This window comes from Triticum urartu, chromosome 6 (genome assembly GCF_003073215.2).
Source record: "Triticum urartu cultivar G1812 chromosome 6, Tu2.1, whole genome shotgun sequence".
In the NCBI taxonomy this organism is placed as follows: Eukaryota; Viridiplantae; Streptophyta; class Magnoliopsida; order Poales; family Poaceae; genus Triticum; species Triticum urartu.
Genome location: NC_053027.1, coordinates 396,887,644 through 397,031,822, shown reverse-complemented (window position 1 = coordinate 397,031,822; position 144,179 = coordinate 396,887,644).

Genomic DNA, 144,179 nt, shown 5'->3' with positions numbered 1-144,179 from the left:
GGAGCCGAAATATGGCGCATCACCAAAACCGGATACCTGTTCGGTACTCCAAAGAAGATGTCTGAGGACTAGCCTTCGGAATGGTTTTATATGGAGGACGTCCCCCTTCCAGACCCTGTTCGGCGGGGTCTTCCTGAGTTCAACAATGCTCCTCTGAGGAAACGCCGAAGCTAGCGCCCACGGAGCCCCCAGGAGGAAGACAATGGGGAAGTCCTTTACCTGATGAACCGGATTAAAGCGCTGGCTCAATCAGGATTGACAGTAATCGAGGTTATGCCAATATGCATAATGTGGGGAGTGCAGCAACTTCAATATCGAGGGCACCCGCTGTGGTATTTTAACGGGGAAGACGATGCCACCCGTTGCGGGTGTAAGGGTCCGGACAACGTTGCTGCTTTAGCAAAAATCATGTCCGAACTGTTCAAGGGAGAGGAAGAGGAGTTCGTCCGCATCAAGCCACGGGATGGATTCTCCATGTACAACCCTCCAAGCTGGGTGAGTTATATCTCCTTACTCCCATTCTTCCCACATTCTTTGTCGTAGGTACTCACCTTGACATTTTACGGCAGGAACTGCGAAAAGCCATAAGGAAGGTCAACAGCCCGTCCCCACAACCAGAGGACCCCGACCGGGCCCTTGGTCCCGGACTCGAAGAAGATTCGGACATATTCGTGGAGCTGATAGACTGACAGTTCTATCAATTGAGTTGTGATGATGCCATGGTGGCCATTACGGCCGACTATCCCAGACTGCTCCCTGTGTCGCTCGTAATAAAAAACAAAAATCCCAACTCCAAAAACTAGGATCCCCTTTTAGATACTTCACCTACCATATACATATGGTGTTTTACAAGGAAGGCATTCGGGACGCCGTGCCGAACCCGCAGCAACTCGCCAACAAGAGGCACCGAGGCCGGGTAGGCCAAAAAGGAAGGCGGTCAGGACGGAGACGCCGATGCAGAGGTATGAGAAAAACCCTGCTCCGTGGTTGTCGTCTTTCTCAAAATGTAATGAAGTCCATGTTTCTTTAATAGAAAAAATGCTCGCCGGAATATGTCCAGTGAGGCTGCCGATCATGCTTCCACCAGTTGGGCTCCAGGACCGGACATAGAGGCGGAAGCCGACATGGGGCGGATGCCGGATACTCCCCCTACAGAGGATGCAGATAGACTATACACTGCAAATTCAAAAGTGGGGAGCGCCATGAATCATAGGCGTCGCCGGGCCATACTCCGTGACGCTTGCTTCTCACCAGAGGCATTTGATGCCTTCAATTATGGAGACGCGTACCTCTGTGCTGCTCGGAATGGTCTAGCCAGAGCCACAGACCAGTATGTAAGGGATGTACGGGTAAGCAAATCTGACAATTATGTGTATCAGTAGCCCCTAAGACTAGGAACAGTTAGCGAAACTAATTTAAGGATCATCTATTGTGCAGGTTCTTACAGAGAAGAATACTCGACTGTCACAGGAGCTGGAGGAATGCAAGACCCAACTTCAGGCCGCCGTTGCCGCATTAAAGGAACCTAAAAAGTCCCCAGCTAGTAACATTTGTTTCAAAGAATGATGGGTACCATATAGCGTGCGGCATGGCTGCAGATCTAACAATAGATGTTGCAGATGAATCCAGAGAGAATCCGGAGGACCAGCATGTCGTACGACAGCTAAAGGCTGGCGAACACGTGCTGACTGAGGTTAGGCGGGAGAAAAACAATCTCCAAGATGCCAATACCTGCCTGAGCGTGGAACTGAAAGATGTTCGAGCCCAGCTTGTGGACTCCGAGAAGGAGAATAAGCGGCTTCGATGCGGCATTTTCAGTAAGTGCTTGAACGAACCCTTAAAAGGGGCGGCGGAGAAGCCGGCTAACAGAGGTATGTCTGCAGGTATGCTGATGGGTCGTCCCGCGGAGGAGATTCCCGGGTCTGCGGGTGATCTTCTATCCGAGCTTTCACAACTGCACGAACAAATTCGGCAGGTGATGCAAGGTATTGCCCAGGCTTTGTGGCCATCCGTCTCCCTGCCAGAAGGCATTGGAGAGCTTGCAGAGAAGCTCAAGGGAGCACGGCGGTGCTTCCGATTATGGAAGATATCGGCCTGCCGTCAAGGCGCCAGCGAAGCCTGGGCCATGGTGAAGACGCAGTATACCAAGGCTGACCCAAACCACATGGCCGAGGTCGGACCTATGGGGCCCGATGGGAAAGAGATCCCCGTTAGCTTAGTGTATGGGCAAGTAGAATTAGCCGCAAAGTATTCCCAACAGGATTGTAGGCTAGACATCCTATTAGATGGTATAGAAGAGGAATTTAATTAGTCTACATGACCATGTAATTAAAGTGACATGTATAATGCCTTCTAGCCGGATTGTAAATCATTTGTCATGGCGGACCTTTTCGCTTCAACCTCGGGACCCGATAGTCCGGAGTGTGTCCGAATACCGACTTAGTTATATAAGAACAGGGGTATGCGTGGAAACCAGGCGTAGGGGTCATTAGTGCTTGAACAGACAAGTACCCAACTAGTTATGTTATATTACATGGGTAGTAAGAAACATCTTCCAGTGAGAATAGTTTCGTTTGGGGTTCCTTTCCCTGGGTACGCATGCCCTAAAGTGCATGTCCAGACTGCGAGAGGAGATGTAGGCAAAAACATCTGGGGGCATATATGGAAAATGAATAAAAATCATCTTTCATTCACCGACTGAATATTCCCTTAAGAACGCTAGCTTTCAGCTTCACCCAGTCTGAGGTACACATCCGGCTGACCCGGCAGTAACAATCGCAGAGGTGCTCCCCTTATGCCCTAGCCGAATTAACGGGAACGTATGACATAAATACAAGAGCCAGACAACCCAGCTTGGCCAAAACTTAAGTCATATCGATGCATATAATGGTGAAGAAAAGGTACATGCAGAAGAATAACACATGTGCGGGGCATGAAGCCCAGATAAATAATTAAGCTTCTGTGTAAGAAGCCCCCAGGTATAATGAGCGCGGTTAGCGCGTCTATAGTGTGCAAGCGAGGCACAAGTTGGCCCTTGAAGGCCTTGAAAAAGAATAAAACAAAGAAAGAGAAAAAAGACAGATAATGTATATGCAAAAAATGGACAGAGGAAGGAGATGAACATAGAGTCCGGCGCTAGGCGTAGAATCTTCGGAGCTTGGCTGCGTTCCATGGGTTTGGATCAAGTCGATTATTCGATGCATCCCGCAGACGATACGCTCCACCGGTCAGAACTTGGTCAATAATGAAGGGACCTTCCCATTTGGGCTCGAGCTTGGTATTTTTCTTCTCCGGCAGGCGTAGAACTAACTCGCCAACATTATAAGTTTTGGCTCGTACTTCTTTGCTGTGGTATCTGCGAGCCTGTTGCTGATAGAATGCGGAACAGACTTTTGCCACGTCACGCTCCTCCTCCAGGGTGTCCAGACTGTCCTGCCGATCGAGCTCGGATTCTCTTTCTTCGTACATGCGCACTCGAGGTGAGTCATGAATTATGTCGCAGGGCAGAACTGCCTCTATGCCATACACCATAAAGAAGGGTGTATATCCGGTAGTACGATTCGGCGTGGTCCGCAGCCCCCAGAGTACGGAGTCGAGCTCCTCTACCCAGTGCGTGTTAGACTCCTTTAAGGACCGCACTAATCTGGGTTTAATGCCGCTCATGATAAGACCATTTGTTCGCTCAACTTGGCCGTTGGTTTGTGGGTGATAGACTGAAGCATAATCGAGCTTCATGCCCATGTTGCTGCACCAGAGTTTTACCTCGTCGGCCGTGAAGTTCGTGCTGGTGTCAGTGATGATGCTGTGGGGGACACCATAACGGTGTACAACCCCGGATATGAAGTCTATCACCGGTCCGGATTCGGCTGTTTTAACAGGTTTGGCTTCTATCCATTTGGTGAATTTATCCACCATGACTAGTAAGTATTTTTTCTTATGGGTTCCCCCTTTAAGGGGTCCAACCATGTCAAGCCCCCAAACCGCGAAGGGCCAGGTAATTGGGATTGTTTGGAGGGCGGTGGGTGGCATGTGGCTTTGGTTCGCAAAAAGCTGGCAACCGGCGCAGCGTTGGACCAAGTCCTGTGCGTCTGCCCGGGCCGTCGGCCAATAAAAACCTGTACGGAAGGCCTTGCTTACAAGGGCCCGGGCTATGGCATGATGGCCGCCGAGTCTAGCGTGAATTTCTGCCAAAAGCTTCTGCCCTTCCTCTTCGGAGATGCACCTTTGAAGGACTCCGGTAGTGCTTTTTTTATACAACTCTCCCTCGTGGACCCTGTAGGCCTTAGATCGCCGAACTACGCAGCGTGCCTCATTTTGGTCCTCGGGAAGTTCCTGCCTAGTTAGGTAGCCCAGGAATGGTTTTGTCCACGGGGCGATGATGGCCATTATTACGTGGGCTGAAGGTGTTATATCGGTGGCAAAGCCTCCGATTATGTCAGAGTGTTCGGTATTGGGCATTTTGGCCAGGTTCGGGCTATTGTTACCGGTTTCCCCTTCCCATACCGCGAATGGCTTAAACAACCTCTCCAAAAAGATGTTGGGGGGGGGGACCGCATCACGTTTTTCACCGATGCGGGCGAGGATATCCGCTGCCTGATTGTTTTCCCGAGCCACATGGTGAAATTCGAGCCCCTCGAACCAAGCTGACATCTTTAGGACGGTGTTTCGATAGGCTGCCATCTTCGGATCCTTGGCATCGAAGTCTCCATTTATTTGGGATATTGCGAGGTTCGAATCCCCACGCACCTCCAGGCGTTGAATGCCCATGGAAACTGCCATCCGAAGACCATGTAATAGCGCTTCATATTCGGCTGCGTTGTTCGAGTCTGTATACAGTATCTGCAGTATGTATTGCACTGTATCTCTGGTTGGGGACGTTAGGATGACGACAGCCCCCAGACCAGCCAGCATTTTGGAGCCGTCGAAGTGCATGATCCAATTGGAGTATGCGCCGTACATTTTAGGGAGTTCGGCTTCCGTCCATTCGGCGACAAAGTCGGCCAATACTTGCGATTTAATGGCTCACCGAGGTTTGTATGTTACGTCGAACGGGAGGAGCTCAATGGCCCATTTGGCAATCCAGCCTGTGGCGTCGCGGTTGTTTATAATATCATTAAGTGGCACTTCTGAGGCTACTGTAATCGAACACTCTTGAAAGTAGTGTCGCAGCTTCCGGGATGCCAAGAATACCACATAGGCTATCTTTTGATAATGTGGGTACCGTAATTTGCATGGAGTGAGGATAGTGGATACATAATATACCGGCTTTTGAAGGGGAAATTTATGTCCGTCCGCTTCTCGTTCGACGACGAGCACTGCGCTTACAACCTGATGAGTTGCCGCAATGTATAACAACATTGGTTTGCCGATGTTTGGCACGGCCAGGATTGGGTTGGTTGCTAGTATGGCTTTTATTTCTTCCAATCTAGCTGTGGCAGCGTCCGTCCACTTGAAGTGTTCGGTGCACCGAAGGAGGCGATAAAGGGGTAATGCCTTTTCTCCTAAGAGGGAGATAAATCGGCTTAGAGCCGCCACACATCCAGTTAATTTCTGGATTTGTTTGAGGTCTGTTGGGATAGCCAACTATGATAGAGCTCGGATTTTGGCCGGATTAGCTTCAATTCCTCTATTGGAGACAATGAAGCCCAGGAGCTTTCCGACTGGTACGCCGAAAACGCATTTTTCCGGATTGAGCTTGATGTCGTATGTTCGGAGGTTGTCGAATGTGAGCCTCAAGTCGTCTATTAGAGAGTCGACGTGTTTGGTTTTGACGACCACATCATCTATGTATGCCTCTACCGTTTTGCCGATCTGTTTCTCCAGACATGTCTGAATCATGCGCTGATATGTTGCACCGGCGTTTTTGAGCCCCAAAGGCATTGTGTTGAAACAGAAGGGGTCGTATGGTGTGATAAATGCTGTTGCGGCTTGGTCGGACTCCGCCATCTTGATTTGGTGGTAGCCGGAGTATGCGTTGAGGAAACACAATGACTCGTGTCCCGCGGTAGCATCGATAATTTGATCAATGTGGGGGAGGGGGAAGGGATCCTTTGGGCAAGCCTTATTGAGGACCTTGAAATCGACACATAGGCGCCAGGACTTGTCGTTCTTTGGTACCATCACCAGGTTTGCTAGCCAGTCCGGGTGTTTTATTTCTTTAATGAATCCGGCCTCCAATAACTTGGCTAGTTCCTCTCCCATAGCTTGTCTCTTAGGTTCAGAGAAACGCCGAAGAGTCTGCTTGACCGGCTTGAATCCCTTTAGAATATTGAGGCTTTGCTCAGCCAGCCTGCATGGGATTCCTGGCATGTCTGAGGGGTCCCAGGCGAATATGTCCCAATTCTCGCACAGGAACTCTCGTAGTGCGGCGTCCATGGCGGGGTTTAACTGTGCCCCGATGGAGGCTGTTTTTGTAGGGTCTATTGGGTGGACTTGGAATTTGACTATTCATTCCGCTGGTTTAAAAGAGGTGGACTTGGATCTCTTGTCAAGTATCATGTCGTCCCTGTCCACTGTGGAGCGTAGCGCAGTTAATTCTTCGGCCGAAAGGGCTTCAGATAATGCCTCGAGGGCCAATGCGGCTGTTTTGTTTTCGGCGCGGAGTGCTGTGTCCGGATCACTAGCGAGAGTGATCACTACAAAAAAATACACTTCCGTGATGATACGTGTTTGTCACAGTAGGTCGGTTTTTTTGTCATGCATGTACATCCATGACAAATTTATGACAGAATTAAGATAGTCATAACTGTGCTATCGTAGAAGTGTTCCATGACATTACCAAAATTATCATCACGGAAGTGTCCACTTCCATGACGATAAATCGCACGTCACAGAAGTGCTTTCATCAAGGGTGACCGACACGTGGCATCCACCGTAACGCAATGCTGTTAAGCTATTGGGTCGGGTTTTGGATCCGATAACCCGTTAACAGCCCCGACCAATGGGAAATTTCCACATGTAAAATTCTTATTGGCCGGACGAAACACGTGTCAGCTCGTCAGTGGGTCAGATAGGCGCCTATGATACGTCGACATGTGGCACAACCCAACAGAGGCCCATTCCTGTGAAAAGGCCGGACCGTTTGACTTGGTCAAAAGGTGGCGGGCCGGCCCATGTAAAGCCTGTTAACGGCCTGTTCGCATATAGCCCATTTACAGCCTGCTAACCCAAGGCCCGTTACGCCCTATCAAAATTAGGGCCAGTAGCATCATCTGGGCCACCCAATATGATTCCCGCCCGTTTTCTCTTCTGGCCCATGTATGGCCCATGACGTCTTTCGGCCCATATGAGGGTATGTAACTCTTGGCCTATTAACTGCCCGTGGTGAAACTGGCCAATAATGAACAGTGTATCACTTTACACCCATTAACGGCCAATCACTACTAGGGAAAACATTAGTAGTAGCGTGGGTTTTTAGGCTATCAGCAACGCGGGTGGCCGCGCTACCAATAAGGCACTACAGCTAACTCTTAGTAGTAGCGCTGTATGTACCCGCACTACTACTATTGACTATAGCAGCAGCGCTTTTACAGAACGCGCTACTATTAGTTAGCTGTAGCGATTTCCTAGCCCCGCGCTACTGCTATATCTTTCATCATTTCAACCCTGTTTCAGCTTCAATAAACTACAATTTCGAGATACTAGGTACTACTAGATATCAATTTCATAAAGCCATAAAGCAATATAGGTACTAGGTAGTATTCCCTCAGTTCCAAATTACTCGTCGTGGTTTTAGTTCAAATTTGAACTAAAACCACGACGAGTAATTTGAAATGGAGGGAGTACTAGAAAACAATTTCATATATACTCAACATGCATCCTCAAGTAGTACTAGGTGATATCGATCATGATCATCATATGTAGTTTTAGATGATATCGACGACGATCATCATATGTAGTTATACATGATATCGACGACAATCATCATATGTAGTTCTAGATGATATAGCCACACACACACATATGTAGTTCTAGATGATATCGTCGACGATCATCATCCTCAAGCCTGGGCGGCGGGTGTTCCTGATAGTAATTAGGATGGCCTGTCCAACACGAAGATTTGCCAACGAGGAATCTCTTCCACCCAACCGAGTTTAAGTGTGTGCGACCGTCGTCTGTGTCCATGTGGTAAGTACAGGTGGTGACGGAGCCTCTTGCGGTAAGGCGTAGTCTAGCTGAGCCTTCTTCATCAGGCTCGATACCACAACTCGCAGATAGGTTCTTTGGCAATTTCTGAATAAGGAAAACATATCAATTAATAAATAGCATCGCACATACTCATACAAATATATTTCTATTAAGTCTATATTTCTACACTATCAAAAGACACAGTACTATGCATTTGTACTATTTAATCATGAATTCTACTAATAAGTATATATGGATTATCTACTAGATTCCACATAGCATATCATCGACTAGATTCCACATAGCATATCATTGGACTCTACACTAAGCATATCATCGGATTCACTAAGCTTATCATCGGATAATTTGCATTTGTAAGTATAACAATAAAGCATATATATATCATCAACTTACTACAGTCAGTATAACATACCATTTCATGCCGATCGACCATGGTACTTGTCAGGCGGGTCACGAATGGCACCCCGACAAAGTCATCACGTGGCAGAATTATGTCCCATAGGTTGCGCACCTCCACCTCGCTCAGCCTCATTCTTTGAGCTACGATGGCTTCATGAAGTGGGTTCTCATCATCTTCATCATCTTCGTCATCTTCGTCATCTTCATCATCTTCATCATCTTCGTCATCTTCATCATCTTCCACCAGGTTGAGATAAATGACAACCAGCTTGGGTCTTTCTGCTCTGAAGGAGAACCTGATCAACTCACCACCAGTAAGACGCATGTGGGAGACGAAACGGGCCCATCCATCTCCTCCAATCTGCGACATATTGCTTCCTTTCTCGACCTCCATAGTGTACGGCCCCCCAGGAGCCTCAAATGTCACAGTGCCTCCTGTCATCTTGTTGAAATTTCAACCTCACATTTCATGGGACGATCTGTGTAAAAAAAGCAAAATGACACAATGTAGTAATGTCAACACTAAAAATAAAATAGTTCTTACATTTCATCTAATTTCTTACTGTCGCATGACGAAAACTTGGCTGGAAGTAGATGCCGAACAGCTTGCCATTTGCAAGGCTGCTGGCGCACCTTGACTTGCACAGTCGACATAGTGGTGGTGGTGTCGGCGCCATTTTCCTAAAGCAATATGAGCAAAGGATTAACGATCCACTTCACGGGAAAGAAAAATAGTAGCATGTGATTTTAACTAAATTGGCACCTACATTTTGCCAAAAAATAACTTATTACGAAAAAACAAAAACATCTACATATCCATGTACAGAAAAAATAACAATAAAATGGTGCATACTAAATCAACTAGCCTACTAAATCAACTAAATCAACTAGCCTACTAAATCAACTAAATCAAAATGTTCTAAATCAACTAAATCAACTAGCCTACTAAATCTACTAAATCAAAATGTTCTAAATCAACTAAATCAACTAAATCAAAATGTTGCATATGAACTAGCCTACTAAATCAAAATGTAGCAGGGAGGAGGGAGAAGGAGGGGCGACTCGAGGAGGGAGAAGAGAGTAGGACGGAGGAGGAAGGCGGAGCGAGGAGGGGCCGGCCGGCGGCGAGTCAAGGGAGGACGGAGGAGGAGGGAGATACCAAGTCCAGCGAGGAGGAGGAGATGACGATGGCACAAAGGGAAGAGGGGTAGGCGACGGCGGCTGGCCGAGGCGACGGCGGCCGTCGGGGGAGGACCAGCGCTCAGGGGGCTTGAGGGGGAGTGAGTCTAAGTGTGTGAGTGTGGATCACGGAGAGGAGCGTACGTGGGGGTGGAGATAGCTAGTTTTAGCAGTAGCGCTCTAAAGGCAAAGGCGCTTACTGCTGAACTACCTATCAGTAGCGCGATCCCAGTAAACGCGTTGCTGCTAGAACTAGCTTCGCGGCGGGGTCGTGGGAATTATAGCAGTAGCGCGGCTTAGAGGAGGCACGCTGCTGATATGTCTATTTCAGCAACGCGTATTGACGGAGCGTGCTATTGCTACATTGCAGCAGCGCCTTATTTTAAAACTTGTTGATGGTAAGATCCTGTGTATAAGCTTTTTCCTACTAGTGAATGGTGAAACTAGCCTGTAATGAAAAGTGTACCACTTTGTACCCATTAACGTCCCATTATTCCGTTGGGCCGTTTACAGCCCATGTTATCTTTCGGCCTTCTCAGAGCCCATTTATTCTTGGGCTCATTTCCAGCATTCATTTACTTACGGCCTGTTACTGTCATTTTTTGCTTGTGGGCCAAATTCAGCCCGAGGTTATAGTCGTCCTGTTTGTGGTCCGTTCATACATTGGGCCGTTTTCATAGCGTCATCAAATACGGCCTATTAACGATGGCCCGTTATGGTCGGCCCATGAACGGACGATTCCAACTCTAGCCCGTTTACGGCCATAATGCGGCATGTTTGGCCATCGATCATATTCCCCGTATAAGGCCCATTGATGATACGGCCCGTAGAAGGCCCATTGTTTCTACGGCCCATAGAAGGCCCACTGTTTCTACGGCCCGTAGAAGGCCCACTGTTTCTACGGCCCGTTGGAGGCCGAGTGTCACTATAGTAAATATTAGCCCATGGTTATTGTGGCCTAGTTTTAAAAAAAAGGTTATTGCGGCCACTACCAAACCGCGGAAAAAGAACTGCAATGACTAGAAGCAAACAAATAAACAAGACAACAAAGAAATAAATAAGCAAGCAACTTACGCTAGGCTATCACGGCTATCACACATATTACATCTACTGGGCATCAAAGTTCACCACCAGTGCAAATAAACGCGCCGACAAAAGAATATACAAAACTGAGAGCACTTCAGAAGGCACTAGGCCTGGCCAGGTCGGGCCCCCCCCAAACAGCTGAAGAAGCTGAGTTGACCTCGGTTGTGTCAACGATAGATGCATCAACACTAGATTTAAGGCATGATGTTGCGCACGGCAGTCCTCTGACATCTTCATTATATCTTTGACATCAAGTCGGAGCTGAGCTGAAGCAAGCCTTTCCGCTTTAAGTTGAGACTGAAGAAGTCGAACTGATTGAGGCAGCGACTGCACAGAGGTTGTCTCACACCTGCTGGTGAGTAGCTTCAAGTCACTGTCTTCATCAAGATAGGACCTTGGGGTCATCTCGCTGTCCTCAAGATGGTTTGGCTCACTATCTTCCCTAAAGTTCTGCCTAGCGTAAGAGATACGAGTCTGAAAGAGAAACGAGGAGACACGTAACAGGTTTCACAATAATATAAGCAAATAAATGGATCTGTTCTTCATAAGGAACATGTTTTTACAACTACAATTTGAAACTGGTAGTTGTTGCAAACATCCAATCAGAAGTAAACAGCAAAGCAAACAAGAGTGGAGGAAATGATGCCTATCCAAATCTATACTAGAACAAAGTTTGAAGGCTTGCGAAGGATGAACTTACATTACATGTTAACACGGGCTGGACAAAGCCCTTCTCCATGTTGATGGAAGGATAATTCAATAAATTCCCCAAAGAAAATTCTTTATAAGTGTTGCCATTATTCTACATTTTGCAAAAAGTAAATATAGTTCAAATAATATTGGAAGAAACAGAGGATAATGAAGCTCAGGTGCAGACTAATGATACATAATCAAATAGCAATTAATTAAGTACAGCGTTACAAGGCAGAAGGGAGAGAGGTACTGACAAGAGCAATGCAGAGCCCATTATTGTTTTGAGATCGCATGATCCTTTGAGCAAGGAGATTCATATGAAATTAGTTTTCATACAAGAGAGAAGGTAAGGCACAAGCAGAAATTTAGGAGTTCAAATTTTGAATTGATATCATAGACAGTACCTGACGCTGGGCTCCCAGCAGTTCTAATAGGGGTTTGGCCACTGGAGTAGGGGTAAAGTGTGGTATAGTTGGGCCTGTGTTTTCTGTGGCTGCTGATCTATCTAATTTAACAGGTATCACTACCTTTTCCAAATACCTAGTTTGTACTCCTTGACGACCTGCACTCACCCTCTTCCTTTTGGACACCTATTATGAAAGAACAACATTTGACTGGAAAAACATAGTGTGACGACACATGGAATAGGTACAGAAAATGGATAGGTATGGCATATACTCATATATGATGCTTAAACTAAGCAAATGGTGTAACAAAGTTGAAGTAATGTAAGAGGTCAGAAGCAAAATATGTGCGACCAATACAACTTTGCAAAGTTAGAGCAAGCACCTTGATGGGTGAATAAGATAGGCCATCCTCCACGATGCCAAATTTGTTAGGCATTGGATCATTCTGCAATATTCCTCTCGTGCGCCCATTCTCATATTCATTTTGATAATGTTCAATATCTAACATGCATTAAAACATAAAAACAAGTGAGATTTTCTTTGTAATGCAGAAGTGATTCTAATCCAATACTGCCTCCCTGTAAACCCCTTTGTGCTATCTCTGCAATTCTTTTAAAAGATGCCATGCATGCTGTAATTTGTTGTGTGCATTAATATAATGTGGCCTACTACTCAAAATATGAGAGCTCCAGAAGTGATGACACTTCGCAGATGATAGCTTCAACATATAGTAAAGAAGAACAAGTCGACCTGACCTAACAGATTCAAAATATACTAAGGGAGAACAACTCGACCTGACTAGTCGACCACAAGAGAAGAGTATCATCTTAAAGAAGAACAGAAGAGCAAGAAGATTGAAGATATTACAAGTCTATTAATACAATTTCGGTTGGCCACCCATGATGAACCAGAGCGCATAGAGAAATACTATTCTTTCCGGTCTCTCCATATGTGGCTCACATGCATTTCGAAACTAAAGTAGGAACATTTAGCTAACCAATTAAACATCTCTCAGTTTTACTAATATCAGCAATAATATCAGATATGAATTTGTACAATTAAGCTTGTTTAGCTCGATGGGTGGAGCAGTGCTATTACGACACGAACCACGTAGGTTGATTCTGGTCATCATAAAATGGCGAAAACATAAGCATGATGAGTACAATGTTGACCGTGGCAGTGGGATGGCAGATCCGAAGCTGCAAACCGCGCAAAGGGTAGTTAGCAACCGATGTTTGCTTTGAAATAACAACTAAGATTTGGTATGGACAAGAAAGTACGGTCAACAAGTGATAAAGAAATGCAATTATGCTGTCTCTCTATATGTCGCGACATGCATTTGGAAAGTCATGTGGGACCTTTAGCTAACCAATTAAATGTGTCGGTTAACTAATATCAGTATCATATCACAATCATGTTTGAACAACTAAGCTTTCGAATTCTGAGTGTTGTGTTGTTTAGCTTGAAGGGTGGAGTAACGCTAGTACGACAGAAAGCACCTACGCAGATCATAGTAGAGTAGATAAAAGGGGAAAACCCTAAGCATCAAGAGAAAAATCAGGAAAGTGGAACTAGATGGACCAGTGGGTGGCACACATGCTTTTCGAAATGAATATAGGAACATTAGGTGACCAATTAAACATTCTCTGTTTTAGTGATAAGAGCATCATATCAGATTCGTACTTCAACACGTAAGCTTTGGGTTGAGGTCTTGAGGAGCAGTGCTAGCACGACATGAAGAACCTACGAGGATGGTAGTGAATATACAGGGGGGAAACCATAAGCTTTACGAGTATAGTGCCCGTGCCATGGCGGATCTGAAGGTGCAAACCGGACAAAGCTACTTTGCAACCAATGTTTGCTTTCAACTTGCCACTACGATTTGGTACGAACAACAAAATGTAGTAAACAAATTACGATCTATTTTCCGGGTGATATCAAAAACTTAAGCACATATGGAAGAGTACCACCTCTCTTGCGACACCGTGGAGGCCTATGCTGATATGTTGAGGGTGCTACGGGTGCGATGGCTGTCGGTGGCGGGGAAGAAGACTTTAGACGGCAGATGGCCGGGTCGGGGGATATATCTTGTTGCCGTGGACGAGGCGGTCGTAGGAGCGGCAACGGCAAGGTGGACGACGGCGCCGATGAAGTGAGAGGAGGCGATGAAAGGATGCTGGTCCAGCGCCGTGGATAAGAGACGTCCATCTCTTGAAGTGGATGACGGGGTAGGGGTAGCGGCTCCGGCAAGGTGGAGGATGGGGTGGCGGACGGAGGAGGCTGGCCGCAGTGCAGAGGTTGTCGTGCCGCCGACGGTGTATGAATGGGGAAATGGAGGGGAGGGGGGATCTCAATCTTTGGGACGCGCTTCTCTGAAATGGGGGATAGTTATGAACTTATCCCCCGTTTAAAATTTCGGACATCGCGTCAGTTGGGGATAGGACGGTAATCTCGCATCTCCCAAATATTTGTCGGTAACTATTTCGTGCGAGGAGAGGGTGTTCTGCCGCCCACGGTTGGCGCCCACGGTGTATGAACGGGGCTGACAGGTAGGGCGGTTGTGTCACGTCTGATGGAAGTTACACATCTACCCCTATTTAAAATAGTAGCCTACATCGTTTTCGGGCGAGGAGAGGGTGTTTTGCCGCCCACGGTTGGCGCCCACGGTGTATGAACGGGGCTGACAGGTAGGGCGGCTGTGTCACGTCTGATGGAAGTTACACATCTGCCCCTATTTAAAATATAAGCCTACATCGATTTCGGACGAGGAGAGTGTGTTTTGCCGCCCACCGTGTATGAGTGGGGAAATGGAGGAAGAGACACATGTCTTTCGGAGGAGCTTGAATCAAATGTGTTTTGCTGCCCACGTTTGGCGCCCACCGTGTCTGTATGGGCTCAGAGGCCGTCGTGTCACGTCTGATTGAAGTTACTAGTCTACCCCTATCGACAGCAGTGTAAATCCTGTCGATAAGGATGTCAAGTGTCAGGAGTAGACAGTAATTTCCATCTCGCAAACACTTGCTTCGAGCAGCCCACAAATTATAGTGGGTCTTTAGCCGCTTCGTTCAAAACTTGGGAGAATTAGCATTCACGTTTGCCCTGGGACCTGGCAAACTAAATTCAAATCCAATTTGTATTCGATTACGAATATCCACAGATAATTATACGTTTTGTTATTTATTTCTTAAAAACCACAACAAAGATTTATTCCACCTTTATATATGATTATGATTTAGAAATGTCGTGATCTTCGAATTCAGTAGGTTGGATACACTCTGAGTCAAACAGTTATTTCATCCAATACAATATGCTCACACCACAAACAGTTCACCTTATGTCAATCATAAAAGTTCTGAGGATTACCTCGCCTAAAAAAATCGGATCATTACAACACATGGACAACATAGGGGGTCTTGCAACATAATCCATTCAGAGACATGCCACAACATGCAAGTACAATAATCTAATGAAAATTTCAAATGGTATCTAAAGAAGAACCGGGAATATCTTGGGCTTCAGATAGCAGAAACAGAAGGACCTCCACCGTCTTCAAACGCAACATTATTACTTCCTCCAATTCTTGGGTTGCTTGCATAATGTGTGCCGCTAATTCCATAATTTCCAGCCTCAAGATAAATATTACCTCATTCATGGAAGCCACACCATCTCTTTCTGCCTCTAGTAGAGCCTCAAGCACTATAATATCTGTGCTCAGACTGCTCTCTGGCGGTGTTGCCTCTGAACTGCTACCATCTGGTAACATGGATGGCGCACTGCTTCCACAAATAGATTCTGGGGTTGTACATTGTGTCCTAGTCTGAACGGCATCCTGAAAGGTTTCCACTGGACATCAGTAAGAGATAGTTATCGTATGATCCAGGAAGTAAGCTTACATGGTAAACGACGGACGAATTATTGCCGAGCATGACAAACTATATTTAAATGGTTTGAAGTAGCATCAGCCGAAAAGAAATTAAAATGGTAAGATGAAACTAGGGATGTAAGTGGCAAATAAACGAAATCCGCCAGTCCCATCTAGTTAGTTTTTTCTACCTCCCTAGTTCATTTTCCTAAAAAAAAAACAAAAACTCTTTTGAACTATCATACCACTAGTGGACTTTAATCAAGATTAAACCGGACCCAGTTGACATCCCTAGTTGAAAGGGAGTGTACAACCGCTATATTTAAGTTGCCGAGGCATCTAAGCAGTTGAAATAATCTGAGAAAGCACTTAACAGTGTGGCCTCATATAAACTACGAAGACAGTCTTGTGATGAAGTTGAGAGGAAAAGTTAAGGACTCAAATAGGCATGCATTTCTTTACGATAGTACAGCAGGCACTGTTGACATATTGGCCAACTCAGGTATAGCGTAACAACAAATAAGCATTCGAATCAAGCAATACAGCAAAGCAGACAACTGAACTATTTGTAATTCGGTAGGATTACATGTTGAGGGCACAAGCCAAGAAAGCAGCCCACTCGCATTACATTTCACATGTACTAAAACACACTGGCTTACCATATGTTGTTGTGAAGCCTAGCTGCTATTGCAATGTTCTTTGAAGATATCGTCAGCATCCCGTGGTTGCCAATCTAGTTGTTGTAGTTTATTCTGCACCATCTATTTAGGTAAAATTAATTTTAATCGCATGCACTGGTCCGAATTGATCATCAATGGTTCATCTAAACTAATGAAAGAAGGGTGTGTGCATACACGACAATACTCCCTCCGATTCTTTTTACTTTGCGTATAACTTTTTCTCAGTTTTCTCGTATTATTCTGCGCGTTGCCGATTCCTAGCGCTGGTTTCCTTTTGTGCCTCGCCCCATCCGCCTCTGCCCTAATTAATTGGCAAATTAGTCTAGAAAAATTAAACCAGTGCCCTCCTTGGTATGCGGGTGAAGAGTTATGCGCAAAGTAAATAGAATCGGAGGTAGTATTTCTGCTTCCCTCTATTTTTATGCTCGTTCGAGGTGCCAGCCCCAAAAGAACAAATATTTTGCTTGATGGGGTTGGCAGCTCCATAATTAATAGAAGCATCAAATTAGTGATGCAACTTGGGAAGATCAAGAACACACAAACAAGTAATGAACAGAGGCTCGGAGCAATGATGTATTAGCTAGGATCAGAAAATGTAGGGTAAAACGAACAAAAAGCAGCAGAACCACATGCTAGTTTGCTGATGTGTAATTAAGCATAGAGAACATTAAGCAGTCTGATGGAACCAACAGGTGGCATCAGAACAAAACTAAAGCATATTAACTATATGTGCACTGGTATGTAATTTAGCACATGTAACATGTTCACTGCCAAAAGTATGGCTCTACAAGTGCAAGCAGAATAACGCGTCTCATGAAAAACTGAATGATGCCCTGAAGAAATTCAAAGGTGCGGTGCTTATGCTAGGAAAGTGAACGTAGGCGCCGACCGTTGGATAATAGTACCTGATTCTCGGCGGCGTATGGGTATCGTTGTCATACTTGATAGCTAAGGATCGTCGATGGTGCTCGTGTTGTGGTTGAGTTTGGGTCGGCTGTCGCCGTCGCTAAAGTGGCTCCGGTGCTACGGTTGCAGTGCCTGTCGACATACAAGAAAGCTCATCTGTGGTAAGTGAACAGTTGCACGATAAAGAGAAAAACCGAAGGAGTACAAACCGAAATGACCTGATGAGGCTGCGGTGTCGGTAAAGCAGGGCCGGTGGAGTTGAATATGGCGTCCGTGGAGCGGGTCCGGTGCAGTGGACGAAGGCTTCGGCGGGCACGTTGTACAATGCTTGCGGTGAGGCGGATCTGTTGCGGCGGACGAGGGCTTGTATGAAGGGCCAGCGAAGGGGCGGACGAGGGAGTCAGTGAAGGGCCTACGCTGTGGTGGACGAGGGTGCCTGTTAAGAAGATCCGGTGCGGTGGACGATGATGGCGGTCAAGGAGATCTGGAGCGGTGGACAAGCCAGTCGCTGAAGCGGCTCCGGTGGAGTGGTGAGTTGGCAGTTGGGGGTTCTAAGGTGCGGAAGGTAGATCCGACGGGGTGTGAGGACCACCGCTGCGGCGGAGGACTAGATTCGGCGGCTTGCCATGGTTGGGGGGTCGGGGAGGGGAAGGGGAGGGGCTCTGCGGAAGAATGTTGGGGGCAAAGAGGGGAAAACAATGGAGTTACCAAAGTAGCCCTTTTCCATTCATGTGGCAGGGGTAAAACAGGAATATCGCAGGGCTAAACTTTCGGGCGCGTGATATTTTGATGTGAGCGGGAAGTTTGAAATCTTTTGGCACCTAAAATTATAAGTATTCTGCTCTCGTACGGCCGACTGTGATATCATGGCCGACAATTTGTTTGTTTTGCACGCAAAAAAATGTGCAAGTTTTGAAAATCAATGTCTCAAACTCGAAACTTAGATTGTCCATTCAATTCAAATATGGAGCATTGAGCTACTACAAGCAAATACCATCATACGGTCCAATTCAAATGAAATTCCAAATGTGTTTATCCTAAATATGATGACAAAAGCAAAAATGTGTATGTGTATGAATAAAGTGGATGATTATAAAGTTTGAACATGCCCATATGTGTATATCTCTATGTTTGATATATGAATTTGAAATCACGAAATCCCGGCTTAAAAATTGTACTTCTGTTTAAATGAATTACAAAAGCTAATGATGGAGTCGAATTCCAAAATTCCAATCTTAGGTTTCTAATTCTGGTACATCAAGGTATATCACGCATGTTCAAAAGTATCATTATCTCATAGTACAAACTGTGAAACAAATTGATCAACCATGAGTGCACAATATCTCAATTATGCTAAAGTCCCTCAAATATAGACACCTCACTCTTTATCTGAAGTCAACCCCCCCCAACACACACACACACACACACACACACACAGAGAGAGAGAGAAGTCGTTCTCTCCGCCAAACACCAACACACGAGCACATTAACACCCCTCTCTTGTAAAGTCCAGACACCAACATAGGTCTCTATCACTTTGTCTCTCGGGCATGCACACATCTCTTCCCTCACTCTCTAGGTCTCCCGCTATCTCTCTTACCCAAGCACACGCACTATGTAGAGTGTATATTTCCCATACACACAAAACGTCGCCCCCAAACGTCTATCTCCCTAGTTATGTGGTTCTCGCGCACTCACCTCACACACCACCCCCACTGCAAACAAGCACACTTTGTCTCCTTGTGCACCACTCTCCTCTTTCTATCTCTCCCACATGCGGACCCGCGCCAGCTCCTTCCCTGTATACATATATGTCGTGACTCTTTGCATAGCTCCCTAATGTATAATCGTTATCGATTTCGCACATTGTTCTCTACACCATCTATTCTAGCTCTCTCATGAAGTCCCTATGACACACACGATGACTCGCTTCCCTTGCGTCTCCGTTCATAGGCCAATTTCGGACAACATCAACATTGTCTCCCTATCTATACGCCATTTATGGACACAAACGACCCCTCTCGCCCCCTCTCTTCCTCTCTCTCTCTCTCTCTCTCTCTCTCCGGCACTAGCTCTCTCTTTCTCTCGCTCTCACACCCCTCCCCCCAACACACACTCGATGTCTCTTCCAAATAGTCTGCTCCCCCCGCCCACACCTGTGCTATCTCGCTACTACACATGTCACACCATTCCCCCTTCCCTTATACTAGGTTTAAATCATCAGTGGTCTCTCTACTCCACATACACTCTCTCCCTCTCACACACAAACGCGTGCACAAACACACACAGACACGCACAAACACCCATTTACCTGGATCCTCATCTCTCGTCATGTCTGCATGTGTATCTCACACACTCACTCTCTAATTATGTATACGTGTATCCACGTTACACAACACAAAGCCCCATGTACATGTCTCTCTCTATCCTCCACACACATAGACACAAAGAATCTGTTATCATTGCCTCAGTCTCTAACATATCACACACGCACACAATCTCTTTCTCTCTCTCTCTCTCGCAAACACGCTCAACAAGGGTTTCCCTGTGAATAACTTACCGTCTATTCATGAACAGTCGTGGCAGTACGGCGAACACGAGACGTGAAAAAGAATAAATCTACACGTGCTTAGACCACCTAGTATGACTACTAGGACTAGAGCAAGCCAAAAAGCGCTCCGCCGTCACCCCCTACATGTCGGCGAGGGGAAAATCTTCGTTTTACACAGTCGATAAGTCATTGTGCTAAGGCCCCACATGCTGAGGCGTTGAATAGAATGTATATGCTAGTTTACGGAAGCAAGTATCGATAATACGTTTGTATCTCCATACTTATATTTCTTCTCTTATAAAAAACCGAGTTGGTGATGATGGTATGTGTGCCATCTTGCAATATAGACCGTCAGATCTATATCTGACGGATGGAAATTAAACTAAAAGATACCCGCACCCCTCTCCACATTTGTAGACAAGGCCTTCCCTCGTTCATCCTTATCTCCAACAAACCTCATTGTTGAGCAATTAAGAAAGGAAGCCTCTAGAACAAACTAGCCTGGTGGCCGCTGCCGGCGTCATCAATCCCCATGCCTCCGCTCAGTTCGACCACCAACCACCACCACACCCCACTCCTCTTCACCTTATCTCATATTTCTTGAGATATCATTAGTTTTCACACATGGGATTACTCCCGCAAGGGTCAACCACAACAAGTGTATTATAAAAAATGCATCTTGATGTTCCGTGCAATGCTCGGATCTTGCTAGTACTGCTACACAAGACTAAGTTGGTGATGATGGTGTGTCTGCCATCCGTCGTTTCTGACCATTAGATCTACATCTAATGATTGTGAGGTAAGTTGTTGCCTTTTCTCACCAACATCCCACTTGTCTACCAATTTGCAAAAAACCCATAATTAGTATCTTAAAACCAACCACATCCCTCCCTGACCTCACCAAAACAGCCCAAGGAATATATTCTAATTGAAACATAATATATCTCTAGTGACATATGTATATCAAAATTAGAGTGTTTTGTACCAAGTTTGTGAATAAGTATTATTCTAATTACGATTCGTTGCAACGGACATGAACATTGCTAGTATTTCCAACCATGCATTTCTTTTCCTAGTATTCCATAGTTTCAAGTTTTCCATCAAGATATTAGTCACTCATGGTTGATATTTACTTTCAATCATGTACACATATGGACTATGTAACTAGCCTTCCTTATTGGCTTCCAAAGCTTAACTTTCACTCCTACTTACAATATGTAGAGTATTTAACAAAAAACTACCACTTTCAACTAGCCCTAGGAGGAATCTATTGTACAAAAAATAGCAAAAACATACCCAAAATTTCTTAATCCACGCCAAAAACTACCTAGTACTCCTACCGATTAGGTTCGTTTAAACCCATTTATGACAGGGTTGGCCCACATGTCCGTGCTGACGAGGCAGCTTAAACCAACATATTTTGTTTGACCGTTGACACGAGGGACCCACATCTGACCTTCTATCAGGTTATTCCCCCTCAAATCAATATTTTTCCTAAACATTACTTCAAACAGTACTGATGCATGTTCGTCGGTGGCGCCGGTGATGAGCGAGTTGGCTGCCACTCCGCCGGACGGGCCGGACGCCGCGCTGGCCTCCGCACGGGTTGGCAGGCTGCCCCGAGCGTGACTCACGAGCGAGCAAGCCGCCGCGCTGGCCTTCGCTCGAGCCAGATGGCTGGTCTTAGCGCGACGCGCGCGAGCAAGCCGCCGCACTGCGTTGCCAATCTAGCTAGCAAACCTTGCAGACAAGCAGCTGGACGGAGCTATCTTGGTGAGCTAGCGGCCGCGAGCACCGGACGGAGCTGGCATCTGGGCTGCCGCAAGATCGGCTCCGCACCGCCGGCGGTTTTGACCTCGCCTTCTGCCGGCGGCTGTAGCTGTGTCCCATGGCCGAGGATGACTAGGTGGACGGGCCGGAGGTAGGAGGTCACTCGAGGATTTTTGTTGGTAAGAGCATGTACAATGGTTGATAAGGTAGTCTTATCTTAAGTCTGCCATGTATGCAAGTGGTAGTAGTTTCTTGGCATTTTAGTGGTTTCTTGCATTATTAGAGCAAGTACAATAGAGCCGAGTCAGCGGGCTATAAGAATTAAACTAATACTACATGTTGGCTATAAGATGGGCTGTAGATGACATGGCACTGGCTTATAGCCAGCAGCTGGCTATACTATTAACCATGCTCTTAGGGGTTTCTTGTAAGGAACAATGTATGTACTACTAGCGACAAAAGGCGATTCTAGGTTGCGTTGTACTCCAACGAGTACTACTAGTGGTCGCGGGAGTGTATACCTCATTTTGTGGGTTCGATCCCGGTAGAATGCACGGCGGCCTTTTTAAAAAAATAGTACTACTACACTTCACTGCGAGCCAATATTTTACATGGGTAGTTTGAGTTTTGAAGTCAAACGGACGTGCGGCCCCACAATCTGGGTGCATTGGACAGCCTAGCCACGTGAACGGGTTTTCCTTCCCAGCATCCCGTGGCTCGCGTGCTCGCCCTAGCCGCACCTGGCTTGCAGCTTCCAGCTAGTAGCGTATCTAAACTAGCGCCTGCCAATGAAGCCCAGGAGCTGGAAAAGCCTGGCTGGGCATTGGGAACTATGCAATATGGCTCTGTACGTAAAGTGCTCTACTAGTACTCTGTAGCTTGTGGCGTTGCATGCATGGACTTCACTCCATTATCGACTCTACTATAAAAGAAATTCCTCTTGTCGTGTTTTTTTTAAACGGAGGCAAAAACTTTGCTTCATCTCATTCATAAAGAAGGAACTACTAACAAAGTTCGACGAGATCCATTACACCTCCACAAATGGAAGCGAAAAGCCTAGTCTCGCTGTATCAAATAACTCAAATGTTCTGCCCCCGTAGTAACAGTCGCTGATAAACAGGCTGCTAGTGTGCGCGTGAGAGGAGCGGTTGAGTAGGCCAGCTACGTGAGAGGAGCGCCTGAATAGAGCACCGAGAGTACCCACTAGGCCACTACGCAGGTGTACTTCCCCTGCATTGATAGTACAGCGATGGTTCTAGAGAACGGTAGTACCCTCCACTTCCAACTGTAGCTCCTTGGCCCTGAGATTCAAGAGTTCAAAACTTGTGCACTATACTAGACTAGACTAGAAGTACAGTACATCGCACTACTAGTTGAGAAAAGTAGTACTAGTACTGCTACAGTAAGAGTACGTATGCCTCCATCACATAATGTAAGACATTTTTTGACACTAGTTGGCATGTACAAAAATGCCAAAAACATACCCAAAATTTCTTAATCTACGCCAAAAACTACTACATAGTGCCAAAAATTTCTTACTAGTGCTATTATTTACAACATAATGCAATCCCATAACGTTCCATAATCCCTTTCTTTCAAAAAAAATCACTTCTGGAGAGAAGATTGCTATCTCCACGCGACCTTCTCATTGGCCAACGCCACCGCATGCAGTCATGTGAGAGAGAGGGAGACATCCATGCAGCATGCAGAGAGAGGAGAATGCGGGTGGACATCCAATGGGATGCATGGGGCATTTATAGCTGCTAACTCCTCCCATCCATGCGCCAGGGGTATTTCCGTCCAGAAAGCATGCAGCGAGCCCCTGCCTTGGTATCCGGGTCTGTTCTTATGCGCAGAGTAAAAAGAATCGGAGGGAGTACTAATAGTAAATAATAGCCTCACCCCTTCGCCGAGGAACGATTTACAGTTGGAAGGGACGAGGCCCTGCGGTTACTACGCTCTTATCTCCTCCTCGCCAGTTCCCCTCCCCCCGAAGAGAAGGCAGTTCGTCACTGCTCCCATGGATTCTCCAGGCGGTTCTCCTCCTCGTCGGGGCTGGGAGACCTTGGACGATGATCCTGTGGGAGAAATCGCACGCCGCTCCGATGTCCTCACCGCCGCAAGACTCGGTGCTTCCTGCACCAACTTTTTCAAGACGCTGCTTAAACAAGCGATGCTTGTTGGTCTTCCATGCATCCTTGAGGAGAAGGTTCTTCTATGGGACAATCCTTCGAACAGTCCACCGCTCCCTGGCCATGGTTTCACGTTAACTCCGCTAGAGTTGCCGACGTTGAGAGGTAGTCGGATTTTGTCCGATGAGCAGGTCAGTAATGGAGTTTGATCATGCAGTACATAGTTATTCCATTTCCATCCCGTAATTTCTCCGCTACCCATCGTCTTATATATAGGTCTGGGTCGGTGCCAACGAAGATTGGCTTGCATACCTTCGGCCGGATACCACCATCATTTTGCACAACATCCACAGCAGTGCGGCCGTTTCGGTAGACCCCTTCTCCACCATAGGGATCGGCCTTCCGGACTGGCTGGGCAAGAATAAGTATGATGATGCCTACATGAGATGGAAGAATATAGGAATTGCGGACCCGTCGACAAAGCGACGCGGCTACGACGATTACTATCTCATCGCGGTGTTCGACATAACGATTGCCATTAATGCAGGAGGCAGTGACGACAGAGGCTGGCACATGTTGGCGACGGCAGATTTGTACCCCTACATGTTCGAAGACGCCATGCGCCATCTAGGCCGCATCTTCGCGGTGACAAGCCAGGGGAATTGTTTCATCTGGTTGACATCCTATGGTACGGGAGATTATGGAATGCACAAACCATCATTTGCATCCCTAACGGTACTCCATTATTTTGCAGGGACCAGTCATCCCCCGATCGAAATAAGATCGCCGATCCTGGATGTGCATTTGCATCCGCGATTTGGTCTAACCTGGAACCTTGTAGCTGACTTTGGCATATTGGGATCAACTATCTTAGCAGTCGTTACCCATGGTACCACTGATGTGCAACATGGTCACATAATCTACCACGATCGGACCGTCACCATCTACCCAGGTATTCCATTTTTAACCCTCTCGCCTTCTCTTTCATTGTTGTACTAGTAGTATACTTTGTAGTACTAGTAGGAGTACTTTTTACCTTGGAGGACGCGCATAGCTAGCTTGGCCCTTGAAGACTTGAACCCACTAGCTGCCACCATTTTTGTTTTGCCATGTCTTACTATCTCATCTATGTAGCCAAGAGTGGCTATATATAATAAGCCGATTATTTTACTTCCTCTATGCCGGAGTAGTACTATTTGCTGCACAGTATTACTGACCGCCACATTTGAGCACAACATTATTATGCATGGACCTTGACTATGTACGTCACCATGTGTCCAGATCTGGGATGCCGCGTGTACCAGATGAACGGCGCCGAGTTCGACCCCCGTGATGCTACGTGGGTGCCGAGGAACACTCTTGGAGAGTACTCGCTTTTCATCGGGGACAGCTACCCCATTGTGAAGCGGATGCCACCTTCCGTGCACGACACGGAGGCCTGCTGTTCATGAAGCATGGTTGTGTCTTCAATGTGCACCGCCGGATGAACGACATGTTGGGACACGCTATCCCTGATTTATGCCGCTTCAGCTTGGATGAGTCTCCATCGTGTGGAACCGGACTAGAAAGCTGCGACAATGATTCTGATTGGCCACCGCTATGGATCGTGCCATCCATGAAGAACACCTGGGACTGGAACCTGGAGGAGGACATGTAGCCCATCTATAACGTGTAAGTGGAGTACGGTATTTGTGAACGGTAGCGCTGTGAATATATGTAGACTAGTCGTGCACAAATTTATCACTTGAGTTGGAGATGAACTTGTGTGGCATACTGGCATTTGTCCTTTAGAATTTATTACTAGTAAATGTGTTATGTGTACGTGCAACTTGTGTGGTTGTTGCACGGGCTCCAACATGCTCTTTGAGAAAAAAAGGTGGAACAACTTTGGATATATGTGACGTGGCGGCATCATACAGTAGCATCGTTTGCTATAGTTGTACTAGTACACTCCTACTAGGACGACAACTCCTATAAAACCTTGCGCTTGGCTCTTTGCCTCTTCGGGAGATTCAACAGTTCGTACTCGTGTGAACCTTGCACTTGGCTCTTCGCCTCTTCGGAAGGTCCAACAATGATGATACTACAATACAATATGATTCTGGCAATCTGACACCGATTGAACTGCTGCACGTCCACCGTGAGGGCGAGGGCGAGGGAGTGGGAGAGGGAGAGGGAGAGGGCGTTGTAGTCAAAACCCTCTCCTCGTCCTGCGAACCACCGCGCGCGTGGGCGAGGGAGAGGCGTAGTAAGCAAGCTTCTCCTCGTTCGACGAGTTGACGGGACACATCAAAGCAGTACTAGTACTAGTAGTAGTAGTCCATAATGCGTCCTTTCCGATTAATATGGATTAATTTGAAACGAGAAAAATACACTGGCGGTCAACGTATGTAATAGTACGCTCTTTATGGCGCTATATATAGTTTTGCGGCGATTATGCGATCACTAGCTCATCGTAGAGCATTGTATTGCACCCTACTGACCGGCCACATAGTCGACGTGGCACTTTGTTGACTGGTTAAATTGTCACCTAGTTTCTGGGTCCCACCTATCAGTTTACAGAGCAAAGAAATCAGTTAAACAAAACTTTACGCAGGCGTGACACGAGTCCAACCCTTGCGTGCGAACCGCCTTGGCTGTGTATGTGAGTGCATGCACGTGTCCTCCCTCAGCCTTCCAACAAAGAGTGTACTACATGATGTACATCTACACTTCCAATGTGTTTAGCCTTTAATCTAAACCGATATTGATTGACTAATGCACCAATTTGTGCTGTAGGTATAGGCTACATGTCTATCCTTAATTACAGCATGCAACGGCCTTCATTTAATCTTCTTATCTCAATGGTCGCATGCACACATAAGTCTGCTACTTTTGCCCTGGTCAATGTGTAAACCTCTAAATGTACAGTCTTTCACAGACGTAGGGTGTAGGTTGAGCACTTGAGCGTGAGCGTGTGTGTTGCATCGTGTGTTGTGTGCCGCATGGTTGCGTGAGTGTTGCGTGCGTCCATGTGTACGTCTGAGTGTTGCATGTTGCATGCATGCATGCATGGGGCTTACTCCCTCCCATTGACATGTTCATATTTCAAGCTTCCTATGTTCCCTCCATATGGTGATACTCCCTCTATTCCCAAATAGTACGGAGTAAAAGCCTCCCTCTGTTCCCAAATACGGAGTATTTGTCTTTCTACAGATTTCAACAAGTGACTAGGTACGGAGCAAAATGAGTGAAGTGAGCGTAGAGGCATAGGGATACTGTAGAAAGGAAGTCCTCGCGATCCATTTATTCCCCATCTCGGTCAGAGAGAACTATTCAACTAGTCTCTTCTTCTTCCTCCTCTCTTCTTCTTCCTCCTCTCTTCCCCATCGTCGGCCGCACACAATTTACCCCCGCTCACTGCTCGCCCGCCCGCGCCATCTTCCTTGGTAGCTCGCGCGTACCATATCCCCCCGCTCACTGCTCGGCCACACGAGGAGAAGCTTCTTCGCTCACCCGCCCGAATCCACTTCCCCGCTGGCTCGCAGGCACCGAAAACCCCAATGGCAGAACCGACTGACACGCAGAGCCGCGAGTGGAATTCCCTCCCTGATGTTCTCTTGGAGCAGATCTGTAGTCGTATGGACCTACTCAGCACCGTCCGTCTGGCTGCATGATCGGTGTCTTTGTACCGTCTACTCATCTGCAACCGGCCAACTCTTTTCAAGTCACCCTTCTTGCTTATGCCTGATCCTTGCAGGTGGCCCAGACACCAACTTGATGATCCTACGGAGGTTGCCATGGTGCCCCTCGACATGCTACCACTATCCGTCCACCTGTCCTTCATGCGCGGCCACTACCGGGCGGGCATGAAGGCCAATTGGATCGTCCTCATCCACCACACCGGTAGTCTGTGGCGTCTCGTGGATATCTACACCCAGGGAGAGATCACCCTTCCATCGTTGGATACCGCCGCTATCGAGCCTCGCGGCCCGCCGGACACTCCTGCCTACTACGCACGAGATGCGTCAAGCTTTTGGCTCGACCTCTGTTTGCAGAAAGTTGTAATCTGCGAAGTGCCCACACCATCAGAAGACTGCATGGATTACAAGCTCATTGCCTTGTTCAACAAGGGATTAGTCTATCTGGAATCCAGTCACCATACATGGTTATGGCTCATCATCAATCCTGTTGAGGAAACATTTCTGTCTGATGCTATAGTGCACGATGGCATCGTTTACGCGTTCGACGCACAGATTGGCTACCTATATTGGTGGAATCTATCGTCGTGTAATTGTTCTATCTCATCTCATCTTTACCTTATGAATACGACTGCCTATTCATTTGTTACAAATTTAGAATGCATAGCGTGTCTATAACCACATCATTGCTATATGTTCCTCTCATTTCCTAGATTTTTATGACCACACATGTTATTGTTAGAGTTGATATGAGAACAATTGGCATCTAATGATTGTTAGAATACATATTATGAGCATAACATCATGATTGCTCTATGTTACTCTTGTTTACAAGATTTTTATAACAACGCATGTTATTGCTTAGAGTTGATATGAGAACAGTAGTAGTAAGTGCTATGGTAGAATATGAGTAGGCGCTGTCATAGCTGTTTTCCTCTCATTGTTACATGATGTTTGAACCATGACATATTGCTAGAATATGAAAGCCATTGGCTTATTTTTTTAACTTGGGGTATGATTATGACCACGGCATTGCAATTCTCTTTCTATGATATGTGTCACTGTTATAATAATCTTAATTCCACACATACTCTGAACATGATTGTTTATTTTTGTCCTTTTGGTCTCCAATTTGAATTGTTGCACCAGACGCAAATGCGCTGGCCTTCATGATGCCAGGACCAGGAATCATACCAGCCGATGGGTGGTGGTTTATCGCTCGTTCAGCTGACGGCGGTCATTTGATGCTCATTCGCACATACCAAATTGACCAAACCATTACATCAAACCACATGCAGTACAATGCGTGGGGCGTTTGTGACATTGATGGCTATGGCTGCTTCGTGTTCGAGAAAGATCCCAGCTCCGTTGGGCCAGGAGTATTCAACTGGAGGCGGGTTTACAGCCTCGGCAACCACTTCTTGTTCCTCGGGCTCAATTATCCAATCACCCAATCAATCGTCGATCATATCACCGGTGATGATTACTGTGCTATGCAACTTCCATTCGCGAGGGGGGGCTATGTTTACACATCATACCATGGGTTTCATGAATCACCATATCCAGAGATTCGTCGACACAGGTTGTTGCCAGATAATCTTCAGTGTGTGAAAGGCATCAAGCTTCCATGCGATGGATGGCTTTTTCAAACCCGACATGCGGGGATGTGGTTCATGCCAACAGAAAATATGCACAACTTGATTCGTGCTGATATCTAGACTGAGCCATGTATTCTGCTGCTGTAGCACGACCCTCTTTTGTTGGATATTATGTACTGTTGTTAGTTTGAAGCACTCCTCTGGTTTGAAGGATAGATACCTTTCTGGGATCAAGTGCATCCTAACTCACCTGCGTAGGATGTACTGATAATGATGATGGAGATGTTGTGCAAAAGCCATATATATATTAGTTAGGCTTCAAGTGCTTATTTGTTAGTTAAACCTATGTGTAAATTGTGACACTAAATACGACTAGTAAGTAGTACAGTAGGAGTACTAGTATATGTCAGTCAAATTATTCATCATGTCCACACATTGAATTGACGTGACAACACGCTGGGCATGAGGTGACACAAGAATCTCGGCGGCGTGTTTGGGTATTCTGGACTTCAGATTTGGAGTACCACTTATCTGTCGAAATCTTTCATCATTCACTTAAAATAGTCGATTGATCATACATTGAGTACTATATAACTGGAATTACCGATGCAAGTCGAAGAAGGATTGGCCCGTGCTGCCGGCTGGCGTCAAGTTCGATCCCACGGATCAGGAGCTGATCGAGCACCTTGAGGCCAAAGTGAGTGCTGACAGCGCGAGATTTCAGTCTCTCATCGATTTGTTCATACCAACCATCGACAGCGAGCACGACATATGTTACACCCAACCTGAGAAACTTCCATGTAAGACACAGATCAGCCGTCTACTTGCACAAACATATTCCTTTGTTTATAGCTCTATTTTTCTTTTTAGACACAGACCTGGTGAAGCAATTACAATTTGACAGTTAATAAAAAGTGAAACAAGTGACTGCAACGTGCCAAAGATGTTATGAAAATGCCAACTAGGTACACTAAAACCTGTATTCCAGAATACTTCAGGTATCACACTGAGGGCCTAAGGAAGAATTTCTTCCAGCGCAATTCCAGGGCGTTCAAAAGGGGCGCGTGGACGCGTCTCAAAATACAGTCGGAGTGCGGCAAGCACGCGATGTGGCACAAGACTGGAAATACCTTGCCGGTGATGGTCAACGGCCGGCAGACGGGCAGCAAAAAAAGTTCTAGTGCTGCACACCAACAAGAACTTCGACCAGCAGAGGACCAACTGGGTGATGCACCAGTACCACCTCGGGGACCTGGAGCAAGAGAAGGAGCGGGAGTTGGTCCCTGCAAGATTTTCTACCAGACGAACACCAGGGCCAGGAGTAAAAAGATTATAAGTTAGTTTGTTATTGGTAGTTGTACTACCTTGTCGTCCGCAAGTTGGTATTGTTGTTAACGATCTTTTGGTATGAACTTGCATTTGCTTCCAACCATCATGCCGAGGGTCGACGTGGATATAAAGCTGAATCATTTGTTTCGAAATGAATTTTCAGGCACCTGATTTTTATTTGATGGGTAGCATAAGCACCCGTCGTTCGAATTCCTAGCTCTCCAATTTTTCGAGACAAGTGCATGCACTTATTATCACAATAAAAAACAATATCCATGCTACATCCTACTTATCAGTCTGTACTTGCAGAATTCTCTCGTTTATTGAGCACGTATATTGTTTTTTCAGGTCGAGCAAGTTTCAACTGGGCTGTAGATTGCCTAGGGTTGTTTTGTTTTTAACAGGCCCAGCCCATGACGACAATGGGGCACAAAGATCTAGCAGGTATCTACTAGCCTCTGGCCCACCAGCGTTAGTTATATTTTGTCTTACAACATCCGCATGTAGTGTTTTTTACTGAATCAAACACACATGCCAGTTCTATTTTCCTCTTGAAACGCATGTCCTACATCTGTTTTCTAATCTCTACCTATAGTTTTACTAGTTCATCTACATGTATCATTATATTGAAAACACATAAAATTCCCTTTTCATATTTACATCCTTATTTTTGTTGTTTTTCCCACCCAGCGCTGACTTTTTTACCACTGGTTTTCCCTCAAACCAACTAAATTGTCCCACGTCTTATTTGCTTACAAAAACAAAAAGATTTTTTTGGCATGTTTACCATTTGGGGATTACAACAGTTCAGACTCCACTGAAATATGCAAAATAAGTATGGACTTTTTGACCGTGGTCCTGGGCAGAAAATGGGCTGTAATAAATTACTTAAGAATTAGCAAATGGGCTGCAAATTATAAAAAATAGCAAATGGGCTTCATGTTGTCTGCCACAGATTTGGAGGCTGACTTGTGGGCCTACTAAGTTCATGCGTACACAAGGTTTCTCAAAAAAGAAACATAGTCAATAATCGACTCTACCAGCATCAGACCGTTAGATGTCAATCTAACGACAATCGTGCTTCTTCAGTCTCTGATCTTCCTGCCCAAGCCGCCCAAACCAGCGCCGTTAGAACCGCCTGCTCCCGCCTCCCGTGATTGGCAGTGCTGCCGGGAAGGCCTCACGGCCCCATCATACTCGCATCCCTGGCCTGTCTATCCCTCTACTCACCCACACCTCCTGTTATTTTCCAGCGACGGCAGCCGAACCAGTCAACCATTGTACTCTCCACCGCGTGGGCAGCCACTGCCGAGTCTTCCCCGGCTCCGTGTCGTTCCCTTCGTAGGCATTGCCATCGTCCACCGTCCTGGTGCTCTCGGCACGGCGTGGTCAACGATGTCCATCCAACGGCCGTGGTGCTTCTTCAACCTCTGGACTTCTTGCCCAGCCGCCCAAAGCAGTGCCGGTCGTGCCGCATGCTCCTGCCTCCCGTGGCCAGCTGTGCTGCCGCGGAGGCCTCACCGTCCCCATACTACTCCCACAGCTGGCAAGGCCACCCCTCCACTCACCCACTCCCCCTGTTATTCTGCGGCGACGGCAGCCTCACACCATAGCCGAACCAGTGAACCCTCGTACTCCTCTCCACGTGGGCATCCATTGCCGCGTCTTCCCCGGCTCCGCGTCGTCCCCTTCCTAGGCCTCACCATCATCCACCGCCGTGGTGCTCTCGGCGTCGCGTGGTCAATGTGGTCAAAAACCGACTTCCATCGGAAGAGTACTGTACGTGGAGAGCCTGACAGCTGGGTCCATGGCAGCCGCAAGGAAGTGCCTCCTTATTACGCGCAAAATAATTATTCCTCCACCTAACAGCAGGGACCCACCAGATGGGCCACCAGTATTTCGCAGAAAAAATGCTTCCCCCCTGACTGCTGGGACCCACCAGACGGGCCACCGTATTTCGCAAAAAAAAAACGTTTTCCCCTGACTGCTGGGAGCCACCGGACGGACCACCATAGTTCGCAAAGAAAACGTCCCCCCCACCGCTGTCAGCTCAGACCCACCGGAAGTGCCTCCTTATTACGCACAGAAAAATGAATACTTCCCCTGCTAGCTGAGACCCAACCTGGTGGGAGGCTGAAAGCACAAGTGCTCCCTAGGTGGTTTTGGTAATTAATGACAACATATCTCTTGTTGGACTAATGTTTCTATCTAGCATGTTTCAGATAAGTTCAACAATGGAGTGGCATGGACTAAAGGTTGTGGGAACTCCTTCAAGATGCTAAGGACAAAGGATTGGCTAAAGCTTCAAGCTCAAGACTCTTCATTTTACATTTTAGTGATCCAAGATCACATTGAGTCCATAGGAAAAGCCAATACTATCAAGGAGGGATGAGGTGTTGCTTAATGAGCCTCTTGCTTCATGTGCTTAATGATATGCTCCAAAATCCTCAGCTACTTTCCCACTTCCACATATGACCTAAACCCTAAGCCAAACTCGGTCCTACCGATTCTTTCTATCCGGCGCCACCGAGTTTCACATGTCATAAGCCACTGCCAAACCCTAGCAATTCGGTTCTATCGATAGGGATCTCGGTCTCACCGAGATGGTATTGAAAACTCTCTGTTTCTCTTTCGTAACTTTTCGCTCTCACCGAAAGAGCGAATCGGTCCCACCGAGATTGCAATGTAAACTCTTTGTTTCCCTTTTGTAACTTTTCGGTCTCACCAAAAGAGCAAATCGGTCCCACCGAGTTTGCCTGACCAACTCTCTGGTTAGCTTATTACCAAACTCGGTCTCACCGAGTTTGTGTAATCGGTCTCACCGAGATTACGTTATGACCAAACCCTAACCATATCGGTCCTACCGAGTTGCATGTCAGTCCCACCGAAAATCTCTAACGGTCACTAGGTTTACCTTTTCGGTCCGATCGAGTTGGTTGATTCAGTCCCATCGAGATTGGAAAACTGTGTGTAACGGTTGGATTTTGTGTGGAGGCTATATAGACCCCTCCACCTCCTCTTCATTCGTGGAGAGAGCCATCAGAACACATACACAATTCCAACTCATATGTTCTGAGAGAGAACTACCTACTCATGTGTTGAGGCCAAGATATTCCATTCCTACCATATGAATCTTGATCTCTAGCTTTCCCCAAGTTGCTTTCCACTCAAACCTTCTTTCCACCAGATCCAAATCCTATGAGAGAGAGTTGAGTGTTGGGGAGACTATCATTTGAAGCACAAGAGCAAGGAGTTCATTACCTACACACCATTTGTTACTTCTTGGAGAGTGGTGTCTCCTAGATTGGCTAGGTGTTACTTGGGAGCCTCCGACAAGATTGTGGAGTTGAACCAAGGAGTTTGTAAGGGCAAGGAGATCGCCTACTTCGTGAAGATCTACCTCTAGTGAGGCAAGTCCTTCGTGGGCGATGGCCATGGTGGGATAGACAAGGTTGCTTCTTCGTGGACCCTTCGTGGGCGGTTGCTTCTTCGTGGACCCTTCGTGGGTGGAGCCCTCCGTGGACTCGCGCAACCATTACCCTTCGTGGACTCGCGCAACCGTTACCCTTCGTGGGTTGAAGTCTCCATCAACGTGGATGTAGGATAGCACCACCTATCCGAACCACGGGAAAAACATCCGTGTCTCCAATTGCGTTTGAATTCTCCAAACCCTTCCCTTTACATTCTTGCAAGTTGCATGCTTTACTTTCCGCTGCCTATATACTCTTTGCATAGTTGCTTGATATGTATTGTGAATGATTGAAATTATGCCTAAACTCCACTTAAACCGAAATAGCTTAAAAATTGCAACTTTAGCATGAAGTGTCTAATCACCCCCCTCTAGACACATCTACTTCTAGATCCTACAAGTGGTATCAGAGCTTTGGTCTCCATTGCCTTGGTTTAATCACCATTGGAGGAAGATGGATGTGTCTACCTTAGGGAGTCTTAGACATAGAGTGCCTATTCTTGATGGAGAGTATTTTCATGAGTGGAAAAATGAGATGCTTGTAATTTTCAATCAATATCATTTGAACAAGTATATTGCTAGCCCTTGTGCACCTCATATTGATCCTTTGCATCCTACCCTAGATGAAGATATTGACATGATTCGCAATCTTAGAACTATTGAGCTCATCATTAGAGGATTGCCTAAAAATTTGATTGCTAGTTTGCCTACTCTTAATTGTGCCTATACTATATGGAAATTTCTTGAGGAACGATTTCCCGATCATTCCTTGAAAACTTTGGATGAAATTCTCCATAAATCTATTGCCTTGAGTAAGATGAACACTAGTGATCCTAGTTTTGGTAATTGTCTATTTGAACTTACCAATCTTAAGCATGCTAAAGGAGATGTTGGAATCATTAGTGATATCATATTCGAAGCTATAAGAATTCATAAAAGTGACCACTTTGATGATCATTTATCTAATGAATTACCCTCTCTAGGAAATGATGAGTCACAAGATCATGATGAACATGGATACTATGATGATGATGATGATAGTGACTTCAATCTTGATGATGCAATGAGACATTTTGGTCTTATGGCAAATCTTTGGGGATATGAATCAGGAGGAAAGGAATGGGTTCTTGATAGTGGATGTACTGATCATATGACCGGAGATGAAGAGATGTTTCGTGAGCTTGCTGAAAATGACGGCCCTCGAAAATATGTCAGCTTTGGTGATAATTCAAAGGGTAAAGTGGTTGGCCTTGGTAATGTGGCCATCTCACATGATAGTTCCATTCAAAATGTCATGCTCGTTGAATCTCTTGGCTACAACTTACTTTCAGTATCTAGACTTGCTGATTTCGGTTTGAATGTCCTATTTACTGAGGTAGATTGCCAAGTATTTCGTCAAGACAATCATAAAATGGTCTTTACGGGTATGCGTAGAGGTGATCTTTACATTGTCGATTTCTCTAAAAAGGCACAACCTAAAACTTGCTTTGTTGCTAAATCCACAAAAGGATGGTTGTGGCATAGACGACTAGGTCACGTTGGCATGAGAAACCTTGACAAGCTTATTAAAGGAAATCATATCCTTGGAGTTAACGATGTCATATTTGATAAGGATAGACTTTGCAGTGCTTGTCAAGCAGGTAAACAGGTTGGAGGAAGGCATCCCGTGAAGAACATCATGACCACAAGAAGGCCACTCGAGCTACTTCATATGGATCTTTTTGGTCCCAACGCCTACAAGAGTCTCGGTGGAAATTCTTTTGGTCTAGTTATAGTTGATGATTTTTCAAGATTTACGTGGGTGTTCTTTCTTAATGACAAGTCGCGGGTCCAGAAGATCTTCAAAAACTTCGCTAGGAAGGCCCAAAATCAGTTTGACATGAAGATCAAGAAGGTTCGGAGTGACAACGGAACTGAGTTCAAGAACACAAATGTGGACACCTTTCTTGACGAAGAAGGGATTTCACACGAGTTCTCGGCTACGTACACACCTCAACAAAATGGAGTTGTTGAGAGGAAGAACCGGACGCTCATCGAAATGGCAAGAACGATGCTTGATGAATACAATACGCCGAAGCATTTTTGGGCAGAAGCGGTTGAGACAGCTTGTCACGCAACAAATCGCTTGTATCTCCACAAGCTACTCGGCAAGACGGCATACGAGCTCCTCACCGGTAACAAACCCCAAGTTGGATACTTTCGAGTATTTGGCTCAAAGTGCTACATTCTTGATAAGCATCGTCGTTCAAAGTTTGCTCCTAAATCTCATGAAGGTTTCCTACTCGGTTATGGCTCGAACTCTCACACTTACCGTGTCTACAACAATTTCACCCGAAAAGTTGAAGAGATGGTAGATGTGAAGTTTGATGAATCTAATGGCTCGCAAGTAGAGCAATTGCCAATTAATGTAGGAGACAAAGACCCTTCAGAAGCAATCCAAGACTTGTCCATTGGCAAAGTTCGTCCAACGGAGGTGAAGGAGAGTACTTTATCCGTCCAAGTGGAAGCTTCTACTTCACGACAAGGTGAACCAAGAATCGATACGGAAGCATCCACAAGCGGGAGACACCAAGATGAAGAAGACAAGGAAATGCATCAAGACGAACATCAACAACCTCTTTCTCCACCACGACAAGAGAACGACGACATCAACAATGAAGAAGGCCAAGAAGAAGAACAAGATGAAGAAGATGTTCAATGAAGACCCAAGCAAAAGCTCTCATGAGTTCGAGCAAGAATTGCCAAAGATCATCCCGTCGAGCAAATCCTCAATGATATACAAACCGGGAGAATCACTCGCTCAAAAACTCGTTTAGCTAACTTTTGTGAAAACTATTCATTCATCTCTAGCATTGAACCTATGAAGGTTGAAGAAGCATTGGAATATCCGGATTGGATAAACGCTATGCATGAAGAGCTACACAATTTTGAGAGAAACCAAGTTTGGACATTGGTTGAGAAGCCCGGCAACAACCACAACATCATTGGTACCAAATGGGTGTTTCGCAACAAGCAAGATGAAGATGGACAAGTGGTTCGCAACAAAGCACGTCTCGTCGCCCAAGGGTACACACAAGTCGAAGGTATGGAATATGGTGAGACATATGCTCCCGTTGCTATACTTGAGTCCATTCGCATCTTACTTGCCTATGCTAATCACCATAATATCACCTTGTACCAAATGGACATTAAAAGTGCTTTTCTAAATGGTGAAATAGGGGAGGAAGTTTATGTCAAATAACCTCCCGGCTTTATCAATCCTAAGAAACCAAATCATGTTTACAAACTTCACAAAGCTCTTTATGGTCTTAAACAAGCTCCTAGAGCATGGTATAAATGCTTGACCAAGTTCCTTATTACAAGTGGTTTTGAAATTGGTAAAATTGATTCTACTCTTTTTACTAAAAGGGTTAATGGAGAACTATTTGTATGCCAAATTTATGTTGATGATATCATATTTGGTTCAACTAACCCTCTCTTTAGTGAAAAGTTTGGAAAGCTAATGTCAGAGAAGTTTGAGATGTCTATGATGAGTGAACTCAAATTCTTTCTCGGTTTGCAAATCAAGCAAACTAAGGAAGGTACATTTGTCTCTCAAACGAAGTACACCAAGGACTTATTCAAGAAGTTCAATATGCAAGAATGCAAAGGTATGTCTACACCCATGCCTACTAGTGGACATAATGATTTGACCAAAGATGGTGAACCGGTTGATCAAAAGGTTTATCGCTCTATGATTGGTTCATTGTTATACCTATGTGCTTCACGTCCCGATATTATGCTAAGTGTGTGCATATGTGCACGATATCAAGCTGCTCCTAAAGAATGTCATCTTAAGGCTGTGAAAAGGATAGTGAGATATTTAATCCATACACCAAATTTTGGCATTTGGTAGCCTAAGAGGTCTTCTTTTGATCTTGTTGGCTATTCCGACTCGGATTATGCCGGAGACAAGGTTGATAGAAAGTCCACTTCGGGTACTTGTCAATTTCTTGGTAGATCTCTTGTGTCTTGGTCTTCCAAGAAACAAAACTCGGTATCCTTATCCACCGCCGAAGCGGAATACATTGCCGCTGGTTCATGTTGTGCTCAATTACTTTGGATGACCCAAACTCTTAAAGATTATGGGATCTATGTGAAACATGTTCCACTACTTTGTGACAATGAAAGTGCTATCAAAATTGGTCATAATCCTGTACAACATTCTCGAACTAAGCATATTGAAGTTCGTCATCATTTCATTCGAGATCATGTTGCTAAGGGTGACATTAATCTTAAGCACGTTTGCACCGATAAGCAATTAGCGGATATATTTACTAAACCTCTTGATGAGAAAGTATTTTGCAGGTTGAGAGGTGAATTGAACATCATTGATGCTTTGAACTTGGAGTAGAAACTCCATTGGATACATGCAAGACATGAGCTGATGACTAATCCATGATGTATCTCTTATGATGACTATCTTATGTCTTGGATATATTTGTACCTTGCATGTTGTCTAACCCATTTAGGTGCTTGGTTGAATCTAATTCCATGAGATTGTGACTCACTCACATCTTGAGCAATCTCTACATCACCAAGTCTCTACACAACGGTGGTTGAAGACAAGGAAGCACAAAACCATTCAAACATATCCTTTGACAAATTCTATGTTGAGCTTCATGATTGTCATTTTTGGATACACAAGTGCTCTTCCTTGCAAGAACTAACCCATGTAGGTAGATGAACTCAAACTCCAAGTGGTGCTCCCAACTCTTGATGAGCTACATCAACCTTGAGCACCCACACAAGTTCAACTACATGAGCAAGAACCACACCACCACCCAAGGTATGTTATTCCATCTTAGAGAAGCTTTACTCCAAGACATGAGTCAAAGCAACTCAACAAGATGTGAATACATCAAGATGCTTAAACGAAAAATGGTAACCCCATTTTGAGCTTAAACGATGAGTATGACCTATGATCAAGTGTTCTCACTTGACTCCTAAGTCAATATACTCTAACATAGGTGACTATGTCACCGCCCAACTCTAGATGAAGTTCTCTTGTGTTCTTTTCTGTGTTATTGCATTTGTCTCATGCATGTTTATTTTCTTTATCTTTTTCAAAAAAAAACTTCATCCAGATCTTTCAGTTTCTTCTCTTCTCTTTCTGTTTATGTTCTGCATTTTCTGCATTCAATTCCTTGCAAATCCTTCAGGTAATTCATTGCAAATCTTTGTGAGATCCTACATGTCTAGTGAGCTGAGGTGACAAGTGTTTTTCTCTGTGTGAACTCGGTTTCACCGACTTGTAATTTTCGGTCCAACCGAATCTTTTCGGTGCCACCGAAACATACCACTCGGTGCCACCGACTTCGCAACAGGAAAAACAGTTTGCCACGTGTTCTATATTTCTTCTGATCTAGCTCTACTCAATGAATCTTGTCCTCTACAAGCATCACAGTTTTATCCATTGCTTTGTGCTGAGTCTCAAGGACCAAACCTATACGACGGATTCTAGAAAGCCCTTCTTGGAAATTGATGTCAAAGGGGGAGAGAGAGATCACATCAAAGCTTGTAAGAGAGAGAGATCACATCAAGGGAGAGAAAAAGTCTCAAGGACCAAACCTACAAGAGAGAAAGTATTAAGGGGGAGAGAGAGACTTCCAGGGGGAGAGAATACTCAAGGATCCCAGATGTCCCAGATGCTTGATGCTTGATGTTCAAGAGGAGAGATGTCACATGTCTTTTTAGGTGGAAAGACATGTTCATTTGTATCTTTCAGCTCTGATTTGCTGTTCCTTATCTTCTCCCAATATCCCATGTAAGATTCAGGGGGAGCAAGACACCTAAGGGAAAGAAATCAGTCAAATTCATTGCATATCTTTATTCTTGGGGACATGTTGAATCCAATGTGGTACCTTGTACTCACTCTCTACATGTCATCCCAGTCTTGGTATTCTTGTGGTTTCTTTTGTTTGCTCTGGCTAGTGGATGTACCTGTGTTATCTAACTTTGTTTGTGTAGGTTCATTCCATCCTAAGCCAACTCAAGACCACAAGGTAAGTATATGCATCAAAATCATGAGTATGAGGAGTTCTTGCTTATGTACATACTGTTTGCAAGAAGGACTCATGAGCATGAAGGTATTTTCCTTGATAATCTTTTGCTCTGATGCATATGGCCAAGATACATGTAACACATTGCCTACTCTGTCATGGTTATGCTCTCACATGCCTCTATATTTCATATTTACATGAGTGCATACATGAAGGGGGAGCCTATGCTTGTTGCATGTCCTTCCAAAGCTTTACTTGCTGTTCTTTATATCCTTATCTAAAGCTTTGATGTATGTTTCCATCAATTACCAAAAAGGGGGAGATTGAAAGCACAAGTGCTCCCTAGGTGGTTTTGGTAATTGATGACAACATATCTCTTGTTGGACTAATGTTTCTATCTAGCATGTTTCAGATAAGTTCAACAATGGAGTGGCATGGACTAAAGGTTGTGGGAACTCCCTCAAGATGCTAAGGACAAAGGATTGGCTAAAGCTTCAAGCTCAAGACTCTTCATTTTACATTTTAGTGATCCAAGATCACATTGAGTCCATAGGAAAAGCCAATACTATCAAGGAGGGATGAGGTGTTGCTTAATGAGCCTCTTGCTTCATGTGCTTAATGATATGCTCCAAAATCCTCAGCTACTTTCCCACTTCCACATATGACCTAAACCCTAAGCCAAACTCGGTCCTACCAATTCTTTCTATCCGGCGCCACCAAGTTTCACATGTCATAAGCCACTGCCAAACCCTAGAAATTCGGTTCTACCGATAGGGATCTCGGTCTCACCGAGATGGGATTGCAAACTCTCTGTTTCCCTTTCGTAACTTTTCGGTCTCACCGAAAGAGCGAACGGTCCCACCGAGATTGCAATGTAAACTCTTTGTTTCCCTTTTGTAACTTTTCGGTCTCACCGAAAGAGCAAATCGGTCCCACCGAGTTTGCCTGACCAACTCTCTGGTTAGCTTATTACCAAACTCGGTCTCACCGAGTTTGTGTAATCGGTCTCACCGAGATTACGTTATGCCCAAACCCTAACCATATCGGTCCTACCGAGTTGCATGTCAGTCCCACCGAAAATCTCTAACGGTCACTAGGTTTACCTTTTCGGTCCGACCGAGTTTGTTGATTCGGTCCCACCGAGATTGGAAAACCGTGTGTAACGGTTGGATTTTGTGTGGAGGCTATATATACCCCTCCGCCTCCTCTTCATTCGTGGAGAGAGCCATCAGAACACATACACAATTCCAACTCATATGTTCTGAGAGAGAACTACCTACTCATGTGTTGAGGCCAAGATATTCCATTCCTACCCTATGATTCTTGATCTCTAGCTTTCCCCAAGTTGCTTTCCAGTCAAACCTTCTTTCCACCAGATCCAAATCCTATGAGAGAGAGTTGAGTGTTGGGGAGACTATCATTTGAAGCACAAGAGCAAGGAGTTCATTACCTACACACCATTTGTTACTTCTTGGAGAGTGGTGTCTCCTAGATTGGCTAGGTGTTACTTGGGAGCCTCCGACAAGATTGTGGAGTTGAACCAAGGAGTTTGTAAGGGCAAGGAGATCGCCTACTTCGTGAAGATCTACCGCTAGTGAGGCAAGTCCTTCGTGGGCGATGGCCATGGTGGGATAGACAAGGTTGCTTCTTCGTGGACCCTTCGTGGGTGGTTGCTTCTTCGTGGACCCTTCGTGGGTGGAGCCCTCCGTGGACTCGCGCAACCATTACCCTTCGTGGGTGGAGCCCTCCGTGGACTCGCGCAACCGTTACCCTTCGTGGGTTGAAGTCTCCATCAACGTGGATGTAGGATAGCACCACCTATCCGAACCACGGGAAAAACATCCGTGTCTCCAATTGCGTTTGAATTCTCCAAACCCTTCCCTTTACATTCTTGCAAGTTGCATGCTTTACTTTCCGCTGCCTATATACTCTTTGCATACTTGCTTGATATGTATTGTGAATGATTGAAATTATGTCTAAACTCCACTTAAACCGAAAAAGCTTAAAAATTGCAACTTTAGCATGAAGTGTCTAATCACCCCCCTCTAGACACATCTACTTCTAGATCCTACAGAGGCTGACTTGTGGGCCTACTAAGTTGACGAGGATGGAGGGCTTTGTCAACTTAGTCAATATGAACGATTCTAGCTCTAGTGACCATACGATGTCCATCCAATGGCCGTACTGCTTCTTCAACCTTTGGTCTTCTTGCTCCAGCCGCCCAAAGCTGTGCCGGTCGTGCCGTGTGCTCCTGCCTCTCATGGCCGGCTATGATGCCGCGGAGGCCTCACCGCCCCCAACTACTCCCACCGCTGGCCCATGCTATCCCTCTACTCACCCACACCCCCTGTTATTCTGCGGCGATGACAGCCTCACCCCGCAGCCGAACCAGTGAACCCTCGTACTCCTCTCCGCATGGGCATCCACTATCGCGTCTTCCCCGGCTCCGCGTCATCCCCTTCCTAGGCCTCGTTGTCGTCCACCGCCTTGGTGCTCTCGGCGCGGCGTGGTCAATGTGGTCAGCGACCGACTTCCATCGGAAGAGTACTGTATGTGGAGAGGCTGACAGCTGGGTCCATGGCCACAGCCCAGTTTTTTTGTGATTTGCCAAGTAAGTCGCTTTGTCAGGCCTGTTGGGCTGCAAATCTTTCAAGAGGAGGAGAGCTTCATTCGGTTGGCCGAGAAAATGGCCCATCAGTAATGGGAAATGGGATGTACATTTTTAAAACACATCAAACCGGCAATTAGTTTAAAATATCTTTTTTTTTCATTTCGAGATTTTAAATTACATTAATTTTTATGCGTGGAGAATTTGTTGGATTTTATATTGATATACATTTATTTTTAAAATCAGTTTGAATGTGAGTCAAAATTTTAGGATTAAAAACAGTTCGGACCGCACCAAAATATGCAAAATTTCGTTAATTTTTTAACCGTGGCCACAATATGGGCTGTAATGCTAACAAAAAGAATATGGGCTCCAAAAAAACCTTAAGAATTAGCAAATGCGCTATAAATTATTAGAAATAATGGCAGATGGGCTGTATGCTGTTTTCCATAGATTTGAGGCTTTCCTAAAAAAAGGTTAACGCACAAGCAGTGACTGTTGGATGTCCATCGAACTGCTGTCGTGCTTCTTCAACCTCTGGTCTTCTTGCTCCAGTCGCCCAAACCAGTGCCGGTCGTGCCTCATGCTCCTGCCTCCCGTGGCCGGTTGTGATGCGGCGGAGGCCTCACCGCCCCACCATACTCCCATCGCTGGCCTAGCCATCCCTCTACTCACCCACACCTGCTGTTATTCTCCGGCGACGGCAGACGAACCAGTAAACCCTCGTATAGTCGTACTCCCCTCCGCGTGGGAAACAACTCCCGAGTCTTCCTTGCCTCAGTGTTGTTCCCTTCCTAGGCCTCGCCGTCTTCCACCGCCCTGGTGCTCTTGGCGTGGCCTGGTCTACGTGGTCAACGACCGACATGCATCTGAAGTGGACTATACATGGAGAGGCCGACAGCTGGGTCCACGGCCGCACGCAAGGAAATGCCTCCTTATTATGTGCAAAATAATGATTCCTCCACCTGACGTCAGGGACCCATCGAGAGGGCCTCTGTATTTCGCGAAAAAAACGTTACCGCCACTGACAGCTCGGACCCACCAGCTATATCTTCGCACGCAAGGAAGTGCCTCCTTATTACGCTCAAAAAAATGAATACCCCCTGCTAGCTGGGACCCACCTTGGTGGGAGGCTGACTTGTGGGCCTACTAAGTTGACGGGGACGGAGGGATTTGTCAACTTAGTCAATATGCACGATTCTAGCTCCAGTGACCGTACGATGTCCATCCAACAGCCGTAGTGCTTCTTCAACCTCTGGTCTTCTTGCTCCAGCCGCCCAAACCAGCGCCGGTCGTGCCTCGTGCTCCTGCCTCTCGTGGCCGGCTACGATGCGGCGGAGGCCTCACCGCCCCCTACTACTCCCACCGCTTGCTCACCCACACCCCCTGTTATTCTGCGGCGACGGCAGCCTCACACCGCAGCGAACCAGTGAACCCTCGTACTCCTCTACACGTAGACATCCACTGCCGCGTCTTCCCCGGCTCCACGTCATCCCCTTCCTAGGCCTCGCCGTCATCCACCGCCCTGTTGCTCTCGGCACGGCGTGGTCAACGTGGTCAAGGAACGGCTTCCATCGGACGTGGACTGTACGTGGAGAGGCTGACAGCTGGGTCCATGGCCACACCAAGGAAGTGCCTCCTTATTACGTGCAAAATAATTATTCCTCCACCTGATAGTGGGGACCCACCGGATGGGCCACCGTATTTCGCCCCCCCCCCCGACTGCTGGGACCCACCAGCTACATCTTCGCACACAAGGAAGTGCCTGACAGTCGGGACCCACCTGGTCGAAGCGTACGTAGCGTTGTCATTCTGGTCGCGAACGTGTACGTACATATATACTGGTCGATGTAGAGGCGCGCATGTGTCGTAGTAGAGGCGCGCACGTAGCATGTACACGTATGTACAGTGGCCAGGGTGCAAGAAAGAAAATACGGCCATGTATGTGTACATACGGGCGGGGTCTCGAACGCCTACTCGCGCATACGTACGGCTAGGGCTCGTGTACATGGCTGGGTCGGAACGGAGAAATAACATCGTTGTCGTGTTCATTGGGAGGCAACGGATTGTCAGGCCAATGAACATGACGCATTCCGGTGCCTCCCCATGAACACGACGACGATGCTGTTTCTCCGTTCCGACCCAGCCATGTACACAAGCCCTGGCTGTACGTATGCGTGAGTAGGCGTTCGAAACCCCGCCCATATGTACACATACGTGGCCGTATTTTCTTTCTTGCACCCTGGCCGCTGTACGTACGTGTACATGCTACATGCACGCCTCTACTACGACACGTGCGCGCGTCTACATCCACCAGTATATATGTACATACACGTTCACGACCAGAATGACAACGCTATGTATGCTTCGACCAGGTGGGTCCCGACTGTCAGGCACTTCCTTGCGTGTGAAGATGTAGCTGGTGGGTCCCAGCAGTCAGGGGGAGAAATACGGTGGCCCGTCCGGTGGGTCCCCGCTGTCAGGTGGAGGAATAATTATTTTGCACATAATAAGGAGGCACTTCCTTGCTGCGGCCGTGGACCCAGCTGTTAGCCTCTCCACATACAGTCCACGTCCGATGGAAGCCGTTCCTTGACCACGTTGATCACGCCGCGCCGAGAGCACCAGGGCGGTGGACAACGGCGAGGCCTAGGAAGGGGACGACGCGGAGCCGGGGCAGACGCGGCAGTGGATGCCCATGCGTAGAGGAGTACGAGGGTTCACTGGCTCGCTGCGGTGTGAGGCCGCCGTCGCCGCAGAATAACATGGGGTATGGGTGAGTAGAGGGATGGACTAGCCAGCGGTGGGAGTAGTAGGGGTGGCGAGGCCTCCGCCACATCGCAGCCGGCCACAGGAGGCAGGAGCACGAGGCACCACCGGCGCTGGTTTGGGCGGCTGGAGCAAGAAGACCAGAGGTTGAAGAAGCACTACGGCCGTTAGATGGACATCATACGGTCACTGGAGCTAGAATCGTGCATATTGACTAAGTTGACAAAGCCCTCTATCCCCGTCAACTTAGTAGGCCCACAAGTCAGCCTGCCACTATATTGGGTCCCAGCTAACAGGGGGAGTATTCATTTTTTTGTGCGTAATAAGAAGGCACTTCCTTGCGTGCGAAGATATAGCTAGTGGGTCCGAGCTGTCAGCGGCGGTAACATTTTTTTCATGAAATACAGAGGCCCTTTCGGTGGTTCCCTGATGTCAGGTGGAGGAATCATTATTTTGCGCGTAATAAGGAGGCATTTCCTTGCGTGCGGCCGTGGACCCAGCTGTCGGCCTCTCAACGTAAATTCCACTTCAGATGCATGTCAGTCGTTGACCATGTTGACCAGGCCGCGCCAAGAGCACCAGGGCGGTGGATGATGGTGTGGCCTAGGAAGGGAACGACACGGAGGCAGGGAAGGCTCGGCAGTTGTTTCCCACGCGGAGGGGAGTACGACTATACAAGGGTTTACTGGTTCGTCTACCGTCGCCGGAGAATAACAGCAGGTGTGGGTGAATAGAGGGATGGCTAGGCCAGCGATGGGAGTACGGTGGGGCGGTGAGGCCTGCGCGGCAGCAGAGCCGGCCGCGGGCAGGAGGGAGCAGGCAGTCCCGCCGGCGCCTGTTTGAGCGCCTGGAGCAGGAAGAGCAGAGATTGAAGAAGCACGACGGCCATTGGATGGCCATCCAATAGTCACTGCTTGTGCGTCAACCTTTTTTTTAGGGAAGCCTCAAATTTGTGGAAAACAGCATATAACCCATCTGCCATTATTTCTAATAATTTACAGCCCATTTGCTAATTATTAAGGTTTTTTTGGAGCCCATATTCTTTTTGTTAGCATTACAGCCCATATTGTGGCCACGGTTAAAAAATTATACGAAATTTTGCATATTTCGGTGCGGTCCGAACTGTTTTTAATCCCCAAATTTCGACTCACATTCAAACTGATTTTAAAAATAAATGTATATCAATATAAAATCCAACAAATTCTCCATGCATAAAAATTAATGTAATTTCAAATCTCGAAATGAAAAAAAGATATTTGAAACTAATTGCCGGTTTGATGTGTTTTAAAAATGTACATCCCATTTCTCATTACTGATGGGCCAATTTCTCGGCCAACCAAATGAAAGCTCTCCTCGTCTTGAAAGATTTGTAGCCCAACAAGCCTGACAAAGCGACTTACTTGGCAAATCACAAAAAAAACTGGGCTATGACCGTGGACCCAGTTGTCAGCCTCTCCACGTACAGTACTCTTACGATGGAATGTCGTTGACCACGCCGCGCCGAGAGCACCAAGGCTGTGGACGACGGCAAGGCCTAGGAAGGGGACGACACGGAGCCGGGGAAGACCCGGCAGTGGATGCCCACGCGGAGAGGAGTACGAGGGTTCACTGGTTCGGCTGCGGTGTGAGGCTGTCGTCGCCGCAAGGCCTGGCTAGCGGTGGGAGTAGTAGGGGGCGATGAGGCCTCATCGGCAGCCCAGCCGGCCACTGGAGGCAGGAGCAGGCGGTCTCCCCGGCGCTGGTTTGGGCGGCTGGTGCAAGAAGAGCAGCGATTGACGAAGCAGCAGGACCGTTCAATTCAAATCCAACGGTTACTGCTGCTAGAATCATTTGTTGACTAAGTTGACAAGCCCTGCGTACGTGTCAACTTAGTAGGCCCATAGGTCAGCCTCCCAACCGGTGCGCCCCAGATGTCAGTGGGGGGAATCATTTGTTTTCGCGTAGTAAGGAGGCGGTTCATTGCGTGCGGCATCACAACGGGCCACAAGAGGAGGCAGCAGGCAGTTCTGCCGGCGCTAGTTTAGGCGGCTGGAGCAGGAAGATCAGAGATTGAAGAAGCACGTCGGCCGTTGGATGGACATCCAACACTAACTGCTGCTAGAATCGTGTGTTCACTGACAAAGCCTTGCGTAAACAAGTCAGCCTCGAAATCTGTGGCGTGTACAGCCCATTTGCTATTATTTTTATATTTTTTACTCATTTTCTAATTCATATGGAATTTATTGCAGCCCGTTTTCCATTTTTAGAATTGCTGGCCATTTTCTGGTCAGTACCAGGGTCAAAAAATTAACTAAATATGTGGGAAATTTTGAAAATTCGCAAATTTTTGCTGGGGAATGAAATATTCTTAATCCAAAAATTAATAGCCATACTAAAACAAATTTAAAAATAAATTAGTACTATGTCATGTTAAATCCAATGAAATACGTATAAGATATCAGTGAAGAACAAAAACAAAAAAAGAAACTTATATCCCATTTGCTATAAATTTTTTGGAATTTTCAACCCCTTCTGATATTAATTTTAACAGACATTGACCATACGCTTAAGCCAGGCCGGAATGCATCCCTCCTCGTCTTAAAAGATTTGCAGCCCAGTAATTCGAAGAAAACAAATAGGCCTAGCATGGGTATTCTTCAAAAAGAAATATTGGGCTACCTATTTTCCCAAAGAACTGGTGCATGAGCATTTAGCTTTATTTATTTATTTATTTACTTATTTATGTTTAGGGGACCATGAGCAGGTACCTGGGCCGGATTCATGTGAGAGCCTCCCTTCCAGTTAATTATGGGCTTCTCTATTGGGCCTTCATCAGTGGGTTGCATGTTATCAAGAAGTGGAAAATGTATTCCGAGTTTCAAAAAAAATGTGTACCGTACGATAAATAGTATGCGCTACATACGGTACGAGGCACTAAAGGATCGAACCGTGCAACGACTTCCAAAAAATTGTGTTTGTCATTCTACCAACACATTTATTCAACCAACAGATGAAATATACTACTGATTGTACATTGAAAACAGCAGCAGCAGCAGCAGCAACCAGGGCTGGGGGTGCAACAGAAGCAGTGAGCAGGCCAGAAGAGTGAAGACGCGGCTCTCTCTTCCAAACCAAACATCAGCCATCATTACAAAAGGGATACCAAAAAAGAACAAGTGTATGCATCAAACTAAATAAAGATCCTACTACACCAAGTGTACGCATCTAACTAACTAGCTCAGTTAGACGTTACTATTTATTTTTTTCAAAACGGAGGCAAAAGAATTGCCTCGTCGATTAATTAAGAAGACGAGAATTGCATGGTTAATCTACGAAAAACCATGCTAAAACCGAAGACTTTACTATTTATTAAGCTGCAGTGGAGTCGCAGATGGAGAGGAGCGGGAAACTTCACTGGTTCGGGTGCGCGGCAGCACAGCCGTGGTGCCGCCCATGGGAGATAGGAGCAAGAACAGAGGTTTAAGAAGGAGCACGGCTGTTGGATTAACATCCAACGGTCCAACTGCTAGAATCTTTTGTTGATTAAGTTGACAAAGCCGTGCGTACATGTCCGCTTAGTAGGCCCACAAGTCAGTCACCAAATCCGACGGGTCCCAACTGTCAACGGGATGAATAATTTTTTTCACAAAACAAGGAGGCACTTCCTTCTGTGCGAAGATACAGCTGGTGGGTCCCATCTGTCAGGTGGAGGAAACATTTTTTTTCAGCTTAATAAGGAGGAACTTTCCTTGCGTGTGACCATGGACCTCATGGGTCCTAGCCGTCAGGCTCTCCATTTAAAGTCCTCTTTCGATGACTCTTGTTTGTTGACCATGCCGCACCGAACGCAGCGAGGCGGTGGACGATGGCGAGGCCCCGGACAGGAATGACTCGGAGATGGGAAAACGCGGCAGTGGAGTCGCAGATTGAGAGGAGGAGAAGGGTTAGAACTGGTTCTGTTGTGGCGTGGGGCTGTAGTCTGTGGAGAATAACAGGAGGTGTCATGGGGTGGAGGGATAGCCTGGCCGGCGGTGGGGTAGTGCTTCGCAGCGATGCGTGCTAAGCAGAGCCGCTAGCCGCCGGAGGCCGGACTAGGCGGTCCCGGCGACGCTAGAGGAAGAAGATGAGAGATTGAAGGTGCATGCCGGCCATTGGATATAAATCCAATGGTTGTGGATGAGACAATCATTTGTTGACCAAGTTGACAACGCCCTACGTAGGCTTCGACCTATTGGCCCACATGTCAGCCTGCAAAAATGTGGCATATATTTAACCCATGTTTTCTAGAATGTACAGTCCATTTGCTGGGATGGGTGAACAAATAATTTCACGTCAATCAGGCCCATTTATATTTTCTAAGAAATCCCAGCCCATTTGCACTTCCTTGAAATACACGTATTAGGCGGGCTCGTTATATATACTCCCTCCATCCGGAAATACTTGTCAGCAAAATGGATAAAAGGCATGTATCTAGATGTATTTTAGTTTTAGATACATCCCTTTTTGTCCATTTTGATGACAAGTATTTTCGGACGGAGGGAGTATAATGTTATGTTAGAAGGAGTAATAAATATCAAAAAAATAAACTGGAGAGGCACATTATATATATATATAAAATTAAGAAATTAGTGAGTTATTGCTGAAAATAAAAATGAGTGTGTTATTGTTAAATTGGTCCTTAAAATATTCGCAAGCTTCTATACACAATCACCTGGATTTTCCTTGCCTCTGAGTCAAAAACAACTAGGATTTTCCTTGCTAACTTCCGTTAAACATTTACTTTTATAAGTTGGGATGTTTTTATAATGTATATATAAGTCTCTATAAAATATACGATAATAGTAATAATATAAATATATATAATGTGGTTAGAGGGGAAAACATAAATTGGACACATCATTACTTTTATAAGAGACCTGCGTTTTATACCCCACAGTAGGCATACTAACAAGTTCACACACAAATACAACAGAAAAGGTAAACATCCATATCAAACTCAGCTTCACAGGACACGTTCATATCCATAGCCAACATTCACAATCAACAACTCAAAATATTCATATATACACAAGCTCAGCATATCTATGCATCCAAATGATTGATAGATCACACGACAATATTCATACATAATTTACAAAAAGACTCAGATATACACATGTTCAGTATGTTTATGCATCCAAATGATTGAGATCACAGCCAATATGATCCATGGACGAACTTTAATTACCTAGGGTACAGACTGGTAAATGGTGTTCAATCGGAGGTACTTCTTGCTAAAATTAGTTCTTGTACGAGTAAACTTTCGAGTACATAAGAGGCAGCAAAGACAATCTGAACTTTGCTTGTAGGTTTATCCTCAAATAGTGGCCTCGTGCTGAGGGAGGTTTGAGAAACTTGGCCACTACTTTCATCCAACCAGTTTACTGGGTCATCTTGGTCCTGTATCTCGCCAAAATTCTACATTGAAGACGAGAAAGGAGGCGGTTGAGAAAATGAACCACCCAATTTTTTTGTGCAGTTCAACTGAAATGGAGCATCCTTGGTGTGCAGACTGATTAAGTGCCAGATGAATATACGCGTCAACCAAGTTGTCTGGAATCTTTAGACTCCATGCCATATAGTTCGCTACCATATGTGCCTATAACCAAAAGGCACAAGTTGGGACCAAAGACTGGACTGCGTTTTTCTGGGCTATGCACCAAGCAATATTTTTGGCGTTCACTCTCCTAACACTTGGAGTTTGACAATTGGTTGACACCGGTTGATACTCGAATGAATATAGGCACTTCTTATCAACATCGATGCTTGTCTCAGTGAATTTTGGAGTACATAGCAGCAGCATAAGTACCTGTCCATCTGATCATTTTGTGCAGTTCTACTAAAATCACCCGATGTAATGATTTGCCTACGAGTTCAGGCTCCAAATTACTCCTTTATGAAATCGGCAAACAGTAGCACAATACCAAATTACCAATACATATGACTGGCACAATAATCAGGATAAAGACCAGTACCAACCTGTGTGAGGTAGCATATCAATTACTATTTCCTTTTACTGGAAGCCGAGATAAGCCAAGCGACTGACAGCAAAGGAAGAAAGCATGCGGAGTTTAGCGACTGACAGGAAAGGACGGAAGCTGTCAAGGCAATGAAGCACCCAAAGTTTTTGTGCAGTTCCACCAAAATCGAGCATCCCTGTTGGCACATATATTGAGAGAGTGAGATTACTGTAATAGTTGGACTAGTTAATGAAACATACACTAACAAATAGAAGCACCCTCATTATCTTAATGGGTAAAGTTAGCAACATAGTAGTCTTGCTTAAAGAGAGGTATTTGTTTATTTAATCAGTGCCAATTAGCTCAACTCAACACTCAAAGCATTGCCTTTTATCATAGGTTGCAAAACTTTAACGTGCAAAGATAAAGGAGTTTCTCATGATAGTAGCACGATACAAATAGAAATGACAGCAAACTAATATGGATGAAGGCCTTAGGCCCGTACCAACCTAAGAAAAAAAGCTTATTCATGTAGTCCCATAAGAGATGATAAATCACTCACAGGAATCACACAATAGTATATATTTTTGTGCACTTCAAATGTATGGTTGAAATCACTCTTGTTTGCCAGTGCTGAGATTATATCGAAAGATTATCAAGAACTTCCAGCAGAGTTAAAGCACTGGCTGGGATACAGTTCATTGTATTGTCTTGTGTAGTTCCATTTAATGTATGATTGGCACAACATGATCCCTGTTTGCACAAGTAGGAACAAGGTGAAACCTTCATTAGCTTAGTGAGAAAGGATAGGAAGACATTAGCATATTACTGAACCAGTAGCATCAAATTCATGATGGACAATACGCAAAACTTTGCCTCATTGAACCAATGGCAATAGATTGACATGCAAAACAATAGCACTATTATGTCATGACACTAATAATATTCCCTCCCTGCTCCACCACATGATTCACCTCCATAGACAAACATACACATGTACATGATTCAGCATAGGGTCCTACTAAAGATTTGTTTAACTCCAACAGGAAAATTAGGAAGTAATAAATTAGTGGTACTTAAGTACTCCTAATTAATTAAGTGAGATAGCAGAAGTGGAAGGGCTCCCTGGAGGATCGTCTCACATGTAAGGTAGTCGTTGCCGGAGCCCTTGAATGGCCTCGACTGAGGCCTCTGGCTTCAGCAAGATCGCCTTGGCACTGTTTATTCTTCTTCTTCTTCCTCTTCATGCTCTGTTTCTCTTTCTCCTCACCAGTAGGTGAAACCAAGTACATGATTGGCCTTCTAATTCAGAATTGGTTTTGTCAGTGAGGGAGTACAAGTGTACTAGTAAAAAACAGCATTATTTTCTCATGGCAGTCGGAAAAAAGAGATGAACACATGCATTAAATATCATTCTTACCTAAAGGAAGGTTATGGCGCCAATATGGATGATGAGGATTGGAACACAGATCTCCCTTTGTGCTGTTCCACCAAAATGAACAAACTGTTCCATTCTGACATTCCAGTTAAACAACACAAAAGTCACTTCTTTTAAGAAGAGTTTTGTGCAGTGCACCAAAAGGTCACAACAGCAACCAGGTGAATTGGATATCCCTGTTTGCACAAAAAGGCACAGAGGAAACAGTCAGAGTCTCAAACAATTACAGGCAAAAACGTTTGGCTAAACTTGTCATGGCTTATAATAGTGGGTGCACCAGTAGTCCAGCACCATGTACGTAAACGGGGGCATAAAGTGGTGATTCATAGTTTGTTGCCCCAAGAAACAAACATCCAAGAAACATATCTGGGTTGGTCCCATTTTTGTTCACTCTAGCCACCTACTCCTATGTGTGGATAGCAAATCTAGTCCTGGTCATACCACTGTGTACAGCGTTACCCCTATATTTCGCTTTTCTTTCGACCAAGAGACCGGTTGGATGACCAGTCTGTACTACTTTCACCCCCTTTCCTTCCTGTTTGTACCAAGTCCGATGTACATACTAAATTCCCCCACCCCCACTTTATTTCTTGTTTGAACCAAGTAGAGTACAAGATTCGACTCCATGAAGTAGCTTTACCACTAACAATAGAAGAAAAAAATGTGACGTTGGACCATCCGATCGAGAGGGGCTGAGAAGTAGAAAATGATGCACATGCAGCCACGTAGCGAGCTGGGGAAGTAAAGCTAAGGCGGTTTCAAACGAAGATATACCTGAAGGTCATCGGGATGTGGAAAGGTGGGCGGCGGGAGGCTGGATACGCCCACAGGCAACAACGAAGGGATCGGAGGACCTCCCTCGCCGGCGCTCGGTCTTGTACGAGTTGACGAAGATAGGGTTTGACGTAGTGAGAAACCGTAGCAAGCAAGCAACCCCTATCTTCGTCAACTCGTACAAGACCGAGAAATTTGATTACTACAACGCCCTCTCCCTCGCGGACTGAGCTCTGGTGCCTTAACTGCACCTGCCTTTGGCTGCATGACAGGAGGGCCAACCACCTGTTGGGCCCACCTGTCATGGATGCAAAGTAGGAGCAGTAAGTTGAAGCTTTCGCTATCCCTCCCGCACGAGGTGGACGGACATGCAGCAGTGGATTCGATACTGTAGAAGTAGGAGTAACATCATTATTGTTCGTCTTCTCGAAGAGGCGAAGAGCCAAGCGCAACCCGAACGTGGCAGTTGCAAACGCTCGCGTGATGTGGTTCCTTGGAGTACTAGCCAGGCTCTTGCATGAGACAAAATTGCTACTGTTTAACAATTAAACTCCATTATCCATTGGTTGATACTCATTCTGCATAGGTCCACGTGCTTAGCACCGTTTCCTCCTGGGGTCACCAATGCTTATTTGCTAATTAATAGCATTGCATGCAATGAACTAGCCATTGCAAGTGAATAAAAGCATGCACACCTCTCATCTCTTATTGGTTGATATGTCAAGAAACAAGAAACAAGGTAGAAGTTAATGCACCGCACCTAAGTGTTTTGGGACTATTTGGTTTTCGTAAGATGACTTACACACCTAGACGGAGGGAGTAGTACAGCCCTGTAAACCGGAAAGGAGTATTAGCCTTTCTAGAGATTTCAACAAGTGACTAGACTACACCGTGTGCAGTACTCCCTCCCTTCTGGTTTATATGGCTCAAATCTCAAATCTCATGAACCAAGGCATTTTGCGATTGGAGAAATGTATCTCGTACTTTACAAAACTACCCTAATTAAACTCATGCATTAATTACGTAGTTCTCTCGTTTTCCTCTCCGCCTTGGTCGCGGTGCAAAATATTGAGCACTCCTATATGACTAGCCGCTCTATCTACATGCGGGACATTTCAAAGCATCCGGGCCCATGTGCCATCCACCAAATAACAGCGAGGTACTATAGTCGAGACTCACCTGTAACCCCGGTGTGGCCGTCATGACCCGTCATATCACAAAACCCACACCTTTACCAGAAGTGGTAAGGTGGCCTCCAAGTTGGACTGGACGAAGCAACCATCATTTCACTGGAATGCTCGTTCAAGCCCTTTCTTCCCTTTCTTGAAGAAAACCTCACTCCAGGCTACTCACTTCTGCCATTTTTCTTCTGTACCGACGAAGAAAGGTGGGCGAATCAGTTATGCTGCTATATTTTCATTCCAAGAATCTTCTTTTTGCGAAGCACTGACCGATTCTCACATCCTATTCTTTTCCCGTTTTCATTGCGATTGTGGTTTCCTTTCGATTGCTTTTTGTTTGCCAGTTCATTGATGGATCCTGGAGCACTAGGCAAAGAGTTGCCAGCGGACAACCCACTGGAGACAGCGATCTTGAGGAAGCGAGCACCGACCAAAGATTTGACCATGTTGGCGGGCCAACCCATGGAGACGAAGAACTCCAAGAAACAAGCATTGGCCAAAGAGTTGAGGACATTGGCGGACGAACTCCTCAAAGGAAGTTGGAAGAACAGCAAGGGCTCCACCGTGCCTACCCCAGGAACTCTGGTTGCCACCAATGTAAGGCTCAAGACCGAGTTTGAGGAGATAGTCGCTGTTGAGAAGCAGTATTCCCCTGGCAAGGTGATGGCCCCCATCGAGGATGAGGAGATGGCCCCTGGAGGGATGAGATCCCCCGGTGAGCTGCACAAGGTAAAAAATAATGGCTTATTACCATAGTTGTGGTTTTTGATTATTTGCAATGTGCGTGCTAATATGTTAGGATTGTGCAGGTGCCGGTGGACGTCATTGATGATTCCGATGTCGTGGCCTGTCCTGTTGGCATCGCCCCGGAGATTGATTCCAATGCCGCTGTCCATCCTGTGGACATCGCCCCAGAGATCGATTCCGATGTCGCGGTCAATCCTGCGGACATCACCCCAGAAATCGATTCCCATGGCGCTGCCCGTGCTGTGGTCATTGCCCCCGAGAGATCGATGACAAGAAATAGTTGGTCGTGCTAATTCTTCAGGGTAGTTTGCATTGCCCAATGTTTAATTACCAGAACGATGCGTGTTATCAAACCATCTTAGGGCTAGTGCACTGTCTTGTGTGGGCGGATCTTGCTACTTTTGTTTGATAGTGAATCATGTGAACCCTCTCCAAGTTATGGAAACAGATGTATCCTCACCAGCTTTTGATGTAATATATGGCATGATTAGATGTAAGTTTGAACTGTTTATCATATCAGCAGGGCTTGTTTGATGATTATTGGTGTTAGTAGGCTAGCTACTGTGCGAGCTATAGTACTTGCAAAACACTCACCCAAGAGAAACGTTGGGGCTGATGAGCTCGTGGTATGCTTATACTTATCCCTCGTCGATCGACCAATAGCCCTAGCTCCTAAAATTGTACGCTTATCGATCGATGACCTAGGCGGGCTAGTTTGGCCTAGTGGGTTTCAGTGATATGACGTGCAACACAAAATCATAGCAGTGCAGAGACGTACTCCCTCCGTTCCAAAACAGATGACCTAGGCGGGCCAGTTTGCCCTAGTGGGTTTCAGTGATATGACGTGGTACAGTGCCATCTAGTCTTCGCGTGTGGTAGCAGTATTGCGGGTACAGTAAGTTTTCTTGAAGAAGCGGAATTCAACAAAGCCATGATGGTTCCTTCGTCCGAACAACTTACAATGGGAAAGGTTGGGCCTGCGATATGACCGGGGTAGACCAGGATAATTTTGTGCATGGCAGGTGGACCAGGATGGTCGACGTCCCACATGTCGGCGAATGAAAGTATTCTTTCTGATATAGAGGACGAGCAACGAGTATTCATTGTTTATTTTTCATGGAAGCTATTGTCTCCACTGTTATGATGGAGGAGTGTGAAACACGGCAGCCGAGTGAACTTGGCATGTGCACCACTCCCTCCTTCCTCATGTAATGCCCAGGTTACAGCTTTTTCTCACTTTCTCTCTATCTATTTCCTCTCAAATGTTTGTTACCTTTCTTTTTTTAAGACACAATTTTTTTATGCCTTTTTAGAATTATTTTTTATACCTAGGAGCATGTGTAGAGACGGGCTCTTGCAGCGTTGCTATTGCGCGTGCACGCATGCCAACACCCGCTTTCCGACAGGCCAGGATCTCCCCGATTTGGAAGGTGTGGACCAGGTTATCAGGGTAAGGGTTATGGTAATTAGTGTGTCCCCCCCTCGGCCCCCTGATTTCAGGGCAGATTATATGGAGATTATTGGGTGGGCTTTGCACGTCTTGGCACTTCTTAGCGATCATGTGGTGGGCCCCCAGCGTGATACGAGGAATTTGTCGAAGGACGCTTCGTTTGGTTCGATTAGACCGCTCCAGCGAGCGATCGCGAAGGAGCATTTCCGCTTTTGCAGAGCCCACTCCTTGACTTTGTCAATGCCTCTCTCTCCTCCACATAAGGAGTACTACTTGCTATGCATGCATGCGGCGGGCAGCTGGCGTCTTGAGGGGCCAGGGCGGTGAGAGCAGGCTTCGGAAGCGGTCTGGACTCTATCATAATTTTGGTTTTTATAGTATTTCTTTCTCCATTGACAGGTAGGCCCGCGTAGATAGATAAAGAACACGAGCTGATGAGGCGCATGCGGACTGTTTGACTGGTCAACCAGACAAATACGGAGCTATACGCTGAGCCAGTGACCGTATAATCACCATATCTCGTATACAATGATCAAAGTGAGCTATCAAGACAAGTTCGATGACCGCCAATGCATTTTACTCGGTAATAAATGACCAGGATTGAAGGGGAATCCAAATTTTCTTCGTCTTCTATCCTTGAGCTCTTGACAAATCAATGCACTATACGGTTGTCCGGCCACTCCACCCCAGAGCTCTCACCAAGCGTCGTTCATGCCACCGCGCTGCACACTAACCGGTAAGGCAGCGATGGCATTCCGCCGCGCCGAGTTCCTCGCCACCCACGACCACACACAAAATGGTAGGGAAGCGATGGCATCCCGTCGTACCGAGTTCATCGCTGCTCGCGACCTCACAACTATGTGGGAGGAATTTGAAGATGCCAAGGCCAAATGGGCGGTAGAGCAAGAGGCGGCCAAAGCCGCACAGAGGGAGCGGAAAAGTCAGAAAGCACTCAAGAAAAGAGAGGCCCGCCGCCACAAGAAAGAAAAGGATGCACACGCTGCTACGGAGAGGTCGGCGGAGATCCAAGCACGGTGGGGTGTCGCCGACAAAGCCGGGAAGGAGAATGACGGCGTGTAGCCAGCATGTGAGAAGTAGTAGTACTAGTAGTTAGTGTGTGTGTGTGTGTGTCTGTGTGTGTGTGTGTCTGAGTACGAGCATGTACCAGTACTACTAGTTACTACTGTAGTTTTTAGAGCAAATTACCAGTACATTAGCCTAGACTAAATGGAAAAATTCCTATCCTAAGCATCAAATGGCATCTCTTTCTCTATAGGAATTGAGATGCATGTCATCTCACTTCCTATGATTTTCATATTCCTATCCTATGAACGAAAGGAGGCCTCTGTTGGAGTAACTACTGTAGCTAGCAGTACTGCTGGTACAGTAGTTTTCTTCAAGAAGCGGAATTCAACGAAGTCATGATGGTTCCTTCGTCCAAGCAACTTCAAAGTGGGAAGTGGGCCTATGATTTGATGGCTCATTAGTCATTGTTACTGCGGCGCGATGACCTGGGTGACTCCCTTGGAGTTCTGCGTGCATGGCAAGTGGACCAGGATGGTCGACGTCCCACATGTTGGCGAACGGAAGTATTCTTTCCGATATCGAGGAGCAAGGAAACCGCGTGGTATAGTATCACTACTGATTGGTTCGCAAAAAAATAGTATCACTGCCGATTTGTAATTATTTTTTATTTCTGATGAATGCTAGCGTTTCAACTCTTACGACGAAGGGTGCCAAACACGGCACGTGCTGGATGTCCCACACATCAGCGAAAGGAGTGGGACATGAATAGCGTGGTAGAGCCCAGCGTAAAAAATAGTGTGGTCGAGCGTCTCCACTTCTTCCACTTCTAGGTCAGAGACCACACGTAGTAGTACTTAGTGGTATGAACGATACAAAGTGCGACCTGGAGACAAAGACACGTCTAGTTGGAAGGTCTCGGGGCATACACGTAAACAAATATAAAAGTTAATATGTGCCTCCAACTAATATAGTAGTAGTAGAGTACTTATGCACATACTCCATAACATCACCGTGCATTGCACGTACAACATTTAGTGGTAGTACGTAGTAAGAGACAAATGCCGCCCAAGAGTTCCCTTCTCGACCTACTTTTGGGTGTTTGGTAGAGTGTATGGAGGGTGCATGAGTCCACACTAGTTTAGCACAAATACACTAGAAGCATGCATGAAGAGAGCATGCATGAAGAGGGAACAACTATGCTGAGACGAGAACGCAACCGCACACACCCTATGTGCCACGCATGTTTATACCATTTGTGCCTTTCTACTTCACTTACTATGCTACATTACTCAGGTTCGTACGTCCACTCCTGGGTACATGTTCGTCTTGTAGTTCCAGTCCCACGTGTTCTTCATATAGATGGAACGATCCTTGCATAACACATGCACCTTGATGCTAGATGTCTCGCGTGTTGGCAAAAGGATGAACAAAGCTCACGTAAAAAAATAGAGTGGAAGAACATAGATTCCGGACGACCGAGAAGGAGCAAGGAACCTCGTGGTGGAGCGTCTACACTCATAATATTTAATATTATTCAGCGATATAAAATTAACCAATCATCTCCACAGTGGACTAGAAGAGTATGAAACACGGCAGCCCAGTGTAGTATCATAGTAGTACATGGCTAACCCATGCTATCACCATATTTCTTGGCTTCCGTGCGACACCTATCTCTAGTATCAAAGTGCGGCGGGCTGGCGTTTCTGCCGTCTATTGAGGTCGGTTAACTATCACATGTTAGCGACATGCCAAGAGAATACTAAAAAAATTCCTTTCATGTTCCGTTTTCAAAAGGAAAAAAGTCCTTTCACGTACGAATTTGCCTGTATGCTTTGAGCAACTTGCATGTCCTATACTGCTCCTGTTTGATACTCTAACTTAGCTAGAGGTTAGACTAACTCATGACTAACCCTGAACTAACTGTAGGCAAGGAGGTGTTTGGGTGACAGGGTTAGATTGACAATAAATGCACTTCATGGAGAGAGAAAAGTGATTTTTTAGTGGTCCCAATGAGAACTATCTCCAGTTAGCATCTCTTAGGTAGGATAGTTTTTTTGGTGGGTTCAGTGCAACTTGCTTGGATAGTTTAGGGCTATTTGAGCCCCAACTAGCTCAAACTAACTCTAACCCATGGATCCAAACAGGGCCTATGGCCAGTCTCGACGAGGAGCAGTCATGTGCACCGGGAAGCGGCGCTCTCTCGGCCGTCGTGCCACTTCAAAGTCGGCGCTAGTGAGAGGCCGCCTCCGCTCTGGCCGGGCATTAATGCGGCACTGACGCTCCAGGGCGACGCTGACCGTTTCACGCGGGAAGCGCGCGCTGGCAAGGGAGTATAGGTTTTGAACCGTTTCAGGTGTAGTACTGGTACTTTGCAAAAGTACTCAATTATTGCACTTAGTTTCCTAAGAAATTGTGGTAAAAAATGTTACTCCAGAGCCCGCTTCCCTTCTCCTTCCTCTTCCTCCGCCCGCGCACGTCCGCGAGAAGCGACCGGTCAACCCTTATATAGGAGTGCTAGCACAAAAAGATGCATGCATGACCACTAAAATTTCCATATTAGGCTGCCTGTAATGGGAGTATCATAGGTAGTATCATGCATACCAACTAAGCAATTTTGATGAGGTGGCATAGAATTACATGAAGAAAGAGAGGCTTGAGTATCATATCATGATATCGTATCATATTAAATGATGTGCTACTTTGTGTCATGCATGGCAATAAATATAGTCCTCTATGATACCAACTTATGATACTATGCATTAGGGATGTAGTATCATAGACTAGTATCATATGCATGATACTAGTATATGATACTCCCCATTACAACCAACCTTAAAGCGCTGCTCCGACGGGAGTATGGCGTATGTTGTTACCTTCGCCCGGCCCATGGCTACCGGGCGACGGCGACCAGAGAAGAGGCGGCAGGAGGGGAATGAATGCAGCTACTGTTTGGGTTCGCCTTCCGTCTTAAATAAATGCGCAACATCACGTGTACCCGCGGGTGCACAAATTGTAACATATGTGTCTGCTTAAGTGGGCGTCACGTAACTGGTGTGTGTGTGTGTGAGAGAGATTCTGAGAGACAGAGTGCGTGTGTGCGACTCTACTCTTTGGACATGTACTCAACCTTTTGCATCAGGTTATAAGTATAATGGTATTTACTTTAGCTAGTGATTTACGTGGCCATGTTAACGTGGTTGTGTGAAAAAAGGGTCACTTCCTGCTCTTGATTTGTGTTATATAATTACAAGCAAGATTCACGTGCATTGCATAGAACATCAATATGCATTTTTTACAGAACACCTGTTGTGATTGACCCATGCAAGAGTAATCCCATGTGTAAAAACTAATGATATCTCAAGAATTTTATCGAAAACTGGTATCTCGAGAATTTCGTCGAAAAAATTAAAGATGAGAGATAAGGCGAGGCGGAGTGGAGCGTGGTGGTGACTGGTGGTCGGAATGGGCGGAGGCATGGGGATGGACGGCGCCGGCAGGCGGATGCGGCCCCCATGCATGCTAGATTGTTCCAGAGACTTATTCCTTTTTTAATTGCTGAGAAATGAGGTTGTGGGAGATAATGATGTGGAGAGAGGCGCCGGTATCTTTTGTAAAATTATCATAGTTTGCTTTCTATCCTTAGAGTTAGATCATATCGTCTGTATGACAAGATGGCAGGCACACCATCACCACCAACTCGTTTTTTATAAGGGTACAGATGATAAGTTTGCTGACTACTAAAGTAAAGTGGAATTTGTCCATGTTATGCAAGTAAATAAAGGTGATTGTTTATCATACGGGTAAAGTTGGATGAAGGGTTGTAGGAACAAATGCTCTGCCTAGAGCATGTGTGTGTGAGATGGAGTGTTGTGTGTGGGGGGGGTGGGGGGGGGTGCGTGCTTGCGTGTGTGTGTGTTTGTGTGTGTGTGAGAGAGAGAGATGGAGTCTTAGTGTGTGTATGTTGGGGGGGTGCGTGTGTGTGTGGATGTGTGTGTGTGTCGCGGGGTCCTCTGTGGCAGATGTAATTTAAGTGTGCATGGCTTTCATCATAGAGAGGTGATGTGTATGGCAGAGGCCACCAACGATGGGGTGCGAGAGAGAAAATGCCCGTAGAGAGGGAAGAGAAGGTGTGTGTGCGTGAGAGGAGTCGACTTCGAGAGAACGTGTTTGTTCGAGAGACAACGAGGAAGACTACTATATATCGATGGTGCATGTAGGCGGGAATTAAACTAAGGGATGGTCTTATTGGTTTCGGGGATATAGGGGAAGAGTGAGAAGCGGGGGGGGGGGGTAGCTAGAAGGAGATTGTTAAGTGTGAGTGTGTGTTTTACCCATCCAGGCGGAAGTTATGTGCACAGAAGAGGAGAACGATTCGATGTGGCGTTAGGATTGAGGGTAATTAACTACGTATGGATATATAGAGACCTTGAACATGCATGTGTGAGAGGTATACATGTATACGTGGGATGTGTGTGTGTGCGCGCACACATGATCGAGATAAAAGAAAGAAGACATAAGTCATAAGATTAACGACATGGGAGAGACGGATCGGTATGACAATATGCATGCATGTGAGAATGCATGGAAGAAGTCCTGACAATTGAGCATGTATTTTTGTCTTTAAGAGATAGTGGCGTGGGCTGGATCATGCATCTATGGAGAGCAGAGGGAGTGAGGCACAACGATTGTGCAAAAGAGACCAACCTATAAATGCATATGTATGGAGAGACATATATAGTGTGGGTGATAGGATGCAAGACTCCGTGCGAGAAAGAAATGTCGACGGAGAAACTACAGATAGATACAGAGATGGCGATGCTAGCTAGAGGGACATCCGCTAGTTTGGGTGTTGGAGATGACCGTCGGGTGGTTCAAAGGGTGAAGTTATTTATGTGTGTGAGAGGGCACTTGACGGCATGTAGAGAGAACCATATGTAGTTTGTGTGATAGGAATCAAGTGTGAGGGCGTGAAAGAAGGTTTATGGAGAAACAGATAAATAGAAAGATAAAGATGCTAGCTAGTGTGCGTTAGATAGGAGTTGAGTGGATCAGAAGGCTGGGTTATGTGTGTGGGTGTGAGAGAGATAGAGAGAGGGTGCGTGTGAGTCACATACAAACAGATATCAGAGAGAAATGAGATCCAGAGAGACGGAGTTTTGTGTCTGCGAGAGAGAAAGATATTTCACAACGAGAGTGATAGCTAGAGAGACATACGAGGGAACGCAAGATATCTCTAGGGAGAGAGGGTGTGTGTGAGCGACATACAAGAGAACAATGGAGAAATATGAGACCCTGGGAGACAGAGTTTGTGTTTGTGTGTGAGAAAGAGATATTGAAGAGGAAGAGTCGTAGGTTCTCATATGTAAGGAGCGAAAGACATCTCTGTATGAGGGGTGTGCGAGTGGCACACATGGGAATAGTAGAGAGAAATGAGACCCCGGGAGACAAAGTTTTGTGTTTGTGTGAGAGAAAGAGATTCCACATGGAGAATCATAGTTAGAGTGAAGAAGGTCGAGGGAGAGAGTACAGTCCGTGTGTTACGAAGATAAAAGATCATTATCGACATACATGTAGCACGAGAGATACCTGAGAGACGATGAACGCGTATAGGTCTAGAGAGATAGTCCTATATAAGCATGAGTGATAGCTATATGAGACGAATATCTAGATTAAAGGGGATTCAAATATTTAAACTGGAGATCACGACATCAATAATATCATAACACAAATTGTTGTATCATGTTGGAAATATGCCCTAGAGGCAATAATAAATTAGTTATTATTATATTTCCTTGTTCATGATAATCGTTTATTATCCATGCTAGAATTGTATTGATAGGAAACTCAGATACATGTGTGGATACATAGACAACACCATGTCCCTAGTAAGCCTCTAGTTGACTAGCTCGTTGATCAATAGATGGTTACGGTTTCCTGACCATGGACATTGGATGTCATTGATAACGGGATCACATCATTAGGAGAATGATGTGATGGACAAAGACCCAATCCTAAGCCTAGCACAAGATAATGTAGTTCGTATGCTAAAGCTTTTCTAATGTCAAGTATCATTTCCTTATACCATGAGATTGTGCAACTCCCGGATACCGTAGGAGTGCTTTGGGTGTGCCAAACGTCACAACGTAACTGGGTGGCTATAAAGGTACACTACAGGTATCTCCGAAAGTGTCTGTTGGGTTGGCACGAATCGAGACTGGGATTTGTCACTCCGTGTAAACGGAGAGGTATCTCTGGGCCCACTCGGTAGGACATCATCATAATGTGCACAATGTGATCAAGGAGTTGATCACGGGATGATGTGTTACGGAACGAGTAAAGATACTTGCCGGTAACGAGATTGAACAAGGTATCGGAATACCGACGATCGAATCTCGGGCAAGTATCGTACCGCTAGACAAAGGGAATTGTATACGGGATTGATTAAGTCCTTGACATCATGGTTCATCCGATGAGATCATCGTGGAACATGTGGGAGCCAACATGGGTATTCAGATCCCGCTGTTGGTTATTGACCGGAGAGTCATCTCGGTCATGTCTGCATGTCTCCCGAACCCGTAGGGTCTACACACTTAAGGTTCAGTGACGCTAGGGTTATAGAGATATTAGTATGCGGTAACCCGAAAGTTGTTCAGAGTCCCGGATGAGATCCCAGACGTCACGAGGAGTTCCAGAATGGTCCGGAGGTAAAGAATTATATATAGGAAGTGCTATTTCGGCTATCGGGACAAGTTTCGGGGTCACCGGTATTGTACCGGGACCACCGGAAGGGTCCCGGGCGTCCACCGGGTGGGGCCACCTGCCCCGGGGGCCACATGGGCTGTAGGGCGTGTGCCTTGGCCTGTATGGGCCAGGGGCGCCAGCCCCAAGAGGTCCATGCGCCAAGAGATAAGGGAAAGGAAGAGTCCTAAAGGGGGAAGGCACCTCCGAGGTGCCTTGGGGAGGATGGACTCCTCCCTGGCCGCACCCTTCCTTGGAGGAAGGGCCAAGGCTGCGTCCCCCCTCTCCCTTGGCCCTATATATAGTGGGGGGAAGGGAGGGCAGCAACACCTAAGCCCTGGTGCCTCCCTCTCCCTCCCATGACACATCTTCCTCCTCCCGCAGCGCTTGGCGAAGCCCTGTTGGAATGCCGCTACTTCCACCACCACGCCGTCGTGCTGCTGGATCTCCATCAACCTCTCCTCCCCCCTTGCTGGATCAAGAAGGAGGCGGCGTCGCTGCTCCGTACGTGTGTTAAACGCGGAGGTGCCGTCCGTTCGGCGCTAGGATCATCGGTGATTTGGATCACGACGAGTACGACTCCATCAACCCTGTTCTCTTGAACGCTTCCGCGCGTGATCTACAAGGATATTTAGATCCACCCCTCCCTAGTTGCTAGATGACTCCATAGATAGATCTTGGTGACACATAGGAAAATTTTGAATTTATGCTACGTTCCCCAATAGTGGCATCATGAGCTAGGTCTATGTGTAGTTTCTATGCACGAGTAGAACACAAAGTAGTTGTGGGCGTTGATTTTGTTCAATATGCTTACCGTTACTAGTCCAATCTTGATTCGGCGGCATTGTCGGATGAAGCGGCCCGGACCGACCTTACACGTACTCTTACGTGAGACTGGTTCCACCGACTGACATGCACAAGTTGCATAAGGTGGCTAGCGGGTGTCTGTCTCTCCCACTTTAGACGGATCGGATTCGATGAAAAGGGTCCTTATGAAGGGTAAATAGCAATTGGCATATCACGTTGTGGTTTTTGCGTAGGTAAGAAACGTTCTTGCTAGAAACCCATAGCAGCCACGTAAAACATGCAAACAACAATTAGAGGACGTCTAACTTGTTTTTGCAGGGTATGCTATGTGATGTGATATGGCCAAAAGGATGTGATGAATGATATATGTGATGTATGAGATTGATCATGTTCTTGTAATAGGAATCATGACTTGCATGTCGATGAGTATGACAACCGGCAGGAGCCATAGGAGTTGTCTTAATTTATTTATGACCTGCGTGTCAACATAAACGTCATGTAATTACTTTACTTTATTGCTAACCGTTAGCTGTAGTAATAGAAGTAATAGTTGACGAGACAACTTCATGAAGACACGATGATGGAGATCATGGTGTCATGCCGGTGACAAGATGATCATGGAGCCCCAAGATGGAGATCAAAGGAGCTATATGATATTGGCCATATCATGTCACTATTATTTGATTGCATGTGATGTTTATCATGTTTATACATCTTATTTGCTTAGAACAACGGTAGTAAATAAGATGATCCCTCATTAAAATTTCAAGAAAGTGTTCCCCCTAACTGTGCATCATTGCGAAAGTTCGTCGTTTCGAAGCACCACGTGATGATCGGGTGTGATAGATTCTTACGTTCGAATACAACGGGTGTTGACGAGCCTAGCATGTACAGACATGGCCTCGGAACACATGCGAAACACTTAGGTTAACTTGAAGAGCCTAGCATGTACAGACATGGCCTCGGAACACAAGATACCGAAAGGTCGAGCATGAGTCGTATGGTAGATACGATCAACATGAAGATGTTCACCGATGTTGACTAGTCCGTCTCACGTGATGATCGGACACGGCCTAGTTGACTCGGATCATGTAATCACTTAGATGACTAGAGGGATGTCTATCTAAGTGGGAGTTCATAAGATGAACTTAATTATCCTGAACATAGTCAAAAGGTCTTCGCAAATTATGTCGTGGCTCACGTTTCTGTTCTACTGTTTAGATATGTTCCTAGAGAAAATTTAGTTGAAAGTTGATAGTAGCAATTATGCGGACTAGGTCCGTAAACTGAGGATTGTCCTCATTGCTTCATAGAAGGCTTATGTCCTTAATGCACCGCTCAGTGTGCTGAACCTCGAACGTCGTCTGTGGATGTTCCGAACATCTGACATACACGTTTTGATGACTACATGATAGTTCAGTGCGTAATGCTAAATGGTTTAGAATTGAGGCACCAAAGACGTTTTTGAAACATCGCAGAACATATGAGATGTTCCAAGGACTGAAATTGGGATTTCAGGCTCGTGCCCACGTCAAGAGGTATAAGACTTCCGACGATTTTCTTAGCCTGCAAACTAAGGGAGAAAAGCTCAATTGTTGAGCTTGTGCTCAGATTGTCTAAGTACAACAATCATTTGAATCGAGTGGGAGTTGATCTTCCAGATGTTTCTCCGAAGTCATTACCACCAAGCTTCTAGAGCTTCATGATGAACTATAATATATCAAGGACATATATGATGATCCTTGAGATATTTGCGATGTTTGACACCACAAAAGTAGAAATCAAGAAGGAGCATCAATTGTTGATGGTTGGTGAAACCACTAGTTTCAAGAAGTGCAAGGGCAAGAAGGGATACTTCATGAAACGGCAAATCAGCTGCTGCTCTAGTGAAGAAACCCAAGGTTGAACCCAAACCCGAGACTAAGTGCTTCTGTAATAAGGGGAACAGCCACTGGAGCAGAATTACCCTAGATACTTGGTAGATGAGAAGGCTGGCAAGGTCGATAGAAGTATATTGGATATACATTGTGTTAATGTGTACTTTACTAGTACTCCTAGTAGCACCAGGGTATTGGATACCGGTTCGGTTGCTAAGTGTTAGTAACTCGAAATAAAAGCTACGGAATAAACGGAGACTAGCTAAAGGTGAGATGACGATATGTGTTGGAAGTATTTCCAAGGTTGATCAAATATCGTACGCTCCCTCTACCATCGAGATTGGTGTTTGCGTTGAGCATAGACATGATTGGATTATGTCTATCGCAATACGGTTATTCATTTAAAGAGAATAATAGTTACTCTGTTTATTTGAATAATACCTTCAATGGTCTTACACCTAAAATGAATGGTTTATTGAATCTCGATCGTAGTGATACACATGTTCATGCCAAAAGATAGTAATGATAGTACCACCTACTTGTGGCACTGCCACATAAGTCATATCGGTATAAAACGCATGAAGAAGCTCCACGTTGATGGATCTTTGGGCTCACTTGTTTTGAAAGGTTTGAGACATGCGAACCATGTCTATTGGTGTATATGCATGAAGAAACTCCATGCAAATGGACCGTTTGGACTCACTTGATTTTGAATCACTTGAGACATGCAAATCATACCACATGGGCAAGATGACTGAGAGCCTCGTTTTTAGTAAAATGGAACTAGAAAGCAACTTGTTGGAAGTAATACATTTTGATGTGTGCAATCCAATGAGTGCTGAGGCATGTAGTGGATATCGTTATGTTCTTACTTCACAGATGATTTGAGTAGATGTTGAGTATATTTACTTGATGAATCACGAGTCTGAATTATTGAAAGGTTCAAGTAATTTCAGGGTGAAGTTGAAAGATCGTCGTGACAGGAGGATAAAATATCTATGATATGATCATAGAGATGAATATCTGAATTACGAGTTTGGCATAGAATTAAGACATTGTGGAAATTGTTTCACAACTAATACAGCCTGGAACACCATAGTGTGATGGTGTGTCCGAACATCATAACTGCACCCTATTGGATATGATGCATACCATGATGTCTCTTATCGAATTACCACGATAGTTTATGGGTTAGGCATTAGAGACAACCACATTCACTTTAAATAGGGTACCACGTAATTCCGATGAGATGACACCGTATGAACTATGGTTTAGAGAAACCTAAGCTGTCATTTCTTAGAAGTTTGGGGCTGTGACGCTTATGTGAAAAAGTTCCAGGCTGATAAGCTCAAACCCAAAGCAGATAAATGCATCTTCATAGGACACCCAAAACAGTTGGGTATACCTCCTGTCTCAGATCCGAAAGCAATAAGGGATTGTTTCTAGAATCGGGTCCTTTCTCGAGGAAAAGTTTCTCTCGAAAGAATTGAGTGGGAGGATGGTGGAGACTTGATGAGGTTATTGAACCGTCTCTTCAACTAGTGTGTGGCAGGGCACAGGAAGTTGTTCCTGTGGCACCTACAACACTTGAAGCGGAAGCTTATGATAGTGATCATGAAACTTCAGATCAAGTCACTACCAAATCTCGTGGGATGACAAGGATGCGTACTACTTCAGAGTGGTACGTGATCCTGACTTGGAAGTCATGTTGCTAGACAACAATGAACCTACGAGCCATGGAGAAGCGATGGTGGGCCCTGATTCCGATAAATGGCTCGAGGCCATAAAATCCGAGATAGGATCCATGTATGAAAACAAAGTGTAGACTTTGGAAGAACTACTTGATGGTCGTAAGGCTGTTAGGTACATATGGATTTTAAAAGGAAGACGGACAATGATGGTAAATGTCACCATTAAGAAGGCTCGACTTGTCGTTAAGATGTTTTCCGACAATTTCAAGGAGTTGACTACGATGAGACTTTCTCACTCGTAGCGATGCTAAGAGTCTGTTGGAATTATATTAGCGATTACTGCATTATTTATGAAATCTTGCAAATAGGATGTCAAAACATTGTTTCCTCGACGATTTTCTTGAGGAAAGGTTGTATGTGATACAACCGGAAGGTTTTGTTAATCCTGAAAGATGCTAATAAGTATGCAAAGCTCCAGCAATCCTTCTAAGGACTGGAGTAAGCATCTTGGAGTTGGAATGTACGCTTTGATGAGATAATCAAAGATTTTGGGTTTATACAAAGTTTATGAGAAACTTGTATTTCCAAAGAAGTGAGTGGGAGCACTATAGAATTTCTGATGAGTATATGTTGTTGACATATTATGGATCAGAAATGATGTAGAATTTCTGGAAAGCATATAGGGTTATTTGGAAAGTGTTTTTCAATGGAAAGCCTGGATTAAGCTACTTGAACATTGAGCATCAAGATCTATAAGGATAGATCGAAACGCTTAATGGTACTTTCAAATGAGCACATACCTTGACATGATCTTGAAAGTGTTCAAGATGGATCAGTCGAAGGAGTTCTTGCCTGAGTTGTAAGGTATGAAGTTAAGACTTAAAGCTCGACCATGGCAGAAGAAAGAGGAAGGACGAAGGTCGTCCCCTATGCTTTTATCATAGGCTCTCTACAGTATGCTATGCTGTGTACCGCACCTGAAGTGTGCCTTGCCATGAGTCAGTCAAGGGGTACAAGAGTGATCCAAGAATGGATCACAGGACAGCGGTCAAAGTTATCCTTAGTAACTAGTGGACTAAGGATTTTTCTCGATTATGGAGGTGGTAAAAGAGTTCGTCGTAAAGGGTTACGCCGATGCAAACTTTGACACTAATCCAGATTATTCTGAGTAGTAAACTGGATTCATATAGTAGAACAGTTGTTTGGAATAAGCTCCAAATAGAACGTGGTAGCTGCATCTAGGAGATGACATAGAGATTTGTAAAGCACACACGGATCTAAAAGGTTCAGATCCGTTGACTATAACATCTCTCACAAGCATAACATGATCAAACCCAGAACTCATCGAGTGTTAATCACATGGTAATGTGAACTAGATTATTGACTCTAGTAAACTCTTTGGGTGTTAGTCACATGGGGATGTGACCTTGAGTGTTAATCACATATCGATGTGAACTGGATTATTGACAATAGTGCAAGTGGGAGACTGTTGGAAATATGGCCTAGAGGCAATAATAAATTAGTTATTATTATATTTCCTTGTTCATGATAATCGTTTATTATCCATGCTAGAATTGTATTGATAGGAAACTCAGATACATGTGTGGATACATAGACAACACCATGTCCCTAGTAAGCCTCTAGTTGACTAGCTCGTTGATCAATAGATGGTTACGGTTTCCTGACCATGGACATTGGATGTCATTGATAACGGGATCACATCATTAGGAGAATGATGTGATGGACAAAGACCCAATCCTAAGCCTAGCACAAGATCATCTAGTTCGTATGCTAAAGCTTTTCTAATGTCAAGTATCATTTCCTTATACCATGAGATTGTGCAACTCCCGGATACCGTAGGAGTGCTTTGGGTGTGCCAAACGTCACAACGTAACTAGGTGGCTATAAAGTTACACTACGGGTATCTCCGAAAGTGTCTGTTGGGTTGGCACGAATCGAGACTGGGATTTGTCACTCCATGTAAACGAAGAGGTATCTCTGGGCCCACTCGGTAGGACATCATCATAATGTGCACAATGTGATCAAGGAGTTGATCACGGGATGATGTGTTACGGAACGAGTAAAGAGACTTGCCGGTAACAAGATTGAACAAGGTATCGGGATACCGACGATCGAATCTCGGGCAAGTATCGTATCGCTAGACAAAGGGAATTGTATACGGGATTGATTAAGTCCTTGACATCGTGGTTCATCCGATGAGATCATCATGGAACATGTGGGAGCCAACATGGGTATCCAGATCCCGCTGTTAGTTATTGACCGGAGAGTCATCTCGGTCATGTCTGCATGTCTCCCGAACCCGTAGGGTCTACACACTTAAGATTCGGTGACGCTAGGGTTATAGAGATATTAGTATGCGGTAACCCGAAAGTTGTTCGGAGTCCCGGATGAGATCCCGGACGTCACAAGGAGTTCCGGAATGGTCCAGAGGTAAAGAATTATATATAGGAAGTGCTATTTCGGCTATCGGGACAAGTTTCGGGGTCACCGGTATTGTACCGGGACCACCGGAAGGGTCCCGGGGGTCCACCGGGTGGGGCCACCTGCACCGGGGGCCACATGGGCTGTAGGGGTGCGCCTTGGCCTGTATGGGCCAAGGGCACCAGCCCCAAGAGGCCCATGCGCCAAGAGATAAGGGAAACGAAGAGTCCTAAAGGGGGAAGGCACCTCCAAGGTGCCTTGGGGAGGATGGACTCCTCCCTGGCCGCACCCTTCCTTGGAGGAAGCGCCAAGGCTGCGCCCCCCCATCTCCCTTGGCCCTATATATAGTCGGGGGAAGGGAGGGCAGCAACACCTAAGCCCTGGTGCCTCCTTCTCCCTCCCATGACACATCTTCCTCCTCCCGCAGCGCTTGGCGAAGCCCTGTTGGAATCCCGCTACTTCCACCACCACGCCGTCGTGCTGCTGGATCTCCATCAACCTCTCCTCCACCCTTGCTGGATCAAGAAGGAGGAGACGTCGCTGCTCCGTATGTGTGTTGAACGCGGAGGTGCCGTCCGTTCGGCGCTAGGATCATCGGTGATTTGGATCACGACGAGTACGACTCCATCAACCCCGTTCTCTTGAACGCTTCCGCGCGCGATCTACAAGGGTATGTAGATCCACTCCTCTCTCGTTGCTTGATGACTCCATAGATAGATCTTGGTGACATGTAGGAAAATTTTGAATTTATGCTACGTTCCCCAACATATCAAACATGCATATTCATTTGAATTCTGGCACACGTGTAATGTTATATAGTTTATCAATATTGGTGATCCATAGATTCTTCAATTACAAACAATGCATGGTTTATATGCAATTAATGTCTAAACAGGATTACACAATATGTTGCGTGTGTGAAACACATTATACATGTTTGAGAAGTAAAAAAACCCGCATGAAACACACATTAATTGGAGACAGTTCGCAAGGAATGCATACATTGTTGGGGAACGTAGCAGAATTTTTAAAATTTTCTACGCATCACCAAGATCAATCTATGGAGTCATCTAGCAACGAGGGAGAGGGGAGTGCATCTACATACCCTTGTAGATCGCGCGCGGAAGCGTTCAAGAGAACGGGGTTGATGGAGTCGTACTTGTCGTGATCCAAATCACCGATGACCTAGTGCCGAACGGACGGCACCTCCGCGTTCAGCACACGTACAGTTGGGAAGACGTCTCCTCCAACTTGATCCAGCAAGGGGAAAGGAGAGGTTGATGAAGATCCAGCAGCACGACGGCGTGGTGGTGGAAGCAACGGTGATCTCAGCAGGGCTTCGCCAAGCTCAGGGAGAGGGAGGAGTGCCACGGGAGGGAGAGGGAGGCGCCAGGGGCTAGGGCGCGGCTGGCCTCCCTCCCCCCTCTATATATAGGGTCCCTAGGGGGGCGCCGGCCCTAGGAGATCCAATCTCCAAGGGGCGGTGGCGGCCAAGGGGGTGGCTTGCCCCCCCAAGTCAAGTGGGGCGCCCCCACCCCTAGGGTTTTCAACCCTAGGCGCAGGGGAGGCCCATGGGGGGGGCGCACCAGCACATCTGGGGCTGGTTCCCCTCCCACTTCAGCCCATGGGGCCCTCCGGGATAGGTGGCCCCACCCGGTGGACCCCCGGGACCCTTCCGGTGGTCCCGGTACAATACCGATTACCCCGAAAACCTTCCCGATGGCCGAAACTTGACTTCCTATATATAAATCTTCACCTCCGGACCATTCCGAAACTCCTCGTGATGTTCTGGATCTCATCCGGGACTCCGAACAACTTTCTGGTTACCGTATACTAATATCTCAACAACCCTAGCGTCACCGAACCTTATGTGTGTAGACCCTATGGGTCCGGGAGACACGCAGACATGACCGAGACGACTCTCCGGTCAATAACCAATAGCGGGATCTAGATACCCATGTTGGCTCCCACATGCTCCTTGATGATCTCATCGGATGAACCACGATGTCGAGGATTCGATTAATCCCATATACAATTCCCTTTGTCAATCGGTACGTTACTTGCCCGAGACTCGATCGTCGGTATCCCAATACCTTGTTCAATCTCGTTACTGGCAAGTTGCATTACTCATACCGTAATGCATGATCCCGTGATCAACCACTTGATCACATTGAGCTCATTATGATGATGCATTACTGAGTGGGCCCAGAGATACCTCTCCATCATACGGAGTGACAAATCCCAGTCTCGATTCGTGCCAACCCAACAGACACTTTCGGAGATACCCGTAGTGTACCTTTATAGTCACCCAGTTACGTTGTGACGTTTGGCACACCCAAAGCACTCCTACAGCATCCGGGAGTTGCACAATCTCATGGTCTAAGGAAATGATACTTGACATTCGGAAAAGCTCTAGCAAACGAACTACACGATCTTTAAGCTATGCTTAGGATTGGGTCTTGTCCATCACATCATTCTCCTAATGATGTGATCCCGTTATCAATGACATACAATGTCCATAGTCAGGAAACCATGACTATCTTTTGATCAACGAGCTAGTCAACTAGAGGCTCACTAGGGACGTGTTGTGGTCTATGTATTCACACATGTATTATGATTTCCGGATAACACAATTATAGCATGAAAAATAGACAATTATCATGAACAAAGAAATATAATAATAACCATTTTATTATTGCCTCTAGGTCATATTTTCAGTAGTCTCCCACTTGCACTAGAGTCAATAGTCTAGTTACATTATGATGAATCGAACACCCATGTAGTTCTGGTGTTGATCATGTTTTGCTCTAGGGAGAGGTTTAGTCAACGGATCTGCCACATTCAGGTCCGTATGTACTTTACAAATATCTATGTCTCCATTTTGAACACTTTCACGAATGGAGTTGAAGCGACGCTTGATATGCCTGGTCTTCCTGTTAAACCTAGGCTCCTTGGCAAGGGCAATAGCTCCAATGTTGTCACATAAGAGAGTCATCGGGCCCGACGCATTGGATATGACTCCTAGGTCGGTAATGAACTCCTTCACCCAGATTGCCTCTTGTGCTGCCTCCGAGGCTGCCATGTACTCCGCTTCACATGTAGATCCCGCCACAACGCTTTGCTTGCAACTGCACCAGCTTACCACCATTCAAAATATACACGTATCCAGTATGTGACTTTCAGTCATCCAGATCTGTGTCGAAGCTAGCATCGATGTAACCCTTTACGACGAGCTCTTCGTCACCTCCATAAAAGAGAAACATATCCTTAGTCATCTTCAGGTACTTCAGGATATTCTTGACCGCTGTCCAGTGTTCCATGCCGGGATTACTTTGGTACCTTCCTACCAAACTTACAGCAAGGTTTACATCAGGTTTGGTACACAGCATAGCATACATGATAGACCCTATGGCCGAGGCATAGGGGACGACACTCATCTTTTCTCTATCTTCTGCCGTGGTCGGGCATTGAGCCATGCTCAATCTTGTACCTTGCAATACAGGCAAGAACCCCTTCTTTGACTAATCCATTTTGAACTTCTTCAATATCTTGTCAAGGTACGTACTCTGTGAAAGACCAAAGAGGCGTCTCGATCTATCTCTATAGATCTTGATGCCTAATATATAAGCAGCCTCTCCAAGATCCTTCATTGAAAAATATTTGTTCAAGTAGGCCTTTATGCTTTCCAAGAATTCTATATCATTTCCCATCAATAGTATGTCATCCACATACAATATGGGAAATGCTACAGAGCTCCCACTCACTTTCTTGTAAATGCAGGCTTCTCCATAAGTCTGCGTAAACCCAAACGCTTTGATCATCTCATCAAAATGAATGTTCCAACTCCGAGATGCTTGCACCAGCCCATAAGTCGAGCGTTGGAGCTTGCACACGTTGTCAGCATTCTTAGGATCAACAAAACCTTCCGGCTGCATCATATATGTGGCGTCCATTTGACGTCCATTTGCCATATATCATAATCATAGAATGCGGTAATTGCTAAGATGATTCGGACGGACTTCAGCTTCTCTACGGGTGAGAAAGTCTCATCATAGTCAAGCCCTTGAACTTGTCGATAACCCTTAGCGACAAGCCGAGCTTTATAGATGGTCACATTACCATCCGCGTCTGTCTTCTTCTTAAAGATCCATTTATTTTCTATGGCTCGCCGATCAATGGGCAAGTCAGTCAAAGTCCATACTTCGTTTTCATACATGGATCCTATCTCGGATTTCATGGCTTCCAGCCATTTGTCGGAATCTGGGCCCGCCATCGCTTCTTCATAGTTCGAAGGTTCACCGTTTTCTAACAACATGACTTCCAAGACAGGGTTGTCGTACCACTCTGGTGCGGAACGTGTCCTTGTGGACCTACGAAGTTCTGTAGCAACTTGATCTGAAGTTTCATGATCATCATCATTAACTTCCTCTCTAGTCGGTGCAGGCACCTCAGGAACATTTTCTTGAGCTGCGCCACTTACCGGTTCAAGAGGTAATACTTCATCGAGTTCTACTTTCCTCCCACTTATTTCTTTCGATAGAAACTCTTTCTCTAGAAAGGATCCATTCTTGGCAACAAAGATCTTGCCTTTGGATCTGAGGTAGAAGGTATACCCAATAGTTTCTTTAGGGTATCCTATGAAGATGCATTTTTCCGACTTGGGTTCGAGCTTTTCAGGTTGAAGTTTCTTGACATAAGCATCACATCCCCAAACTTTTGGAAACGACAGCTTAGGTTTCTTCCCAAACCATAATTCATACGGTGTCATATCAATGGATTTTGACGGAGCCCTATTTAAAGTGAATGCGGCAGTCTCTAAAGCATAGCCCCAAAATGACAGCGGTAGATCGGTAAGAGACATCATAGATCGCACCATATCCAATAGAGTGCGATTACGATGTTCGGACACACCATTACGCTGAGGTGTTCCAGGCGGCGTGACTTGTGAAACTATTCCACATTTCCTTAAGTGTGTGCCAAATTCGTGACTCAAGTATTCTCCCCCATGATCTGATTGTAAAAACTTAATTTTCTTGTCACGTTGATTCTCAACCTCACTCTGAAATTCCTTGAACTTTTCAAAGGTCTCAGACTTGTATTTCATTAAGTAGACATACCCATATCTACTCAAATCGTCAGTGAGGGTGAGAACATAATGATAGCCACCGCGAGCCTCAACACTCATTGGACCACACACATCAATATGTATGATTTCCAATAAGTTGGTTGCTCGCTCCATTGTTCCTGAGAACGCAGTCTTGGTCATTTTACCCATGAGGCATGGTTCGCACGTGTCAAATGATTCGTAATCAAGAGACTCCAAAAGTCCATCGGCATGGAGCTTCTTCATGCGTTTGACACCTATGTGACCAAGGCGGTAGTGCCACAAGTATGTGGGACTATCATTATCAACCTTACATCTTTTGGTATTCACACTATGAATATGTGTAACATTACGCTCGAGATTCATTAAGAATAAACCATTCACCAGCGGAGCATGACCATAAAACATATCTCTCATATAAATAGAACAACCATTATTCTCAGATTTAAATGAGTAGCCATCTCGAATTAAACGAGATCCTGACAATGTTCATGCTCAAAGCTGGCACTAAATAACAATTATTGAGGTTCAAAACTAATCCCGTAGGTAAGTGTAGAGGCAGCGTGCCGACGGCGATCACATCGAGCTTGGAACCATTCCTGACGGACATCGTCACCTCGTCCTTCGCCAGTCTCCGCTTATTCCGCAGCTCCTGCTTTGAGTTACAAATGTGAGCAACCGCACCGGTATCAAATACCCAGGAGCTACTATGAGCACTGGTAAGGTACACATCAATTACATGTACATCACATATACCTTTAGTGTTGCCGGCCTTCTTGTCCGCTAAGTATTTGGGGCAGTTCCGCTTCCAATGACCATTTCCCTTGCAATAAAAACACTCAGTCTCGGGCTTGGGTCCATTCTTTTGCGTCTTCCCAGCAGCTTGCTTACCGGGCGCAGCAACCCCCTTGCCGTCCTTCTTGAACTTCTTCTTACCCTTGCCTTTCTTGAACTTAGTGGTTTTATTCACCATCAACACTTGATGTTCATTTTTTATTTCCACCTCTGCTGATTTCAGCATTGAATATACCTCAGGAATGGTCTTTTCCATCCCCTGCATATTGAAGTTCATCACAAAGCTCTTGTAGCTCGGTGGAAGCGACTAAAGGATTCTGTCAATGACCGCATCATCCGGGAGATTAACTCCTAGCTGAGTCAAGCGGTTATGCAACCCAGACATTTTGAGTATGTGCTCACTGACAGAACTATTTTCCTCCATCTTACAACTGAAGAACTTGTCGGAGACTTCATATCTCTCGACCCGGGCATGAGCTTGGAAAAGCATTTTCAGCTCTTCGAACATCACATATGCTCCGTGTCTCTCAAAACGCTTTTGGAGCCCCGGTTCTAAGCTGTAAAGCATGCCACACTGAACGAGGGAGTAATCATCAGCACGTGACTGCCAAGCGTTCATAACGTCTTGGTTCTCTGGGATGGGTGTTTCACCTAGCAGTGCTTCTAGGACATAATCTTTCTTGGCAGCTATGAGGATGATCCTCAGGTTCCGGACCCAGTCCGTATAGTTGCTGCCATCATCTTTCAGGTTGGTTTTCTCTAGGAACACGTTGAAGTTGTGGGCAACATTCGCGTGGGCCATTTGATCTACAGGACATAGTGTAAAGATTTTAGACTAAGTTCATGATAATTAAGTTCATCTAATCAAATTATTCAATGAACTCCCACTCAGATAGACATCCCTCTAGTCATCTAAGTGAAACATGATCCGAGTCAACTAGGCCGTGCCCGATCATCACGTGAGACGGACTAGTCAACATCGGTGAACATCTTCATGTTGATCGTATCTTCTATACGACTCATGCTCGACCTTTCGGTCTTCCGTGTTTCGAGGCCATGTCTGTACATGCTAGGCTCGTCAAGTCAACCTAAGTGTATTGCGTGTGTAAATCTGGCTTACACCCGTTGTATTCGAACGTTAGAATCTATCACACTCGATCATCACGTGGTGCTTCGAAACAACGAACCTTCGCAATGGTGCACAGTTAGGGGGAACACTTTCTTGAAAATATTACGAGGGATCATCTTATTTAAGCTACCGTCGTTCTAAGCAAATAAGATGCAAAACATGATAAACATCATATGCAATCAAATAGTGACATGATATAGTCAATATCATTTGCTCCTTTTGATCTCCATCTTCGGGGCTTCATGATCATCGTTGTCACCGGCATGACACCATGATCTCCATCATCGTGTCTTCTTGAAGTTGTCTCGTCATCTATTACTTCTACTACTATGGCTAACGCTTTAGCAAAAAAGTAAAGTAATTACATGACGTTTATGTTGACACGCAGGTCATAAATAAATTAAGACAACTCCTATGGCTCCTGCCGGTTGTCATTCTCATCGACATGCAAGTCGTGATTCCTATTACAAGAACATGATCAATCTCATACATCACATATATCATTCATCACATCCTTTTGGCCATATCACATCACACGGCACATGCTGCAAAAACAAGTTAGACGTCCTCTAATTGTTGTTGCAAGTTTTTACGTGGCTGCTATAGGTTTCTAGCAAGAACGTTTCTTACCTACGCCAAAACCACAATGTGATATGCCAATTTCTATTTACCCTTCATAGGGACCCTTTTCATCGAATCCGATCCGACTAAAGTGGGAGAGACAGACACCCGCTAGCCACCTTATGCAACTAGTGCATGTCAATCGGTGGAACCAGTCTCACGTAAGTGTATGTGTAAGGTCGGTCCGGGCCGCTTCAGCCCACGATGCCGCCGAATCAAGATAAGACTAGTAACAGCAAGCAAATTTACAATATCCATGCCCACAACTGCTTTGTGTTCTACTCGTGCATAGAAACTACGCATAGACCTAGCTCTGATACCACTATTGGGGAACGTAGCAGAATTTTAAAATTTTCTACGCATCACCAAGGTCAATCTATGGAGTCATCTAGCAATGAGGGAGAGGGGACTGCATCTACATACCCTTGTAGATCGCACGCGGAAGCGTTCAAGAGAACGGGGTTGATGGAGTTGTACTCATCATGATCCAAATCACCGATGACCTAGCGCCGAACGGACGGCACCTCCGCGTTCAACACACGTACGGTTGGGAAGACGTCTCCTCCAACTTGATCCAGCAAGGCAAAAGGAGAGGTTGATGAAGATCCAGCAGCACGACGACGTGGTGGTGGAAGCAACGGTGATCTCGGCAGGGCTTCGCCATGCTCAGGGAGAGGGAGGAGTGTCACGGGAGGGAGAGGGAGGCGCCAGAGGCTAGGGTGCGGCTGCCCTCCCTCCCCCCCACTATATATAGGGTCCCTAGGGGGGCGCCAGCCCTACGATATCCAAAATCCAAGGGGGGCGCCAGCCAAGGGGGTGGCTTGCCCCCCAAGTCAAGTGGGGCGCCCCCACCCCTAGGGTTTCCAACCCTAGGTGCAGGGGAGGCCCATTGGGGGGTGCACCAGCCCATCTGGGGCTGGTTCCCCTCCCACTTCAGCCCATGGGGCCCTCCGGAATAGGTGGCCCCACCCGGTGGACCCCCGGGACCCTTCCGGTGGTCCCAGTACAATACCAATTACCCCGAAAACTTTCCCGATGGCCGAAACTTGACTTCCTATATATAAATCTTCACCTCGGGACCATTCCGAAACTCCTCGTGACGTCCGGGATGTCATCCGGGACTCCGAACAACTTTCGGGTTACCGTATACTAATATCTCAACAACCCTAGTGTCACCGAACCTTAAGTGTGTAGACCCTACGGGTTCGGGAGACACGCAGACATGACTGAGACGACTCTCCGGTCAATAACCAACAGCGGGATCTGGATACCCATGTTGGCTCCCACATGCTCCTCGATGATCTCATTGGATGAACCACGATGTCGAGGATTTGATTAATCCCATATACAATTCCCTTTGTCAATCGGTACGTTACTTGCCCGAGACTCGATCGTCGGTATCCCAATACCTTGTTCAATCTCGTTACCAGCACGTCACTTTACTCATACCGTAATGCATGATCCCGTGATCAACCACTTGATCACATTGAGCTCATTATGATGATGCATTACCGAGTGGGCCCAGAGATACCTCTCCATCATACGGAGTGACAAATCCTAGTCTCGATTCGTGCCAACCCAACAGACACTTTCGGAGATACCCGTAGTGTACCTTTATAGTCACCCAGTTACGTTGTGACGTTTGGCACACCCAAAGCACTCCTACGTCATCCGGGAGTTGCACAATCTCATGGTCTAAGGAAATGATACTTGACATTCGGAAAAGCTCTAGCAAATGAACTACACGATCTTTAAGCTATGCTTAGGATTGGGTCTTGTCCGTCACATCATTCTCCTAATGATGTGATCCCGTTATCAATGACATCCAATGTCCATAGTCAGGAAACCATGACTATCTTTTGATCAACGAGCTAGTCAACTAGAGGCTCACTAGGGACGTGTTGTGGTCTATGTATTCACACATGTATTACGATTTCCGGATAACACAATTATAGCATGAACAATAGACAATTATCATGAACAAAGAAATATAATAATAACCATTTTATTATTGCCTCTAGGGCATATTTCCAACATACATTGGATTTCAACATAAAGTGGTTTCAAATATTTGAAAATCCAAATTGATGGATACAACCTTATGAATATGAGATCATGCCATTTGTAAACCATATTTATGTATAAATGGTGTTGTGCTTTTGAAAGTATATATAAAAAATGATGTATATTGAATGTAATTCCAATTGAAAATGGATCCCGCTCGAAAAAAATAGAATACAAACGGGATTCTAATTGAGTTGGCATGGTAAACATGTACTCTGCAAAATTTGAACGAAGCGGGGAAAGTCGCAGTAACTGCCCGAAACCAAAATCTGCGAGATGGAAATCACTATTGCCTATCCCTGCCACGCAAAGCCTATATGCTGGATTTCTATAGGTTTCGATAGGGGTAGGTTTGTAATTTCACCCAAACATGACGTAACCGCCTCTCACCCGGATTCATACACGGTGGGCGCCAAAACACAGTGTGTCCTCGGCCGAAATCGACTCCCTCCCCGATTCATATTCATACACGGTGGGCGCCAAAAACAAACTCTCGTCGGCAAATATTCGGTGTATGCGAGATTACCGTCCTATCCCCAACCGACTAGTGTTGCTGTGATGTAGTAGAAATTTGAAACAGGGGCTAAGTTTGTAAATTTCCTTGCATTTGAGACAAGCGCGCCCTGAATACATGGTTCCCCCGTTCCTCTCTACCTCCCTTTTCCCCATTCGTACTCCGTGGGCGCCAAAACACCCTCTCCACCCCATCCTCCTCCGTCTGCCGCCGTCCGCCACCCCATCCACCACCGTCCTCCTCCACCATGCCGGAGCTGATACCCTGACGCCGCCGTCCATTATAAGAGATCGACCTCTCTCATCCACGACTTTGGACCGGGATCCTTACATCCCATCCTCTCGCTTCATCCCCGCCGTCGTCTACCTTGTCGGCGCCGCTCCTACGACCGTCTCGTCCACCGCGCCCCGCCGCCACCGTCTACCCTCCTAGATCTGCTTCCACGCCGCCGACAGCCATCGCTACCGCATCACCGTCAAATTCTCAGCAGATGCATACATGACATCGCACCAGAGGCGGTACTCTTTCGTATCTACTCAACTTATTTATCGCAGCAAGAAAATAGATCGCCACTGCTTTACTTTGATTTCTTGTCTTGGTTGCGAAGTTGCCTTTGTCTGGTTTGCACCTTCAGATACGCCATGGCACGCTCAACACCATACTCGCAATGCTTATGGTTTTCCCCTTTTATATTCCACACTAGTGAAATCACAGTAGACTAAATTTCAAAATTGGGTCAGTCGATTTTTCAGAGCTCGCCGGAGTTTGCCGGTGCGATCGAAGGGGCTCGGGTGGGGACGGTGGTTGTGGGGGGCGGTGGTGGGGCCTCGTCGAACGAAGAAAACTCGGGGGGGGGGGGGGGGGGGGGGGGGGGGGGGTGGCGGAGGAACACAGGCGGTGGGGCCGGTGGTTCGGCCGGTGGCCCGTGCAGTGTTCTGTATGGGAAGCACAGTGTCTTCCTTGTCAGGAAGGGGAGCAGGGACATCTATAGTCAACAGCTGATAAAGCTAGCATGTACGTGATCGATAGGCTTTCAATTACTAGCGGCAATACAACACCATAATTTCCAGCCAGTTCCACTTTCCCGATTTATATATCCTGGTTATGGTGTACCCCTATTATGTACACTATGATCTTCCTAGTTGCTGTGTGCTCTTGTTATCATGGTTTGGCAATAAACTCTCTATACAGTATATTATGAACCTATCATCTGCCAGCTATCCTTACTTCTGGAGCCTATTTTTTTGTGTACTTGTGCTAGATTATATAAATGCACACACCATATTACAGTACACATGAGCTCTCTCATCCGAATCCAGTGATAGCACACAAGTGTTTACAGGGGCGCCCCTATATTAGAATATCATCTGCATTACAAAGATAATCTCGCAACTATTTATGTTTTCATGGTTCTCAGATATTATACGCAATTACAGTGAATATCAGAATCCGCGCATCAGAAGAATATTGTGGAACACTTCAATTACTTACAAAATTGGCAGCAAGGCATTGAGTTCCATTCTGGAAGCAATGAAACTCGTACGCTCCCCACCTGTTGATTCTTGTTCAGAATATCATCCTAATGACTATTCTAACCTCGGGGAGTCAAAGGCAGATGAAATGTCCTGTTCACCCATCAAGGTGCCTGTTCTAATTTGGCAAGGTTTTACTAATTGCGCGCATCTTGCATATGTTGTCTTGCATTTCTTCTACTTTGTTGCACCGCCATTTGCTTAATTTAGTCATCATATATGTCGAGATGCCATGCCCATCCATTATCAATACATATTCCATCTGTCATCATACCATGTTTTTCCACTCAAATGTTGTTCTTGTGCATCAGACATCAAAAAGGAAGAGGGTGATTGCCGAACCTGAAGGAGCACCAGAAAAGTCCTTGAAAAATGTGGTGGTGTCGGAGAAATCAGACATCACCCCACTTATATTAGCTGTGCATCCAGTGACACAAAACGTAGGACCGACTCCAGCAGACTGTACCCATACTTCACTGGCCAAACCACTAGCCCCACCACACAGGACCTGCACTCCAGCAAAAGGTATACCGATTTCATTTGCCATAGCACCAGCTGTACCATAGAAAAATCCCACTCCAGCAAAAAGTACAGCAAGTCCACCGGCCGAAGACCTATGCCAACTGTAGAGACGGCCAATTCCTGCAGATTGGAACCCCATTCCATTTATTCCTAGTTTAAAAGACAATGCTTTCAAAGTTGTTAGGGACTACGTGCATATATTCCCATCATGGGAAGATTATTGTGAAGACAAACACCATTTCCACATCTTCCTGTACAACTTACGTGTAAGTGCTATTATTCATGGCTACTATTTTCCTGTTTTCTGCTGATTGAACACATCAATGATTTACATTACATTGTTGTAACTAGGCGAGGGTCAATCTGGATAGTCATGACGAGCAAAGCTTGCTTGTGCTTTTCAAGGAAGCATTGCAGCAGTATCGGTGTTACCTGAGGAAATCACACTTTGATGGCAAGTCTATAAACGAATTTCTGGTGAAGTCTCCTGTGCTAAATTTAGAAGACATTGAATGGAAAAACCTTGTTATGCACTGTTCTTGTTCCCAGGATGAGGTACTGTCTATGAAATCACATGACAATTTGAACTTCTACTTTTCCGCATGTGCCTTACGGATCTTTTTTGCAGGAAATCTGCTCGAAGAAGAATTCTGGTTTGACAAGAACGACAGGATATCGCAAATATGCTGCCCGCTGCTTTTCTCTTGTTAGTACCTGTTGTCCTGTATCACTATACTTGCATACATACCTGGTTCATTATGTGACAGCAGTATGCATGATAGCTTGCTTATCAGTTGTTTGCTCCAAATTATCTGATCTGTATGAATGGTTATTAGTGTAGAATATATCCAATGCCAATGTTTTTTTAGCTCCGCATTGTTCTTGTCAGTACATGCTGTCCTTTATCAGTGTACTTATAATGAGAGGTAGTTGTTCATGTACCATCACTCTGCAGCTTATTTTCCTTTTCCCTCCATTTTCTACATATCAGATCTATATTTACTCTTACCATAAGGTTGCTACTGAAGAAGTTTAGTTGTGCATTGCTCTTGGCTGTTCCTTTTTCCTATATCGCTGCACTTACATGTATAGCTACTTGGTTATGTAGCATCACTCTTCATCTTATCTTAAATATTCTCCATTTTTTCGTGTATTATCACATCTGTATTTACTCTTAACTAAATGTTGAATAAAGCCAATGCTTTTGAAGAAGATTCGGTGGTAAACTTCTTGAATTGCTCCCCATCAGCATGGACAAGGCCTTTATAGAGCCCGTCTTCACCAATAATGTAAGTTTGTCCATCTCAAGCCTTCAAACTTTGTTGTATATATTTGGTTAGGCCTGACTGCAACAGCTGTTTATTTTTGGTGTTTGCATCAAATTGCTTGTTTAAAGTTTATTATATGTAGTTCATAAACAAAAGTTTGTCCTTTCTCAATTTGAGTTTCTAGTTGTACAACCAAGTTCCTTCTTCATACCATGTAAATTAAACTATACAGAGCAAGTGATCTTCTTTTGCACTGCATGTATGCTTCTGTTCTTCATCCGTAATCCAGTGGTGTGGTGAACCTACCCACTACAGCACAATGTCATATTCTGCAATGTCTTAACTATGAACAATGTCATATCATTCTACTATTATTTAAACCGTCTCTTTATTTGCCAATCTGAAATGATATAGATTGACAGCACACTAACCATTGCTACTTATGAGTTCTTGATCTGTAATCTAGTGGTGTCGTGAAGCTACCAACTCCTTCACAATGTCATTTCCTACCATGTCTTGACCTGAACAATACCATATTGTGTTAATGCAAATTTAAAGTGTGTCACTTTATTCGTCAGTAAGAAATGTGATGAATTGTCAGCACTGATACTTTTATGTGCAAAACCTATCATCTGTCTGCTTGTTTATCTTTCAGAGTGTGGAAGATATAAGTGTTGAACAAGCACGGTGTCATCATCTTGCTCAGCTACTTGCGTTGTAGCTCCCCAGCAGGGCTAACCTTTCCTGAACTCTATTGAAGTGCTGTCGGTTTTGTATATTATTTTGTCAGCATGTTTGTTTGCACTAGTGGCGATCTTTGATGCCCAGTGTATGTAAACTGCTGTCTGCTTGTGCTTTATTATCATAGTGGTGAACTTTGATGCCCAGTGGATGTAATATGCCGTAATTTCTTTATTGTATAGTCTAGGTTTTTTCTTATTCACGATGCTGCAGTTATTTTACTATATATATATCCTGTCTTCGCAGTAAACCGGCCAAACCGTAAAATTACGGTACATAATCGGGCCATCATGCAATCACAATGTAGGTTGGGCCTGAAACATGCCGAACAGCTCACGGGCCGGCAGCAGCCCGAAATGAACCCCGGCCCATGATTGTGCGAATCAAATCACGGGCTTTTAACTGGCCAAAAAATTGTCTCGGTCCTTGTTTGGCCCAATTAGATATCGGCTGCGATCAGGCCGGATGCAAACCGGGCCGTAGTTAGGCTCAACTATATGACGGCATTTTAACAGGCTGAAATTAATATAGGGCCAAAATGTTAAACGGGCCCTTAACAGGGCAAAACTAATATCAGGCCGAATTACTAAGTGGGCCTTTAGCAAGTGGGCCCAAAAGCATAGTGTCCAGTTGACGGGCCGGATCTGATATGGGCCATAATTGAGCCCAAAGCCTCTTAAAGGGCCGAACCTGATCTGGGCCGTAATTTGGCCCAGAACATGGTAGGCCTTTAACGGGCCGGATCTCATATGGGCCACTATTAGGCCCGGAGCGTGGTAGGCCAATAATGGACCAGATCAAATATGGACCGGCATTTGGCCCAAAACATGGCAGGCAGTTAATGGGCCGGCCTACTAGGGTCCTCAAAATCTTGTGGGCCTACAGCTGGGCCGGCCCATTAATGTCAGCGAAATCTCATGGGCCTTTAGCTGGGCCGGCCAATTATGATCCGCAAGAATCTTGTGGGCCTTTACCTGGGCCGGCCTATTACAGCACACAAAAATCTTGTGGTCCTTTACCTGGGCCGGCCCATTATGGCCTGCAAAATCTTGTGAGCCTTTAGCTGGGCCAGCCCATTATGGTCTGCAAAATCTCGTGGGCCTTTAGCTGGGCCGGCCCATTATGGTCTGCAAAATCTTGTGGGCCTTTAGTTGGGCCGGCCCATTTAAACTTGTTGGGCCATGCCACGTGTCAATGTATCATAGGCGCCTTCTGTCTAGTGAGTGGATGACATCTGTCCCGACGATGAGCCGACACGTGTTTCCTCTAGCCAATGATGATTTTACATGTGGAAAAATCCCCATTGGCCGGGGCTGTTAACGGGTTATCGGATCCAAAACCCAACCCGATAGCTTAACGGCGTTCCGTTACGGTGGATGCCACATGTTGGTCACCCTTGATGAAAGCACTTCTGTGACGCGCGATTTATCGTCATGGAATTGGACACTTCCGTGATGATAATTTTGGTAATGTCATGGAACACTTCTAAGACAGCACATGTATGACTATCTTGATTCTGTCATAAATTTGTCATGGATGTACATGCATGACAAAAAAAGTGACCTACTGTGACAAACACGTATCATCATAGAAGTGTATTTTTTTGTAGTGATGGATTCATTGCTGCCACGTGGCAGAGTTCAGCGAGGCTGCGGAGTGTTCGCTTGCGCCTATTATTTGATGTGAAGGTTTCAAAGACTGTTAATACCGTATTGTTATCCTCGGGATGGTGCTTTGTGGCATTTGGGATGAGAAGATCCTCACCACTTTTGGCCACCTGCCGGAGTATCCAACATGCTCTAAGGCTGTGAACGGACGTGGCCTTGTTTAAATAGAGGGTGGACGGTAGGTGCTTGGCCAGCATCTGGCCTGGTTTAAACTGAGGGCGGAGGGGAGGAGCTAGGCCGGTGTTGCATTTAATTCCGGCCAGCTCATGAATGGATGTGTGGCCGGAGTAGGTTTCTTGGTTTGCATGCTGGTTTAACAGAGGCGTTTGATGGATGCGAGGAGGCGTGTTCAGCTGGGCGTGTAGCAGGCGGCGCAGTACTATTCTATTTGACAGCTACTAGTAAACCAGGACAGTTCTCGATACAGCTTTATGATGGGAGGAGGACGGGGAAAAGAGGCTGCATGATGTGAATGCAATGCAATTTGCACTCATATAAAGGAGCCCCTCCATTCCAATGCATCTACCACATTGTATGCACCTAAGCACCTACACTAAGCGCAAAAGTGCTCACTCCAGACCCATGGAGGCGATGCGCGCGAGCGGCCAGCGGCTGTGCCAGATGGTCCACAACGCCGACCTGCGGCATGGCACCGAGGATCGTCTCCAGACGGTGTTGGTGACTAGCTGGTTCATGGCCATCGTTGAATCCAGCTACGACTCTCAGTTGGACCAGATGTTTGTTGCCACCATCAACAAGTTCACCGTCGTCAAGAAGCTCGCGGACAACATTGCCGTGCTCCTCCAGCCCCCACGCGCGGGCTCCTCATTGCCTGCCACCCTAATCGGCCTCCATGGCGAGAACCTCTTTCAAGCACTAGTGGCCCTACGACTACCCGCCGACGCAACGAAGATTGTGCACCTGGAGATTGCGCTCCCCACGCGGCCCCTCGCCCTGCAAGAATTCGTCAACCTACACATCCATGTGTATGAGCAAGTCGTGTACATAGGTATCTACAAGGCCGGTGAGGATGCTGCGATGTTGGCCTTCATCAACCGGCTGGAAGTATTGGACACCTTTGTTGAGAAGCACCTTGACCTCGCCACAAGAGCCGCCGCTCCTAAGCCACCGGTTGATGGCCCAGCGCACTGAGTCGAGGAGGAGGAGGTCGTACGTTGATGGATGCATCTTTCTTCTTGCCTCCTGTAATCACCACTACGATCACATCACCATGGCCTTAATTCTTATTGTGCTATTGCATTCTCGTTCCAGTCAATAATGACATGTGCAATCCCTTTGCTCACATTTGGAGGCAATTATATGCGTTACTATAACTAGTACTCCATCTGTCAATTTATGAGTTGTGCTTACCTTTTCCATCAACTTCATGCAACGCATGGGCATCTTGCTAGAAACACTACAACATGTCGAATCGCATGTGACCAAACTGACAATGCGCCAACCTAGCTACTACCCTGCTTATCTTGTGGAAAAAGCCCCGCCCTAGCATTTCCAATCGTTATTTCTATCTGTCGATCGTGCAAGGAGCAAAACCAAATGTTACAATTTATACATGTTTCTCTATCTCTACTCTTATAAAAAACAGAGTTGGTGATCATGGTGTGCCTGCCATCCTGTAATATAGGCCGTCCGATTTATATCTGATGGATAGGAAGGCAACTATGGCAATTTTGCAAAAAGATACCCACACCCCTCTCCACATTTGCAAATAATGCCTTCCCTCATTCATCCTTTTCTCCCACAAGATAAACTACTCATACAAATGCATCTTGATGTTCCGTGCAATGCATGGGCATCTTGCTAGTCTCCTACAAAAGACTCAGTTGATGATGATCGTATGTCTGCCATCCATCATTTCTGACCATTAGATCTGCATCTAACGGCTGTGAGGTAAGTTGTGGCATTTTTGCAACAATAGCCCACTTCTCTGCTCCAATTTGCAAAAAAAACCTTATTATCTTGAAAGCAACCACATCCCTCCCCCACCTCTTCAAAACAGTTGAGTGAAAAGTAATATAATTTAGTGGTATATATGTATTTCAAAACAAGATTGTTTTCTTTCAAGTTTGTGAACAAGTACTATTCTACTTTGGATCCGTCACAATGCACGGTCACATTGCTAGTAATAGAAAAAGGCCCGTCGCGTTCGCATCACACCCCCACACGCCCGGGAATAGGGAGTACTCCGTGGCCCGTCCGGCACGCCACATAGCTAGGGAAGGCTTGTTGCCTAGCATTTTCACTTTCATGTGGGACCGTAGTGGAGCAAACCGACTATCGGCAAACCGCACCCCGCCCGCCGTGTTGGAAAATAGAAACGAGGAGTGGAAGATCTAGCTGTAGCACAGAAGCCAAGAAATTTGGTGTTAGGTGGGGCTCGTTTATAGAGTAGGAGCACTCCGTACTACTACTCCTACTAGTACGAAGTTTGTACTACAACTAGTACTACCGCTATACAACTAGGTACGTGCACGGCACAACATCGTAGGAACAAAAAATGGGAAGATCTTGTTTTGGCTGATTTATCTTTTTTTCAGTCAATGTAGTATGAATAATATGATGTGGGGGGCAACAATGAAGCTTATGTGGCTTGGTTGCATGGCTAGGAAAGTCTAGAGAAATATAAATAGATAATGTGTTTAGAGTGCACTCCACTAAATAGATACTTTGGATCCATTGCAACGCACGCGCTGGCACATTGGTAGTAGTAAGAAACAAATTCCAGGTTTGGCACGAGTTCGTACTGCGGGAGCACCACAAGGCGTGGCACAGGAGTTACATTTCCCTCTAGGGGCCCACGGGACCGAGCTTTAGTGGATTAGTGCATCGGCCTTTGAGTCAATGACATGTGGACCTTAAATGCGGCAAGCCCACATGTCATTCTCATGAAAGCAGAGCGGCAGTGGGACAGAGAGGGGTGAGGCGCAGGTCGGCGGACGAGGCTTGCTTGCTCCCCTCCCATGCTCTGATCCGTACTCCTGCACCACTAATTTTCATCCAATGATGATAATAGATTTCCTCGTGTGGGTCATCTATAGCCTCAAAGAAAGGTAAACAAAGGCCATATTTCTAGGAAATAATTTCCTGCATGAATCTGTACACGCATGCAAGACCGTTTCCTTTCCTGCTCGTCCTCCTTCGGATCATCAACTGCGTTGACAATTCTGGTGCCAACGCCAGAGCGTTGCAACAGGTGCCTGCCTAAGACATGTAGCACGGTGCGACGCCAGCGAGTATGGTCTCCTCCATTCCAACATCGGCGTCTGGGCCATGCACGTGCATCTGCGCCCATAGAATTTTACCCGCATGTTCGACTGCAGTACCACACCGATCTTCGATGAGACCATGGAGCTTGTGGCCAAGAAAAGTATCTGCCCAACCGACGCATGTCGAGGTGCTTGACTGTTGTGACGTGCTGCACGACGTTTACTAGCTTGCACTCTGGATGAGCGGCAGGGTGCTCCTCCCGATCATCAGTGGTGCGACGGCAAGGATGATCGGGTGGGAGCTCGGGCAGGAGCTAGTGATCTACCCGGGGCACATAGCTCGACTTGGGCTGGAGATTCTGACTGCTTGCACCGTCTCGAGGATGTACCACTTAGCGACGAGGCTGGAATGCTGGATACGTATAGGCGTGTGCTCGTGGGTGGGAGCAACCTGCTCAATGGGTACCGGTTTGCGAACGTGATGTACTCGACGTGGTTGAGCCAGTGAGCCTGGAGGCGTTCCTGCCATCGTATGTTGACGCGCGGCTGAACGGCATGCGGCCACGAGCGAGCGTAGGTCGGCTACGGGGAGGCGGCATCGGTGTGGTTCAAGATGCGCAGCTGGCCATTATCGCGGCGACATTCGCGACTCACTCGTTCGAGTTGAACCGGCCGATGGTGGCCTGGCCGTGGCGAGGGTGCCATAACTGGACGTCAGGGTGTTATGAGGCGTATATGTCCATGGAAGGAAACTATGGCAATTTTGCAAAAAGATACTCACACCCATCTCCACATTTGCAAATAAGGCCTTCCCCCGTTCAGCTTTTTGTCCCACAACATAAACTACTCATACAAATGCATCTTGATGTTCCGTGCAACGCACATGCATCTTGCTAGTAAGAAACAAATGTCGAATTTGGCACGAGTTCGTGCAGCGGTAGCACCACAATGCCTGGCGCATGAGTTACATTTTCCTCTCGGGGCCCATGGGACTGAGCTCCAGTGCACCCGATAGGTGGCAGGTCTACATGTCATGCTCCCGAAGGCAGAGGGGCAGTGGGGCCGAGAGGGGTGAGCCGCAGGTCGGGGGACGTGTGGTGTCATGGGTTCGAGCGGCATCGTGGGAATCGCATGTGGCTGTGGTAGAAACTTGATGATCGCCGCATTTCAGCTGGCCCACATGTCATGCACACAAAGGCAGAGGGGCGGTGCGGCAGAGAGGGGTGAGGCGCATGTCGGGGGACGTGGTGCCATGGGTTGGAGCGACATCATTGGAATCGCGAGTGGAAGTCTGTGAAACGTGATGCTCTCCGTAGTTCAACTTCCATGGACAAGTTGTCATGTCTACTGACACATGCATTGCATATCGATCACTTGAAGGAGTAGTATAGAAAGCTAGGTGGATAAATAGTCAAGCAGGCCTATGCTGCTACTTGTTCCAAAGACATGCACACCATCGAAATAGTCCATCTATATCAATATACGCAGAGAGGAAATATTTTTTTACAAGAGAGGAAATAGTTCATCCATTCATAATGCCCTGCTGCTGGTGCAGCTTCTTCTTCTTCTTCTTCTTCTCATTTTCTACAGGAGACGGCTTCACAACAAGCTCTTTGGACCTTGCAGCTATTTCGGAACTCACATGGGCATCGAGGGCAGCATATTTTATCCGCTCGTACGTGAAGGGATAATTCTCCCATCTAGATGACCTTAATGCCAGCGTATCGTCACCCTTGTGAAGATTTGTACCGAGCATAAAATTTGCTACGTCGAATAGGGATGGTGTCTGTTTATCACAATCTTCTACAGGAATTTTGATTCTGGTTTGTAGGTCAGCGATGCTTTTCAAATTAAGGTTGTACAACGCCATCTTCTGCTTATCCCCTTCGATGACGACCTCATAGAAGTATATATCCTCTCTAGATAAGAAATCATGGAGCTCACCTGGTATGAAGGGCGCGTGTATGATGTGGTACACCAAAACATCATCTTCGAGGCACAACTGAAGGACAGCGACATGTTGGTTCTTCCCAGTGGCACGCTCCGTGTACTCTTCGTCGAGACTGATGACCTTCATCTCTACCTTTTGGAGGGAGTTGGATACATTGTTGATCCACTTCCGGATAACCCTTAGGTGGTCAGCGACGGTGGCAACTATGCTCAATGAGCCTTTGACGAGGAAACGTTGGATGCTAAAAACCTGCATCTAGATCTCTTTCTCCATTTGGAACCGCTGGACCAGAGGGCTATGGTTTGGAGAATTAGGATTATATGGATAGTCTAACTGAAGAAGATGATTATTTAAAGGGGCTACAGAATTACTCCAGGAGTGTGTGAAGAGGTTAAAACAATGTGAATGCAGTGGGGTTTGGATGCAAATGAAGATGAAGGAGAGGTGAAGAAGCCGAGGAAAATCGGTTCTCGACGGAGAAGTAAATGGGAGAAGTGGCTTGTAGGTAGTTGATTAGACCGCTAGGTAGACTAAACAAAAAGGCTATGCGGGTAGACTGAGGAGTGGTATGATACGTCCATTTTGCATCATGCTTTTATATCGATATTTATTGCATTATGGGCTGTTATTACACATTATGTCACAATACTTATGCCTATTCTCTCTTATTTTACAAGGTTTACATAAAGAGGGAGAATGCCTGCAGCTGGGATTCTGGGCTGGAAAAGGAGCAAATATTAGAGACCTATTCTTCACAACTCCAAAAGTCCTGAAACTTCACGAAAGATGTTTTCCAAATATATAAAAAATACTGAGAGCAAGAACTCTACCAGGGGGGCCACACCCTGCCTACGAGGGTGGGGGCGCGCCCTACCCCCCTAGGCGCGCCCCTACCTCGTGGGCCCCTTGGTGGCCATCCGGTGGCCATCTTCTGCTATATGGAGTCTTTCGATGGGAAAAAATCATAAGCCATCTTCTCGGACGAAACTCCGCCACCACGAGGCGGAACCATGGTGGAACCAATCTAGGGCTCTGGCGGAGCTGTTCTGCCGGGGAAACTTCCCTCCCGGATGCGGAAATCATCGCCATCGTCATCACCAATGCTCCTCTCATCGGGAGAGGGAAATCTCCATCAACATATTCATCAGCACCATCTCCTCTCAAAACCCATGTTCATCTCTTGTATCCAATTCTTGTCTCCAAGTCCGGGATTGGTGCTAGTAGGTTGCTAGTAGTGTTAATTACTCCTTGTAGTTGATGCTAGTTGGTTTAATTGGTGGAAGATCATATGTTCAGATCCTATATGCATATTAATACCCTTATGATTATGAACATGTTTATGCTTTGTGAGTAGTTACTTTTGTTCCTGGGGACATGGGAGAAGTCTTGCTATTAGTAGTCATGTGAATTTGGTATCCATTCGATATTTTGATGAGATGTATGTTGTTTCTCCTCTAGTGGTGTTATGTGAACGTCTGCTACATGACACTTCACCATTATTTGGGCCTAGAGGAAGGCATTGGGAAGTAATAAGTAGATGACGGGTTGCTAGAGTGACAGAAGCTTAAACCCTAGTTTATGCGTTGCTTCGTAAGGGGCTGATTTGGATCCATATGTTTCATGCTATGGTTAGGTTCACCTTAATACTTTTGTTGTAGTTGCGATGCTTGCAATAGAGGTTAATCATAAGTGGGATGCTTGTCCAAGTAAGGGCAGTATCCAAGCACCGGTCCACCCACATACCAAATTATCAAAGTACCGAACGCGAATCATATGATCGTGATGAAAACTAGTTTGACGATATTCCCATGTGTCCTCGGGAGCGCTTTAGATCATATAAGAGTTTGTCCAGGCTTGTCCTTTGCTACAAAAAGGATTGGACCACCTTGCTGCACTTTATTTACTTTTGTTATGTTACAAATTATCTTATCACAAAACTATCTATTACCACTTATTTCAGTACTTGCAGAGAATACCTTGCTGGAAACCGCTTATCATTTCCTTCTGCTCCTCGTTGGGTTCGACACTCTTACTTGTCGAAAGGACTACGATAGATCCCCTATACTTGTGGGTCATCAAGACTCTTTTCTGGCATCGTTGCCGGGGAGTGAAGCGCCTTTGGTAGGTGGAATTTGGTAAGGAAAAATTCATATACTGTGCTGAAATTTACTGTCACCTGTTACCATGGAAACTAATCCTCCGAGGGGCTTGTTCGGGGTATCTTCACCCCGACCAGTAGAGCAAAGAGTTCCTCCTCAACCTACTGAAAATCCCTGTTCAAGAATTCATCCGATTAACCAGTTAACTTGCCAATTAATCCCTACTCATAGGGTTACCGAGTAGCCGATAAACCGAAAAATCGTCCGATTAATTGATTAAATGGTCGATTAACTTGCCGATTAGCCGATTAATCCCCTACTCGCTAGCCAACCGAGCAGCTACCAGTTAACAATTTCCTCAGCAATGCTGAAAATGAAAATGAAAATGCTTGCTTTGAAGTTCCTTCGGGTATGATGGAAAAACTGCTAGCTAATCCTTTTTTAGGAGATGGAATAAAACATCCTGATGAACATCTGATATATGTGGATGAAGTTTGTGGATTATTTAAGCTTGCAAGTGTACCCAGAGATATTGTTAAGAAGAAGGTCTTCCCTTTATCTTTGAGGGGAGATGCATCGACATGGTATAGGCTATGTGATGATATGAGGTCTTGGAATTACAAATGATTGAAATTGGAATTTCATCAGAAGTTTTATCCTATGCATCTTGTTCATTGTGATCGCAATTATATATATAATTTTTGGCCTCACGAAGGAGAAAGCATCGCTCAAGCTAGGGGAGGCTTAAATCAATGTTATATTCATGCCCCAATCATGAGCTCTCAAGAGAAATGATTATTCAAAAAATTTATGCTCCGCTTTCTGGTAACAATCGCACCATGCTTGATACTTCTTGTGCTGGCTCTTTTATGATGAAGACTATTGAATTCAAATGGGATTTATTGGAAAGAATTAAACGCAACTCTGAAGATTGGGACCTCGACAATGGTAAGGAGTCAGGTATGACACCTAGTTTTGATTGTGTTAAATCTTTTATGGATACTGATATTTGCCGTAAATTTAGCAGTAAATATGGACTTGACTCTGAGATAGTAGCTTCTTTCTATGAATCTTTTGCTACTTATGTTGATCTCCCCAAGGAGAAGTGGTTTAAATATCATCCTCCCATAGAAGTAAAAGTAGCTGCACCTATTAAAGTTGAAGAAAAGATTGTCACTTATAATGATCCTATTGTTCCTACTTCTTATGTTGAGAAACCACCTTTCCCTGTTAGGATAAAGGATCATGCTAAAGCTTCAACTGTAGTTCGTAAAAGCAATATTAAAACATATACACCTCCTGAGCAAGTTAAAGTTGAACCTAATATTGCTATCATTAAAGATCTCTTGTTTGATAATATTGATGGGCATGTTATTTATTTCTGTGATTAAACTGCTAGAATTGCTAAACCACGTGATAAAGATAAACCTAGACCTGTGGTAGGCATGCCTGTTATTTCTGTTAAAATAGGAGATCATTGTTATCATGGCTTATGTGATATGGGTGCTAGTGCAATACCTTATTCCTTATACAAAGAAGTTATGCATGATATTGCACCTGCTAAGATGGAAGATATTGATGTCACAATTAAACTTGCCAATAGAGATACTATTTCACCAATGGGAATTGTTAGAGATGTTGAAGTCTTGTGTGGGAAAACTAAATATCCTGCTGATTTTCTTATTCTTGGTTCCCCACAAGATAGCTTTTGTCCCATTATATTTGGTAGACCCTTCTTAAATACTGTTAATGCTACCATAGATTAAAAAAGAGATGTTGTTACTATCGGTTTAGATGATATGACTCATGAATTTAATTTTTCTAAATTTAGTACACAACACCGTGAAGAAGAATTACCTAGTAAGGATGAAATTATTGGTCTTGCTTCTATTGTCGTACCTCCTAGTGATCCTTTAGAACAATATTTGCTAGGCCATGAAAATGATATGTTTATGAATGAAAGAAGGGAATTAGATGAAGTATTCTTTAAATAGGAGCCTATTCTGAAAAACAATTTACCTATTGAAAATCCTAGGGGATCCTCCTCCGCCCAAGGGTGATCCCGTGTTTGAGCTTAAACCATTACCTGATACTCGTAAATATGCTTATCTTGATGAGAAAAAGATATATCCTATTATTAGTGCTAACCTTTCAGAGCATGAGGAAGAGATATTATTGAAAACTCTGAAGAAGCACCACACTGCTATTGGGTACACTCTTGATGATCATAAGGGCATTAGTCCCACTCTATGTCAACATAAAATTAATTTGGAAGAAGATGCTAAACCAGTTTGTGATCATCAACGCCAGCTGAATCCTAAAATGAAAGAAGTGGTAGGAAAGGAGATACTAAAGCTCCTTGAGGTAGCTATAATTTATCCCGTTGCTGATAGTCAATGGGTAAGCCCTATCCATTGTGTCCCTAAAAAGGGAGGTATTACTGTTGTTCCTAATGATAAAGATGAATTGATTCCTCAAAGAATTATTACAGGTTATAGGATGGTAATTGATTTCTGCAGTCCGCAACGTATTACAGGTTGGTAAAGCAGATGATTCCTCAAAGAATTATTACAGGTTATAGGATGGTAATTATTACAGGTTGCTCGCAGTGGATCGTCAAAGTTGATACAGACTTGTGTGATTTTATTGAATACAATGGCATCATCTACGCGATTGACAAAGCAGATGGTGCCACGTATTGCTAGGACGACGCGTGTAAGTTGTTTCCATCTGATGTTAATGATAACGCCATGACACCGCTTGAACTTTTTGTAATGATTGGCATATCCCTGTTTGAGAAAAATTTGAGTAGAACCATGGCAATGTATTAGAGACGCCGTAAATCAGCTATATTTGGAATGAGTTCATTCATGCGATTGTGACCATGTCATTACAACCAATTTGTACCCCCCAATAATCAAACGGTTAGGAAGATATGGATATTCTCCTTATTTTGCAGTAATCTAAATACTACTAAATATGAGTGTGTATCAATGGCCATGTTATTTTCCTCATTTTCATGATGTGGAAACATGCATCACAATGTTGGTTTCATCTAACCATACATTATGGAAGTAAATGTGCATATGGAGAACTCTATATTTGGAAGTAGTGAAATCCCGTAATGCTTACCATGTGTACATACCTATATTCGCCCTTCATCAATCAATGGCTAGAATAATATCCTCACAAAAAATTTTCCCACAGAACATGATTATATAACAATGCATGGTGTGTTAGTTTCCTTGAAGAATTTGTTTGTGAGGACAAAACATGATTACATAACATGCATGACATGGTAGTTTCCTGTGAATAATCGATTACGAGATAACATGAGTATAACCATGCATGGCACTTCTATATTTTTGAACCCAGTATACATTTCCCTGTATTTTCCTCTCAGTTCCAATAGGGACATATCAACGATGTTTCTTGCATTATCCTACTCATACTCTAAACAATGCTGATCTTACATTAACAATGCCTGTCCTTTTTGATATGATGCAGTGTCCCTACAGTTACTGCCCTTTGTAATCACAACACCTTTACCAAAAAAGGGAAGCACAACTAGTTCCTCTCTCGATCAGATGACGACAAAAGACTGATGACCATTCGCACACATGAGCCGGAAAAGTTATATTGCATAAACCCCACTATATACAAGCAACATCAAATACATGAGTATCCGGACAGTGGCTGTTATGTCTATGAGCAGGATACCGGCTTGTTGGGGCCTTCAGGATTTTTGAGTTGGAGGTGGGTAAACAGCCTTGGTTCACACTCTGTTTCTCGGACTCAATTATCCAATTAACCAGGAGATCACCGTTGGCAAGGACCTTGATGGCAGAGAGGCTCTGTTTTCCATGGAAAACTGTGTCTACACAGCGAGCCCTAGGACTTCGGGAGCAAACTCCCCTAATTGTCAATGATACAGCCTGAAGCGAAAAGAAGATGAGAATGACAAAGGCATATGGATTAACTTTGACCCTTGGATGTCTCAAGTCTGACAGGAAGTGATGTGGTTCTAGTCTTCAGGTTGATAGGTAATTGGGCTATTGCATCGAAAGGGTGGAGTACTGGTGTCTCCGGATCACTAGTCGCTGAAGCAGGGCTGCAAACTAGGATGGTGTTGGATCATCCCTCTTCGAATGAATTGTTGTCTTTGCTGCTTGTTCTGGATGGGTAGTTCTCTCTTTTGTTATCCATATTCCTTGTCATTAGGTCATCCTGGTCTATGTCACTCTTACTATGTAATAGTTTCCTCTATTTAGAATGTCATTCTTGTCTGGATAACGAGAGTCTGAGCGCCGCAGATGGGTGCATTTTGGTGGTGTAGCAAGACTTCTTATGAACTATCATGTCTTGTTGTTTATGTTAGTAGTAGTCACTAGTCAGTGTTTAAATGTTGTATATATCGTTGTTTCGAACTGTTTATTGTCTCAAACTACTGGTGGACTAAATGAGGGCATCATTTAGTCCAGTGTTTAGAGTATATCTCCCTTTTTCAAGTTATAATTTGAGCTCAGTGTCTTTTCGATGATGTACACTTGTTTGGGCCAGTGAGGTGTCGCTGAATATGGGCCGAGTAGTAATGCAATGCCAAACATGTCAATTATGACTCTCAGGCCGGGCTCTGAAAAGATCCTAAAAAAGGTCGGCCTCTTGAAAAAGAAATAATAAGTACTCTTAGGCCGACATGTGGGCGCCACTAGTGTTTTCGTGCGCTTGCGCGCCGAGAGCATATTGGTGCGTGTTCGAAATTCATGTTACCTTTTCATCCCTAATCCCCCGCCCTCCCCTACCTATGGAATCTCGATTCCTATTCTGGTTCCCCCAAATCCCCCTCCTGTACTCCATGTACTCAAGCGCACTATTGTGTCACCGGTCAACGCGGATCTTCGAGCCAGAGATCCTAAGGTTCGTCCTGCCTTCGGGCGCTGCGTGCTGTCGCTCAATAGTGGCATGACGGCGCTTGACGATCAGTTTGCCGGCAAAGTGTTGATGGTAACCATCAACGACAACCGGCCTCTCATCTCGTCGGACGACCTTGTCAAAGCTCTTGACATTGCCCATGGCATCCAAATAAGTGACTTGCTCATCGAAGTCTGTCTGCCACCGGATGATTTCTTCGTCAGGTTCCGGACAACTTTCGACTGCAGTCGTGTGTTCAAATCTTCCCGGTGTTTGCTTTGCGATGGTGCGCTGGTGAGCCTTGATTGGTAGCACCCAGGAAGGGGCTCGGTGCCCTCTGAGCTTGATTTTTAACAAATCATACCTTCCATGGCATGCCTCGACGTGCTTGGAACAGCGAGTCCATGAATGATCTTATCAACGACCTTGGAGGTGAGCTCGTAAGTATGTTTGTTCCTCTAGACAGCTGGGCTTTGACGGTTATGGCATGGATGAAGAAGCCGTCCACCATACTGAAGGTGATTAGTGTTGAGATATCGGTGTAGGAACCAGGGTTGTACTATTCATCGCCACCAAGGCCGCCGCGGACCATGTTAGGGATGTACTTGTATCGAGCGTTCGTGCATGTCAAAGAAGTGGTCATCCATCAATCGAAGTCCTACCACTGCCGCTGGTGCCAGGGTCTGTCGACGACGTCCATTACAGGAGTCAACATCAGAGTTTCCCCATGTTGCTCGGAATGATGGATGGCACATGGCCTACTCCATCGCGTGACGGAGGCCATTGCTTCTTTGGGAGAAGAGGCAGGGTTGGCTGCGTAGATGTACTCTAATTTGAGGTAACAAATGAATCTTGTCAGATACTAGTTAAATCCGAGCTATCGATGTGAAGCACTGATGTGGAAGTACATTTGATTGTGACCTGTTCTATTTTTGTACCTGAACTTTTTTTAGAAAGGGTTGTATGTCAACTTAATGTGCTAGAAGAACTTATTTTGTTGTCTATCTGTTTTCTTTGCACAACATTGAAGATATTTCCCCATCATTAATAAAGACAATGAACCGTTATGTACGAGTTCGTTGGTTTCAACATAGCCCTACCCATAGTGATCCACTGCTTCCATCCTGATTATGCTGCCTACATGAAATTTTTGTATGCAAGTTCAGTGTGCTATGATGTTCTATATGATTGTGTCAACTATATAAGTTTTTACTGAGCATGAATGAAGCATATGGCTGAAAGAAGTATTTACGAGCATCGACCGATGGGTCTCTCTCTCACACACACACAAGTGGGACCTATTGAATTATTTGTTCGCTCGTGACAGCTTTTAATTAGGTGCCACTGTACTCTAACTTTTTTCTTAAGTTATTAATTGAGCTCATTGACTTCAAAAAGTTGTACAGAAGCCTTGTTTGGGCCTTTCCGGCGTCGCTGAATGTGGGCTGAGTAGCCATGTAAAGTTGTACTATTCTACACATGCATTTTTTTGAACATCAGCAATGCAACTGGGCCAACAATTGTACACAATATCCTAAAATAAGCTCAACCTAGCCTATCTTTCTTTTAATAAAATAAAATGCATAGCCAGTTCATTTTTTATATAATAAGATTACCAAGCCCAACTTAATTTTTAATAATATTCGTATCTTGATATTATTTTTATATGAAATGCTCAGTCCAGACCATCACTGATTTTTCACCCATCCTACAAAGTGAGTCCATTTCTAGTAAAATCAAATGGCTTGTAAATTATTAGAAATGATAAATGTGCTGCATGTACGCAATACTATTTTTGACCCAGCTTAGTAAATAGGTGTATTCAAATAAATAATCAAATGCGCTGTAAATTATCATAAATAGTATTTTTTTTGAGAAACAGTTGTCATAAATAGTAAATCAGCTATTATTATTATTTTAACCAGCCCAGGAAATAGATTATTTTTTGAGTCAAAGCCCACGAAATAGATGTATTGGCAAACAAAATGAAATGGGTTGTAAAACCTAAATAAATGGGATGCATTCTGCCAGAGCTTTCGAAGCCGACTTTGTTGGCCCACTAGACGAACCCTGCGCAAGGTGTTGTCTATTTAGTGAAAAAAATGATTTAATGGTCTAAAACAAAGAGTCAACAAATTATTCCGACATCTGTAGTCGTTGGATTGACATTCAACGGTGATCCTACTTCTTCAATCTCTGATCTAGGTGCTCTTGCTCCAGCCGTGAAAACCATCGCCGGATGGAGCGCCTGCATCTTCCATCGTGGCCGACTATGCTGCCGCGCATGCCTCGCCAACCCACTCTACTCCCAATGGTGGCCAGGTCATACCTGTACTCACCCACACCTTTTGTTATTCTTCGGTGAAGGCAGCCTCACCCCGCAGCCGAACCAGTCCCTCATACTCCCCTCCGCCTGGGACTCCAGTGCCCCTTGTTCCATGACTCTAGATCGTTCCCATCTTAGGCCTCGCCTTGGTGCTCTCGGCACGGCGTGGTCAATGTGGTCAAGGAATGCCTTCCATCAAAACAGGACTGTACATGGAGATGCTGAAAGCTGGGTCCACGGCCGCAACAAGGAAGGGTCTCATTATTACGCGCAAAATAATGATTCCTCCACCTGACAGTGGGACCTATCGGAAGGGCCTCGGAAAAAGTTTCCCCCCTGACAACTAGGACCCACCAACTACATCTTTGTTCGCAAGGAAGTGTGTCCGTATTACAGGCAAAAAATGATTCTTCCCCCTGACAGCTGGGACCCACCAGCTATATCTTTGCACTGAAAAAAAGTGCCTCCTTATCCTCCCTAACAGGTGGGACTCACCAGGTTAAACCATACGTCGGGTTGTCTGTCTGGTCGCGATCATGTACGTACATACTGGTAGATCGGTCTCTCTGCAACGATAAACCATGTCCAAGTAAGGAGATGCACATGTCGTAGTAGAGGCGCAAACGTAGCATGTCATGCGGTCCCGTCTATATATATTGTGTACACGTACGTACAGCCATGCTGGAAGAAATTAAATACGGTTACATACATACATTAGGGCGGGGTCTCGAAAGTGTACTTGTGCATACGTATGGCCAGGGATCGTGTACATGGAGAGGCAATGGACGGCAGCGATGTCGTCCTGTTCATCGGCAGGTAACCGGCTGGGTCGGAATGGAGCAAACAACATCGTCTTAACCGAGAGCCAAGTGACTGGGTCGGAATGCGTCCTGTTCATCGGGAGCGAAGCCACTAGGTCGAAATGCGTCCTGTTCATGGGGAGCAAGGTTTTCAGAATCGCGGTTCTGTTGTATGATTCTACAACTTTACGATCCAAACTGACCCATCTGATTCTACGATTCTGGTTCATAGAATCTACGTCTTTACGATTCTGATAGTGAAGATTCTAGGATTTGCAATCCTATCATCAAAGCTTCGATCCAATTCAGAATCGCGATTCTGACAACCTTGATCGGGAGCCAACTGGCTTGGATGGAATAGCCGAAACAAGGTCTGGCATACCGCAGAACGGAGAAAACGTGCCTTCTGTTCGACCGCACACATTCGAAACGGGGTCCTGTTCATCGGGAAGGGTCTGGCGTACCGCAAAACGGAGGAAAAATAGTTATGTTGGAATGCCTATGGTCGAAACGAGGTCCTATTGATCGGGAGGGGTGTGGCATAGAGCAAAAACAGAGGAAACAAACTTCTCTTCGGCCTCCTACGGTCGAAACAGGGGTCCTGTTCATCATAAGGGGTGTGGCGTACCGCAAAACGGGACTCCACGGGCTACTGTTCATCCACCCTTGACTTCCTCCAGCCTCCACTTGCTATTGTTCATCCACCGTCTCCACCGTCCACCAAACACTGTTCATCCAGCCTCCACCGGCTTCAGTTCAACCTTCCTCCACGGGGTCCTGTTCATCCACCCCCAATCGGCTGGGGTATGTGGCGGCCTCCTTGGGCTCCTATTCATTCAGCCTCAACCGCGTGCTATATACCACGGGGTCCTCTTCATCCAGTGGCAACCTCCTATACACACGGCCAAGGACCTGTTCATCCAACCCCCACCGGGAACTGTTCATCCACAACCAACCCAACCGGCTTGACTCACACCATGTTTTGAGTCCTTATACTTATCGCGCGCATGACAACAACGAGCACTGTTCATCCAGAGGCAACCCAACCGGTAGCTACGTCTCGCACGGGGGTTCGATCGGCTTCGGTAGGCATGTAGTAGCAGCGATCGATCGGGTTCAGTTAGCAGCGTAGGAGTCTCGGTCGGGTTCAGTTAGGAGGGAAGGGATCGATCAATCAGCTTCAGTATGTAGTAGAAAGAGATCGCTCGGGTTCAGTTATAGTGACACGGCCAGCACCACGCGCGCGTACGAGAGAAAAGCACAAACCACACTGCATCGCTCGACCTCGACCACCCACCGTAATCGAGAACTCCCCTATATTTTCCTTGCCCTCGCTTCTATCATGATTTTCTACATCATGGATAGCGCGAAGAATCTCATGCAGGTGTGTCTCCGGCCCGCCCAGGACGAAAAGCCCATTTTCTATCATAGAAGTAGGAGCCCACCACATCTATGATGATACAATGTTTTGCCATAATTATTGTCATAGAAGTGTCATAAACATGACAGAAAAAATGGTTCGGCCCAAAATGTCACAGATGTGTCTTTTTTGTAGTGATAATAGCTCTTTTGATGTGACTTGGCTATTTGAAGTCTGCTCCAGATCTCTTTTACTTGTCGTTCTGATTCCATCATCAAATCAGTCCCAAAGATACGGCTGTCTCCAGTCTGAGACCAGCTTAGAGGGGTGCGACACTTATGCCCACATAGAGCCTCGCAAGGTGACATCTTGTGGCTGGTTTGATAGTTCTAGTTGTAAGAAAATTCTGCATATGGCAAACTTTCTTCCCATTTCGTTCCTTGAGCAAGCGCACATTCTCGAAGCATGTCTTCGAGGATCTGATTCACTCTCTCTGTCTGCCTGTCGGTCCGAGGATGATAAGCGGTGCTATACATCAAAGCGGTTCCCAAAGCTTGGTGAAGACGTGTCTAGAATGCCGAGGTAAATAGAGATCCTTGGTCTAAAGTGATGGTTCTAGGGACTCCATGCAGACTAACAATTCTGGATACATATAATTGAGCAAGCTGATCTGCCGGATATGTGGTCCCTATTGGAATGAAATGAACAAATTTTGTAAGCATGTTGACCACAACCCATATAACATTATTCCCTCTGGGTGTTTTGGGCAGTCCCACGATGAAATCCATGCAAATATCGTCCTATTTCCATTGTGGAACGGGTAAAGGTTGTAACAGCCCGCTGGTTTCTGGTGTTCTGCCTTTACTTTATTGCAAATGTCATAGAAGGCAACAAAATACGCAATGTCTCTCTTCATACGATTCCACCAGAATATCTGCCTCAGATCTTCATACATCTTGGTATCTCTAGGATAAATTGAATATGCGGACTCATGTGCTTCCTGATACGTCTCCAACATATCTATAATTTTTTATTGCTCCATGCTATTATATTATCAATCTTGGATGTTTTATATACACTTTCAAGCAATTATATATATATATATATCATTTTTGGGACTAGCCTATTAACTTAGTGCCCAGTGCCAGTTGTTGTTTTTTGCTTGTTTTTGGTTTCGCGAAATTCCAGTACCAAACGAAGTCCAAATGTCATGAAACTTTTTGGTGATTTTTTCTGGGCATAAGAGACCCGTGAAGCTTCGGGGGGGGATGAGAAGATGGGTTAGTCGCCCACGATGCACCAGGGCACGCCCTGGTGGCTCGTGGGGCCCATGAGGCTCCGTTTGACCTAACTTCTATAAGGGAACATAGTATTTCGAAAAAATCCTATGATCATGCAAGATCTATCTAGGAGATGCATAGCAACGAGACGGGAGAGTGTGTCCACGTACCCTCGTAGACCAAAAGTGGTAGCATTTAGTAACACGGTTGATGTAGTTGAACGTCTTCACGATCCAAGTACCGAACGTACGGCACATCCGTGTTCGCACACGTTCGGCACGATGACGTCCCTCGAGCTCTTGATCCAGTTGAGGACGAGAGAGAATTTCGTCAACACGATGGCGTGGTGACGGTGATGATGAAGTTACCGGCGCAGGGCTTCGCCTAAGCATTATGACGATATGACTGAGGTGTGTAACTATGGAGGGGGGCACCACACACGGCTAAGAGAAGACTTGGTGTCTCTGTGGGGAGCCCCCTGCCCACGTATATAAAGGAGGGAGGGAGAGAGGCCGGCCCCCTATGGGTGCACCAAGAGTATGGGGTCCTACTAGGACTTTGAAGTCCTAGTAGGAATCCCTTTCCTTTTCGAAGTATGAGAGAAGGAAAGAGGGAAAGAGAGCGGGAGTAGGAAAAGGCAAGGGGAGCGTCGCCCCCTTCCCCTAATCCAATTCAGACCCATGGGGGGGCCGCCACCTCCCGTTAGCCTGCATCCTCTTTTCCCGTATGGCCCAATAAGGCCCATTACTTCTCTCGGTGAATTCCTGTAACTCCCCGATACTCCGAAAAACACCCGAATCACTCAGAACCTTTCTGATGTTCGAATATAGCCTCCTAATATATGAATCTTTACCTCTAGACTATTTCGAGACTCCTCGTCATGTCCGTGATCTCATCCGGGACTCTGAACAAACATCGGTCATCAAATCACATAACTCATAATACAAATCGTCATCGAACGTTAAGCGTGCGGACCCTACAGGTTCGAGAACTATGTAGACATGACCGAGACATATCTTCGGTCAATAACCAATATAGGAACTTGGATGCTCATATTGGCTCCTACATATTCTACGAAGATCTTTATCGGTCAGACCGCATAACAACATACGTTGTTTCCTTTGTCATCAGTATGTTACTTACCCAAGATTCGATCGTGGGTATTCTCATACCTAGTTTAATCTCGTTATGGGAAAGTCTCTTTACTCATTCCTCAATGCATCATCCTGCAACTAACTCATTAGTCACATTGCTTGCAAGGCTTATAGTGATGTGCATTACCGAGAGGGCCCAGAGATACCTCTTAGATACACGGAGTGACAAATCCTAATATTGATCTATGCCAACCAAACAAACACCTTCGAAGACACCTATAGAGCATATTTATAATCACCCAGTTATGTTGTGATGTTTGATAGCACACAAGGTGTTCCTCCGGTATTCGGGAGTTTCATAATCTCATAGTCAGAGGAACATGTATAAGTCATGATGGGTTTTGTCCATCACATTATTCTCTAATGATGTGATCTCGTTGATCAACTGACAACACATGTCTATTGTCAAGAAACTTAACCATCTTTGATTAACGAGCTAGTCAAGTAGAGGCATACTAGGGACACTCTGTTTTGTCTATGTATTCACACATGTACTAAGTTTCCGGTTAATACAATTCTAGCATGAATAATAAACATTTATCATTATATAAGGAAATATAAATAACAACTTTACTATTGCCTCTAGGGCATATTTCCATCAACTTCGCCTCTATAAATCCCTAAAATCATGAAACCAACATAGGAGTCCACACAATATTTTTTTTCTGTCGCCGCAAGTTCCAGAACCATGAGATCCCATCTGGAGGTCTTTTCTGACACTCTACCGAAGGGGGATTCGATCATGGAGGGGCTCTACATCATCCTTTATGCCTCTCCGATGATGCGTGAGTTGTTTACCACGGACCTATGGGTCCATAGTTAGTAGCTAGATGGCTTCTTCTCCCTATTTGATCTTCAATACAACGCTCTCCTCGGTGTTCTTGGAGATCTATTCGATGTAATGACTTTTTGCGGTGTGTTTGCTGGGATCTGATGAATTGTGGGATTATGATCAGATCTATCCATGAATATTATTTGAGTTTTCTCTTAACTCTTTTATGCATGATTACTATAGCTTCATATTTCTTCTCTAATTTATTGGTTTGGTTTGGCCAACTAGATTGTTTTATATTGCCATGGGAAGAGGTGCTTTGTAATGGGTTTGATCTTATAGTGCTCAATCCCAGTGACAGAAGGGGACATGACACGTACGTGTCATTGCTATTAAGGGTAAAAAGATGTGGTTTACTCATACATGAGTTTATCTTGTCTATATCATGTCATCTTGCTTAAGGCGTTTTCCATGAACTTAATACACTAGATGCATGCTGGATAGTGATCGATGTGTGGAGCAATAGTAGTTGATGCTGAATTGTTTCGGTCTACTTATATCAGACGTGATGCCTATGTATGATCATTGCCTTGGATATCGTCATAATTATTTGCTTTTCTATCAATTGCCCAATAGTAATTTGTTTACCCACCGTATGCTATTTTCTTGAGAGAAGCCTCTAGTGAAAACTATGGCCCCTGGGTCTATCTTTTTATCATATATTAAAACCAAAAATACCTTTCTGCAATTTTCTTTTATTTATTTTATTTTGTATTTTGTCTGATCTATCTGTCAAAAACTATACAATTTAACCTTGCTCGTAACCATGAAGGGATTGACAATCCCTTGTTCACGTTGGGTCACAAGTATTTGTTGTTTGAGTGCAAGTGATGCTAACGAGTCGTTGCTCGGTTCTCCTACTGGATTGATAACCTTGGTTTCATAACTAAGAAAAAAACTTATCTCTAATGTACAGCATCTTCCTCTCCTCACCGGGGAATCCCAACGCAGCTCACAAATAGCAGGAAGAATTTCTGGCGCCGTTGCCGGGAGACATCATCAACAACTATCAAGTACCTACACATAAACTTTCATCTCCTTGCTTTACATTATTTTCCATTTGCCTCTCGTTTTCACCTCCCCCACTTCTATTATTTTCCAAAAATACAAAAATATTTTCCGTTTGTCTTTTTCTTGTTTGCCTTCTTATTTGCTTGGTTTAAGAAGTTATTGTCGTGGTTTTGTCACGACAGATGTCCTCGTGAAAGGACTTAGTTGTGGAGCCATCACTACGGGTTATCTTAAAGGGTTTTAAAGCGGACGAAGGACGTGAGAGTTTATACTGGTTCGGCCCCTTACGATGAAGGTAAAAGCCTACTCCAGTTGTGACGGAATTGCTTAGGGTTTTGATGACCAGGGAGCAAATCCGCTTTGCCTGGCTCTCGAGTTGTTGTCTGTTGTCACTAAACCGCCGCTGGGTCGTCCCTTTATATACATAGGTCAACGCCCGCCGGTTTACAGATTCCTGAGGCCGGATCATAAACGTGCCCGGCTCTGTCTCTACTCCTATCTTATCATACAAGCATACATCAATGTCGGTTTATATCTAAAGGCTTTAACACGCCTTTGGGCCTTGTGCCTTCATGAAGCGCCATTATTCATATCTTCATGGGCTTCAAATAAGGCGATCATCATGGGGATAACCCGGCCTCTCCTGGCCGGTTTATGTCCAGTAGTAACATCCCCAACATTAGGGCCCAGATTGATTTGAACTTGTTCATGTCAATCTTCAACACTTAGAAAAATTCCTCCTTTTGCGTAGATCTTGTAAACCGCCGTGATGTCATCCTCCAGATTTGTAGTAAACTGTCGTGACGTCACCTGTTCATTTAAAGCCGAAGATACCTTTTTATTAATGATCATCCAACAATCGAAACGACAACCTCGTTATATATCCATTTTTTGAACTCCTCGATTCCCGCGCCTGTCGCTTATCTCTTTGTCCTTATAAATAGGGCGGAGGATCCCTTTCCTTTTCTTTCCATTGCCTTTCCATATCTTCTCCTTCCTCGCGACTCCCCTGCACCTGAGCACCGCCGCCATCGTCGACCTTTGCCTCTACCTCACCGTCGGCCGCTGCATCAACCTGATCGCACCAGAGAGACACGGCGCACCTCCACTGCTTCAATGGCCGCTGTAAGTCTTTCCCTTCTCTCCTCTGTAGATCCACTTAGGGTTCATACGGGTTCATGGCGCTCTCTTTGTGTTCTTCGTTAGTCCATAGATAGCAAATCTCAAGCTTGACGCGTTCCGTGCAGTAGCTATGGTAATCCTTATTTCCGCCATCAAACCAAACCTTAAACACATAAGAACTTGATCTGGGCCTTTTGTGAACTACCTCAGGACCAAACTTTTTAAGGTCTAGATATTTTTTCTTTTCCTGACTCATGGTGGATCCAAAATTCCAATGCAATCTTGTGAAACCTGTTTTTCCTCACTTAGTCATTTTTGCCTTAGATCTGTATCTTCCTTATCTGCATAGGCGGTTTATCCTTGTAGAAAGTAATCTGTCATATGCCATCAGTCCCCTTGTTAACCGCTCATCGCTTTACCATTTATAAACGCTCTGTCGTAAGCAGTTTATAACTACCTCCAGTTTAACAATTCTACATGCTTGAATTCCTTTTTTCTCAACTTGTTACACTTTATGCGTTGTCATTTATGAATCATAAACCGGCAGTAATTTTTTCCAGCTCTTCACTTGAAATGGCCAAACAGTTCTATTCCTATAACAGGGTCTCTTCCCAGGTTACTCAGGAGCAACAGAATGGATGTGTCAAAATTGGCACCTTACCGAAGAAGAATGAAATCCAGTGGCGAGTTCCTGGTCCAGAAAATCCTCCTACCCGCAGAGATTGCGAAGTAGTAGTGTTTGCTGATCATATGGGTCGTGGTTTTAAACTGCCTGGATCCAAGTTTTTCCGGGATGTACTTGCCAGCTATCAGGTCCACCCTCAAGAGATTGGACCCAACTCTATATCCAATATCTGCAACTTTCAGGTGTTTTGTGAAGGCTATCTACAAGAAGAGCCGACTGTCGAGCTGTTCCGGGATTTCTTCCACTTAAACCGTCGCACTGAATTCGTAGACGGGCCCAATACTGAACTCGGTGGCGTCTCCATTCAGAAAAGGAAGGATGTTAGCTTTCCTCATGCCAAACTTCACAATCACCCAAAGGATTGGAATCAAACTTGGTTCTATTGCAAGGACACTTCTCCTGAAGATGAGAACCCTCTGCCGGGTTACTGTGCTCACCGGCTTACCAACACTCGTCCGCTTCTGCAATGACTAAGTGCCATGGAATGGGCCTCGTATGAACCACAACTCGCCAAGCTTAGAGCTTTCGTGGCCAACGGTTTAACAGGTGTGGACTTTGTTTGTTGCTGACTATCCAGGAGTATCTTGCCATTAAGTCGCTGCTCTAGCTTAATGTGCGAGTATACCGGTGATGTAAAAGACTCCCAATGTCATATTGACATTTAGCTAACAGATGATGAAGTTACTGAGTCTTTCAAGAAAATGATGAATGAATCGGAAGTAGTCTGTAGCAACACCGGGCTAGGTCCCTTTTACACACAGAACAAACCGCCTGCCGTAAGAATTGTTTTGCCTCCGCTTTATACCTGATATTTTTGAACTGTGCAACTTTCAATACCCTCTGCCCATCTTTTAAACAGGGTGATGATCCGTTCTAGAAAAATAAACCTCGGGAGAAAACGGTTAAGGCTCCTCGTCTTAAAACGAAGGCTGTCATGAAATCTTCCAAGAGGAAGGCAATTGAACCAATCAGTTTAGATCTTGATGACAACCCTGATGAACCGGACACAGAGGTAGAACTTGATTCTCTTGGTTCACTTTTCATACACCTCATTGACAATGATATTTATCAGGATGACGCCGAGGGCAGCCAACCTGACGACGCAGAGGTAATTATCCTTTCCTCCGGTTCAGACCCTATGCCAACACAAAAAATCCGTCAAGCAATCCGGAAAGTAAGATTTTCTCACCCCTAGCTTACTTGGACCCAAACTTTCTTTTGAAGAAGTAGCAACACGAAGCACGCCTCACAACCCGTCATACTGGCCAAGTAATCACCTCAACCGGTCTGCCAAATACGCCGGTTCGGAAGCGCCAATCTGAGGTATCAAATACTTTCGATACTTCTTATCCCAAGGCGGGTTATTTTTGATAGCCTCTTAATCCATCCGATTCGAATTACCAGGGAACGCCACCTTCATCATCCAACGAGGCAACTGCCACACAACTTCCACCCCTCAAGACTGTCCCTGGGTAAATGCCTTAAGCTTTTCTCTGTTTTGACGCTTTATACTCATGTGAGATACTGATATGTATATCTTTCTCTTTCAGAGCCAAGGCCAGACCCATTAAGAAGGGTCGTGTAGATAAACCGTCTGATGACCATGTGGTTGTTGAGCCGGAGACAATTCTAGAACCGGAAAGAGCAAATGCTGACGCCACACTTGATGACCCGCCACCTCCAGATCATGACTTTACTGAACAAGTAGAAGTTTATACCGCAGTGCAAGCGGATAAACCAGCAAGTCCAGTCCGTACCGATGATGGACCGTCTAGTCTGGTTAAGACTACTGATATCCCACCAACTCCAGTAAAAGCTGCTGGTGACAAGGAAGCTGATGTTATCATTACTGGCATTGGCCACACCTCCCCTAGCCATCCTGTTGCCTTAGCAAAACATAGTGCCAAAGAAGAACGTGATGCCATGGAGAAAGGCAAATGGAGCACCGATTTATCAAGCTATGCGCACCTCAACGCCCAGGAACTCCATTATGGTTTTTTAAACCACCTATACACAAACCGTGACTATGAAGCCGATTTAGTGAACTTGATGAAGGAACGTTATGAGGTAATTACATGTGACGCCTGGACAATCAAGCTACAGTAAACCTCTGCTAATGATGCCACGTCACCTCGATTACTATTGCTAATCTCGCGTTAGTTCGAAACCAATTCAAAATCAAATTCGAAATAAGGGCAAACATCAAAAAATTTCAAATATTAAAACCAAAATGTTCAGGTTGTGCCAGTTAATGCATAGATGATTATGATGTAGAATCCACATTTTTATATAATGAATAAATGCACTAAAAAGATTTAAACAGTGGCCAAAACATTATTTCAATGCCTTTGGTATTTTATAAAACACTAAAGTATTTTATTTTGGGTTAAAACCTTTTGTGGCTGAGGGTTATTTTGAAACGTTATTTTAGGAGCTATAGTCATATTTTACTAAGTAAAAATAATGTGGAATTAAAATTAAAATAGAAAAGAAAAATAACAAAAGAAAACAAAAAGACCCCCCCTCCCCTCGGGCCATTTGGCCCATCTGGCCGACAGCCAGCCGGCACACCCCGCGCTTGGCCTGTTTGGCCCCCCACCTCCAGTATCCTTAACCCCCTCACACCCCGAAACCCTAGTCCACAACCACATTATCCCCACTCCTCCCCCCACATCTCTCTCCCCCTCGTCCCGATCTAGATCGGGGTTGCGCCCGATCCCGACGCAGGCGCCCATCCCCGACTCCGCCCTCGCCGCTTGGAACGATTCCGCCGCCGGAGGACCTCGCTGGACCACCTCCACCTCGTCACTGCCTTCCTCGTCTTCCTCCCCGACTCACGTCACCAAGCCTCGGCGCCCTGTGCCCCTGCAATGCCGGTGAGGCCATCAGCCTCCGCCTTCCCTCCTCCTCTTCCCCTCTGTCGCCATGCACACTCGCCGACCGGGCCCCGAACGTGCTCACCGCGCGGGCGCACGCCTCGGACCACCGCTCGTATGCGCGCTGGCCGCGCTCACCGCATCCTCGCCTCCGCACGCGCCCACGGCCGTGCTGCCCTGCTGTTGTGCGGCCGCGGCTCCCTCCCCACCCGTGCACCACGTCATCATGGCCGCGACCTGCGCCCCTCGCCGCACGCGCTCCGGCTGCGTTGCCTGCCCAACACCCCCTGTCGGCCGGACGCGCCCGTGCCTCCTGCTGCCGCAGTCGCCAGTCGGTCCTCCCGTGCACAAGCTCGCCGCTGCGCCTGCTTCCCCCCATAGCGCTCGTTGCCTGCCGCTGCACGCCGTTCCCCGTGCCCACGACCGCCTCTCCACGGGCCACGGCCACCACACCGCCGCTGCTCCCCTCGCCCCGCTCCATTCCAACTCGGCCGCCTCCCCTGGCCGGTGCCTAGCCGCGTCGATGGCCACGCCTGCGCTTGCACCATTCGGGCAGTGCCCGCTACGCCCGTTCTGGTTATGCCCGCTCCCGCAACCGCTAATCCCCTGGGGTCAATGACAGGAGGGCCCCGCCTCCAGAACAATTTTATAAACAAAGGAATTAAATAAAAATGAATAATAATAATATAATTAATTAATTAAGATAATTAATTAACCTAATTAATCCTGTTAATTATTCTAATTAAGCCTAATTAACTAACCTAATCACATTAATTAAATTAACCAATCCTGTTTAGTTAACCAAGTCAATGACCAGTGGGACCCACATGTCAGTTTTGACTCTAGTCAACTGCATTATTGACTGTTGACATCACACGTACGTCATGCTGACGTCATCCCTTACTATTCTGGATAATGTTGATTTAAATTAATTAATTAATTCCAGAAAATGTTTATACTTTAGAAAGTCATATGAAATAAACCGTAGCTCAGATGAAAATGTTTACTACATGAAAGTTGCTCAGAACGACGAGACGAATCCGGATACGCAGCCCGTTCGTCCACCTCGCGTCCCTAGCATAGCAAACCTGCAACATTGCCCCTCCGAATCTGTCCGAAAACACGAAACAGCGGGGATACCTTCCTGGATGTTTTCCCCCTTCGCCGGTATTACCTATCCCTGCGTTAGATCACCTCTAGCACCACGTATTGCCATGTTATGCTTTCTGATGCTTTGATTGCTCTGTTATTTATTATGTTCCCCTCTGTTACTTCTTTCCGGTAGACCCCGAGACCGCTACCGGTACCCATGTACGACTACGGTGTTGACGACCCCTCTCTCTTTCCAGAGCAAGCAGGCAAGCCCCCCCCCCTTTGATCACCACATACCACCTATTATTCTCTCTACTGCTTGCATTAGAGTAGTGTAGCATGTTACTGCTTTCCATTAATCCTATCCTGATGCATAGCCTTGCTTTGCTACTACTGTTGATACCTTACCTGCAATCCTAAATACTTAGTATAGGATGCTAGATTATCATTAGTGGCCCTACATTCTTGTCAGTCTGCCATGCTATACTATCGGGTCATGATAACGTCGGGTGTTGATCATGGGTAAATACATACATATATACATACTATACAGGTGGTGACTAAAGTCGGGTCGGCTCGTTGAGTACCCGCAAGTGATTCTGATGTGGGGGCTGAAGGGGAAGGTGGCTCCATCCAGGTAGTGGTGGGCTTGAGTTCCCTATGGCCCCCGACTGTTACTTTGAGGTGGAGCGACAGGGCAGGTTGAGACCACCTAGGAGAGAGGTGGGCCTGGCCCTGGTCGACGTTCACGGATACTTCAAGATAACACGCTTAACGGGATCTTGGTATTTGATCTGAGTCTGGCTACTGGCCTATACGCACTAACCATCTACGCGAGGATAGTTATGGGCACTCGACATCGTGGTATCAGCCGAAGCCTTCGTGACGTCAGCGACTGAGCGGCTCGCGCCGGATTGGACTGTAAGCCTGCTCTTGTATTAAGGGGGCTAGTTCTGCTTTCACCGGCCGCGTACGCAATGTGCAGGTGTGCAATGGGCGATGGGCCCAGACCCCCACGCCATAGGATTTAGACTGGCGTGCTGACCTCTCTGTTGTGCTAGGTAGGGCTGCGACGTGTTGATCTTCCGAGGCCGGGCATGACCCAGGAAAAGTGTGTCCGCAAAGTGGGATCGAGCGTGGGGGTTGGAATGTGGTGCACCCCTGCAGGGAAGTTAATCTATTCGAATAGCCGTGATCTTCGGTAACAGGACGACTTGGAGTTGTACCTTGACCTTATGACAACTAGAACCGGATACTTAATAAAACACACCCTTCTAAGTGCCAGATACAACCGGTGGTTGCTCTCTCACAGGGCGACGAGGGGAGGATCATCGGTTAGGGTTATGCTATGCGATGCTACTTGGAGGACTTCAGTCTACTCTCTTCTACATGTTGCAAGACGGAGGCTGCCAGAAGCGTAGTCTTCGAAAGGACTAGCTATCCCCCTCTTATTCCGGCATTTTGCAGTTCAGTCCACATATGATACCCCTTTTCCATTTGATACCAATGCATATATATGTAGTGTAGCTCCTTGCTTGCGAGTACTTTCGATGAGTACTCACGGTTGCTTTTCTCCCCCTTTTCCCCTTTCCTATACTCGATTGCTATGACTAGATGATGAAGTCCAGGAGCCAGACGCCACTATCGATGACCACTACTACTACTCGGGAGGTGCCTACTACTACGTGCAGCCCACTGACGACGACCAGGAGTAGTTTAGGAGGATCCCAGGCAAGAGGCCTGCGCCTCTTTTGATCTGTATCCCAGTTTGTGCTAGCCTTCTTAAGGCAAACTTGTTTAACTTATGTCTGTACTCAGATATTGTTGCTTATGATCAAGCTCTTCTATTCGAGCTTTTGAGGCCGCTGTCTTGTAATATGATGCTTGTATGACTTATTTTATTTGTAGAGTTGTGTTGTGATATCTTCCCGTGAGTCCCTGATCTTGATCGTACACGTTTGCTTGTATGATTAGTGTATGATTGAATCGGGGGCGTCACAAGTTGGTATCAGAGCCGACTGCCTGTAGGAATTCCCCTTCCACACTCCTTGGCCGAAGTCGAGTCTAGACATTGCAAAACTTTTTACTAACATGGTTGTGTGTCTTACGGGCCCACGTTGCCATTTGGGTGGTATTAGGATCTTTTATTCCTCGTCTATACTCTGGGACTCTCATCCCTCTTCTATTCGGGTTAAATGAATTTGCTAAAACTCTAACATTAGGTTCTCGTAACAACTTTCTCCCGGAGAGCCCCTTATTACATATGATCGCCTGCTGCACCAGAAGATTTTGAAGTTACTCTACGATGTTGTCTCGAGACCTTGTGCCTTCGCATTTGCGATTTCCCTCCACCATCAACCCATATGGAAAGCTGCATACACTTGCCATTCATACAATCATTTCCCGTTGCTCTTGTTATTACAAGATGCCCCGAAATACTCTCCGTTGTCCCGAGAATCCTTTGAGTTTACTGCCTTGCAGTTCTTCACCGCATGAATACCCCCTATGGATAATTCCTCGCACTTATCGAGTATCTGTTCATCCCCAGTTGTTCGTATGCTTCATAAGATACTCTGAAATACTACCCGATCTTCCGTGAATCCTCTTCAAACTATTGCTCTGCAAATACTTGTCTGCGTGCATTATGGATGCTTCCCATATGTTTAGCGATATTCATTAGTATCCTTTGACACCGTCATTTTGATCCTATTGACTCAACATGTGAGCGAATGTGCGCAAACATCAATTGATCCTTTTAAATTATCTTTCCGGCTCAGATGTCATTTTGAACATGAGTTGGTTCTCCATCAAACAAATTGCCGTCGATTGTGCCCCTAAGTCTACTCAACTTATCCATCCATACCCAGAGCGTTTGTTTCTGAGCCCTTAATTTGGAAATCATAACTCCTTTGCATTTTGAGCTTGGATTAATCAGTTGTTTCATTAATCCGATCTCCTTGCTTTCTTTCTTTCTTCTGGTTGAGTACCGATGCTCACATCAGATCCCTTATGGACCACCAGATCCTTATTGGATTTTATCCGATGATGTCCTTTATATTCAATAACTCTGTGAGTCTTTTCTCGGATACATAATGCCTTTGGTAAATTGTATCCTCTGCTTTGTCAAACATGCTCTGCTTTCGAGCTTGTGTTATTTACCCCTGAAGTTGTGGTATATGTACCTAAGAGGCCCCGATGGGTTGAACCTATGCCTTTTCTAATCCGTGTGAACCCTGAAACTACTACGGGTCATACTCTACTGGTGTTATATATGTCAGATAAAATTTCAACACCACAACTTCGTTGAAGGAAAGAAGTGAATGAAAGGTTATGCATTAAAGAAGTGGGAGTCGACCTTGAACTTTGTGTTCATGCCCATGGACACGATGTAGATCCTATCATAGAAGCTTCTTGTAATAATAACTATTTCCTTGATATGAAATCATCTGGTATCTATGTATTGATCATTTGCAATCGTGATCCCGACCACATTTTCTCCTTGATTCCATTTCTCAGACAAGTTAAAACACTTGTCTTTTGTTGATCGATACATCTCCGCGACCTCTATTTTTTATCTTCCTCGAGTATTAACCTCTGGTATCTCGAGAACTGTGTTGCTTCGTGCGAGTCTTCATCTAGTATTGCTTCTCACTCGAGAACACCGATAAGTGAATCGATTCCGCACTCCGATTCAATAACTCTTAAGTAATTTTCGTGGCTTACGAGTTTAATACTCCATCACGTCACTCCTAGCCTGATTGGCCCAATCATTATAATGGTAAATTTTAACTGTGCTACCTGGTCCTTTCTTCCCGGAGCACAATTTTCGACGATGAGCTAAGCTTACGTCTGAGGGAGTCCTGGATTAGGGGGTCTCCGGACAGCCGGACTATCTCCATTGGCCGGACTGTTAGACTATGAAGATACAAGATTGAAGACTTCGTTTCGTGTCCGTAGGACAACAATTACAACATACAATCATACCATAGGCTAGCTTCTAGGGTTTAGCCTCTCTGATCTCATGGTAGATCTACTCTTGTACTACCCATATCATCAATATTAATCAAGCATGACATAGGGTTTTACCTCCATCAAGAGGGCCTGAACCTGGGTAAAACATCGTGTCCCCTGCCTCCTGTTACCATCCGGCCTAGACGCACAGTTCTGGACCCCCTACCCGAGATCCGCCAGTTTTGACACCGACATTGGTGCTTTCATTGAGAGTTCCGATGTGTCGTCGCCACCAGGAAGGATGTCTCATCCCGTCTTTAAAGACGGCACTATCGTAGAGGGAGCTTTGGCTATCGGCCAAACTCTTCGGCTAGGTGGTTTTCTTATGACCGCATGTTCGGCCATTGCGCCGACGATGACTTCTCGGGTCATCGAAAGCAATCTTCACGTCAACTCGGAACTCGCCGAGCAGTTAGATCCGATGGAGATCACTTCCCTAAATGAGCTCTTGTATTGCATCGCCGCCCTGGGAGTCACTACAGACTACAATCAGATTGGGCCTAAACCCGATCTGAGAGAGATCAACTCTCCCCAGGTCACCCATCACGTTGAAGTGGTGGAGGAACAATGCGGAAACCCTTCATCTATCTTAAGGACTAGCTATGTCCGGATTCCCGATCCCTCCAAGCCGGATACCCGCGGAGGGGAGGACGTCACTCAAGGCCTGAACCTAGAATTAGGCAGCGGGCTAGATTTATCGGAAAACATCCAAGAATCCAAACTTCCGAGTTCGGAAACTCCTTGGCCCCCGAGTCTCAGATTGGGTGAGGATTCGGATTCAATTCCACCCACCCACAAAAACATACGTGATCTATCCCAAATTAGGCAAGAGCCCGAAGAAACAGTACACCATTACTGGGCCAGATTCCTCCTGGTCATGAACAGGATAAAGGACTGCCGTGAGGAAGATGCAATTTCATCCTTCTGCAATAATTGCACGGACAAGGGAATCCTCAACTCCATAAGTCGTCGCGAAATTACACGCTTTGCCGACTTGGTGTCCATAGTACGAAAGTACTGTGCGATGGAAAGCGCCTGGAAAACCGAAATAAAATTTTGGGATAATCCAGCCCTGAATACAAACCCAGTCCGAAATAAAAGGGTGCATTATCACAATACACCTGGGTTAACTATGAAAAAGCAAAAGCCCTCTACGGGGCAAGGAACCGTACTGGAGGGATGGCTCAATGGACCCTGCAAAATTCATAGTACAGCGGATGCAATACCAATGCATAGCCTTAGAGCATGTTGGATACTCCGGCAGGTGGCCAAAAGTGGTGAGGATCTACTCCTCCCAAAGACAACAGAGCATCATCCCATGGACAACAATACGGTGTTAACAGTTTTTGAGACCTTCGCGTCAAATAATAGACGCAAGCGAACACTCCGCAGCATGGCCGAAATCTGCCACCTAGCAGAAATAAATCCTTGGAGTGACACGGCTATTACCTTCAATGCCAGTGACGAACCTAAATTCCGAACAGCCCGAGCACCAGCCGCACTGGTCCTCAGTCCAATCATGGACGGCTTTCGACTCACCAAGGTACTCATGGACGGCGGCAGCGGATTAAACCTCATCTATGAGGAAACTCTTCAAAAGATGGAAATAGACTGGAGCCGCATTGAGCAAAGTAGCACAACCTTTATAGGAATCATCCCCAGTCGGGAAGCACGCTGTGCTGGAAAAATCACACTAGACGTGGTATTCGACACGCCGGATAATTATAGGTCCGAAGAAATTACATTCCAAGTGGCCCCGTTCAGCAGCGGATACCATGCTCTATTAGGGCGGGAGGCGTTTACAATCTTCCAAGCCATACCCCATTACGGGTACATGAAGCTCAAAATGCCCGGGACCAACGGAATCATCACTCTTGCTAGTGATCCGGACATAGCACTCCGCGCCGAAAATAAGACAGCTGCACTGGCCCTAGAGGCACTATCCGAAGCCCTAGCGGCTGAAGAACTAACTACGCTACACTCCACGGTGAACAGGGACGACATGATACTCGATAAAAGATCCAAGTCCACCTCCTTTAAACCGGCGAACGAAATAGTCAAATTCCAAGTCCATCCAACAGACCCTACAAAAACAGCTTCCATCGGGGCACAATTAAACCCTGATGTCGATGCCGCACTGCGAGAGTTCCTACGCGAGAACTGGGACATTTTTGCCTGGCACCCTTCAGACATGCCAGGAATCCCACGCAGGCTGGCTGAGCACAACCTAAATATCCTAAAAGGATTCAAGCCAGTCAAGCAGGCTCTTCGACGTTTCTCTGAGCCTAAAAGACAAGCTATGGGAGAGGAACTAACCAAGCTATTGGAGGCCAGATTCATCAGAGACATAAAACATCCGGACTGGCTAGCAAACCTGGTGATGGTACCAAAGAAGGACAAATCCTGGCGCTTGTGCATCGATTTTAAGGACCTTAACAAGGCCTGCCCAAAGGATCCCTTCCCCCTCCCCCGCATCGATCAAATCATCGATGCTACCGCAGGACACGATTCGTTGTGTTTCCTCGACGCATACTCCGGCTACCATCAAATTAAAATCGCAGAGCCAGACTAAGCCGCAACGGCATTCATCACACCATAGGGCCCATTCTGCTTCAACACAATGCCCTTCGGGCGAAAAATCGCCGGTGCAACATACCAGTGCATGATTCAGACATGTTTGGCAAACCAGATCGGCAAAACAGTGGAGGCATACGTGGATGACGTGGTCATTAAAACCAAGCATGTCGAAACTCTAGTAGACGACTTGAGGCTCACATTCGACAACCTCCGAACATATGACATCAAGCTCAGTCCGGAAAAATGGGTTTTCGGTGTACCAGCCGGAAAGCTCCTGGGATTCATTGTCTCCAGTAGAGGTATTGAAGCTAATCCGGCAAAAATCCGAGCGTTGTCATAGTTGGCTACCCCAACAGACCTCAAACAAATACAAAAATTCACTGGATGCGTGGCGGCTCAAAACCGCTTTAACTCCCGCTTGGGAGAAAAGGCATTACCCCTTTATCGCCTCCTCCGGCGCACCGAACACTTCGAGTGGACGGACGCCGACATGGCCGGACTCAACGAAATAAAAGCCATATTGGAAATAAACCTAGTCCTGGCCGCGCCAAACATTGGCAAACCAATGCTATTATACATTTTTTAGCTTGAAGACTGCAGGGTTTACACCCCACTGTCGGCGTTCTGGGAACGGGGGTCCCCAGACTTGCCTGCCTGCGGCCTGCAGCGTGGCTCAAAGGGGGCCCCAGCAAGGCCCATCTTCATCAACAGAGACCCAAGACCCTCATGAGGGGCCAAGCCTCGCGGGGCGGACGACACAGAGCTTCCTCAGGCACGGCCTCATCAGGCTAGCTCGCGAGGAGGCGGAGAGATCAAGGCGGGGTACCTCACGAGGTGCCCGTGACGCAAGCCATGACGACCAAGGGCGCCAGGCGGGTGCCAGCCCGCGCAGTGTCCTCCTTTCCTCTTCGGCGCAAAGGGGGAAAGCGCAGCCGCGGAGTACCGAGGCATCAGGAAAAGGTTTCCATTTCGATGCAACAACACCAAGACCAGGAAGACTGCAAGACGGAGGTCATCGTGGAGCCCAGGGCAGCGTCACCACCAGAGCTTTGTGCAGGCGAAGACTGCTTTTGTCAGGGTAGCTAGTACTAGCTGTCCCCCTTCAAATTAGCCCGCCATTGTTGGCTCCCTTCCCGCTCAACATTTGGGAAGAGGGCCAGGGCCTCTATAAATAGGACCAGCCACCCACAGAGCAAAGGGGGGTTCGGAAGAGGAGGTTCTTTAGAGAGGGGGTTCGATCAAAGAGAGAGAGAGGAGTGTGGCTGAACTCCTCCCAGCAGTTCATCACCCCAGCCAAGAACAGACCCTCGCGAGGCTGTTCTTCCTTGTATCATTCATCATCATCAACCCAAGAGGCAATCCACCACACCACAAACTGGAGTAGGGTATTACACCACAACGGTGGCCCGAACCAGTATAAACCCTGTGTCTCTTGTGTTGTTCTTTCCATAGCTTAGATCTTAGCGAGGCAGAGGGGTGCAGGTAGGTAGGAAGCGAAATCTCCGTGCGCACCCCAGTGTTCGAACCTCAAGGGTCTGCCGAAACCCAAAATCCGACATTTGGCGCGCCAGGTAGGGGTGCGCCGGAATTCGTCTTCCACCACCCCGTTCTCTCCGACCATCGCTCCCATGTCTGACGCTCGTCGGGCCCGCGCCGAGCGCCGGGCCGCTCTCGCTTCCTGCGTCACCCAGATGTCTCCTGTCGGCGGGCGTCCTCACCGTTCCCCGTCACCTGCCGTCAACGCCGCCACCGGCCCGGCGAGGGACGAGCAGCAAGCATCATCTCAGCATCCGTCCGTGCAGCAAGACGGCCGCACCGCAACTCCCTCGCTCCCCCCGGCTGGTTCTTCGTCCCGCGCGCTCCGCGCACCCATGGAGGCTCGAGCTGCGCTCATCGCGGCGAATGAGCTCCTGCGCTACCGCCCCGTCGACGACGTCTACGAAGAATGGCTCGACCACATCGCCGAGCTCGTCCGCGCCGCAGGGGGCTCTCCTGCGCCGTTCGTTCCGCTGCACCGCACCCCGCCCCGCGCGGGCGATGAAGCTCCAGCGGCGCCCCGGCCGCCTCCTCCTCAGGAAGGCGCCATGGCTCCAAGGCGCGTGGCCCCTGGGCAGAACCCGCTCCGTCAGGTGCCAGCGCAGCAAGAGCAGAGCTGCCAGGAAGTCCCTCGCCCGCAAGAAGCTGCCCGGGCGCTCCTTGCTCCAGCACGTCGCGACCATGCTCCTGCCCCCGCACGTCAAGACCCAGCTGCGGCGCGTGGGGACATGCAAGACCAAGCTCTCCGTCACCCAAGGCCTCCCGTGGCCACAGCAGGCTGCCGTGCCTTCACCGCCGAGCTACGCAGTGTCGCATGGCCCGGCAAGTTTAAGCCAGACCTGCCTCCTCGCTACGACGGCACGGCTGACCCTGCGGAGTTCCTCCAGCTCTACGAGCTGGGCATCGAAGCTGCCAACGGAGACGAGAAGGTCATGGCGAACTGGTTTCCCATGGCGCTCAAGGATGGGGCACACACCTGGCTCCTGAACCTGGCTCCAGGCACGATCTCCTCCTGGGACGAGATGGGCACCCGCTTCATCGCCAACTTCCAAGGTACTCGAGACCGGCCACCCGCCGTGAGCGACATGCGCCGCATCAAGCAACAACCCGGGGAGACCCAGCAGAAGTACATCCAGCGCTTCAACAGCGCACGCATCAAGATTCCCAGGGTGACTGAGGAGGCCATCATCTCAGCCTTCTCCGACGGCGTGCGCGATGTCAAGATGAAGGAGGAGCTGGCGATGCATGAAGACCTGTGCACTTCTTTGGAGCTGTTCAACTTGGCAACCAAGTGCGCCAGGGCTGAGGAAGGGCGTCTCTCCCTCCTCGAGCTGCCTGCCGCGGACTCGGAAGAGAAGAAGCCCAAGGCCAAGGATGTGAAGCGCAAGGGGGCTGCCGTGCTCGCGGCAGAACCAGACACCAAGCAGGGCAGAGATCAGCCCGAACCTTCCAAGGGCAGCCGGTACTGTGTGTACCACGACCTCCACACCCACAACACCAACGAATGTCAAGAGCTCCGAGCCGTGCGAGAAGGAAGGATCGGCCGTCGCCCCGACCGCGGTGAACGGGGTTATGGTCGAGGAGGAGGAAGGAACGCAGGACGCTGGGAAGACCGTGGCCCGCGCCAAGGCTGGCGCGATCAACCTCATGAGGATCGCTGGCAAGACCCGCCTCGCGAGGGAGACTGGAGGGGTCGGCCCCGTGAGGATTGCCCGCAAGGCAATGCAGGCCTCCCTCCGCTGCCGCTGCAACCAAGGAGAAACGAGGACCGCCACCAGGACGAGGAGGCTGGGGGCTTCCAGGAGCCGCGCGTGATCGCCTGCATCCTGGGCGGGGCTCAAGCTCCAGCCTCTCAACGCATCTTCAAGCAGTTCGCCCGCGAAGTGAATGCAGTCCTCCCCAAGCTCGAAGCCACACGCCCTCTCAGGTGGTCGGTGTGCGCCATCACGTTCAGCTCAGCAGATCAGCTCAAGTGTGCGGCTACAGCCAGAGTCCTCCCGATGCTCTGTTCCCCAATCATCAGCAAAGTGGTGGTCACCAGGACCCTCATCGATGGCGGGGCAGGGCTCAACGTCCTGTCTGTGGAAACATTCAACAATCTCCAAGTGCCCTACAGCCAGCTTCAGCCAACCAAGCCTTTCTCCGGAATCACCGACGGCTCCACGGTACCGATTGGTCAGGTCCGCCTCCCTGTCACCTTCGGGGCACGCGACAACTACCGCACCGAGCTCATCGACTTCGATGTCGCTCACATTCGCCTGCCGTACAACGCCATCCTCGGGTACCCAGCGCCGGCCAAGTTCATGGCCGTAACTCACCACGGCTACAATGTCCTCAAGATGCCAGGAAGTGGCAGAGTCATCACGGTGCACTGTGAAGAGAAGGATGCGGTGTGTTCCCTGGAACGAGCCTTTCAGGCCGCGTCACTAGAAGACCTGGATCGCGGAAGCAGGAGGCTTCCCGAGACCTCCCCCAAGAAGAAGAAGACATCGTCCGGCCCGGCTCCTCAGGAGGCAGGCCCCTCAGGGCCCGTGCCTGCCCAGGGGGAACCCCCTTCCATCGCATAGGAAAGCACGCCCAGCTCTCTCCTCAGGCAGGGCTCGGGGGCTCTCCCCTGGAGGGCCACCGACCTGGCTAGGGTCACGAGGGAGGCGCTTGGGCACCACATGGAGGCGTGTTTCTAAGCACGTTTCCCTCAAGAAGGAGTAAGGCAAGGAGAGCCAGACCCTTAGGAGTTCGTTAGAAAATCCATTCAGGAGCTACAGGAGTCAAGAGTCATGAAAGGCGGCCGCCACCTATCAGCAGTGGCTCCCCATCCAGGCGAGGATGGCAGGCTGCGCGTCTGCATCGACATACCAGGGCTCAACCGAGTCGCCTCCCTGGAGCACCTCTGGCCCTCGCGCGCGGGGTGCTGCAGAGGTTCACCCCACAGCTACGTTCGCATGCCTTACGGCTTGCCGAATGCGGCTGCCATGTACCAGCGCCTCATGAGGGGCATCATGGAGGCACAAGTGGCCAGGCATTCCGCAGCCCTGGCGGAGATGGAGATGGTCCGCGGGGAGCCGTCAGCACCTCCAGAGCCTCCCGAGGCCCCCGGGCCTGGGGGCTCGTGAGGATCGGCTTCCGCAGCCCACCGAGTCTGCTACACCAACACCCCTTCATCCTCAACATCATCAGGTGACACCTTTCAAGTTTCACTTCCAGCTGGGAGCGCCCCCTTAGGGCTGCATTATTCCCAGGCCGCGTGAGTCCATCCCTGCGGCATGTATCCCTTTTATTTCATGTTGTTAGCTTACCTTATTGGGGGCGCCCCTCGGGCTGCATGATCCCCAAGTCACTCGGGCCAGACCCAGCGGCATGTGTCCCATTCGCGCTTATTCCCAGTTATGCGTTATACCCACCATGCTTGATTATTTGATGCCGGTCCACGACACCTCTTCTTCTCCATGCCGACCACTTGCACGTTAAAGGGGGGGTACCTGAGCATCGCGACTCAGGGCTCTTACTAGCTCTCCAGCCCTCACCCTCTGGCCTTGTCCACGGCATCGCGACCTGGCATACCAGCGACGGCTGAGACCAGCTCGAGGGCCGGGACCCGAGGACGTAGAGTGCCGACATCTAACCGAATTTGCAGGGACACATCACAAGATAAGGCCCAGTGCCAGGCGCAACCCGCCTAGAGGTAGGGCCCCGTGAGTCCCGCGCTGGCTCACAGGTGCCTAGATACACCTCACCAGGCCCTACCGTGCCAGCCACGTGTCAGGGCGGGGCTGTACACGCCACGGGGGCTCCTCCCGGAGGGGGCCCCCCTCCCACGTACCAGTGGAAGCACCATGCTCCGTGCTGGCTGACGACACTGCCGAGGAGCGGCTATGCCCGTACACATACGGAAGCTGTTGGGGATATTACTACTGGGTGTAAACCGGCCTACCTGGGCCGGGTTAACTCCATCAGTAGTTCAAAGGTGTTAAGGCCCAAAGAGGTAGATAAAGGCCCAGGGCCCGTAGTCGGTTTACAACCTGTAGCCGTACATCAGCTTTGTGCATATACTTGTAATATAAGTTAGGAACAAGGAGAGACCAACCCGGATACGAGTATGAACCGGTGTTGGGACTCTCTGAACCGGCAGGCGTCACCCATGTATATAAGGGGACGACCCGGCGGTGGTTCAAGGGGAGACAACAACTTGAGACATAGGCGAAGCTTATTTGCTCCCTAGTCATCGAAACACCCATCAATTCCATCACAACTAGAGGTAGGCTTTTACCTTCATTGAAGGGGCTGAACTAGTATAAACTCTCTTGCGTCCTTGTGTCCGCTTTAACCCCTTCAAGCTAACCCGTAGCGATGGCTCCATGACTAAGTCCTTTCTCTAGGACAACTTCCGTGTCAAAACCACGACAGTTGGCGCCCACCGTGGGGCCATCGCACGATGGTTTCCGGTTCTTGGAGGGCCGCTTTGAAGGACTCGAGGGCTATGCTGCAGGCCCTACATTGACGATGCAGGCTGGGGCCCCGAGGCCGGCTCAGTTGAGTACGGATACCGGGTCCCCTTTGGTAGCATTCACATTTTCATTGGTAAGATCAGTGAATCGGGCCCTGAGCCGGACATCTGCACCGACCTCGTTGAGACGGCTCAGCGTGCGCAATCCGCCCGGGTTAAACCGGCCATGAAGCGTGCCTTCGTGGGAGTCATCCATGGAGGAAGTCATGAGGACAGATCGGGATTTCGCGGGGCGACTGTCATTTGTTCCGGTGACGAATCTTCGACCGGAGAAACCGAATCTCTTTATCAGCTACAAGATGGCCGGATTGGGAGCTGTTCCGATGGCGACAGTATTCCGGACCCCTCCGATCTGCCCAACCGGGTTGGAATATTCATGGACGGAACGCAAGCAGCGCTTCATTCTTCGATGGCTACGGCAACGGTTTCTGGTCCAGCAGCAGCAACGGCCGCCGGGGCAGGAGGCCCGGTGCGCCCGCCGGCTCAGGTTCTATCAGAGCTATTTGATGCGTTGGCTGTGCTTATGGCGGAAGTTAATCCGCCAGATCAGGACGTTCACAACACGGAGATTGCAAAGGTAAAGGAACAGATCACCCAGGCCAAGGCGGATCTGGCGGCTGAGGACACCAGGATGGCCGCAGAGCGGGTCGCTTTAGATGCACAGGCCTACAGGCGTATGTTGGATCAGAGCGCGTCGCATGAAGTCATGAGAAGGAAGCACCGGTCCCGCTTACCTCCGGTTTTCGAGGCCAGAGACCTTTTCAACACTCCAGGACCAAGAGCCAGTAATCCGCCGAACTGGGCAGAAGCCCCTGTGACCGATGCACCGGTTCAGCCCCGTCAGATGGACCCGCCTCATCAAAACACTGTTATACCTCGGGATGCTTTAACACCTCCGGGTCACTACTCCAACCCAATGGACAATCTTGTTGCCTCTGCTGCACGACTGGAGGACACTCCGGTTGAACGTGAATCGCCGCAAGCAGTAGAGACGCGACGGGTCAAGGAACTTCTGAGGACAGCTTTGGCCCAACAGGAGGCGTACTCGTACAGCCGTGACCGAATCCACTCGACCCCCCGTCCAAGCCGGAGCTATAGCAGACATATGGATGAACCAGCAGTGTCGAGTAATGAACGACGTGGAGCACCCCATGGTAACAACCCGACGGGTAGTGCTGATGACGCTCAGGAAGTGGTGAACCGGGCCCGAGCGCATAGGGAGGCCGAGTTAGCCGCACAACATCAGGCTCGGCAGCTCACGCCGGTTCGTCCAACCATTTCAATCGAGCCTGGTGTTACTTCTAGTTCTTTGGGGGTGCCTTGCCTCGTCCCCGCTTTACGCAACATGCGTTTGCCCAAGGATTTCAAAGGCCCACGCAAGGTACCAAATTATACGGCAGATCAACCACCAGAGACACTGGTAGAGAGCTATGAGATGGCCATGGAGATGCTTGATGTGGATGACGCGGCGTGTGCGAAATACTTCACCATGATGCTTGAAGGAACGGCCCGTACTTGGCTAAAAAGCTTGCCCGCTAATTCTATCATCTCGTGGGCCCAATTACGAGCCCAGTTTATCAACAATTTCAAGGATACCTGTAAACAGCCTATGTCGATAGTGGACTTAGCTGCATGCGTCCAGGAGGAAGGAGAGTCAACGACTCATTGGGTGCGCTGGGTTTCGCAAGTGTTGCACTCCTTAGACCGCATCAACGCTGACACCGCAGTATTAACCCTAGAAGGCAACTGCCAGTTTGGGCCCCTGAAGTTGAAATTGGGGCAGATGAAGCGTCATTGCACTGACATGGGAACCCTCATGGCCGCTTTGGTAAAATATGCTGATTCTGATAGTACCAAGGATCCCGAATCTGATGATGACAAGACAGGGAAGGGGAAGAAGAACAGCAGCTCCAAAGGTCAGCAACATCACTGGGCAGGCAATGGCGGAGGAGGCAAGCGTAAAGCGGATGGCAACGTGGATTTTGTGGCTAATACCAACGTACAGGAGAATGGCCAGCGGCGTAAGGGCAGGCCAAAAAATCATAGTGGAGCACCGAACCCCAACCCAAACCGCCTGAACTATTTGCTAAACCAGCCCTGTCCAAAACATGGGACGAAGGAGGAGCCAGCAAACCACCTTTGGAAGGATTGTTTTATTATGCAGGAGTTCAAGAATTCTAGTAATTTCCGGTATGATCACGGATCTGACGGTGGCTCAGGATCCGGGACGGGTTACGGTGGAGGAAGTTCCGGTTCAGGATTTAATGGTAACCTGGGCGGGCATAATGGTCAAAATAGTCAGAACAACCAAGGTGGTTACAACCAACAGCAGCAACAGTCAGGTTACCAAAGCAACCCAAAGCAGTTGAGTAGTGGGCAGTACCATGTCTTTACCACTAGCTTGGAGAAGCGAGACCAGAAGGTTCAGAGGCGGGCAGTCAACTCTGTTGAACCGGCCACACCCCGTTATCTACGTTGGTCTGAACAGCCAATCATATGGAGCAGAGAGGATCACCCACTCCAGGCCGATAATCCGGGTCAGTTGGCTCTGGTGGTGGCGCCTCAGGTGGGAGGTTATAAGTTCACCAAGGTGCTCATGGATGGAGGGAGCAGCATTAACATCCTATACTATGAGACCTTCCGTCGTATGGGACTTACAGATAAGAATCTCAAACCGTCCAATACAATATTCCACGGTGTAGTGCCTGGCAGATCAGCCTATCCCATTGGTAAGATAGCTCTTGAAGTGGCCTTTGGGGATGATCATGATTCCAGGTCGGAGACATTAACGTTTGAAGTGGTGAAAATCCAAAGTCCATATCATGCCCTGTTTGGGCGTCTGGCATACGCCAAGTTTATGGCTCGGCCCTGTTATGTATATTTGCAGCTCAAGATGCTGGGTCACAAGGGGACAATAACGGTTCATGGAAGCCGCAAAATCGCTTTGGAATGCAAGGAAGGAGATGCGGCTTATGCAGAGTCGGTTTGTGCCACCGAGGAGTTGAAGTACTATAAAGACAATGTTGATCCGGCGGACATGACTCTGTTGAAGAAGCCAACTACGGAGCATGATCCGGCCCTGAAGTTCAAATCGGCAGCAGAAACTAAGCTTGTTGACTTCATACCTGGCAATTTGTCCAAGCAGTTCAGCATTAGTGCCGACTTGGATCCGAAATAGGAAAGCGCGCTCATCGAGTTCATCCGTGAGAATCGGGACATTTTTGCATGGAAGCCCTCCGACATGACAGGTGTACCGAGGCAACTCGCTGAGCACACACTTAATGTGGATCCTAAATACAAACCGGTGAAACAGTTCCTCTGCCGGTTTAACGAAGAAAGACGCAAGGCGATTGGAGAAGAGGTAGCTAGGCTCTTAGCAGCTGGTTTTATTGTTGAAGTTTTTCACCCTGAGTGGCTTGCCAATCCGGTGCTAGTCCTTAAGAAAAATGGCACCTGGCATATGTGTGTGGATTACACAGATCTTAATAAGGCTTGTCCAGCAGATCCTTTTGCCCTCCCCCGTATTGATCAAATCATTGATGCTACGGCAGGTTGTGAGCGTCTAAGTTTTTTGGATGCATATTCTGGCTATCATCAGATCAAAATGGCAGTTAAGGACCAGGAGAAGACGGCATTCATAACTCCCTTTGGAGCCTTCTGCTATGTGTCTATGCCCTTTGGACTCAAAATTGCCCAGGCAACTTATCAATGGTGTGTACAAAACTGTCTTCACAAGCAGATTGGCCGTAATGTACATGCTTACGTGGATGATATCGTGGTTAAATCCAGGGAGAAGGAGACTCTGGTTGATGATTTGAAGGAAACCTTTGACAACCTAAGGACGTACAAGATGATGCTTAATCCGGAAAAGTGTGTCTTTGGTGTACCGGCGGGCAAGTTATTGGGTTTTCTGGTGTCCAACAGGGGAATTGAGGCTAATCCGGAGAAGATCACAGCCATCACCTCCCTAGCTAAACCGAAGTGTATCAATGCTGTTCAACGCTTGGCAGGCCGGATTGCCGCGTTAAGCCGGTTTATCAGCTGCCTTGGTGAGAAGGCGATCCCTTTGTATCGGATGTTGAAGAAGACGGATCAGTTCGTCTGGAGTTCTGCTGCTGATGAAGCATTTGAGGACTTAAAGTGGCAATTGGCGAATCTGCCTGTGCTCGCCGCTCCCATTGACAAGGAGCCGTTACTGCTATATGTTGCTGCTAATGCTCGAGCGGTCAGCGTGGCTATTGTGGTGGAACGAAAGGAGGCAGGTAAGGAGCATCCGGTTCAACGTCCGGTCTATTATATCAGCGAGGTACTCATTGAGTCCAAGCAAAGGTATCCGCATTGGCAGAAGCTGGTGTACGGAGTTTTTATGGCAAGCCAGAAGCTTAAGCAATACTTCCAAGGGCACCCAATTACGGTGGTCAGTTCTGCTCCTTTGGGAGATATCATCCAGAACCGGGAAGCAACTGGCCGGATTGCAAAGTGGGCTATAGAGCTGGGGCCGTACGGTTTGAAATATGTGCCTCGGACAGCGATCAAGTCTCAAGCACTTGTTGATTTCATCAATGATTGGACGGAAATGCAGGCACCTGAAGAAAAGCCGGATCATACGTATTGGACCATCCATTTTGACGGATCCAGGCAGTTGGAAGGCTCGGCGGCTGGAGTCGTATTAACTTCCCCACGAGGTGATAAGTTTTGGTATGTTCTCCGTTTAATGTTCCCTTGTACTAACAATGCAGCTGAGTATGAAGCCTTGCTCCATGGTCTTCGGATGGCTAAGGAGATGAATCTAAGTCGAGTTAAGTGCTTCGGCGATTCGGACCTTGTGGCTCAGCAAGTGTCTGGCACTTGGGATTCCAAGGACCCACTCATGGCAGCATATCATCGTGAGGTGGATATTGTTGCAGGTTATTTCAGAGGCTATCAGGTGGACTACGTGGACCGGTGGAAAAATGAAGCAGCGGACGCTTTAAGCCGGCTGGGCTCTCAGCGCAAACCGGTCCCACCCAATGTTTTTCTAGATGTGCTGCACAACCCGTCCGTGAAGATCCCTGGTGAAGAGGATTTGGCCATTCCTGATCCGGAGGCTCAATTGGTGGCAGTTCTTCATGTTATTCCGGATTGGACGCTTCCTTATCTGGCGTACAAGAACCGGGGCGAGTTGCCAGAAGATGAGATTCTGGCCCGGCAGATAATCCGGCGATCCAAGTCCATGGCTGTCATCAACGGTGAGTTGCATCATTGTAGTGTAACAGGAGCTTTTCAACATTGCATGTCTCCTGAAGAAGGCCGTGAAATTTTGCGGGAGATCCACGAAGGAGATTGTGGTCACCATGCCGGTTCAAAGTCTCTGGTGGCTAAAGCGTTTCGCCATGGTTTCTATTGGTTAACTGCTCATGCTGATGCAAAGGATCTGGTCAGACGATGTGATGGTTGCCAAAGGTTTTCAAGACGTGCTCATGTACCGGCTCAAGAATTGAGGATGATTCCAATTACTTGGCCGTTTGCGACTTGGGGGCTGGATATGGTTGGGCCTTTCAAAAGGTCCAAAGATAAGAAGACCCACCTCTTGGTGGCGGTGGACAAGTTTACAAAGTGGGTGGAGGCAGAACCCGTTAGCAAGTGTGATGCAGCCACGGCGGTTTAGTTCATCAAAAAGGTGATTTTCCGGTTTGGCTTTCCGCACAGTATTAACACAGATAATGGTACCAATTTATCCAAAGGTGCTATGAAGGAGTTCTGCGAACGGGAGCACATCCGGCTCGACATTTCGTCAGTGGCACATCCACAGTCTAATGGTCAAGCAAAAAGAGCTAATCAAGAGATCTTGAGAGGCATCAAGCCCCGGCTCATGGTTCCTTTGCAGAGAACGCCGGGTTGTTGTGTAGAAGAATTACCATCTGTATTATGGAGCATCAATACAACACCCAACAGATCAACAGGATACACACCGTTCTTCATGGTTTATGGAGCGGAGGCGGTTCTCCTCAGCGATATCCGTCATGACTCACCTCGTATCACGGCTTATGTTGAAGCGGACAACGAGACAGCACGGCAAGATGCTTTGGACCGGTTGGATGAAGAGCGTGACATCGCAGCCGCCCGGTCAGCGATTTACCAACAGGATCTTCGTCGTTATCACAGTCGCCGAATCAGAACCAGAGCCTTCCAGGAAGGAGATTTGGTGCTTCGGCTCATCCAAGATCAGACTGATATGCATAAGCTATCCCCACCTTGGGAGGGGCCTTTCGTGGTTAGCAAGAATCTGCACAACGGGTCATAATATCTGATCGATATTCGAGAGCATAAGGACTCACGTACATCAGAGGAAGAGACTAACAGGCCGTGGAATATAGCTCATCTTCGGCCTTACTATACCTGAGCCATTGGCTATACTTATGTACATACAATGTATATATTATGATTAAGTATAATAAACCGGAACCTCAGCTAAAGCGGGGTATCTGTTTTTTTACATCATGTGAGGTTACACGGAGTTGCTCTAAAACGGCCTCTGGTTTACCCCTTGAGTTCGCTTTGCTAAAAGCATCGTGTTATATCACTTGGAGGATTGGTCGTGTCCGAACCAATACCATGCCTCTTGATAGGCGAAAGCCACCAGATCACTTGGGGACTTGGTCATGTCTGAACCAGTCATGCCTCTTGATCGGCCTAAGGCCACAAAATCACTTGGGGGCTTGGTCGAACCCGAACCATGACCACGCCATTTGGTCGGCATAAATGCCATAATAATCACTTGGGGACCTGGCTAACTAGAACCATAGTTACACCTAACGGGAGCTTGGTCGTGTTTGGCCATGGTTACGCCATTTGATCAGCTTAAATAAATCTTTTTTGGCAAACGTTTTTGTCGTTGCTTTTGCTTCATACTTTTCTTTGAAGGGTTTTTTTGCTTTTTATTGTGTTCTTTAAACCAACAAAGTTTTTTAACCAATCAATTGACGGAACACAGTTCACGTCAACCCGGAGACTATTTATCCGGTTTGATCCTTGTTGTTAAAACATCCTCTTATGGAGTAACACGGTGTTTATCATAACCCGGCACCGTTTACATGGTAAACCAGCATCATATATATATACAAGAGCTGTTATCTCCTCCAAACAGTATGGGTTTGCAAAACTCCGCTTCAAGATTGGCCAAGCCAACTTCACACTCAATGACGGCAGGTATTATGTATCTCAAAATTTGGTCATACTTAAAATTTTGTTTTGATTTCATATATGCAGACATCATATTCCGCCTGACGGTACAACCGCTGTGGCACTTGACGAATTTTTTATTTCAGAAAGTGTTTTGGAAAGTTCATTGCCACAGGAAGAACAAATTATGCACGAAGGCATATCAACATCAAAGGTATCAGCTAGCCTATTACAAGGCAACATGGTGCCCATAGTAATATAATTGTTTTTCGCGAAGAAGAGGCAGTTTTAAACCGGCGTCCGGTTCAAGCTTGGTCACCAGCCTGGCCTGATGGTTGTGGGTCGTCCTACGCCGCTTCAGCCTCCGTATCCCTACCCAGTGGCTGGAAATCCACAGTTGTCCAGTCGATTCACATTAATGCTTGAAAGACAGCCTCATCGTGAATCAGCAAGGACGGGTCAATATTGGGAGCGTAAGTATGCTTACGGATTAGAGGAATCAGATTTTCCGATTCATGGATCGGCGCAGCTATTCACTTGTTCTGACTGTCATATTGCACTTGATAACGAGACAAGTCTGCTTCCTCAGCCAACTGATAAGCTAGTGGATGCACCTCCCGGTTTATCGCTCGCAGATCCGCTTCACCGAATTCTGATCCGTCTTCCTTCAAGCTGGGATAGACCTGAGCCGCTTCAACAGGATCAAAGTCCGACACCCAGGCTTTTGCCCGAATTAAAGCATTGATTACGCCGGTTCGAGCAGCAGATTTCTTTAGCTCTTCAATCCGGGCAGGAAGCACCGACAGTTTCATCAGAGTATCTTGAATCAAAGTAGGCGCCGGTTTGTTATGAGAGGCAGTACAGATGATCCGCTGGGCACCAGTATACAATTGTTCAACCAATGTATAGGTGGCTTTTAGCTTCTTCCGTACATCTGACCCCAAGTGACCAATGCGTGTCCCTCAAATACCATAAAGGGTTAATAAGCCGGTGACTTTGTCAGAAGGCAGAGCCAATTCAGTAGGAAAACTGGCTTACCAAAGATAGCAGCAGTCATGGCATGCACGTGCCGCTTTATGCTGGTCAGTTCATCTGCCACTGGTTTTAGTGCAGCCTCAGCATCCTCTGCTCATTTTATCAAATCGGATATCTCAGTGGCCCAGTCCGCCCGTTTCTTTTTGAAGTTTTCCTTAAGTTGTTCCATGGCGCTTAAAGCACTGGTCAATTCCTCTTTTGCTTTGGAGGTTTCAGCTTGTTGGGTTTTCAGGGCTTCTAGAAGATCGATGACTTGGTTCTCTTTCGTCTTCAGCTCCGCCTGCATGCATACAGATATATGCTTCAGCAAACTAGTAGAAGGATTCAAGTACCAACCACATAACAAGTTATGCGCTTAGTACTTGGGGGCTAATGCATATTTGATCTAAAGCGGCCTCCGATTTACCCCTTCATCTTTCGATTGTTTACAAAGTCCCAAGATCAATACAAGTATTCAACTTGGCACTTGGGGGCTAATGGCTATTTAATCATATGTATTCTAATGCGGCAGTTTCAATTACTTAAAGTACCGATTTAACTACGCTAAGTTGAACCAGCCCTTGGGGACTACATCAGCAAATTTCAAAGCATCAAGATTCATATTATTAAGTCCCGGTTTGAAAGAATATTTCTAATCGGCCCTTGGGGACTACATCAGCAAATTTCAAAGCGTCAAGATTCATATTATTAAGTCCCGGTTTGAAAGAATATTTCAAATCGGCCCTTGGGGGCTAGGAGAGTCAGCAAGAATGAAAGCATACAAGCAGGAAGGAGCATATGGAAGTTACCTCATATTTATCCTTCATCATGTTAACCAGACCGGCTTCATAGTCACGGCTGGTATACAGCCGGTTCAGATAGCTGGAATGGATATCTTGGGTGTTCAGAGCAACGTAAGCCGTCAGATCAGCATTCCACTTGCCTTTGCCAAAAGCAGCTAGTTCTTCCTTGGTAGTATGTTTGGATAAAGCGACAGGATTGCTTGGCTCAGTATGGCCAGTGCCAGTAATGACAACTTCATCATCATTGGTACCGCCGGTTTGCACTGGAGCTGTTGGCTTGTTAGTAGGTTTTGCAGGACCGGTGGAGCTTTCAACCCGGAGGGAACCTGTGGGCTGATGGATAGGACCTGAGGTATCAGTAGGTATTTCCTCAGCAGTAAGATCATCATCTGGCTGCGGTGGATCATTGGGAATATCCTCAGGAATAGCCGCTTCAAGATTAGGTGTGGTGCCTGGCTCAAGAATGACATCTTCTTCGGCCGCTTTATCCAGGAAGGTTTGGCCCTGAGAAGAATAACAAAATTAAATACAGCATATGTTCTAAGGCAATATACTACAAACATCACAATAAATATAGCTTACCCAAGCACCGTTTTGAGCGGTGGGAGCTGAGTAGCCGACGACTCGCCAGAAGATGAGTGGGAAATAACCTGATAATCGGAGTCAGACGGATTAAGTGGTTGACGAAAGCATCCCGCTTTAGGACAAGCACTGACAAGCGAATTAGAGACCACGGAATGACGTTTCCGAAACGGACTGTTCGGTAAACCGGTGGAGGTAACTACCTGGCCACTGTGCCGGGTGGTGCGGCGAGCTTCGTGTTGTTGAGTCTTCATAAGAAGTTTAGGATCCAAATAAGCAAGAGGATGAGAAAATTTAACTTTCCGGTTTGCCTGACGGATTTTTTGTGAAGGCAAAATTTCTGAATCGGAAGAGAGAATAATTACCTCTGCAACATCCGCATGGCTGGCTTCGGCATCATCCTGACAAATATCATCATAATAAGACGCATGAAAAATAAACCAAGTGAGTCAAGCTCTACCTCAAAGTCTGGATTATCCACCTCGTCATCAGGGGCCGGATTACAAGATGCAGTGGTTCTTTTCCGGTGGGCAGTCTTCTTCACAGCTTTAGTTTTTTGCCGGGTTGTTCTTTCTGGTTTATCGATTTTCTCTGGTTTCTCCTGCGGCAGCTTTTTGCTCCAAAATGGATCATCGTCCTGGTTATGCAGACACTGATATTAAAAACAATGACCAGACATATCAATAACAGATTCAGCAAAGAGAAAAATCAAAGTCTTACAGCTGGCGGTTTGTTGGTAGCACAGAAGGGAAGCAGGCCGGTTCTAGCGCACAGCCTCTGTGATTTCATCACCGGAGAGCTAGAGTCTTGAATGTCGCAGTGGGTCATCCACACTATCAGTATATTCGCACATCAAACCGGAGTGCTGACTTAGGGGAAGTATACTCCATGATATCCAACAGCGAGCAAGGTCAACCCCTGTTAAACTGTTGGCCATAAAGGCCCTGAGCTTTGACAGCTGAGGAGCATATTTGCTTCTCTCCTGGGCAGTCAATCGTTGAGGAAAAGGATGGGTATTGTTGAGCCGCTCCGGACGAAAGCCAGGCAAGGGATTCTCACCAGCAGGGGAGGTGTCTTTGCAGTAGAACCATGTCTGATTCCACTCCTTGGGGTGACTGTGCAGCTTGGCGTGAGGGTATGTGACCTCTTTCCTTTTTTGAATCGCCATGCCACCCAACTCCGTATTAGAGCCATCAGTAAACTCAGTACGGCGTTTTAGATGGAAAAGATCTCTGAATAATTCCACTGTGGGCACCTCTTGAAAGAACACCTCATAGAGCACTTGGAAGTGGCACATATTTGTAACAGAGTTGGGGCCAGTGTCTTGCGGATGGAGGTGGAAATCAGCTAGAACATCCCGGTAGAATTTAGAACCGGGCGGTTTAAGACCCCGGGCTAAGTGGTCTACGAAAACAACAACCTCTCCTTCTTGAGGTGTGGGGGGGCATTCTTTGCCAGGAGCCCTGCAATGGACGGTGTCTTTGCTGCCCAAGGCGCCAATCAGGACTAAATCGTCCAGTTGATCCTCTGTGACGCGAGAAGGGACCCAATTGCACTCATACACTTGCTTGCCATGATGAAATCTACAAAGTACATTGATATGTGCAATGTTAAACTAGAAGCAGATCTATCTAAACCGCAGTTTCATGAAGCAACCAACAACTGGCGGTTCAACAAGGGGACTAATGGCATATACTGGTTCAGAAAATTTTATATAAAGTTAAACCTCCTGACCTAAACATTGAAGCAATTGAGATTACGGATGGTTAAGTATGCAGAAACAGGTTTCACAAGATCTTATTACGGCATTGGATCTGAAGCAAGTTCAGAAAATAAGAAAAATAGTCGAAGATCAAAGTAGAACAGTATTGAATCAATGAGCAGAAGTATATGTGAGATCTATGGTTTTGGGTAGGAAACTAGCGGCGGATACTGAAAGTTACCGCTACACAAAGCAAGGGTTTACATGTGCATCCAGGAGCTAGTACATGAGTATGAACAAGTGAGGAACACCGCAAGAACACGAAGCCCTAGATCAGATCTATGTTGAGAAGAACAGAAGACCTACCAGAGCTGAGGAAATCGCGGAAGGTCGCCACGGCTTTCCGGCGCGTTCAAGTTGATGCAGCGGCCAAGGGTGATGCAGAAGACGATGGCGGCGGCAGAGCTCTGAGACTGGCGACGCGAGGAAGACAAAGAGGAAGGGCACGAAGGGAAGAAAAGAAATGACCCTTCGGGCCTATTTATAAGGCAAAGGACATGTGTCAGGCGCGGGAATCAAGGGACCACATATTTTGGAAGTAGGGCGGTCACCTCGGTCATTGTGAATCTATTAAACAAGAATATATCATGGATGTTTTCTTTATGACAGATGATGTCACGCCGGTTTACAGCAAACAGAGAAGATGACGTCACGACAGTTCAACAACTACAAGATGTTGAAGATGAAGATTGTTGCTAAGGATTGACATGAACCTGTTCAAATCAATCTGTGGCCTAATGTTGGGGACATTACTACTGGGTGTAAACTGGCCTACCTGGGCCGGGTTAACTCCATCAGTAGTTCAAAGGTGTTAAAGCCCAAAGAGGCAGATAAAGGCCCAGGGGCCATAGTCGGTTCACAACCTGTAGCCGTACATCAGCTTTGTGCACATACTTGTAATATAAGTTAGGAACAAGGAGAGACCAACCCGGATACGAGTATGAACCGGTGTTGGGACTCTCTGAACCGGTAGGCGTCACCCATGTATATAAGGGGACGACTCGGCGGCGGTTCAAGGGGAGACAACAACTCGAGACATAGGCGAAGCTTATTTGCTCCCTAGTCATCAAAACACCCATCAATTCCATCACAACTAGAGGTAGGCTTTTACCTTCATTGAAGGGGCCGAACTAGTATAAACTCTCTTGCGTCCTTATGTCCGCTTTAACCCCTTCAAGCTAACCCGTAGCGATGGCTCCACGACTAAGTCCTTTATCTAGGACAACTGCCGTGACAAAACCACGACAGAAGCGCTATGCTCCGCGCTGGTGATAAACAACTGAGGGTGGCCCCCGGGCCGCGTCAACCTCAGGGAGCCCAGAGCTCAGTGTCTAGCCTCATCGCAACGCCTCCCCTCGGGAGTGCTGCGCGAGGGGGCTGGGCACGGGGGCTGCGCCTGGGTCACGCCCAGACACATGCCGCCCAGCCGCCCCCCCCCCCCCCCCCCCCCCCCGGGGCCTGGTTCGTCGCGCGTATCTCCCCGAGCGGAGCCAAGGTATGAAGGCCGTTTGGGCGTCAAGGGGGACTCCTGAGCATCACGACTCAGGAGCCTAACTGGTCACGTAGCCCCTCAGTCCTTGGCCCCGTCCTGGTTTCCGGTCGGGACTAACGCTGGGTGTGGTATGCGCGCGGCCAGGCTCTGCAAACGTAGAACGGTAGATCCACCCACTTCACACCTCCCTACTTGTTGTTCGTGCGCCAAGGGGGACTCCTGAGCATCGCGACTCAGGAGCCTAACTTGTCACATAGCCCCTCACTCCTTGGCCGCGTCCTGGTTTCCGGTCGGGACTAACGCTGGGTGAGGTACGCGCGGGGCCGGGCTCTGCCGGCGTAGAACATAAGCAAGTAGGAAGGAAAAGCGCAAATTTCAAGGAATTCAAAAGCAAATATTACAGTCCACACTATTATCTCAATGCAAAACGCAAGTTTAAACGCCTCCCCGGGGCATGATACATGTGCAGGAATTAAAGGCAGGACAGGAACCGCGACGGAGTCACTTGTCGGCGGAGGAGCGGCGCGGAATGGGTTCGCCTTACGGAGCAGTGAGGTCGGCAGCGCCTTGCTTCGGCTTGGTGCTGAAGGCCCGGAAATTCCCCAGCAGAGCCTCCGCGCGACCCTTCACGGCCTCGGCAGCGGCAGCGGCACGCTCGCCGCTTACTGGCTCCAGCAGGCTGTCGAGGTCGACGCCGGGATCGTGAAGGTAGATGTGGGTGAGGACTCGCGTCAGTGCTGTAGAAGACAGGACACGCGCCTCGGCCTCAGCCGTGGGGCCAAGTCCAAGGGCGACATCTTCGAGAGCACGAACCAAGAAGGGAAGCAGCTTGGCGGGGCCGTCCTCGGCGCCAACCAGCGGGCTCTCCAGGCCGCTGTCGTAAAGCGTCCTCAGCGAGGAGCGAGCCTTCGCCTCCATCTCCGTGAAGGCCACGCGATCCTCAGCAAGAACCAGGGCCTTGTCGTCCAGCTCGACCTTTCTCGCCCCCAACTCCTGCTCCAGCGCGCCTAGGCGGCCATGGCGCTTCCTGAGCTTGGCCTCCCTCTCCTTGACGGCCGCCTCGCGAGCCTTCACGCCTTCTTCCTGCTCTTGGCGAAGGCGAGCCTCTTTCGCGAGCTGGTCCCGCAGGCCTTGCAGCTCGTCCTCCAGCGCCTTACAGCGACCACGGGCATCGACCGCCTCCCCCAGGGCTGCGTCACGAGCAGCCTTCGCCTCAAGAACGACCTGTTTCTCCTCATCGCAAGCCGTCGAGGCCTGGGCCATCGCCGCCCGAATTGAAGCGTCGGAGCGAACCCATCCTGAAGCCAGCTCCAAGCGCCCGGCCACCAAGCGAGGGTCGGCGCCAACAAGATCCTGCCGCAGTCGGTCCAGCTCAGCAGTAGCATGGTCCAGAACGGCAAAAGGAGTCAGAGAGACAGTAGCCGGTGGAGTAGGAGGAGAAGGCGGCAGCGTGGCCACAACGTCCTGAGGCGGAGTCTACTGTGCCCCAACGACTGAAGTGGCGGCGGCAGGCAAGGACACCTCGGGAGTCACATGGGCCGTGGGGGCTGAGCTCACCCCAGCCGGCTCAGCCTGGCCTCGCGAACACGACCGGGCAGGAAAAGCCCGTTCGTCGCGGTCACCCTCTTTCACGGGCAGAGGCGCTGCCATGGGTGGAACCTCAGGAGCTCCCTTCCGCTTCTTTGCCGCGGGCACCAGCCTATCCAAGAGATGCGAACGTCAAGCCTCAGAAGCAGGACAAGAAATAAAGACAAGGATCAAGCGCTTACGGGTCGTCGCCAGTGAGCTCGAGCAGCCTCCGGCCAAATTTGAAGCCTGAAAGCCGGCTGGAAGGGTCAACCTCGGGAACCTTGGAAGCGGAAGGTGCGTCTGCGGTCCGCCTCGGGGCCGGGGTAGACCCGCGGGAGATCAGCCCAGTCCTATCCTTCTTCAGGATCGGGGGCAAGCTTACGCCGTCCTGCTCACCGTCATCCTCATCGTCATCCTCGTCGTCATCCTCGTCGTCATCACTCGGAGAGAGGCGGAGAACGCGGGACCTGCGTCATCATCCTCTCCATCAGTCGCCTCGGAGTCAGGCCCTCTTTCCCGCTCCCCTCCTTCCTCCTCTTTGCTGGAATCGTTGGAGGGCACGTCCACCGGTTCCTCGGGGGTTTCCATGGGCACGGGCCCATCCCCGTTGAAGACGGGCATGGACTCCACTACCTGCTCCCAGTCGTCGCGAAGGAACAAGGGCGTAGGAGCGCCCTCCAACCTCGCCACATCGCCCCCGACCAGAGATTGGAGGACCGCATCTAGATCTCCATCGGCCCAGGCCGCGGGGCTCGGATGGGGCCTCCACATCGGAAGTGAGTACCGCCAAAGCGGAGCCAGCTAGTGCTCCAGGAACTCCCCCAGCAGCGACGCGCCAGTCAGCTTCGCCGTCGCCATGTTGGCCGGCCTCAGATCCGCGTCCATGTTCTCCAGCACCAGCTTCGCGTGGGGATCCGCGAGCTCAGCTTGACCCCAATCGCTGGAGCTCGTGGGCTGCTCCGTGGGCAAGATCAGCCGAGGGTGGATGCGCCCAACATCCACCAAGACCCACTTGCTCCTGGAGCCCTCAATCCTTTTCCCGGGGTTCGAGATGGCAATGGCGCCACCGTACGCGATGAAGCTCGCGCACGCGGAAGCAGGACCGCTAGAGGTCCGGAGGTAGAAGTAGTGGCGCCGCAAGGCCACTGAGGGCTGCACCCCTACGTGAGCCTCGCAGTAATAGGCGAACATTGCCAGGAGAAGGACGGAGTTGGGGTGGAGATGCAGAGCCTGTAGCTTGTAATTGTGAAGGACAGAGAAGAAGAACTCAGAGAAGGGAGGCACCAGGCCGGCGGCAATGGCACTTACGAAGAACGGATAGAAGGTGCTCCCTTGGCCTTCTGGGGTGGCGGAGCCGGCCTTGAGCGCCTTCGCCCCGTTGATGCCCTGCACCGCCGCCATCCGGCGCAACCGGGCAAGGCTCGCCTCTGACACGTTTGGCGAGTCCAGGGCAGACGGGTACCAAGCTCCGGCCGGGGACTGACGAGGCGCCATGGCATCCTAGGTCACGCGATCGGAGTAGATCTGGAGATTTTGGAGGAAGGAAGGAGAGGCATAAGAAAGGGGATCTGAGCAGCAACCGGAGAAAGCAAAAAGCGAAGCCTGGGCAGATGCCGCTCCCTTATCAACTCGCGCGGTTGCTGAGGCGCCCACGTCCAATCAACCGCCACACGGCGCGCAAGACCGCAGGCTGTTAGGGCCTGCGGCGCTTCGCCCTTGCCCTTCTACCTCCCTGCACGGCCAAGTCCGGGCGCGCCTTGGGCCCGGGGGCTATTGTCGGTGTTCTGGGAACGGGGGTCCCCAGACTTGCCTGCCTGCGGCCTGCGGCGTGGCTCAAAGGGGGGCCCAGCACGACCCATCTTAATCAACAGAGACGCAAGACCCTCGCGAGGGGCCAAGCCTCACGGGGCGGACGACACGGAGCTTCCTCAGGCACGACCTCATCAGGCTGGCTCATGAGGAGGCAGAGAGATCAAGGCGGTGTACCTCACGAGGTGCCCGTGACGCAAGCCATGACGACCAAGGGCGCCAGGCGGGTGCCAGCCCGCGCAGTGTCCTCCTTTCCTCTTTGGTGCAAAGGGGGCAAGCGCAGCCGCGGAGTACCGAGGCATCATGCAAAGGTTGCCATTTCGGTGCAACAAGACCAAGACCAGGAAGACTGCAAGACGGAGGTCATCGTGGAGCCCAGGACGGCGTCACCACCAGAGCTTTGTGCAGGCGAAGACTGCTTTTGTCAGGGTAGCTAGTACTAGCTGTCCCCCTTCAAATTAGCCCGCCATTTTTGGCTCCCTACCCGCTCGATATTTGGGAAGAGGACCAGGGCCTCTATAAATAGGACCAGCCACCCACAGAGCAAAGGGGGGGTTCGGAAGAGGAGGTTCTTTAGAGAGGGGGTTCGATTAGAGAGAGAGAGAGAAGGGTGGCTGAACTCCTCCCAGCAGTTCATCACCCCAGCCAAGAACAGACCCTCGCGAGGCTGTTCTTCCTTGTATCATTCATCATCATCAGCCCTAGAGGCAATCCACCACACCACAAACTGGAGTAGGGTATTACACCACAACGGTGGCCCGAACCAGTATAAACCCTGTGTCTCTTGTGTTGTTCTTTCCATAGCTTAGATCTTAGTGAGGCGGAGGGGTGCAGGTAGGTAGGAAGCGAAATCTCCGTGCGCACCCCAGTGTTCGAACCTCAAGGGTCTGCCGGAACCCGAAATCCGACACCCACAGCAATTTATTATAAAAAAGACAGGAAGAACATCAAAGAGTTATTTAAGAAAAGGAACAGGGCAGGAAAGGAAAGAAAAGGAAAACTATACAAACTAGTCTAGACAAAAAAGAGAAGTCTAACTATAGAGATTACAAATGCAGGGCCCCTGAAGGAGGCAGGAAATCAATCCATCTGATCAAAGCATCCCTGTGTCTTGACTTGATTCTGTGAGCTAAGAGAGAGATGTCCTTTACAAAGCCATTCCTCCACTGCCTAAAGGTAGGTCTGAGATGCCTGAAGACTTTGTCATTCCTAACTTTCCA